At 40.6% G+C, this 125,534-nt stretch overlaps 1 protein-coding gene across 3 annotated transcripts; it reads right to left on the bottom strand.

Annotated features, from left to right (window-relative positions):
- Window positions 1–57,228: 57,228 nt before the first annotated feature.
- KEL (Kell metallo-endopeptidase (Kell blood group)) lies at window positions 57,229–118,296 on the bottom strand. 3 transcript variants are annotated; one of them, XM_070742102.1, is made up of 18 exons: window positions 117,875–118,296; window positions 104,796–104,928; window positions 100,855–101,058; window positions 95,401–95,525; window positions 84,878–85,024; window positions 83,556–83,621; window positions 77,980–78,168; window positions 76,979–77,124; window positions 74,515–74,638; window positions 72,491–72,601; window positions 71,700–71,798; window positions 70,849–70,926; window positions 68,862–68,965; window positions 67,973–68,083; window positions 66,689–66,756; window positions 62,453–62,619; window positions 59,625–59,720; window positions 57,229–58,243 (listed from the first exon to the last, which is right to left on the bottom strand). In XM_070742102.1, the coding sequence occupies exons 1-18, from the start codon at window positions 117,890–117,892 to the stop codon at window positions 58,067–58,069; spliced, it is 2,163 nt and encodes a 720-aa protein (XP_070598203.1). In that variant the 5' UTR covers window positions 117,893–118,296; the 3' UTR covers window positions 57,229–58,066. The 3 variants fall into 3 exon arrangements, with proteins under 3 accessions (XP_070598203.1, XP_070598205.1, XP_070598204.1); XM_070742104.1 differs by lacking the exon at window positions 117,875–118,296 and adding an exon at window positions 114,200–114,287; XM_070742103.1 differs by lacking the exon at window positions 100,855–101,058 and having other exon boundaries at window positions 117,875–118,217.
- Between the last annotated feature and the right edge of the window lie 7,238 nt (window positions 118,297–125,534).

Here is a 125,534-nt window from a genome sequence, read left to right as displayed (position 1 = left end):
CATTGGCCACAGGTATTCTGGCTGGATGTAGGTCCAAAAGAAGATCACTCTCTGCCATTGCACTTGCTCTTTAGAACATCTTATCTCCCACCCCAACCAACGCAGAAGGATGGCTGGTTCTGCCAGGGCTCCAACAATGGGATCTCACATTGGGGTAAGTTGATAGAGTAACAAAAGATCCCATCCCTCTCTTTCTCATCATAGTTCTTCCATCCCTCTCCATTTTTTTAGCTGGGTTGATTTTTATAGTACTGCATTTACCGTATACCGTTAGGTTTTGTACAGTTTTATCTTTTAATATTGTAAGTCACCCAGAGTTACTGTGTGCTGAGATGAGTGAATAATAAATTTTAGAAGAGATTGAACAACCACTTTTTATAAGTTTCCTGCTTAAGTAGGGGTTGGACTAGAAGACCTCCAAGGTCCCTTCCAATTCTGTTATTCTGTTAAAAACCCATTTGGCAAAAATTGAACAATAGTTTTATATTTAAATATATTTAAATATTTCTATTCTACTAGTTTTTCTCATCATTCCTATCACCCATTTCCTCCCATGTTGACTGTATGACTGTAACTTGTTGCTTATATCCTAAGATTTTTATTAATATTGCTTCTTCATTGCTTTTGACCCCTGTGACAATCATTAAGTGTTGTACCACATGATTCTTGACAAATGTATATTTTATATTATGTACGCTGAGAGAATATGCACCAAGACAAATTCCTTGTGTGTCCAATCACACTTGGCCAATAAAATTCTATTCTATTCTATTCTATTCTAAACTACACATGTTTCATTTATGAGAGATTGTAGGAAAATTCCTATATAATGATAGGTCATGTACAATTAAAGTACAATTATTATGTTGAAAATTCTTTGCCTGAGGCCACATAGATTATGGGTAAGCTGTGCTCTATTGCACTTTCTTGCAGCAGAGATGGTTCAGCCATTCCTAACGTACAGCTATTTACATTATGATATGTTACGTGTAATTTAATCATTGCTAGAGTGCCACTCATCATGTCACCTTGCCCTCATTATTATGAGACTGCTGGTAAACTCTGTTTACATTGTCTCAGCCTGTTTTCAACCATAGTACATATTCCGTCAAGTTAAAAATGTATAGCTGCAATAAAACAAGACATTTGCAACTGGGCCTAAAGCAGTGTTTAGTTCTTGAGATCAGTCTTTCCTTAAGCCCCTTCTGAAGACCCATCCAAGTAATCAATTAGGCTTCACTGCCCCCACCTTTATCAACTTAGTTCAATTTGCTACGAATTGCAAATTATGCCACAAAGAAAAGGATAACAGAAAATGTAGTTCAGCCTGGGTTGTGTGGATTAAATTTTGAGCTTCTCAGCCCTAAGGTGGATTTTAAAATTCTTTTATCATTTCACATTTGTACTTCAACATCACGAATTTCTCAAAAGAATAGCAAGAGCTATAACTACATGTTATACATAAATAATTCATGTTTCCTTTTTTTTTGGATAGATTAATAAATCCTTTGCCCTTTACAAAATAGGAATATAATTTAATGAAGTTTTTGCTGAGTTTCTAGCTACAGATATATGTCAGAAATACAATGTTTTGGTTCCATTTGATTCTGGACAAATAGCCTTTTCAATGTGCAATTGGTCAAAATTGGCAGTCCATTTGTCATATTCTTTCATTAATATTTGTTCTGACATTCCTCCTGTTTATCTGATTCTGCAATTCTCTTAAGTCATTTTTCTAAGAAGGGCAGACAGGAAAAAAGAGTTATTAGATCACACTTCTTGTCCAAATGTTGCCGTAAGGATGATTTTGTATTTCTTCAAAGTGAAAAGAAACGTTCCATAAATATTTTGTGGTAAGAAATTACAGAGGAGAATCAATGCTGCTGAACATTTTTTATCCTTGATGGAAGAGATGATCTGTGTTTGATTTTAGGGGAAAACCTTTTTCTCTCTCTCTTTCTCTCTCTCTCTCACACACACCCTTAGTGTTTTACAGCATTTCCTGGACAGTTCATAAGATCAGCATTATCTGCATATTGCTTCCAACAATCTGGGGTCAATTTGGAAAGATGTATGGCTGAGTCAATTCTGAGACCCAGAAGGATTGAACTCTACACCACTGCTGCACCACTGGGACTCCTTATGCCCTAGTGGGTTGTAAAACCCTTTACTACTGGTTCACGCTCACACAATTGTGATGCTTCTATGCATGCGCATAAGCTTCTGCACATGAGCAGAAGTGTCCCGGGTGGGTGAGTGGAGCCTCCTGCCATCGGCGCTACTGGTTCTTAAAACTGGGCTGAACCAGGAGCAATCCACCGCTGTCCTTATGTGATATCAAGATGGCATTTATTCATAGTGACCAACTGGATACTTTTTCTCCAGAAAGATCTATCTCAATTTTCAAGGCTCCTTCCAATGTACCCATCACCACTACACTTGAGCCTATCCACTTTGCTCTGGGTCATCCACCTATCCTTCCTTGCATCTTTCCCAACACTTTTTAGGGTTAAGATTTAAAATCTCAAACAGTAAAATATATATTCTATAGCTAAGAATGTGCCCTTTTAAACAAAGATGACTACTTTATCATTCCAGAAGAATGAAGACATACAAGATAAATTTTTATGTTGTTTTAAAGTGACCAGATATGTTACATAACAAAGGACAGTCCACTATTATTACAAAGCCTGTCAAGAGACAGCAGTGCATTTTCTGTCTTTCCTTATATCTCCTTTGATTGATTGATTGATTGATTGATTGATTGATTGATTGGTTTGTTTGTTTGTTTGTTTGTTTGTTTGTTTATTAATTAGATTTGTATGCCGCCCCTCTCCGAAGACTCGGGGAGGCTAACAACAATAAAGAAGACAATTTAACAATGATGATGTGCTTGTAGCAAAAATATGTTTAAAAAAAACTATTACAATGTTTAAATTAAAACAATTGCATCTATCAATTCTTGCACTATTTATACACAGTTCACAGTGATGAAAAATAGTTGAAAAAAGTAAATCTCAAAACCTTAGGGTTAAGCTATATTTAATAAAACCTATTTAGTATTACATAATGCATTAAACATTCTCAGTATTGTTTACAAAGCAAAAGCAGCTGCCTTTGAGTCTAACAGGCAGTGTTTGTCCGGCATCTGTCAGGTTGCTGGCCATTTTGAAGGCCAAAATAAAGGCAGTGGCCATTTTGGAGGCTACAGTGTAAGGGCAGTGGCCATTTTGTTACCATAGTAATTGAGGCCTACTAACTATTTTTTTAAAACCAAGGCCTGAAATCTTCCAACTATTCTCTTGCCTATTGTTGCTGGCTTGCCTGGCTTGCTGATCATTGCTGAGGCAAATAAACCATCAAAGCACTGCCCTACCAAGAAGGCAGTCCTTAGATCATCAACCAATGGTCCTGAGGCAGTGGCTGGGCCTTCGGGCTCCTTCAATCCTGGTGCTTCACACAAGCAGCACTCCAAAGCAACTGCAGTTCCCTCCAAGCTTCCCAAGGTCCCTATGAGGGATGACAACTGACAGAGCTCTGTGCGAGACTCCTGCTGTTCCATGCCAATGTGTACCCATTGGGAGGTGGGCTTCACCTCCTCAAGTGCTTCGCAAATGACCAGAGATCATTGAGATTCAGAATCAGCTGATGTGGTCTTGCTTGCTGCTTCTAAGTCTTCGTCCGTAGACAACCCCAATCTCTGGCTGACCGACAGAGATATCTGGGAGGTCTCCCCCACTCAGCAGCCTGCTGATGCTCCGGCCTCCAGAGCCTCTGCCATATTCATGCCCACTGCTGCAGGTATACATGACCTTTCCATTGCTGACCTGGACCCAGTGGTCCAGAACTTAATTGCCATGGCTATAGAAAGGGGCATTGCTTCTGGCCTACAACAATGTGCCAGGCCCGAAGTGACCTCCAGAGATCCTGGCATCTCTCCTGCCAGAGATCCTTACATTGACCGTGATCACCATTGCTACCAGCAGTGCTATGAAGATGAGGATCACTACCCACGTGAGCTGGAAGATGGCAAGTTGGACCTTGACCTTTCTGAAGATGTGGGCTTGCTCCCAGACACACACATCCTCCATCAGGACTTTTTCACCCCAGTTTATTCAAATCTATATTATTCAAAACCAAGAACATGGCCAACATGAATTCAGCATCTGCCACTTCCTCTGGAGACTCCATTGATCTCCTCTTTGAAGAAGCCACTTCAGAGGTGGAGGTGATCCCTGCCCGCTCCACCTCTGTTTGTTGAAGCCATCAAGAGACAGTGGCAGTCTCCAGCTTTGGGACCAGTACCAAATAACCTCGACAACGTCACCGACACTGTGCCAACATTTGCAGTTGCCACAGGTGAACGTGCAGTTTCAGTCTTATACACCTCTGCCCAGATGCCTGGGCAGAGGTATCAACCACTACCATGAATGTTTGCCCATGGAATGGGCCTGTAAAATCAATATGTATTCTTGACCATGGTGCCCTAGGCCTTTCCCATTTCTGAGCCAGGTCTTTGAGGGGTGCAGCCCTAGACACTTGACAAGCTATGCAGCCAGCCACCCACTCCTCTATCTGCTTGTCCAAGTTTGGCCACCAAACATAACTCCAGGACAGAGCCTTCATCCTGACCACCCCCCGGGTGACCCTCATAGCAACAGGGGAACAATGATGCAATTTTCCCACAATAGGCAACCCCCTTGCACTGAAATTTCATGTTATTTGACAAATACGGTTTAAGGCCTTTGTGACCATCTCCTCAACACCTAGTTCAAAACTGTCCAGAATAAAGGGTCCTTGGCTGAGCAGACAGTCACATTGGCAGAGGAAACCAGGCCAGAGTCCAGGCAGTCAATGAGGAGGACAGGGACAGCCAGAGTGGGGGCATCCACAAGCTCTGGTAGTGGGCAATGACTGAGGGCATCAGCATGCCCCATGGACTTGCCAGGTTGGTGGTTCGGCTTGTAGAAATAGACCACTAAAAAGATGGTCCATCTGGTGAAGTGGGATAAGTGTGGGGCGAACCCCAATGATAAACCCTAACAAGGGCTTGTGGTCAGTGACCAGCTCAAAGTCCCTGCCATAAAGGGGTGAAGGAAACCAGGAGGGGGAGAGAAGGAGTAAGAAGGTAGAAGGAGGAGATGGAGATAGAAGGAGGGGAGTGTAACGGAATGAAGGAAAACAGATTGATAAACAGGATAAAAATAGGTGCAAAGCAGGATATTGATTTTTGATTGATGGAATAATAATGTATAAATATGTATGTTATTACCATTTTAAGGTATAAGTGTTGACATAAAAATGGAAATTGTGGAGAAAAAAATACAAAAAGAAAAAAATTGGAGCTCAATTGTTATTGTAAATTGAGGATTACCTATAATTCTGTGAAGACAGGAGTGTTACTCTTTTGTTCTGAATGACTTAGGGTTTCTTGGAAGCAGCATTAACTTGTAGTTGCAGAAATGTATTTTTCTGGGAACTGAGTTTGTCTATCTATTCACAGTATCTGCTACTTCTAATTAATGTTTATAATTCTAATCTAGATATTAGAATTACAGGTACAGTGGAACCCCGACATAAGAGCTGCTCTACTTAAGAGCAACTCGAGATAAGAGCTGGGAGGGGAGAGATATTTTTGTTCTACTTACAAGCCCAAATTCGAGATACAAGCGCCAAGGAGCTGTCTCCTGAAGCCAAACGCTAACTTCTGCGTTCGGCTTCAGGAGACAGCTGCGAAGCGGCGCGCATGTTTTAAAAGGTTGCAGCCGGCCTGGGGGCTCGGGGGGGTGCTTGCAGCTTTCTTTCTTGCTCTTTTTCTTTCTCTCTTTTACCTTCCCTTCCTCTATTTCTTCTTTTCTTTCTCCTTCCCACCTTCTTCCCTCCCTCCCTCCCTCCCTTCACTCATTCCTCTTTTACTCTCCCCTTTCATAAGTTTCCTTGCTTCCTTCCTCTGTTCCTGTCCCTTCCCCCTTTCTTTCTTTCTTTCTTTCTTTCTTTCTTTCTTTCTTTCTTGCTTGCTTTCTTTCTTGCTCTTTTTCTTTCTCTCTTTTACCTTCCCTTCCTCTATTTCTTCTTTTCTTTCTCCTTCCCACCTTCTTCCCTCCCTCCCTCCCTTCACTCATTCCTCTCTTACTCTCCCCTTTCATAAGTTTCCTTGCTTCCTTCCTCTGTTCCTGTCCCTTCCCTCTTTCCTTCCTTCCTTCCCACCCTCCATCCATTCATTCACCCATTCCTCTCTTGATCGCTTAAAGCCGGTCCCTGGTGCAAAAAGGGTTGGGGACCTCTGTCCTACAGGATTGGGTGGCAGAGAAGTTGAACATATGTAAATTTAAAAGTTTAAGAAAGTTTACAAGTTAAGTGAAAGAAACTTCATTATTCATTTATATGTACATGTACATTTCTTCATTAAAAACATGTCTTTCTGCATAATTTAGACTAACTTTGTGAGTTTTTTGAGGGCTGGAACCAATTAAAATTATTTACATTAATTCCTATGGGGAAAAGTCGTTCGAGATAAGAGCTGCTCGACTTAAGAGCCCAGGTCCGGAACGAATTAAACTCGTATCTCGAGGTACCACTGTACTAGATATATCAGATATCACCTCCATATATCAAAAAGTAGGGGAAATATTTTAAAGCCAATGGTTCTCAACCTTTTTAATGCCGTGATCCCTTAATACAGTTCCTCATGTTGTGGTGACCCCCAAACATAAGTCTAGCACCAATTCTCCCAACAGAGCTTTAAGCTGATTGGCAGGAAGATCAGAGGGACACCCCACTGTAAACACCTGATTGGTCGGATTGTAAAAATATGTTCCAAGGCACCAGAATAGAAGCTTTAATTCCTAACACCATGGGATATTTGTCTTTTCCCATGGTCTTAGGCGACCCTTGTGAAATGGTCATTCAAACCTCAAGGGGGGCCCAATCCCCAGGTTGAGAATCACTGTTGTAGACTTTCCTCTTTGTGTTCTCCTGAAGCTGCTGGCATCATGTTTCATTTTTACTACCGATAAATACATGAAAATGTAATGTTTTCTTGGCAATATGGATGCCTTTCTTGTAAGCTTCTTTTTCAGTTTCCCTACCTAGTTTATAGGCCTGGGATATCTTGGTTTCCTTTCCAACCATCAATTAGCTCTGACTTTGTTTATCTTTTTAAGTTCACCAAGGCTATCTAGGTGGTGCTGCTATTTTATGGCTGCTTTCTTGTTACATTTTTCCCCATGCATGTAAAGTTTTGTTAGTTACCTCTAACAGAAGTGTCCCTACTTGACCCTTCTATGTTATGGGAGCAGACCACAGCCTTAGGGAGTGAATGGAAAATGTAATAATATCATGTATTGCTGTACTACTGTGCCTAACCATCTATTTCAATGCATCTTGCTAACTACTGGTGCCCTCTAGTGTAATATGTAGTACTTCCTAACCAACAAATTCAGTACCCAGAGAAGCAGAGATTACCACCAGGATTATCACCAGACAAACAATCCAGCAGTAAACAACAACCTAATCAAGAAACTACGAAGAAGAAAACAACGCCCCCACCAACACTTTCAGAGCAAGCTAAACAGAACAAACTCCACTGCCTTCTAGCACTGAAGATGCTAGAAGATGCACTACCTAGTCAGATAACAAAATGTCTGCAATCAAACAACTAAGCTCAGACAGCATCAAGGACTATTTTGTGTGTTTTTTCACTGAAAGAATCGTCAAGAAAAACAAAATGCACAGGTACAGTCTATGTGGTACCTTGCTCAATAGTGGTGACTGTGAGAAGGATCTTGGTGTCCTAGTGGATGATCATTTAAATATGAGCCAGCAGTGTGCTGCAGCTGCCAAAAAAAGCCAACACAGTTCTAGGCTGTATAAACAGAGGGATAGAATTAAAATCATGTGAAGTGCGAATACCACTTTACAATGCTTTGATAAGGCCACACTTGGAATACTGCAACCAATTTTGGCCGCCATGATGTAAAAAAGATGTTGAGACTCTAGAACAACAGAGATGATTAGGGGTCTCGATAATAAAACATATAAAGAATGGTTGCTGGAACTGGATATGTCTAGTCTTATGAAGAGAAGGTCTAGGGGTGACATGATAGCAGTGTTCTGGTATCTCACAGGTTGCAACAAAGAAGTGGGAGTCAAACTATTCTCCAAAGCATCTGAGGGTAGAAGAAGAAGCTATAGGTGAACACCAATCAAGTAGAAAAGCAACTTAAAACTAAGGAGAAATTTCTCAACAGTTAGAATAATTAATCAGTGGAACAATGTGCCTCCAGAAATTGTAAATAGCAATAGCATTTAGACATTTACAGCCCTCTCTACACAGTTTACAGAGTCAGCATATTGTCCCCAACAATCTGGGTGCCCATTTTACCCACCTCGGAAGCAGGGACAGACTGCTCCCCCCCGGAAGGGGTGGCGCTGTTCTGGTAGCAGAAATGGAGCTGTGTGCGCAAGTCCAGCTGACTGGCGGTCAGGCACACATACCTGGTTCAAGATTTGCATGGGCAGAAGCAAAATGTTGGCAAAAAGTGCCAAAATCTCACAGTCGTGTGCATCTTCATGTGAGATTTCACTTCCTGTGCATGTGCAGGAAGCAAATCTTGCACTGGGAGCACGCACCTGACCCCTACCCAGGCAACCATGACCACCCCCCACCTGCCCACACACCCCACCTGCCTGGAGGTGTCCCATAAATGGAGATAAGTGGCCCTTCACTGTTCAGAAGGATGGAAGACTGAGTCAACCTTGAGCAGGTGAGATTTCAACTGCTGAACTGCAGCTAGCAGTCAGCTGAAGTAGCCTGCAGTATTGCACTCTAACCACTGGCTCTTTTGTAAATGTTCTAACACTGGAAGTTTTTAAAAAGAGATTGGATAACCATTTTTCTGAAGTGGTGTAAGGTATCCTGCCTATGCAGGGGATTGGACTTGAAGACCTCCAAGGTCCTTTCCAAATCCTATTCTATTCTAGTCTATTCTAGACTAGTCTAGTCTAGTCAACTCTACTCTACTCTACTCTACTCTAGTCCAGTTTAGTCCAATGTTCTTCCTTGGCAGTAACAGGTCGAGGAGCTTTAGTTGCCAATTTCTATGTATCAGGTAAAAGAATGGGCTTTAATAATTTGCTACAGCTAATTAAGCTACATGTATTAAATTATGCAATTTTACCACAGCTATGGTTTATATTTTTCTATAGACCATTAAACCATTATTAATACTTATGACTAATAATGGGGCAAATCTTCAAATTATAGAGTTGGAAAGAACCATGGGGATTATCTAATTCAATTTATTAAAATGGGACCATTAAACCATTCATAAGGATCCCACAGAGGCTTCTCCCTGCCTTTTCTGGCTCTGTTTCTTCCCAGGAGATTCCTAGAGAGGCCCCACGGAGGCTTCTCCCCACCTTTTCCAGCCCTGTTTCCTCCCAGGAGATTCCTAGAGAGGCCCCACAGAGGCTTCTCCCTGCCTTTTCCGGTTACAGTTTCGGAGGCTCAGGTTTGTGGAAAATGGTTCTTGAGAAGAGGCAAAAAAATCTTGAGCACCCAGTTCTTATCTAGAAAAGTTCATAAGTAGAGACGTTCTTAGGTAGAAGTACCACTGTATTTATATTTATTTATTACATACCTATATAAATACTAACATATAGATAGGAACTAGTTGTAGGAAAAAGAAGCATACATCTTTATGTTTTAATACAAAATAGATTCACAAATTATTATAAAACATATCACAAGACAATTCAAAGTTAATTTAATATTGTTTGCTAGAAAATTGGCTTCTTTTGCCAGAAAGTATTTTATCCAAAACATTATTCAAAAATGTAGATGAATTCACCCCTCTCTTTCATTTCTCTGAATTTATGTAAACATTTAAATTATCATTAATTTAAAAACTAATAGAGATCACAATGTACATAGCCTTTAGCAGAATGCCATTAAGCCAATTATACACATGCATACAGAAAGTGATATTCTCAACATCAACTTCTTCCTCTCTCTCTATCACTCTCCATTAACAAACATTGTGATAAAAGTACACTTTTCTGAACACTGAGAGAATATTTAGCTGTTTTTGAACAATTTGCTGAATTGTATAATGTTAGAATAAATTGAGTATTCTCTAAATGCATGCTGCATAACAATTTTCTCAGAAATGTACAGGATGCCTAAAATATCTCTGGCCTTAAGATAGCATTTATATAATTCCTTATTAAAGCCCTTATTAAGGCCAAAAAAACACTGCCCACTGTCTGAAGTTTGATCCTAATGGGGTTCAAGGTTGATTCTTTCTGAGATCAGTAAAATGAGGACTCAGATTGTTGGGGTTAATATGCTGACATTGCCCAGAAAGTGTTGTAAAGCACTTTGGACTGGTATATAAATCTAAGTGCTATTGTTATTTCTTCCGTTCCACTATTAAAGGAAAGAAAAGGTCATGTTGACTAGGTTTTCATGTAGCTACAGTAGATGTTCAGTATAAAGCAAACAGCCCTGCAGAGTCAAGGGAGATTTCTTAGTGTGGGGTATTTATTATTTTGTAGAGGGTGGGTGGAAAGTTTGGATATTTTTTTAAGTTCAGCTAGTTCAGAATAGGAACCAGAAATATGTACAGTGTCAGCTGATCAGCTCACTCTGCATACTTCTATCTATGTTCCATAATGTGTAAATCAGAGAAAAAATACTCTCCCAATAGCATTATAAACAAAAAGGTGGATAAGGTCAGGTCAAAACGCACTCTATACCTGGAATAATGTTTGCCTCGGTAATAATGGTGGGGTGTTGTTTTTCCACCTGAACATCCTTGGTTGACCCAAAGGCATTTTCCATGCTAAGCCTTTTAATATCACTGGTTTTATCTTGAGATACATCACTAGCTACTTTTACTCACCCCACCTTCCTCCACCCCCAATATGACCAATTACAAACCTACCATTGTAGGCCACCCAATTTTGTTGAAAGCAGTGTTTCTTAGATTTGTAGAACTTCCCCTCCCTCTCTTTCTCAGCCACAGACACTCCCACAGAGACCTGCAGACACAGATGCCCACCCACATTTTAAAGGAGACTCTGAATTTTCAAGCTACAAATATATTTATAGAAAAATGGAAGAATTAAGAACAGAACCACAAAGCAGTAGACCAGAGGGCAAGACAAGAAACAATCAGTGCAAACTAATCAAGGAGAGAAGCAACTTAGAACTAAGAAGAAATTTCCTGACAGTTAGAACAATTAATCAGTGGAACAACTTGCTTCCAGAAGTTATGAATGCTCCAACAATGGATATTTTTAAAAAGAGATTGGACAATCATCTGCCTGAAATAGTATAGGGCCGGATTAGAAGACCACCAAAGTCCCTTCCAATTCTATTCTGAATCGAACTTTACATGTGGAAATCAGTTTCCTCTGAACACCATTTTGGGTGGAGAGGTTGATAGTGCAGATATCATTGGTAGGGTTCAGTATATTTCTTCTGGCAAAAAAAAAATGTCTAAGGCACATTTTTACAAATGTAGAGACCATGAGTAGGAATGGACGCCATTCTTTCTTGAAATTTCAGATTACTTCCAATCATTTGAAATATTTCTTCACCCAGAGGGTTGTTGGTTTATGGAATTCACTTCCAGAAGAGGTCGTGACAGCTGTCAGTCTTGATAGCTTCAAGGCAGGATTAGACAGGTTCATGGATGCCAAGTGTATTGGTGGTTATTGAAACAGATGTCCATGTGCCGCCTCTATGTTGCTTGAGGCAGGCAGGATTCCCTTGAGTACCATTTGTTGGGGGTCAAGGGAAAGGGAGGGTTTTGCCTTCTCTTTCTACTCAAGATCCCCATGTACAATTGGTGGGCCACTGTGTGACACAGAATGCTGGACTCGATGGCCTTGGGCCTGATTCAGCATGGCTCTTCTTGTGTTCTTATGTTCTTATTTGCCCCAGATTTGATGAGTTCCTCTACAGCAGAGGTCTTCAATTAGGCTATTTTAAGACTTGTGAACCTCAACTCCCAGAATTCTCTTCAATTCTGAGAGTTGAAATCCACACGTCTTAAAGCTGCCAAGTTTGAAGACCTCTGCTCTACAGAGAGCAAAACATATTGGATGTTTCCAGTAACTAAGAAAAAAGGCAAGTTCAGGAACACTTCCCAGAGAGATTGAACATGTCACTAAAAGTTATCCCCCTGAAGCAATACTTGAGGTAACATTTACCCCACAAAGAAAGCCCATTTAAATAAGAACAGCAACATTTAGCAGGATGGCTTTGCACATCCTTATTGCATGATCCATTTCATGAGCAACCTGATTCTAGACTTGATCTAACAGAAGTTGCACATTGAGGTTTTTTAATTTATTGATTTATTGATTTATTGATTTATTGATTTATTGATTTATTGATTTATTGATTTATTGATTTATTGATTTATTGATTTATTGATTTATTGATTTATTGATTTATTGATTTATTGATTTATTGATTTATTGATTTATTGATTTATTGATTTATTGATTTATTGATTTATTGATTTATTGATTTATTGATTATTTATTTAGTCCAATACACAATAATACACAATGAAGGTTATAGAGGATATATTAGACAAGATATAGGAGATATAGGAGAGACTATAGGACAGGGGACGGAAGGCACTCTAGTGAGCTTATGTACGCCCCTTACTGACCTCTTACGAATCTGGAGAGGTCAACCGTGGATAGTCTAAGGGTAAAATATTGGGGGTTAGGGGATGATACTACGGAGTCCGGTAATGAGTTCCATGCTTCAACAACCCGATTACTAAAGTCATATTTTTTACAATCAAGTTTGGAGCGGTTAATGTTAAGCTTGAATCTGTTGTGTGCTCTTGTGTTGTTGTGGTTGAAGCTGAAGTAGTCTTTGACAGGCAGGACATTGCAACATATGATATTGTGGGCAATACTTAGATCATGTTTAAGGCGTTGTAGTTCTAAGCTTTCAAGACCCAGGATTGTAAGTCTAGTTTCGTAGGGTATTCTGTTTCGAGTGGAGGAATGAAGGGCTCTTCTTGTGAAGTATCTTTGAACATTTTCAAGGGTGTTAATGTCTGAGATGCGAAAACCAATGGCATTTGAGTATTTTCTCACTCAAATGCTTGATCTGGGTGAAATCATGTAGGCAACTGATACATGACAGAATTGTTAATATTTATTATAATATTCAATATTTGCTAACATCCCCCATGGAACGACAGAGAGAACTTACTTTCAGAACTACCACTCTGTGTTTCAGGGCCATTTTAGGGTGATTATTGCTTTAATCAAACCAGGGGAGTGGATATAGAAGACCAGCTCATGTTCTCCTTCCAGGTTGAATGAGCAAATGCCTGAGCATATCCCGTAAAACAGCATAGCTGTCTGGTGCACTGAAGCACAGAGCCATTAAAGAATGAAACTTTATCACTTTCTTCATCAGATCGCTGCCCGTATCAAGCTCATTAGCAGAAAGTGCCAGGAGACGGGCAAGGTAGGAGCTCATTCCCAGAAGGACCCTTGGGCGAGAAGGAGCAAGTGGAGGGAAGAAGGAAAGTGGAATGAAAGATCATAATCAGTGAGGTGGCTGTGCTCAGAATTGGCTCCTCATTGAACAGGAGGGAATCGGGCCAAGAAAGGGTCTTTTCCACTGTCCAGAGAAGGAGGGCAAAGGAAGGACAACATTGCTACAAATGAGCCACACACAAGCACCATTCACCTGATCTTCCTCTGCTGTTTGAGTGAGAAGGATAACTTAAGATGGAGCTCTTACCAATCAGATACTCGTATAGTGCAACTTTTGTGGAATGCATGAAAGCTCTGATTGTTATCGTTACTTGTGTGGGGGTATCATATCCCATTTATGGAGAAATTGCACAATTCCAGAATAATGTAAAATCTTGTGCTTCTATTTTTGTCTACATTGGTCAATCTTTTAATTTGCTATGCAGGCCTTTTTATGGACTGTTACATGCCAGATTGGCTCAAATTAAAGCTCATATGTATAATTTAATACTGGAGTTGATCAGATATACCTATATTGAGGCTTGGAAGAATGAGCAGCTGAAATTACTGAAGTATTCTATCTTCCATCAGCATAATATTTTATTGCATTGTAAGCCGTTCAGAGTTCCTTTTGATGGTGAGATGGACATAATATAAATTAAATAAGTAAGTAAACAAACAAACAAATAAATAAATAGTCTTGACATTACTGATGACAGTGGAGCATTGTTTTGACCCAGAAATTTCATCTCCCTTTCTATACTACTGTATAAGAGTGTCAACATTAAAAATTTGTATGAATTGCAACCACAGATTTTATCAGTGCATGGATAGTTGTCAGGTCAACAGCTTCCAGACGCAAGGAAATACTTGGGAAGGGGTCTCTCAGATAAGAAAATCTTCACAGTAATAATACAAATTAATTATCTCCTGCAATTAGTTCCCTTTTGCACCTATTTATTTCCTATGGGCCTTTACTCCCTTTATTTCCCTTGTGCCTTTACTCCCAAGTCGTCCTCTGCACCTTAATTGCCCCCTTCTCCTGACAGCTCTGCATATGTGCGCATTGGGAACAGGCTCCAGCTGTACTTCTGCCCCACTGATTTCTGACTCCAAAGGTACTTGATGACTGTTGGGCAGCCCCATCTCTGCCTCCGATGCAGAGCTCTCATCAGAGCCTTTCCCAGACTCCAGGATTGAGCTGCGTTCCTCCCCAACCTCCTCACTGTCGGAGTCTGCCACCAGCTCTGCTGGGCCACAACACTAGCAGCCCCAGCCATAAAAAATGTCATTATTATTATTATTATTATTATTATTATTATTATTATTATTTATTAGATTTGTATGCCGCCCCTCTCCGCAGACTCGGGGGGGCTCACAACAAAACAAAACAATTCATGACAAATCTAATAAGTATAATTTAAAATATTTTTAAAAACCCATTTACTAAGCAAACATACATACAAACATACCATGCATAAATTGTATATGCCCGGGGGAGATGTCTCAGTTCCCCCATGCCTGATGACAAAGGTGGGTTTTAAGGACCTTACGAAAGGCAAGGAGAGTAGGGGTAGTTCTAATCTCTGGGGGGAGCTGGTTCCAGAGAGTCGGGGCCGCCACAGAGAAGGCTCTTCCCCTGGGGCCCGCCAACCGACATTGTTTAGTTGATGGGACCCGGAGAAGCCCCACTCTGTGGGACCTAATCAGTCGCTGGGATTCGTGCAGCAGAAGGCAGTCTCGGAGATATTCTGGTCCGATGCCATGAAGAGCTTTAAAGGTCATAACCAACACTTTGAATTGTGACCGGAAATTGATCGGCAACCAATGCAGACTGCGGAGTGTTGGTGAAAGATGGGCATACCTAGGGAAGCCCATGACTGCTCTCGCAGCTGCATTCAGTCATACCCTGCTCTCTCAAGATCATGTCACTGCTTGTCAACGGGTTGGCTTTATGATCAGTTTTAGCATCCCACACTCATATGACTGCAATTCACATTCATTTGAACTCCCTTTCAAATGAATGGGTTCACTTAACAACTATAGCATTCATTTCACAACTACGGCATTCACTTAATGACCCTGCTGTTCACTTAATGGCCAACACAAATCATATTGGAAAGCTACTTCGTGTGAGTGCTTCGACCTATTGCCACAGTGACTTACAACTATAATTCTGGGCTCCATTATGGCTGTAAATCAAGGATCGCTATTCAAAAAATGTCCTTATCAGAGGTGAGAAGTATCTAGAAGGTGAAAGAGGACAAAACGTATCAGGACATTATTTGCAATTGACACCAAAGTTACCACCAAAATGTAGAGGAAGAACAGCACAAAATAATTACAAACTATGATGGATGCAACAGCCTGAAGCAATACAATTGTTTACATGTCACCAAGTGTACGGTGAGGTCTTTGCGTCCATTCTCCCTGAGGCAAGCAGTCCCTCACATTTCTTTGTGCCGCATATTATTGAAGAGTTATATACTCTACACTATTTTAGAGCCTGCCTTGAGCCTTTTATGCCTCACCAAGCATGTTGCCTTCGCCTTGTCTTCAAGAGAGAACTTGGCTTTCTCCAGGCCATTTCAACATTAATGGGTCCCTTAAAGAAGGTTGAGTGGCTGTTTGGTAGTCATGCTTCATTTATTTTATTTTGGAAATGTCCAATGTCCATAACCCTACTGAACACTCATCTAAATAATTATTTGAGGGACAAGAATGGTTATCCCTGAAATCATTATCTAGATTATCTGGAACTATCTTAAAATACAACCTAATAATACACACTCAAACCATAATTCAAGTATCTAATGAACAGAGATCTGCCCTGGTCAATACAAGTTTTAATGCCTCTCTTCCCTCCTCTTGCTATATCTAGATCACCTCCATGTGCTTATTTTCTTGAACATTTTCATATCTCAGGATACAGGGGGTTGTCCTTATTTCTTGTTGCCCTATTTCACTTAAATATTTTTTCCTGATTTTTAGATTGTTCCAAATCCTCTTTTTACATCTGTGTTTCAATTTGTTTAGTGCAATGGTGAAGGCATCAGGCTAGAAACCAGGGGGCCATGAATTTAGAATGGGACAACTTGCCACTGCCAACTTGCTGGAGCCAATTCACTATGGCCAACTCACCACGACCAACTTGAAATAGCCACCCAAGTCCCCAGAGAGGGGTGGCATAAAAGTCCAATTAATAATAAATAGCCAACTCACCATGGCCAACTCGCTGCAGGACAACTTGTCATGGCCAACTTGCTGTGGGACAACTCCCTGTAGGAAAATATAACAATTCTATCTAATTATTTAAAATAAATTTTAAAAACTATTTTAATTTTTGCCATTCACGTTTCATTCTATCCTTCCTTTTTTATTCTTTCTTTAATGATTCTATTCTACTATTTCTTTGATATTAGTGCAACTCTTGCCCCACAGTGAATTGTCCTGTGGCAAGCCAGCTGTGCTGAGTTGCCCCTCAACAAGTTGGCCACACGTATGCATCTCCTTGTGAGATTTCAGCTACTTTTTTAAATAAAGTTTTTTATTTTATTTTTCCCATCATGTTCATACAAATATCAATGCATATACCTTACATGTTTCTCAAAAGCATTCATAATTACATATTTCTTGTCTAATCTTTTGTTTTTATCTTTAATGATGCCCTTGTCTTATTAATAAATTATCAGTCTCTATTCAATTTTCTCCTTCCCACTCTCCTCCTATTCTCACTACCCCACCTCTCTACCTTCTTCTTCAAAGCAGCCGGCTTTGCTGGCCGGAGAAGTGAGTGATCCGGGACTGCGTGGCTTTGCGCCACTTCAAAAGTTTCTGCACGGGGGGTTCCTTATGGTTGCGCAGGCGCGCACCCGCGCAGCTTAGAGGTAACAGTGCCTAGCAGCCCATCCCTGGCTAGCATGACAAAGACACACAGAACGCTGTTACTTTCCCACCAAAGGTAGTCCCTATTTTTCTACTTGCATTTCTTACATGGCAGAAGCTGAGACAAGAAACAGGAGTTCATCCAGTTATGCAGCACTAGGGATTCGAACTGCTGAACTGCCGACCTTTCGATCAACAAGTTCAGCATCATAGCCAAGACCCTAACAAGAAAGAGTTAAACTTCTAACTATGGTTTACTTCTTCCATACAAATAGCTTTTTCCTCCTCAGATATAGTCTTTGCGAAATTGTGAACTCTGTTGACATTTCTTTTCATTTTAGTTGGGCCTTTTCCAGAACTGAGTGTAACATTCAGTGATTTGTTTGATAAAGCATAAGCAGCACTAATGGAATAGCTTTCAGGCAGTAATAAGTGCTTGGCTGATCAACAGCAAAAAATGCAAAGTTTAAAATGGATAGCAGGGGAAAAAGGTGATGGGGGCTTATATGCTTTTGAATTTGCTCCTGAATGATCACAAAATAGAGTGATCATCAAATCAAAACTTATTTAAAAGACCAACATATAACAACTATAAAAAGACATTCTAAAATTGCAAATTAGCAACTAACAATACATCATAAAAGGGAAGAAGCAGGTGGCTTCTGTGATATTGATAAGATCTTTGAAGCCTTCTTACAGATTTTTGAACAGTGATCACACAAGAAAAGAGTAAAGGCAATCAGAGTTATTAACAACTGGAGGCATCAAACTAGATCTCTCATTTTAATAAGCAGATAGATTCTGCTTCTGAGTTTGAACAGAAATAATTCTGGCTTTCATGTGGGATGTTATACATGTACTAAAGTTATTGCCTTAATACGTGGTGCCTCAAATCAAGCCAAAATAAATACCGGTAATCTTCAAGTAATAGAGTAGAATAGAATAGAATAGAATTCTTTATTGGCCAAGTGTGATTGGACACACAAGGAATTTGTCTTGGTGCATATGCTCTTAGTGTACATAAAAGAAAAAGGTTCATTTGTCAAGAATCATGTGGTACAACACTTAATGATTGTCATAGGGGTCAAATAAGCAATGAAGAAACAATATTAATAAAAATCTTAGGATACAAGCAACAAGTTACAGTCATACAGTCCTAAATTGGGGGGGGGGGGGTTGATAGGAATGATGAGAAAAAATTAGTAGAAATAGAAGTGCAAACTGAGTAAAAAGTTTGACAGTGTTAAGGGAATTATTTGTTTAGCAGAGTGATGGCATTCGGGGAAAAAACTGTTCTTGTGTCTAGTTGTCTTGATGTGCAGTACTCTGTAGTGACAATTTGAGGGTAGGAGTTGAAAGAATCTGAAATAAACAGAAAAAAGTAAAAATTTAATCTTAGAAAGTAAAAAAATAGTTAAGGGCCCAGATACAATTTGAATATTGATACTTTTAGAATAAGATTTTGAAATTAATTGTAATGTACAGTTTCTTTTGGAAAATAGACCCTGGTTTGGTTTTCTCAAGATATAACATAGATGAGCAATTTAATGATTTCCAAAACTGAATACCAGAGAAGACTAAAGATCTTAGTTAGGGAAAAGAAGCCTGTGAGATGGTACAAAAAGTTTAAGTCAATAAAAATACAGAAGGAGGCTTTTATTTATTTATTAGATTTTGAAAAAGGGAATCAGAGAATAGTAAAAACAATGTCAATACAGACGTCTGCTTTCATGGGTACATTCATGGGTACATTCAAAGGATGCTATTGAAAAATTGTCAATCATAGAACACATTTTATCTGACAAGATGACATCGAAAAGTGAAGACTATTGATAGACCAAGAGAATGTTTTAGAAAAAAAATGTTTCACTGGCTCTACAAAAGAAAATGGAGGAGATTATAAATTTTTAAAATAAAATGCAAATGAGAAATCAAGAGAGTGAACTGCATATTTTCCCCCTTTCTGGATTTACAAAGGCTGCATGTAAAAGCCTTGAAGAACTTTGTGCAATGGGACAAAGAAGAAATGAAAAGAAATCAAATCTTACAAAATATTTAAAGAGTAAGGGTTTTTAAAGGAAAGAATATAATGGTTTATTGATTCAAAATTAAATAAGATGTGTGGTTACTGCTGGCTACCTCTGATCTAAGTGATCTGTCAATAGAGGATAAATCATAAAGTAGTAATCAGAAACTAGGACTGGTTGAATAAAAATGAAATGACGCTGCTATTGGTAAGTCATCACTCTCTATGTGAAGGTAAACTTGAGTCTGCTGTCATAGTAGCTGTTCACTCCTTGGAGAGTAGATTGGCAAGTTCTGCCTGCAAGTCCTTTAATCTCTGAAGAACAAGGTCTTGTTCATTCCTAGGTAGATGTGCAAAATGGTTTCTGACCTGTTTCTACTCTCTAGTAGGATAGAGGAGTTAATGCATCCAAGCTTGAAGCAGTGGCTTTTCCTTCCCAAGGTCAGCCTCTCTGGGACAGAAGCCAGTTTCTTATCAGTATCTTTACCACCAAAGATATGCTTGGCAGAGGGCCCAGATTCAAAAGGCAGCAGCAGAGTCATATCTTTGAAAACCAGGTTAAAAGATATCTGAAAGGTATTCAAGTATTCTTCATTTTAATCAGGAGCGATATAATTAGGCAAGTGTTAAATTATGAAGATCCTATTGGCATCCTTATCACTTGGAAAGATATTCCATTGACTCGCAGTCCAGCTGGGAAACGGGGCTATGTAGCAGCAAAATCAAGGAAAGTGCTATTTTCTTGAAAGCCTCCCCTTTAGGAATATAATGCTATTGTTAATTGTAAGTATCAGTTGAATTGATTGTATAATACATTGTAAAGTTTTTGAGGTTGCTTCAAGATTCATCCCAAGACAGGTTCTCTGGTCTGGTAAAGAATCTTTTGAGAAATATTTTTTCTCTAATATTTTAAATGTGTGGTGGGGAATCCCATTTTTCACTGTTTATTTTTTAAATTATTCTGAACAAGATCTGCAACAATTAAACATTGATTTGCCATTAACATGCTCTGAGGGGGACTAATTGGCACAGGAGATATAGCTATTGTTATTTTGTAGTCCTTCTGTTTGCTGTCTTGACAAGGGAGATTCCTATAGAATGTAGTAGAGTAAGCAGTACGCTGACATGGCCTGGTTTCTCACAACATCTGCCCCTGCTTCTGAAATTGTCTCCCATCATGGGTGAGTCAAGGAACGGAAATGATTACTTAGAATCATAATGGCTGTTGTGTTTAGCTCTGGCCCAGCTCCTGCCCCAAGGACTGTGGATGTGGGGGAGACATCCACATGCTGCAGGCCTGTTTGCCCCCGGTGGAATCTGATGATGAAGGCTCCTCTGACCAAGAAGACATGAGTGACCGGTAGGAGGAGAGTGTGGCAGACAGCTCAGAAGGAGATCAATTATCTAGCTCCTCCTTGGATTCAGAACAAGAGTTAATGATACAGCCACGCATGCGGAGAGCGATGCATAGGCAACAACAACTGAGAGATTATTATTAAAGAAAATGAGGCCACCTGTGGTTGGGTGGGGCTGTGGTAATTAGTGGTAATGGGTTTGGCCATTGTGGAGGATTATCTGATCATTTGTTGTGTTTCATGACTGCTTTACTGACTTTGACTTTTTGTGTGCTGATTTTTCCCTGCTTTGAAACTAAACCAGAGCAAAGTGTGTTTCACTTTGTGAAAGAAGGACTTTGAGTTGACTCACAGCTGCAAGCTAAGTATCATAGGACTGATAAGGGACTTGTATAAATTACCAGTTTGTTTGGAGACGAGTGCTCTTTGCTATACCAAAAGAGGGCTTAGTTTAAGTGAATTTTCATTATAAAGAACATTGTTTTGAATGTTCAAACGTGTGTGTGTCTGAAATTTGTACCTGTGAATTTTTGGGAGGATTCTACCAGAGAGCCCGACACAACAATGGCGAACCTATGACATGTGTGCTACAGGTGGTACATGGAGCCATATCCGAGAACACATGAGGTGTTGCCCTATGTCAGCTCCAGCACACATGTGCTCACTGGCCAGCTGATTTTCGGCATTCCAGAGGGTGGGGAGATGTCATTTTTGCCCTCCACAGGCTTCAGGAAAGCCTCCAGAGCCCACGGATGGCAGAAAAACAGACCCAACAGGTCTACCAGAAGTTTGGAAGTGATGCACAGGATTGTGTAAGCATGTGCTGTAGGGAGGTCATTGCATTAGGGGTATGCACTATTGCACTTATACACACCCTTTTGGCACCCAAGCAAAAAAAAAAATGGTTCGCCATTACTGACATAGAATAGATACATCTGTAAGACTTTTTGGTATGCAGTCAGGTTCATGGATCAAGTCATCAATTCTTAGCTGCTTCGAGGATTTTCTTGGACTTTTATGTCCCACATTTGATCAAGTCCTCTTCTTCTTTCTCCTCATTAAGATTAAGAGAAGGTACTCAGATGAAAGAAAACCAAACAAAGTTGGACGCACATAAATTAATAAGATAAAAATTGGGAATTAAAAACTGAAAGTTAAAAAAGTGAGTTAAAGGAGGAGCTAAAAGAAATACTGTATTTTCCGGCGTATAAGACAACTTTTTAACCCCTGAAAATCTTTTCCAAAGTGGGGGGTCGTCTTATACGCCGGATATAGGACAGTGGCGCCGATATTTGCGATGGCTGGGAGGGGCGAGAACACCGCCTCCCAGCTGGGCGAGCCTGAGCGGAGCGCAGGCTCGCCCACATGCTGCCTTTGGCAGCACAAGCGTGCCTGTCCGGCCGGGGAAGAATCGCCCCGGCCGGACATCAGTTTCAGCTGGGGGGGGCGAGAACACCGCCTCCCAGCTGGGCGCGGCTGCGCAGAGTGCAGGCTCACCCACACGCGACATGTCTAGCCGCCGCCGTCTGTGCCTCGGTTCCGTAGCTCCGCCTCACAGCTGATCACCCTGCTGCCGCTGCTGAGAGAAAAAGAGAGGGAGAGAGGGGGGGAGAGAAAGAGATAGCAAGAGAGGGAGAGAGAGGGGGGATAGCAACAGAGGGAGAAAGAGAAGGAGAGAGAGAGAAAGAGAGAGGGAGAGGGGGCAGAAAGAGAAAGAAAGAGATAGCAAGAGAGGGAGAGAGAGAAAGAGAGAGGGGGAGAGGGGGAGAGAAAGAGATAGCAAGAGAGGGAGAGAGAAAGAGAGGGAGAGGGGGGAGAGAAAGAGATAGCAAGAGAGGGAGACAGGGGTTTAGCAAGAGAGGGACAGAGAGAAAGAGAGGGGGGATAGCAACAGAGGGAGAGAGAGAAAGAGAGAGGGAGAGAGGGGGGAAAGAAAGAGAGAAAGAGATAACAAGAGAGGGAGAGAGAGAAAGAGAGAAAGAGATAACAAGAGAGGGAGAGAGAGAAAGAGAGAGGGAGAGAAAGAGATGGCAAGAGAGGGAGAGAGAGAGGGAGAGAGGGGAGACAGAAAGAGAGAGAAAGAGATAGTAAGAGAAGGAGAGAGAGGGGGAGAGAAAGAGAGAAAGCAAAAAAAAGAGAGAAAGAGAGATAGCAAGAGAGAAAGAGAGGGAGAGAGAGGGAGAGAGAGAAAGACTTTGATCATTTCCCCAGGTATTTTTGTACCTACTTGACCAACATTATTAGTGGTTGCAAAATTGAATGTATGAACTTGTTCATTTCAATAAAAAGAGCCAGGGAAATGATTGAATGTTAAACTGGATGCATTTATTTCTGCCTTTGTATTGGTTCTTATGTTTAACCATTGAAAATGTACTTTTCCTCCAAAAAGAATCATCTTTCCATATTTCTTAGGCAACATTTTAAAATAACTTTAAAGCTGAGGTCATATTATTCACCCTGCTCTGTATCATAGCACACTGCACAGTACTGAAAATTGGCAGGGTCACTAATTAAACCCGACAAGTTAAAATCTGTTTAAGTGACATTGCAAGAGGATAAAGACAGAAAGTGCGGAAAGAGGAAAAAATGGATGGGCTGTTTGGATTGCCATATCATGATATCACATACAGATTCTCATTCCATAATAGATTCTCACATAGGTGTCAGCATGCTGCATGTTAGACTGAAAGATACCTACAGAATAGATGGTAGGAGAAAGAAAAATAGCCAGGTTCACCTTTTTGTGTTGACAAATTATGATGAGTTATAATAATAAACTTAATTGTGGTGAGGAGAAATATGAGATGCAGACAAGACAGATAGACAGAGACATATGGAGAGATAGACAGAAGAGTGCTCCCACTTGGCTCTCTCTCTCTAAATAATTCATTCACAATTTTAACAATAAGATCTTCATCATTAGTAATTAAAATATTGTGTTATCATGTTCAGAAATGATTTTTTTCTCAATGCAAGTACATCATAGACCTAGACTCAGTTTTTGACAGTCAGAAGAGGGGTGGTCTTATACGGCGAGTATATCTCAAATTCTATATTTTAACTGGAAAAGTTAGGGGGTCGTCTTATACACCCAGTCGTCTTATACGCCGGAAAATACGGTACATTAACATTTTTTAAAATGTTGGAGTTTAGAGTGATTTAATAACAGGATACAGAGTTGGAAGGGATCAATGTTGGGTTTTAAAATGATTTTACTACCGGTTTGTGCACAGGCTTGCACACACGACACTTCTGTGCATTTGCAAAAGCATCCCGGGTGGGTGGGTGGAGTTTCCCACCACCGGCACTATCGGTTCTGAGAACTGGTCCAAACCAGGAGCAACCCACTGCTGGAAGGGACCTTAGAACTCTTGTAGTGCAACCCCCTATTCAACTGCCATTCCAGGCAAGTGGCTGTCCAGTCTCTTCTTAAAAGCCTCCAGTGATGAAGCATCCAAAGCTTCCGAAGGCAAGCCATTCTTCTGCTTAATTGTTCTGTTAATAAATTTCTCCTTAGTTTTAGGTTGCTTCTCTCGTAGCCCACTGCGTTCAGCCCACTGCTGATCCCATTCTCTTCTGTTGGCTAAAGCAGCCCACAATGCAAAAAGAAATTATAATTGTTTCAACCTTAACGTACCTTTAAAGCAAATGGCTTCTTATAAAATTTTATATCTGAATGAAAGTCAAATGGCTGTGTTTATGAAGTTCAACAATATTTCAAACATTGTTGTATAGTAAGGCCGTTGATCGTTGCCCACTTTAAAACCACTGCCCTCTATTTTACCTGACTGACCCTTCTGAGAAATCTGATACTGATATTTCACAATATTCCTTTGGTGAAGTCGTCTGCGGAGTTCACTTTCCTGAAAATCTTGCTCCGGGAGACCAAAAATTGTTTTGCTTCTGTTTCATTCCAAAGATGACAGAACCAAATAGGTAAAGATGATTTGGAAACTCAGAGGTCAGCTAGTTCTTAACACTGTCAGACTATTCTACCATATCACTGGACAACATCTCCAAAAGCCCAAGCCAAAGATGTGAGAAAATAACATTTTATTTATTCATTCAGTCATTCACTTACTTGCTGGGACTTACATGGGACATATAAAATCATCCAAGAGGGATTCTGAGCAGCTTTTCAGTAAGAAGATTAAAATAGTAAAATAAGATACTAATAAAGAACAATAATAAAAACAAACAAAACCACGAGCCACGACCAGAGCCCCAGAGAAATAATAAATATCCAAGCACAACCCAATATTTACCATATTCAGAGTATTAATTTCTTTCTATACCTTTCCTAACTATAAAAGCAATCCCATTCCATCTTTGTTTACATATCCTGAATAAGAAATACTGTGATCTTGCAATTGAAATTGTCCAATCCCAGTCCATCTCAATTTGTTAGTGCCCTAAGCTTTCAATTTGTAGTTGTTTCATTTCAACTTTTTACAATGTTGATCTTTTCCATGTTCACACTTATTATTTTTATGTTTATATTATTATGTTTATACTGTAATTCTGTCTTTCCAGGTTCTGATTTTCTTTTCCAGTATTAGCAACTAGGTACTCCAAATGATTTAATCAGGTTACATCATAAACAACATTACTACTTATTTCTCGATAATACGTGGAGTGTCATTTGACCTGAAGAGCCCAGAACTATGTCAATCATTTTCTATTTTCTATCCATGTAGTTTTCTTGAAAAATAAAATACAGTAGTGGTTCCTCAATGCCTTCTCCTGGGCTGTATCAATGATGTTTTTGCCATTGTCTCTAAAGTGATTGCTTGCCTCCAGCAATTTCCTATATTGCTGCCTATTTGCTGGGAAGACCTTCACACTTTGAATGACCTTGCTGAGACTCAGGACATACACCCCCAATATTCTTTGTTCACCCCTCCTAGGAACACACACAACACCATGGTGAGGAAGCACTGCATGACCTGGGACCACACCCTGAGTCTACGGAGAGAGGCGGCATACAAATCTAATATATTATTATTATTATTATTATTATTATTATTATTATTATTATTATATTATTATTATATTATTATTATTTTATTATTTATTATTATTATTATTATTATTATTTTATTATATTATTATTATTATTTATTATTATTATTATTATTATTATTATTATTATTATTATTATGTCAATACAACACAGCAAACGAGATCACTATGCTGGATTTGGTATTTCATCACCAGTCGGGCGCTTCCCAAGCACCTAGGACTGCGTGATGTAGCGGCGAATTATGTTTGCTGATCCCAGTAAAGTGGCCTTTTGCAATTGACAGATGGAGATTTTGTCAATTCCGATGGTTTTCAAATGTCCACTGAGATCCTTTGGCACTGCGCCCAGCGTGTCAAGTACCACTGGGACCACTTTCACGGGCTTATGCCAGAGTCATTGCAGCTCGATTTTTAGATCTTCGTATTTCACTAATTTCTCTAGCTGCTTCTCCTCAATTCTGCTGTCTCCTGGGATTGTGATGTCGATGATCCATACTTTCTTTTTCTCCACAATCAGGATGTCTGGTGTGTTATGCTTCAGAATTCGGTCAGTCTGAAGTCGGAAGTCCCACAGTAGTTTTGCTTGCTCATTTTCGACCACTTTTTCGGGCTTGATTGAAGGTCAAAATGCTCAGTAATATACAAATACCTTCCTCTTCATTTTTTTCCCTACCAAAAATGTTTCTTCAAGCTACTATTTGTCAATGTAGTTCAGGGCAGTGGTGTCCAACCCTTCCGGCTCAGCTGATCAGTGGAGGTGGCATGCCAGTGATGGTGGGGAAAAAGATGATTTTGCACAAGCGTGCACACACCACTTTCACAAATGCATCTTGGCACATACATGCACGGACACACTCACCACTTCAACGTCCCAATTCAGAATGGGCTGAGACCTAGCACCGGCTCACATAAAGTGAGGTGGGGACCCCTAAACCACGATGCCATATTTGGGCTGTAAAAATCCAGGTGAACACTAGATGGCAGGGAAATATTACCTTCTCTTTTTTTTTGCACATTAGAATGCTGCATGAAACTTCAGAATCATTTTAATCAAGAGAGCCTTCCTTCCTTAACCCTAATCCCAACCCACCAGTACAATTCACCAGCAATTAGTATGCAGTAGTACTCTCCCAGTACTTTCCTAAGATTCTCTAATAAGTTATGAATATCTTGTAGGGGGCTATTGAGTCACACAAACCCAAAGAGTTTGTGATTCTGAATATTAAAATGCACATTATAAGAATAGAAATTTTAAAACACCTGCATAGAAGAATTCTTTTGAATTCTGATCACATTCTGCACCTTAAGAGTTTTAAAACTTAGAACCGTTGGAAGATGAAATGTTTGTCAAGGGTACGCCACTAAAACTTCTACAGCAGGCGTACAGAGCAGAATTATAATTTAAAATTTAAAATTCATTGACCTCTGCTAATTCTCCCAATCCAGCATACAGTACTTTCCAAGCTGTGATTACTGTGCCATATCGCCATCTGGTGGCCATGTGGGAGAATAAATTCTATTTAAAAAAATTTTTTAAACCCATTGAGCACAGGGAAATTCCCTCTACAAATCCTGTTGAAAGGAAACATTTACAGTAGTCCCTCGCTATATCGCGCTTCACCTGCCGCGGCTTCACTTCATCGCGGGTTTTGAAGTCAGCTTCATTTGAATGATTTTACCACACAAACAAGCGCTAGAATCCCCCAGCGGGACTCCCAAATGATGAGCGGGGCGGGGACTGAGCTCCGGCGGAGGCCCGTCCCCTCGTTCAATCCCCCTCGTCAGTGCCGAAAGGAAAAAAAAGAAAGGAACGCGACGTGGCGGGGATTTCCAGACTGGGCTCGAGGGCGGAAGAGAGAGAGAGAAAAAAAAGAAACAGCCGGGGCAGCTCACCAGGGACTTTACAGCCGGGGCAAGGCAAAAAACACAACATTTGGCCGAACTGCTGCAAAGAACAGAGTAAGTAGTAGTGGGGGGGAAAGGTTAGCCGGCCGTTGCTCGCCTCCAGGCATCCGGAGCTGGTGGGAAGGAGGATAAATTCCCCATCGCGGATTTCACCTATCGCGGCAAGGTCTGGAACGTAACTCCCGCGATAGGTGAGGGATTACTGTATTGCTACCTAGTTCACACTATAAGCTGGCATTTCTACAGGAATGAAATGGAATTACTTGGGTAGGTAAAGTAACAGAACATGAACAGCAGAATGATTATGTTTAAATTATGACTAGTGATGGGCGAACCGAACTGGCACAATTCGGGTCCGTACCGAATTTTGCGGTGTTCAGTATGCCGAACACGAACCCAAATTTTTTTCAAACTTTGGGCAAAGTTCGGGGTCGTGTTCGGCGTTCGGAGCTTTGACGTCACCGGCAGGTTGCTAAGGACGCCAAGCTGATCACTTCCTGGATTCCATGGAATCCAGGAAGTGATCATCTTGGCATCCTTAACAACCTGCCGGTGACGTCAAAACTCCGCCCCCGGAATCTCTTCATGGGAGGGATTCCCCAGATCCTTCAAAGGGAGGTCTTCACGTAAAAATAAACATTGTTATTTTTACAAAAAAGGACACCGCAGCAGCACTGCAAGCAAAGGGCGGTCCTTTCACATAAAAATAAACATTCCATGGAATCCAGGAAGTGATCACCTTGGCGTCCTTAGCAACCTGCCGGTGACGTTAAAGCTCTGCCCCTGGAATCTCTTCGTGGGAGGGATTCCCCGTTCGGGTTTGAGTTTGGGTTCTGTTCGGGTTCGGATGAATTTTGCGTAAAATTCGTCCGAACTTGCCGAACTCGAACACCGTTGAGTTCGCCCATCACTAATTATGACTAAAAAGAGCACATTCTAAGTTGGGAGAATTCATACCTTTACCTAGTTATACAAGTAGTTATCAACTTATGACGAAAAACTGAGTCCAAAATTTCTGTTATTATTTCTGTTGTTTTTATTATTTTTCTTGCCACAGGTTTTAAGTGAATCACTGCAGTTTAGATGAAAACAACCCAGTTGTTAAGTGGATCTGGCTTCCCTATTGACTTTGCTTGTCAGAAGGTCAAGCATAAGGTGATCACATGACCTTGGGCCACAGCAGTGGTCAAAAATATGAATCAGTTGCCAAGCATTTGAATTTTGATCACAGGATCATGGGGAAAAACAGGTCACAACTGTGAAAAACAGTCTTGCGTCACATTTTTCAATGCCATTGTAACTTTGAACCAAAGATGAAATCCAGCAGGTTCTGACAAGTTCTGGAGAAACGGTGGGAGAAATTGTGAGTAGTTCAGAGAACTGGCAAATACCACCTCTGGCTAGACCCAGAGTGGGGTGGGAATGGAGATTTTGCACTATCCTTCCCCCAGGAACCAGTAGGGGGGAAAATTGAATTTCACCCCTGTTTGAACAGTAACTAAATGCATTGTTGTAAGTAGAGAGCTCCTGTATGTACTTAGTTATATTTCCAGATCTTATGTGAATTTACTAACTATGAAATTTTACAATGTCAATCCAACAAGTGATGGTGAAGGTAAATAGGAAAACGCCTGGTTTTCTAAGATTAAACATTTTTTGTAGCCACACACCTGAAATAGAACTGGTATAAAATTCAGCCTAGTCAATTAGCTGAGGGGGGGGTTGGGGGGGTTGCTAACATACAGGACATCTGTTGTAGATTTCTTGGGAGGCTGTAGGTCACTCCCACTCTGAAATCAACTTCCAGATAAAATTGTGGTAGAAGACTTTTATAGCCCTTTAAAATAAATTGTAAAATTACTCTTATGCCTTTTTGGTTCAAGTTCTAGTCCTGTAAGGAAAAGTGCAGACAGACTTGGGGACAGAGTTAAACATTGTTGCATTCCCACGCATGCCCATTCCCGTTGCACCAAATTGATGCCAGAGAAGGGTCCTATCTCTCCTGAATTCCATGGACCCTTAACTGGCCTCAATTTGGTGTTGATCGTTACTTAACAATAGCATTTAGATTTATATACCACCTCACAGTGCTTTACAGCCCTCTCTAAGCAGTTTACAGAAAGTCAGCCTATTGCCCCCAACAATCTGGGTCCTCATTTTACCGCCCTTGGAAGGATGGAAGGCTGAGTCAACTTTGAGCCTACTGAGATTCGATCTGCCAAACTGCTGGCAGCCGATGATCAGCAGAAGTAGCTTGCAGTACTGCACTCTAACCATTGTGCCATTGAGGCTCTTGACCATATTATTCTGTATAGGCTCGAATAAATATTCTATAGTGCAATCTAATGGATGGTCTTGATTCTTGGTACCTGACAAGTCCATCTCAATTTTTCCACTCAAAGACACTTTCCTTATTATTGTTATTATTATTATTCCATTTTTTTCCTCCCTACTGTCTGATGAGATGCAGAAGAGAGTATGAACTAGTATGAGGTCACAAAAGCCTGGTGATGTCACAGGCCCATTTCAGAAGTGAGAGACCTGATTCAGTCCTTCACTCACTCAAGGGAGTCATGAGGAGCAGAGGCTCCCATCAAATGGTAAAGGTGGAGAAGGGGTGACCTAATCCCAATGGTGTCCCTGGGGTGTACCATCTGCCTGTTGGCTGCGCTCTTTACAACACACCTCCTTGTTTACTCTGATGGCTTCAGAGCTGCCTTTCAAGCAACCACTAACAAATGGCAGGAAAAAAGTAAGTGATATGCTAAGAGGTTTGGGAATTGAATCCTGAGATAAAAAGAAGAAAAGCATTAGACGTAGACATCCAGTCATCCAAAGGATGATCAAAGAAGTTATCCCTACTGCTATCTCTCAAAGCAGACACTAAGTATTACAGTGGTGCCTCGATACTCTTCATTAATTGGTTCCAGGAATTCTGATGAATGCTAAAAATGGCAAGTATCAAACAAACCACTCGACTTAACAAGTGACCCTTTGTTTTGACTGGAAATGGTAGCGGGTCATGAGGCAGCCAATACCAACAAGTTCTAGCTTGCACATTGAGAACCAAACTATGAATACCAGGGCAAAATTTTTGCATCGAAATACGTTGAGTAACAAATTCAATGAGTTTTAAAGCAGTCAAGTGCAGAGGTATCAGAGTTACAAATGCTTCAAAAATTATTCAGAGGCAGTTCCAGCCCAACATACAACTCGACATATAACAGCATGATCTTGGAAAAAGGTGTCACTGCTTTAAGAAATCAACTTAAAATTATGGCCTTTACTGCCATAACATTTTTTTCAAGATTGCAAAACAATCTGAAAAACATTGAATGGTCTTAAAAATAGCAGTGGGGTGAAGTCTTCAGAAAAGGGCTGAAATTCATTTTCAGGTTAATTTTTAAAGCACAATACAGTGATACCTCGTCTTACAAATGCCTCGTCATACAAACTTTTCGAGATACAAGCCCAGGGTTTAAGATTTTTTTGCCTCTTCTTACAAATTATTTTCACCTTACAAACCCACAGCCGCCGCTGGGATGCCCTGCCTCGGGACTTCCATTGCCAGCAAAGCACCTGTTTTTGCGCTGCTGGGATTCCCCTGAGGCTCCCCTCCATGGGGAACTCCATCTCTCTGTGTTTTTGTGATGTTGCAGGGGAATCCCAGCAGCGCAAAAACGAGCACTTCGCTGGCAACGGAAGTCCGGAGGTGGGGTTTCCCATGGAGGGGAGCCTCAGGAGAATCCCAGCAGCACAAAAACGGGCGCTTCAGCTGGCAAAATCGGTGAATTTTGGCCTTGTACACATTAATCGCTTTTCCACTGATTCCTATGGAAAACATTGTTTCGTCTTATAAACTTTTCACCTTAAGAACCTCATCCCGGAACCAATTAAGTTTGTAAGACAAGGTTTCACTGTACTCTCCTAATTTTATTTAGAAAAGAGTCAATCCTAAATTCAAGATGACCACTCCCTAAAATAAAGATTAGGCAGGGAAAATTATAAACAGATAAAATGGTGTAGTCCCATCATGCACATGCACATCCAGCCGAAATGGCCCCTACATTTTTTCTTCTCATCAGTAGGTACCTACTTGGGTCATATAACCTGCCACATCCTGTGTATCTTCCAGAATATGTGGCCATATATGTATATATCTTCCAGAATCCAAAGAGGCAGAACCAAGAAAGTAAACACATTAACAACCAAGCACTGATTAAAATTAATTGCTTATAAAATGAGATATACCCCTCTATATATCAACCAATTTTGTCTTACATTAAGCCATTTAAACAGATGGAAATATAAAAGTATAATTTCAGCAGAGCTTGGTACTAGAGAAAGGGTTAAATTCAACAGGCAACAACTTTTTCCCAAGCAACAGCTGATGGATGCCTTCGAACAGGGAGATGCCTCTTGCCCATTCCTTTGGTTTCAATAGTGTCTTATGGCAGGGGTCCCCAACCCTTAGGCTACAGCAGAGGTGGCATTCACTGTGAGTGCCTGGCAGAGGCGGCACTTATGGGCCAGGCCAGCGACCCCCAAACATCAGCTTGATTAAGCTGGTCTGGCCCCGTGTCAAAAGAGGGCCCTAACCATGGCAGCCTATGCAGACATTCCCCCGCTCCTAGTGGGTTGCCTCGGGGTTCTCCAAATCAGAAGGCACAGACATGAATTTGTTCATGGTGAGACAACCCTGACTAAGGTCAGGGGAGCTCCTTTTATTATAAACAGACATCTAGAGGATAGGATACATGTGACAAGCCAGGTCCAATACAAAATGATTGCACAATACTGCAGCAAAGTTCATCCAATTGGAAAGGTACAACACTACAGGTGAGTGAGTGAGGAATTTGCTGAACCATGCCTTTTGTGGAATGTGCTTAGGGAAGAAAAGACATGGGGGTTTGGACTTTAGCATAGGTTAAACCTGAGTACGGCCCTTCAGCTATACACAGGTATTTCCATCTGCTGAAAGTCAAACAGGGGACAACACATACGTGTCTTACAGCAGTAGCCTGGACACTGTGTTGCAACAAGCCTATGCCTGCCTAGCCGAAAGCAGGCTCCACTGAGTCAAAGTGTGACTTATTCCCAGGTAAGTTGGTAGAGCAGCCTTCCCTAGCCAATAGTTTGCTTACAGCTTATAACAAGTAAAATAATAAATATTACTACTGAAATTCCATTGGGACCCACATTGGAGAGTTGGGGTGTGTGTCGCGAAATGTCTACTTCTTCCTGGGTGGTGGGGGAGGATAAAAGAAAATAATTGAGAAGCATTGCATTAACAGAATCTTGCAAGTCTGAAAGTACATCTCCTCTGTTCTTTATAGTCCAGGGACCTAAGAATGGTCTCTTCTGAGAGGTTTGCTATGTCCCCGGTCCTTCTGAGGGTTCAGTTGCCTTTTGACTAATCACAGGTGACTCCCACATACCATTACAGGCTCTATCTCTTCACTAGTGATGGGCGAACCCAACGGTGTTCAGGTTCGGCAAGTTCAGAAGAATTTTATGCAAAATTCGGCCGAACCCGAACCGAACCCGAACTCGAACGGGGAATCCCTCCCACGAAGAGATTCCGTGGGCGGAGCTTTGACATCACCAGCAGGTTGCTAAGGACGCCAAGGTGATCACTTCCTGGATTCCATTAACATTGTTAATAAACATTGTTATTTTTATGAAAAAGGACACCGCAGCGGCACTGCAAGCAAAGGGCGGTCCTTTCACATAAAAATAAACAAGTTTATTTTTACATGAAAGGACCGCCCTTTGCTTGTAGCGTCCTACAAGCTGCGGCGTCCTTTTTCATAAAAATAACAATGTTTATTTTTATGTGAAGACCTCCCTTTGAAGGAGCTGGGGAATCCCTCCCACGAAGAGATTCTGGGGGCAGAGCTTCAATGTCACCGGCAGGTTGCTAAGGATGCCAAGGTGATCACTTGATCAGGTGATTCCATGGAATCCAGGAAGTAATCACCTTGGCATCCCTAGCAACCTGCCGGTGACGTCAAAGCTCCGAATGCTGAACATGACCCCAAACTTTGCCTGAAGTTTGGAAAAATTTTGCGTTCGTGTTCGGCATACCGAACACCACAAAATTCGGTACAGACCCGAATTGTGCGGGTTCGGTTCGCCCATCACTACTCTTCACCAATAAGATTCAACTGTTATGCCAGTAGTATGGTATCAAGGAAGCACAAGGGGAGAGAATGCAATGTTTCTTCTGCAGGAGCAAAATGCCTTGGGCCAGCCTTGGTATTGTTTAATTAATAGTTATTTTCATTATTATTTAAAGACAAGCCCACATGAATTACAAGTAGGAAGCTTCTTCTCCAAGCCTAGGGACAAAATATAATTGGAGAAGTTCCAGGGACAGAAAGCATGGGAAAGTAGTGTTTCAGTGTCTTAGAAGGTGATTAAGAATGATTTAAAGGCAACGTATTAATTTTCCTAGTTCGTTCTTTTCATTCACATTGGAATAGAAAACACTGCTTTAAGTTTAAGGCAGTTTCCTTTATTGGTGTGTAATGTGATTTCTTAATTTTTTTTTATTTCTCATACATAAATTCATAAATATACAGTTTCATAACCATTTTAATAATACACCTTATTCTTTAACATTCATATGAATTCATTTCTTATTCTAAAATTAAAAAATATGTGTTTGGGGTTGCTCTTCTGCCATCCCATACCACCTTGTTTCACAACAACCCTTCTTTTCCTTCTTTCTTGTTTTCTTTCTTTCTGTCCATTCTTCCTTTCTTCTCTCCTTCCCCTTCTTTCCTTCCCCTTTCTTTCCCCCATATCTCCCCTTTCCCTCCCTTTCTCCTACTGTTATCTCCCCTCCATTTTTTCTCTCCTCTCCTTTTCCCTTTCTTCTTTCCTCCTCTTTCCTTTCCTCTCTTCTCTCCCCTTCTTTCCCTCTGCTCCATTCTCCCTTCCCTCTTTCTGGTGTTGCTTTTGCATATTTTCAGTTTTACTTTCAGGATGGTGTTGAAACAACCCCGATTCTCTATTTATTTAAACATTTTCCTTCTCAATTTCTTTTCTTATTGTAATCATTTTAATAATTATACATAAAAATTCATAAATGTACTGTATATTTGTATGTTAACACTTTTCTATTCCCCCCTCCTTTCCTTTTGTACTGTGTTGCCTGAGTTTCTATTTCCTTTTTGTCTTTTCTCTCATTCACTCTTTATCCTATCTAAACAACTAGGATGTATCCTGTTATTCATATTCCTTTTCTAACCAATCATAAAATCATCCCTATGTCTTGAAATATACCGATTCCACTTTATCTTTTATTCTTAATGTTAACCTGTTCATTTCTGCACAATCTAAAATTTTCTTTATCATCTCTCCCTCTGAAGGGATTTTTTTCTGCTCTCCAATTTTGTACAAATACTATTCTCATCACTATTATTATGTGAATAGTCAGATATGTATATTTCTCTGGTAAAATGCATAATAAAAATGCCTCTGACCTTAACTCCATATGTTGGTATAACATTTTCTCTAACCATGTTTCTATTTTAATTCCTTGATTTTGTACATGTCCACCACATATGATAATATGATCCTGGTGTTTGATAGGGAACTTAAAGTGGGGGTTTCCTATTACAATGTGAATGAAATCTATTTGTAGATCCTTACCATATTATTTAAAACAATTGACAAACATCTGAGATTTAGTTTGCACTGTGTACATGTAATTTGTATCAACAGAAGTAGCTAAGCAGAAAAATGCTAGACTCTATACATGTTAACAAATGATGTGGCTGAAATTGCAGGAAGGTAGAAGGTTCCCCAAGCAAGCAAGTCACCATAATGACTAGGGGTAGAGTGAGGTGAAGAAGTTGGCTTGATAGAATTTAACGACTAGGAATATAAAAGACTTAAAAAGAAATAGATCTAGTGTTCTGCCGGTGTGTTTCAACCGCCCATAATTACAGGGTAATTAGCCCAGGAAGACACACACCACACAATAAAAGGAAAACCCAAAAGTTTGTATAAACAGAAAAACAGAAACAGCTCCCTTTTTAAATATCAAAGGGATTTTCTGGCACGCACAAGGCACAGGTGAAATGCAGTCCAATTGCTCACCCAATGACTGAGAAATTGAGTCCAATTCTAAAGTCCAGAGAGTCCACACACACAATCCTGAACAGCAAAAAACCACGATCTTGACGAAACAATGAATCAGATAAACTGCCATGAGGCTAACACACTAGGCTGCACTTTTATCTGTAGCACTAATTACAGCAGCCCCACCCAACCACAGGTGGCCTCATTTTCTCTTGTAATAATCCTTCAGTTGTTGTCTCCTATGCATGCTTGGTTGTGTCATTAATTCTTGTTCAGAATCCAAGGATGATACAGATGATTGATCTCCTCCTGGGCTATCTGCCAAACTCCCCTCTTCCCTGTCACTCACGCTTCCTTGGTCAGAGAAGACAGATTCTACTAGAAGCAAAACAGGCCTGTGGCATGTGGGTGTCTCCCCCACATCCACCTCCACATTGCTTGGGGCAGGAGCTGGGCCAGAGCTAACCACAACACCTAGTAATCAAGATTTCCAGAAGATTAACTTTATTTATTAATGCAAAAGATGGTTGCAATACATTTAGTGTATATATGTATATAAAAGTTATGTATATACAAGCTGTGATGGAGGAGAGCCTCTGGTCTAGAGCCCTGCTTCCCAATGTAGGGCTCACATCCCATAGCAGGGCAATTTCATTTTTAATGGGGGCAATTGGAACCTTGGTTTAACCTAGTTAATGGCCTTTTAGGCTTCCTCCACGTCAGTAGTTCACTTTTTGAATAATAAGAATTATATGTCATGGGGGGGAGGCCTCAGGATTTTAGAGATGCTTAGGTGGGGCATGGACAAAAAAAGATTGGGAACCATTGGTCTAGAGATAAAACACTGCATTGCAAGGCAGAGTCTGCAGGTTCAAATCCAGTTAAAGGTATGGCTAGCTGATGAGAACATAATAAGCTAAAAATAGATCTATGCTAGTCTCCCTTCCTTTTCACTTATCAGCAAAAAAATATGTTACATATTTATGCACCCACACACATGCGCGCGCACACACACACACACACACACAATGTATTGTAACCATCCTTTGCATTAATAAATAATTGTTCTGAAGTTCAGCAAAAAATACTCATTTTTCCTTAACTGAAAGGTCAGTTGTTTTGTCCCTGCTGCTACTCTGTTTCCCCCCAAAATAAGGCATCAGGCTTTTGAGAGCGTGGCAATAAGGCAATAATTTATTTTAGATGGGGAAGGGGAAGTGATTATTTGCACAATTGTGTTTCGCTAATGTGCTTAAACTGGGAGTCTTTAGCTGCTTTTCTTCGTTGCCATGTCCTGAAAATAATGAAAGACATCAAATCAGTGAATTGTTTGTCTGTTTTTTTAAATTTGACCAGTTTCTATCAGTCACTTCTCCTCCCCACAGTGCAGTGCGATCAAAGAGAGATTACCTTAGCTGGGTACATACACACAGTCATGGTGGAATCTGACTATTTTCTCCAGAGCTGTGACTTCCCACCTGCTTCATTATTTCCTGTTGCTTTAAATGTCCAAATGAGGAGAAGCAGGCAAAAACAGGCTAAGTTCTGAAGACCCAGCCTATTTCTGGCATGGTGCCCCGATTACTGTAAGCTTTCTCTGCTGGCTGATAATGTGCTAATGGAAAAGGACAACAAAGCTAGAGGAGAAACCCAAGCCTTTTGCTTAAAGCAAGTAGGATACTTGCCAGTTAGGGTAACATCAATTGGCAACTACTTTGAACAGATACAACAAAGGCAGGATAACAATCGACCATAGGAATACCTGATGTTATGCTGGCATTGTTTTGCATCAGCTCAATGAGATATGGATATCAGATTAATTTAATATTGGTTAAAGCAGTGTTTCTCAACCTTGGCGGTTTGAAGATGGGTGGACCTCAACTCCCAGAATTCCCCAGCCAGCGTTGCACTCAGGGCACTGCAACCATCATAAATGCATGACAGTGCCAAGCATCTGAATTTTGATTACGTGACTGTAGGATGCACCAATGGGTGAATATGTGAAAAACGATCCTAAGTCACCTTTTTCTGTGCTGTTGTAACTTTGAACATTGGTCACTAAACAAATGCTTATAAGTAGAGCTCCTCCTCATTTGGACATTTAAAGTAATGTGATACATAAGATTAAGATGATAACCGGCTACAATAAATGTTCTCCGTAAACAACTTGAACAACGAATCAATAAGCTCATGGCAATCGAGTCCGATGCTTCTTTTGATTTTCTTCAAACCTTTCCACTTATTCAACCATCTGTGGGAAGGCAGTCAGGCTAAAAACCGCCACAGAATGATTGGCTCGGGAGAAACAAAAGGGCAGGGGTGAATGAGAAAATGAAAGTCACAGGAAAGAGACGGTTGATTCCCGATTTGTATTTAAGGTGAGGGAAAGATGGAAGAAACATTTGTGGCTTCATCAACAGGGGAAGGCATGGAGGTGATCAACATGGCTGAGAGTGAAGACTCCCAACAGCTCGGCAATGCAGCAGTGAAGGACATCTTGCTGGACTTAATCATCTCTCTGAACACTGCCAGTGTCATGCTCTTTTTTTTATGCGTGACATAGAGCCAGAAGTCCTAGCAATGGTAATGGATGAAGACAACCTGAACATCTACTTCTGCTTCATGATTGCCTACTAAGCTGTGACCATCACTCAGACCCAGGGACCTCAGTTACCAACTAAGCATGTCTCCACACCATGGCTCCTGGAAGGAGTAATAAACCTTCTAACCAAAGCTTGTAAGATGTGTTCTAAGCCAGACATATGAATTCTGACCCTCGCTGTTTTGCCCAATCTTAGATGTGTGTCCCTTAAGCTCAGAGGTCTTCAAACTTGGCAACTTTAAGACTTGTGGACTTCAACTCCCAGAATTCTCCAGCCAGCATATCTGGCTGGAGAATTCTGGGAGTTGAAGTCCACAAGTTTTAAAGTTGCCACCTTTGAGGACCCCTGTTTTAGCTCTCTTGGGCTTTAGAAATTGTTTAGGTAAACAGATAATCCCTTTGTAAATTTCCCTCCTGGTCTTCAGGACCATCTAATCAACATACTGTGAATAGGGGAGGGGGACTGTATAGGAGAGTAAAAAGAAATCCATTTGGATATTTCCTCAATATCTTAGTTTTCTATGCATGCTTCCATTTCAGAAGAGGATTTTGGTCCCTCCTTCTTTCATCCAAAATTGTGCCTAGTCACTCTGTGTTAAGCTGTCCTCCCTAAAAGCCATAAGAGACCTTGTTTTTCACACCCAAAAAAATAACTTGGTTTTATTTTTAGAATTATGGGGATTCCTTCCTACAAGTTGAGGAAAACTGGAGAGGTTTGCCTTTAAAATGACCCAGCATGTTTACAGGTGTTTAATCTTGTTGGGTTCACCTCTCAGCTGATTACCTACCAACCTACCAGCAGGCACATAATTCCTCCCTGGTAAGATTTTAAACAGCCAACAATCCCCTGTCTGAATTCAGACCATTTAAGGTCAGGCTGTATGGAGAAAAAGAGCAGCATCAGAGAGGTAGGTTTCACTGGCACTATGCTATGGAGAAACAAAACTGACCCTCTCTGCTTGTACTGCAATGAAACCTCTAAGTTCTGCTTTTACAGGGTGTGTTAGGAGAGAGACATATACGAACTGCAACTGCGTATTTAATCAATCATTGCACAAGCATTTTTAACATACCACAGAGGCAACATTTTTTATATCTTGTTGCTGCTTCCTATGCTTGTTCTCGCCATAATCCTTGGGGGCATCAAACGTACCTTAGATAAATTGTGATCTCCTCCATGGGGGTCTCTGGTTCTTGTTATGCTTCATGGTGCCATTGGGGGTCGGGACCCAGAGCTGTTTTACTATCTTCTTTTGATGAGGTGAATACGCGTAAGATTCTGAACTTTCTTAGCTTTAAATGCAAAGGGTCTCCCAACATTTGCTGTTCTGCTGCTTTAGTTGTTTCTCTGTTTTCTCTGAAAAACATGGTGCCTTTTGTACAGATTGGCAACACTATTTTTTGTTCATATTATGATGTACTCAATAAAGAAAAAGATATTGTACCATTACAATGTACAGATTGTGTCAATTTAATTCCGTTTTGTGCTTTTAAAAGTACACATTGATCTGCTCAGTTAAACTGGAAGAAAACTTTTCAGTGCTTATGTTTGAACTTTCAAATTTAATAAGGAGCAAGAGGCACTTGTGCAGTTCTGCATTAATAACCGGGAAGTGTGTTTTAAAATGTTCCTGTTTCTTTGTGTAACAATTGCACAGGCTAACTTCCCAGGGGATTGAAATGTGCCTTTGACACTTAGGAAAAGCATTCACGTTGTCTGTGATTGGGTGGGAGTGCTCCAATCACCTAAAAATTTAATAATTGTTCAGTGGATGTCACATGCATCATAATGAGCTTTCTCACCCATGAATCAATATTGATTATGCTTTTCTCTGGGCAGTAATACTTGTTGTAAGGAGAAGTGTATTACACTTCTGGCTAATTAATTAGCTTTCAAGGACCATCTTGATATGAATTTCATTAAAAAAAACCCCAAATCTTCATGATAGAAAATCAGTAAAGAGCACCAAGTAACAATAGGATCAGACATTTAAGCAGTTATGCTAGAACAAAGGATGAGTTCTAATAGATTCTGCTAGAATAGAGCAACCCATTCCACATGTTCTACTGGAAAGCCATTTAAATCAGAAATGGTCAAATCTATGTCAAACTTGTGGGGTCACATTGTTGCCACATGAAGTTTTGTGATGTCTCTACTCTTTTGATATTAGCAAGGCCCCTCAGGTGGAGAATGAGGGGATGTTCAAAGGAGAAGTTGTTGTAAATGAGGAGCATAGTGTCACCAAACCAAGTCCAGTTAGTAGAAATAAAGAGAGGACACATGTTCTTGTGGGTGACTCGATTGTCAGAGGTGTTGATTTGGGACAGAGGAAGGATGTGGTGAAGGTGATGAGGTGTCTTCCAGGAGCCACTGCCCACAGGGACAGGAGGCGGATTACAAACATTGTCAAGGCTGTGAGTAAAGGTAATAAAGTTGATGTGGTGGTGCATCTTGGCACAAACAATTTGTCCCAGAGAAATGTTAATGTAGTAAAAAGAGATTTTCAATGTCTAAGTGTGGAGCTGGGTAAAATAACTGATTCAGTGATTTTCTCAGAGGTGTTACCGGTTTGTGGCCAGGAGGGTAAAACAAGTTGTATCAGAGAGTTTAATGTGTGGTTAAGGCAGTGGTGTAAAGCTGAAGGTTTTGGTTATGTAAGTCATGATGTCAGTAGATGGTCTAATAGGGAGTTGTTTAAGAGGGATGGTTTGCATCCATCATACAGAGGTACCCAGGTGCTCGGTGAGGAATTCAGAACCTTTTTGGACAGGCATTTAAACTAGGTAAAGGGGACAGAGATGTACCAGATGTGGAGGATTTCTGTCCCCGACCAATGAGGATAAATCAGTTTCTGGAAGTGAAGTAGACCCAGAGGCAGGGTTTTGAGCAATCGGTACTTTTATTCAGCTCAGAGAACAAGTGACAGCTCAGCAAAGCAAAGTGACAATTCAGCGAGTACCGACTGACTCTGCCTGGAGAAACCGCTCCTTTTATACTTTTGCGGTTCCCGCCAAAGCTAGAGCCAGCCGCGTCTGAGCCAATCAGGAGCGACTTCCTGCTTGGGCTCAGACAGCGCTGGAAAGAGGAACAAACTATTTACAGAGTTACAAGGTAGCCATTTCAGGATACAACACCCCTCCCCTCATAGTTGGACACATCCATCAAGAAAGCCATGTGACAAAGTCGTCCAATCGGTGGGGCCTCCGAGGAGCTCGCGCTGACCTGCGCAGTTCAATTTCTCCTTCGCCATCGACTGTGGAGGATGGCTCGCCGCTGTTCTCCCGGCGCGGCGGACTTGGCCTGGCGGGCCCAACGAAGGCTTCGGAGGACGAGGATGGCTCGGCGTCGCTGGATGGTTCCCCCTGGCCCGATAAGTCTCTTTGCGTGTTTCTTAGCTCGGGCAATGTACAAAAGTCTGTTGAAGGGGGAGAGTCCATGTCAGCGGTTTGTGGCAATTGATTTTCTGCTCGCTTTCGAATGTGGTCTATGTGTCGTTTCCACAAACGACCATCCTCCAGTTTTACAATATAAGTCTTGGGTGCATTTTGTTTAACAACAATTCCTTTCATCCAGTTTACATTTCCATCAAAGCTTTTTACATATACATTTTGTCCCAAATACATTTCTCTTTCAGGTTTTACACACATTTGGTTATTATTAATACAGAACCTTGGGTTTAGCCTGTCTAGTGGTGACCTCAACTTCCTTCCCATCAATAACTCTGCAGGGCTTACATGTGTGTGTGAGTTAGGGGTAATGTGCTGGGTTAGTAAGAATTGGTCCAAGTTTTGTTGCACATCCCCAGGGCCTGACCTGCGCAATGCCTCCTTTGCCACCCGAACGTAACGTTCTGCCAATCCGTTAGCCCAGGGCGAATAAGGTGAGATGAGGGCATGCCTGACCCCTAGGCCATCTAAGAACAATTCGAATTGCCTGGCTGTTAGCTGAGGCCCATTGTCAGACACTAAGATATCTGGGCAACCATGGGATGCAAACAGTCTACTCAATACCTTGATGGTGGCACTTGTGGTTATATTGTTCATTGCTATTATTTCCACCCATTTGGAGAAGGCATCAACCGCTATTAAAAAATACTGGGACCCCACCGGGCCAGCAAAATCAATGTGGATTCTAGACCAAGGACCAGCAGGCTGTTCCCACTCAGCCGGAGTTGTTTTGGGGGGACTAGGCCGTGACTCTTGGCACGGGTCACACTTTGAAACCCAATTTTCAATATCAGCATCCAGCCCTGGCCACCATAAATGCCCCCTTGCCAAGCTCTTCATCCTGACAATCCCAGGATGACCCACATGTAACATTTTGAGTACCTTTTCCCTTAGATTTTTTGGGATGATCACTCTATCTCCCCACAACAGACAACCCTTTACATACGATAACTCAAGTCTTTTGTTTTTAAAATCACACAATTCAGGTTTCACAACATCATTTTGCCATCCCTTAAGAACACAGTTCACCACTTGTTTAAGGATTTGATCTTGCTGCGTGTGTGCAGCTACCTCTTTTGCTGTGGTTAGTGGGTTTTCCTCGAGATCTATCATTAACACATCTGTGGAAGGAACAGGGTCTTCCACTAAGTCTGTTATGGGGCACCTGCTGAGGCCGTCTGCGTGATTGATTTCCTTTCCCCCCTTGTGGGTGAGCTCATACTGATACCCTGAGAGGAAAAGAGCCCATCTGATTAGTCTTGGAGACATAAAAGGTGGAGTGGGCTTGTTGGGGGCTAGCAGACCTAGTAGGGGCTTGTGGTCAGTGACTAGCTCAAAACTTCTTCCAAAAATATAATTGTGAAACTTCTTTACCCCTGCCACTAATGCTAGAGCCTCCTTGTCTAACTGGCTATAATTCCTCTCTGTGCTGGTCATGGTTCTTGAAAAAAATGCTATCGGGGCCTCTGTCTTATTAGGTAGAACGTGAGCTAGGACTCCTCCTATGCCGTACGGCGAAGCGTCGCACGTGAGTCTAATGGGTAGCGAAGCACTATATTGGACTACTACGCTTTTAGAAGTTAATAAATTTTTTATTTGAGAAAAAGCTTCACGTTCAGTTTTCCCCCATGTCCAGCGGGCTTCCTTCTGGAGTAAACGATGGAGAGGCTCTGCTACTGTTGCCTTCTGCTTTAAAAAAACGGAATAAAAATTAAGGAGGCCTAAAAATGCCTGCAACTCATTCTTATCTCGTGGCTCTGGGGCTTCTCTGATTGCTCTCAGCTTCTCTGTTGTGGGGTGGATACCTTCCTTATCTATTTTATATCCTAGGAATTCTATGCTGTTGGTTCCCCAGACACATTTATCAGGCTTGATCCTTAAACCTTTGTCCTGCAACCTCTTAAGTACTTCCCTTATTCTTTTGTTTACTTGTTCCTGGTTTTCCCCTGCAATTAAGATGTCATCAAAGTATGGAATGGCCCCATTTACCCCTGACAATAGGCGTTCCATAATGCTCTGGAATATTCCTGGGGCTATGCTTACCCCAAACTGTAACCTCGTGCATTTGAAAGCCCCCCTGTGCGTTACAATTGTCTGAGCGTTTGCTGTTTGTTCATCGACCGGAAGTTGCTGGTAAGCTTGCGCCAGGTCGATCTTTGCGAACCTTTTCCCCTCCCCCAGGGAGTGTAGAAGTTGCTGCACAACTGGGATGGGGTAGGGGTGGTGTTGGAGTGCCTTATTCAGGGTTGATTTGTAATCAGCGCAAACTCTTAAAGAACCATCTGGTTTCAGAGGTGTAACTATTGGAGTTTCCCATGGCCCCTGTTCCACAGGGACCAAGATACCTTGGCTAATGAGTTTATCCAGCTGTATGTCTAGTTTGGGGAGAAGCGGAAGGGGGACCCTGCGAGGTTTTAGTCTGACCGGTGGGACCTTGGGGTCAATAGAGAATGATATAGGGGGCCCCTTGTACAATCCCAAGGTGGGGCTGAACACTTCAGGGAATTCTTTAACAAAGTTAGGCATATTATCACAGTTAACATTATACACACCCGAAATCTCGATTCCCAACGGTTCCATCCACGCTAAACCCAGAAGAGAGTGCTTGGCCCCCGTTACAATAAGCATTGGAAGGGTACATTTAACATTCTTGAATGCGATAGGTACATTAGCTGTTCCCAGGACCGAGATTACCCCCCCTTGGAAGTCTCTGATTACCAAAGAGGTTTGATTTAGGTCAGTCTTAGACACATTAGGCATATACAGTTTAAATTTTTCCCAGGGCATGATGGTATATCTAGAGCCCGTATCCAGCTCCATTGAGCAAGGCTGGTTATTTAGTAACAATGAAATAACAATTTTAGTCCCCTTTTTAGTTGCCGTGTTATTCACGGAAAATTGAGAGTTACCTCTATAGTAGTCGCGGTTAGCGTTTGGGTAGTTCCGTTGACCCGAGTTGCGGAACGGTCTCCTTTCTCGCGATTGTGGGGTCTGGTTTTGTGGTCGCTGGTATTTTGGCGTGGCGAAAGTGTCTTCCGGTGTTGTCGCTCTGCAAGCGATGGCGATGTGGCCTCTCCGGTTGCAGCGGCAGCATGTAGCGTCTCGGAAAGGGCATCGATGGCGCTGGTGATTTCCCCGGCAGCCCGCGCAGGGGGCTGGGTGAGTAGCTTTCAGGTGTCTTGGCTGGTCTTGCACCAGGAGGCAGTTGTCTCCGCTGTGAGTTGGTTGGTTGAGGTCGTCTGATTCCACGGCGCTGGAAGACGCGGAGTCAATTTTGGCAATGAGTTCTCGCCTTCCGTGCTCTTTTAATTCTCTAGCCACTGCGTCGGCTGCTTCTGCGGTTTGCGCCAGTTTAATCACGGTTTGTAGAGTCGGCTCTTCTTCGGTGAGGAGTTTATTCCTCACTGTGCTGTTTTTCATGCCGAAAACCAAGGCGTCGGTTAGGCGAGCTTCCGGGTCTTTAAACTTGCATTGGGCAAGTACCGTTCGAAGCCGCGTTGTAAATTGGTTGATCGACTCGGTTTCCTTCTGAGCCATCATGGAAAATTGATGCCGAAAAACCATGGCCGGTTTTGTCGGCTTGAAGTGGCTCGCTAGCTTTTCCTGTAGGACGTCCCACGCTACGGTTCTTGCTTGCTCCGGTTCGGTGAGCATTTGGGCCAGTCCACGGATTTCTGCGCCGCAGTAATTAAGGAAAATAGCCCGTCTGCGATCGGCTTCGGCGTCCTGTATTCCCGCCGCCTCGAGGAAGATCTCGAAGGTGGTCATGTATTCGTCCCAGGTCGTTTTCTCGGGATTGAAGAGTTCCGGAGCCTGGCCGATCTGGACTTTGTTCATTTTTGCACGCGATTCTTCCGTCCGTTCGTCGCCAGTGAAGTAGACCCAGAGGCAGGGTTTTGAGCAATCGGTACTTTTATTCAGCTCAGAGAACAAGTGACAGCTCAGCAAAGCAAAGTGACAATTCAGCGAGTACCGACTGACTCTGCCTGGAGAAACCGCTCCTTTTATACTTTTGCGGTTCCCGCCAAAGCTAGAGCCGGCCGCGTCTGAGCCAATCAGGAGCGACTTCCTGCTTGGGCTCAGACAGCGCTGGAAAGAGGAACAAACTATTTACAGAGTTACAAGGTAGCCATTTCAGGATACAACAGGAAGCTTATGAAAAGGGAGCTGTAAATAAAATAGATGTAGTTGTTGATGATAAGGGGCAAACTAATAATGAAAATAATGTTCTTCGGGTAATGTACACGAATGCTCAAAGCTTGAGCAACAAGCTCTGTGAGTTAATGGCCATAATATCTAGAGATAATTTGGATCTGGTTGCCATAACTGAGACATGGTTTAAGGATTCTAATGAATGGGAAATATCCATACCAGGATATACACTGTATAGGAAGGATAGAATAGAGAGAAGGGGAGGTGGAGTAGCCATTTATGTTAAAGAAAGTCTAAAAACAATACTAATTCAAAATACATGTAAAGATCTGGAGACCCTCTGGATTTGCATGCAAAATAAAGACGGTTCTGTCATTAGAATTGGGGTGATCTATAGGCCTCCAGGGCAATCTGAGGAACATGACAACAAGATGGTGGATGAGATTACCCTAATGGCAGTAAAGGGAGATATTGTGGTTATGGGTGATTTCAACATGCCTGATGTTGACTGGAATATCCCCAGTGCCCTTACATGCAAAAGTAAGAATATAGTAGAGGCCTTTACAGGAGCAGCTCTGGCACAGCTAGTTAAGACACCAACTAGAGGGGAGAATATTCTAGATTTAGTTTTTACAAATGGGAATTGGGTTTCAGAGGTCAAGGTGGGAGAAAATTTAGGTTGCAGTGACCATCTATGTTTGTGGTTTGATGTAAAAACTCATTGTGAGCAATCCTTTACTGCAACCAAAGTATTGGATTTCAGAAAAACAAATTTTAATGCAATGGGGGAATATTTAAATAATGAATTAAAGGGGAGGGATAAAATGGCAGGAGTGAGCACCCAGTGGACTGTATTAAAAAAGGCCATCTTAAAAGCCACAAGACTTTATGTAAAGCAAGTAACTAAAGGTAAAAGGAAGAAGAAACCGCTATGGTTTAGCAATGATGTAAGGGCTATAGTCAATGAAAAAAAGGCTGCCTATAGGAGGTATAAAGAGTCTGGAAGTATAGCTGATAGAGAGGTGTATAACATGAGACAGAAGGAGGCGAAACAGATAATATATGCTGCTAAAGCCTCAAAAGAGGAAGAAATAGCAAAATCTGTAAAGAAGGGGGATAAAACCTTCTTCAGATATATTAGTGATAGGAAGAAGAAAAACTGCAGCATCACAAAGCTTAGTACCAGGAATAATACATGCATTGATGGGAATAAGGAGATCGCTGACCATTTCAATAGCTACTTCTGTTCAGTTTTCTCAAAAGACACCTTACAAAATAATACTATAGAGGGATATAGCATTGCTTCCAGCTGTACGGATTCAGCTCCAGTGATCTTAGAAGCCGATGTCTTAGAAGAACTTGAAAGATTAAAGATAAATAAGGCAATGGGTCCAGATGGCATCCACCCCAGAGTTCTTAAAGAACTCAGATCTGTCATTGCTACCCCCCTGACTGATTTGTTTAACCAATCCCTGTTAACAGGAGATGTTCCTGAGGATTGGAGAATGGCCAGTGTTGTGCCTATCCACAAGAAGGGCAGTAGAGAAGAAGCTGGTAACTACAGGCCAGTTAGCTTGACATCAGTTGTAGTTAAAATGATGGAGACTCTACTCAAAAAGAGGATAAATCAGCATCTAAAAAACTGAAATTGGATTGGTGGGTATTGGATTGTCATTATATATTGTTTTTTGTCTTGCTGTGAGCCGCCCCGAGTTTTCGGAGAGGGGCGGCATATAAATCCAATAAATCTAATCTAATCTAATCTAATAACTTATTGGACCCAAATCAGCATGGCTTCACTGAAGGCAAATCGTGTCAGACTAATCTCTTTTTTTTTTCAAATCTTTTTATTAATTTTCTTTAAAATGACAAACAAACTTACAAACATTTAACATACATTGTAGGGATGTATCATCCCTGCTCTTCTCAAAAGTATAATTGCAGATACAGAAAAAGGAATACACAATTGAATATCTAATTCAATGCTACTAATACAAAAAATATCTAGTAAAAAAAAAAAAAATTAACTGTCATATAAAAGTTTCTAATTAATTTCAAGTCAAAAAATCTTTAGAAAAAACAAATTTCTATTCTATCTATGTAAACTAAATCTAAGATAAATCTTAATAAGAAAAGATCATCTAAAATATCTATACTTGTTACTACTCTTCTTTCTTTATTTTTTTATTCTTATCTATCCATTCATAAACATTGTTCCATGTTGCGTAAAATTTGGTTTCTTCCTGTTCATTCAAGCGTCTTGTCATCATGTCCATTTCCGCGCAGTCTAATATTTTTGCAATAACTCCCTCTTCTTTGGGGATATCTTCCCCTTTCCAATTTTGCGCGTATATAATCCTTGCCGCTGTAAAAATATGTATAATCAAGTACAAAATTTCTTTTTTATAATTTTGGTTAGTAATTCCTAGCAAACAAAACTCCGGGGTGAAATCTATTTTCTGCTTTGTAATTTCTTTTGTCATTTTTTCTATCATTTTCCAATACATTTTAGCTTTATTACATGTCCACCATTGATGATAATAGGATCCTATTTCTTTCTTACATTTCCAGCACAAAGGTGATGTCTTTGGGAACATTTTTGCTAATCTACTTGGTGGGAGATGCCATCTATAAAACATTTTTATTTGGTTCTCTTTCAAAGAAACTGATTTAGTCATTCTCCAATTGCACATCCAAACTTTCTCCCATGTATCTAAATCAATTTCTTTACCTATGTTTCTACACCAATGTATCATACTATCTTTTAATGTTAATTCAATATTCTTGTGGGTAATCAAATATTTATATATTTTTCCAATTACTCTGTTGTGGTTTTTAGTGATTAACTCACTTAACAGGTTTTTACTTTTGTTAAATATGTAGAGTATACTATCTTTCTGGTATCTGGATCTAATCTGTGCGTAATGCCACCAATCAATTTGTATCCCTTCATCTTGTAGTTTAATTCTAGATTTTAATTTCATTTGATTGTCTAACAAATCTTTATATCTTATATTTCTTGAGTCATTAATAGAATTTGGATGTATTATTGCGTCCAGGGGGGTAACCCAATCTGGAATTGTTAAAAAGTGGTTTTTCTTTATGTCTTTCCAGACATCAAATAAATATTTTCTCAGCGTGTGTCTTTTAAAGTAAGAATGGTTTTTATCTTTATCGTACCACACAAAAGCATGCCAACCAAGCATGAGGTCATGTCCTTCTAATATTGATGTTCTCATGTCCTCTAAAGTTATCCAGTTTTTAATCCATGTTAAGGCGGCTGCCTGATAATATAGTTTCCAATTTGGGAGCGCAAAACCCCCCCTCTCTTTTATGTCTTCTAACATATTTATCTTAATTCTTGCCTTTTTCCCTTGCCATAGAAATTTTTTAACCACATTTGTTAAGTTTTTAAAAAAGTTAGCCCCTGGATTGATTGGGATCACTTGAAATAAAAATAATACCTTAGGTAAGATATTCATCTTAATCGTAGCAATTCTTCCCAAAAATGATATTTTTAGATTGTTCCATATTTCTAGATCCTTTTTAATTTCATTAATTAATTTTATATAATTATCATTTTTTAATGTTATTGTTTTGGCTGTTAGCCATATTCCCAAATATTTTACTTTTTTAACTATTTGCATTCCAGTAATACATTCTAAATTGCTTTCTTGTATTTTACTCATGTTTTTAGTTATAATTTTTGTTTTATTTTTATTTATTTTCAAACCTGCCACCTTACCATATTGTTCTATTGTTTGGATTAATCTTGGTGCTGTGACTAACGGATCTTCCATTATAAAAGTCAAATCATCTGCAAAGGCCTGGACTTTGTATATCTCTTTTCTAACTGTTAAACCTTTTATCTTTGGATCTGATCTTATTTTTATTAAGAGTGCTTCTAAAGTCATAATGAAAAGAAGAGGTGATATGGGACATCCTTGCCGCACTCCTTTATTTATTTTAAACGCTTCTAATTGTTCATTGTTTAATATAATTTTTGTCGTTTGTTCTGAATAAATAGCGTCTATTAAATTAACAAATTTGGGGCCGAATCTCATTTTATTTAATTGCATCTTTATAAATGTCCAATTCACATTATCAAAAGCTTTTTGCGCGTCTAAGAACATTAAAGATAATGTTTTATCTGAATGTTGCTCATAATACTCTAATACATTAATGATTGTCCTAAGATTATTTTTAATTTGTCTACCTGGAAGGAAACCATTTTGGTCTGAGTGAATTTTGCTGTTTATCACATTTTTCAATCTATCTGCGTATATTGCTATAAAAATTTTATAATCTACATTCAATAAAGATATTGGTCTATAGTTTTTAATTTTTTCTTTTGGTGTATCTGGTTTATGAATTAAAGTTATCAAAGATTCCGACCATGATTTAGGAATTTTACCATCTACTCTACATTCATTAAAAATTTGGAGCATATTATTTCTTAATACTTCATTTTCTATTTTATACCACTCTGCCGGGATAGCGTCCGGTCCCGAGGCTTTGTTGTTTTTCTGCTTTTTAATAACTATAAGGAGTTCTTCCATCGTTATTGGACTCTCCATCTTTTCTTGTTGCTCTTCTGTTATTTGTGGTAACTCTGCACTCTCTAGGTATTTAAATACGGCTTCTTCTTCAATATTATCATCTTTATACAATTCTTTAAAAAAGTTTTGAACTATATTTGCTTTTCCCTCTGGGTCATATTTTATTATTCCATCTTTATCTTCTAATTTTCTAATTAATTTAGATTGTCTCTGCTTTCTCAGTTTATATGCTAACCATCTACCTGATTTATTGGCATGCTCAAAATACTGTTGCTTAGCTTTCTTTATTTTTTCCAATAGTTGATTTTGTTCTTGTAATCTAATTTTGTGTTTAATTAAATTTATTTTTTTCCCCAAATCTTTATTTTTCACATTTTGTTGTGATAGAAACTCTAGTTGTTTTAATTCATTTATTAATTGTTCATATTTTCTTTTTCTTTATTTATTATATTTTGCAGTATAGGATATTGTTAATCCTCTTATGTATGCTTTGGTTGCATCCCACAAGTTCTGAGGGGTGGTGTCTGTATTTTTATTAATTTCAAAAAATATTTTTAATTCCTTTTCCATCCATTCTTTATATTCTTTCTCTTTCAAAATATTTCTATTCATTTGCCAATTGCGATGTTTTTTAATATTTCTCATATAGACTATAACTGGATTATGATCTGCCCAAGTATTAACATCTATTTCTACGTCTTGTATGTACTCTGCTGTTGTTTTGGGAGCCCACACCATATCTATTCTAGTCCAAATTTTGTGGGGGTTTGAGTAAAAAGTATATTGCCTGCTATGAGGATGCCTTTCCCTCCATATATCATTCAATAGCAATTCTGCTTTCATTTTTTGGAAAGTTGAGGGCAGTAAATTCTTTTTTTTCTTTTTACAACTTTTCTTCACCCCCGAATGGTCTAATTGTCTATTTGTTATGGCATTAAAATCTCCAATAATTAACATATTTTCCAAATTTAATTCTAAAATTTTTTGATGTAATTTTTCATAAAATGCAATTTGGTCATCATTTGGGGCATATATAGAAACAATAGCAAGCGATTTGGGTTCAATATCTATCTGGACAATCAAAATTCTACCTTCATCATCACTATATAGTTGTTTGGAATTTATAGAACTCTCAACATACATTGCCACTCCTCTTTTCTTTTGGTCTGCTAACGCAGCATACATCTTTCCAATTTTATTATTTAACAATAAATTCCGATTACTTTTTTTTATATGCACTTCTTGGAGTATCACAATTTGAGCTTTTTGATTCTTGATTTTGGAAAACATTTGTTTTCTTTTTTTTGGTTCATTAAGTCCATTGACATTTACTGAAAAGATTTTTAAATCTCTCAATGTAGTCATTTGTTGTATTTCTTGGTTTCGCGTTGAGGTTGCTTTCTTCTGGCCCCATGGTCCTGGTCCTCCACTTGTGCAAGTGCCCCCATGGCTTCGGCCTGCATTGCTTCCAGTTCTTTTGTTATCTGTTCCATTTCGCATATTCCACTGTTTTCATAAAAGTCTCTTGCTTGGTCTAGATTCTCCAATTTATATCTCGTTGATTTCCATGTCAATGATAGACCTTGTGGAATAAGCCAGCGAAAAGTTATGTTTTCTTTGATCAGAAGTTTGGTCAAGAAATGATAGTCTCTTCTAATCTCTCGAACACGTCTTGGGATTTGTTTTAATATTTTTATTTCTTTGCCTTGGTGTTGTAGTTGTCCCGCTCTTGACCAATGCAATATATCATCTCGCATGCTTTTTCTTACAAATTTGATGTGAATCTCGCGTGGAAGATTAAAACGGCGAATATAGCTGTTAGAAATTCTGAAGACTTCATCGATTTCTCTTTTTATGTCATCTGGGTCCATCTGAAGGATTTTCCCAATAATGTCAGCCATAATGGCCTTTAAATCTTCATCTTTTTCTTCTATTACGTTTTGAAATCGAAGTCCATATGACGCACGTTGCATTTCCAGATGTGTAATTGATTCATCATACCCTCTGTAACGTGAAGCAGCTTTGTCCTCCAAGTGACCAATTCTTTTCTCCACCTTTTCCGCCTTTTCTTCCACTGCCTTCATTCGTACTTCATTATCTTGCAAGGCTTGCTTAATCTCCTTCATCTGGTCTTTCATTTCACCTGTGTCAACTTTCATTTCCGCCATCTCTGCTTTAATTTCATCTCTCTGTTGTGTTGCGTCTTGTTGAGATTTTAGCATAAAGTCATTTAATGTTGTTAATGTCTCTTGGATTGAAGCCAGAGATGGTTGTTTCTCCCTGTCCTTCTCCTTGGTGAACATAGTTGCAGATAAAGTCTGCTGTGCGGGAGATGGATGTGGTGAACTTTGCGGGGAAGAAATGACAGTTGTTTGCTTCTTGATTGTTTTAGTATGGGTGGAAGAACTTGACATTTTCAAATTTAAATTTAGTGGTATTTTATGTTAGCAAAATGTAAAGAGATTCTATAAATTCCAAACCCACAGTAACAGTTATACTAAATCAATAGCAATTAATTAATAGCAATAAAAGTTCTAATTCAAATAAAAGGCTAAATTTCAAATACACTTAAAATTTAAAATATATCTAATTAATGCTCAACTTATTTATTCTTATTACTCTAGTCAAAGTTTATATCAAGAAGATGTGAAGAAGAAGAGGGGGAAAAGGGGAAGAGATTAGTTTAGCACAGCTGCAAAGATAAGGAAAAAAAAATCAGCAAAGTGAGAAGGAGGGTAAAAGCATGTGAAGAAAGGGGACAATCAGAGTTAAAGACTATTATTCAATTAGGAGGAACAGGGGACCAAAGACCAAAAGAAAATTTAGCAATGCATAAACAGAACCAATTGTAATATAATGTAATATAGAATTAAAATTCAAAAATTGAAATTATCAAAGGGAAAATGCAAGAAAAAAAAAAACAATTGATTGAAGATCTAATTTGTTGTCAGAAACACCTTAATGAGTACTGCAAAGGTATTCCGTTTTTTGAAGAAGGGTATAGTCTTTAGAAAATTTATAAAACTTTTTCCAAGCAAATGCAGTTTAATCTCACGAAGTTAAAATGAAGTCGGTCCGTCTCTCACAGCCCAGGAAGAAATCTCTCCGCAGTAAATCCAACGAAAATGCTGTTAATCCACAAACCGCTATTAATCCAAACGAAATCCAATGGAAATAGTCCAACAGAATAATCCAAAAAAAACGTCGATTAGATAATCCAAGTTTTAAAGTTCTCAAATGTAGGAAAAGAGGTTTTTTTCCCTTTATAAATGTTTATTCAGAATTTGTAGGAAAATAGTGAGCAGTCTGGTCCTTCCGCTAGAAAAATCCCAGCCCGGACTTCATTTTTCAACTTTCGGTAACCAAATGTTTCAAAAATGTTTCAAAAGAGGAAAAAAGAGGAAAAAAAATTTTTTTTCAACCAAATAATGTCATTTTGTGAATAATAAATCCTTTAATGTCTCATTCTAAAATCTTCTAGATCTCCTTGTTTGCAAAAATTCAACAATTCAAAACAAGTGAAAGTGGTTAGAATAAGTTCCGGCTGTTAATTCGCGCCTGGATACAATGTTGTTTTAACAACTTTCTCTTTCGCCTTTGTTTAAACTCCGATTCAATTTTCTTGTTTTTTTAAACTTCTTGTTTAGCATGGAACATAGAAAAAACTTTTACCTTAATTGTAGCTTCTTTGGCAATATTCCTTTTTCGATTAGGGTTGTTCAGTTTCTCTGCTTTTTACTCTCTTGATGTTTCTTGCTTCCCACTGGTTAGGTGGGATCGCAATGGCCGTGTCCTCTTGGGAGAGGACCGGTGCTCCCTGCACCAGAGCTGCAGGATGAACCCTCTGTCCTGGAGCCTCGGCGATGGCTCCCCGGGCAGAGGGGAATCCCCTTTTCTAGGATCGAGCCATCCGGACTCGATCCGATCGCGCTGGGGCGACCTCTGGGAGGGTTGGAGGGGTCTCGAGGCAGAGCCCTGCCAAGAGACTCCGCTGCGATCCTCAGCGAAACCGGAAGTCCTAATCTCATTGAGTTCTTTGACTATGTCACAAAGGTGTTGGATCAAGGTGGTGCCGTGGATATTGCCTATCTGGACTTCAGCAAAGCCTTTGATACGGTTCCACATAAAGAGCTGATAGATAAATTAGTGATGATTGGACTTAATCCCTGGATAGTTCAGTGGATTTCAAGCTGGCTGAAGCATAGACATCAGAGAGTTATTGTTAATGGTGAGTATTCTGAGCAGAGACAGGTTACAAGCGGTGTGCCACAAGGGTCTGTTCTGGGTCCTATTCTTTTTAATATGTTTGTGAGTGACATAGGGGAAGGTTTGGTAGGGAAGGTTTGCCTATTTGCCGATGACTCTAAAGTGTGCAATAGGGTTGATATTCCTGGAGGGGTCTGTAATATGGTAAATGATTTAGCGTTACTAGATAAATGGTCAAAGCAATGGAAACTGCAGTTTAATGTTTCCAAATGTAAAATAATGCACTTGGGGAAAAGGAATCCTCAATCTGAGTATTGCATTGGCAGTTCTGTGTTAGCAAAAACTTCAGAAGAGAAGGATTTAGGGGTAGTGATTTCTGACAGTCTCAAAATGGGTGAGCAGTGTGGTCGGGCGGTAGGAAAGGCAAGTAGGATGCTTGGCTGCATAGCTAGAGGTATAACAAGCAGGAAGAGGGAGATTGTGATCCCCTTATATAGAGCGCTGGTGAGACTACATTTGGAGTACTGTGTTCAGTTCTGGAGACCTCACCTACAAAAAGATATTGACAAAATTGAACGGGTCCAAAGACGGGCTACAAGAATGGTGGAAGGTCTTAAGTATAAAACGTATCAGGAAATACTTAATGAACTCAATCTGTATTGTCTGGAAGACAGAAGGAAAAGGGGGGACATGATCAAAACATTTAAATATGTTAAAGGGTTAAATAGGGTTCAGGAGGGAAGTGTTTTTAACAGGAAAGTGAACACAAGAACAAGGGGACACAATCTGAAGTTAGTTGGGGGAAAGATCAAAGGCAAAATGAGAAAATATTATTTTACTGAAAGAGTAGTAGATCCTTGGAACAAACTTCCAGCAGACGTGGTTGGTAAATCCACAGTAACCGAATTTAAACATGCCTGGGATAAACATATATCCATTGTAAGATAAAATACAGGAAATAGTATAAGGGCAGACTAGATGGACCATGAGGTCTTTTTCTGCCGTCAGTCTTCTATGTTTCTATGTTTCTATGTTTTGTGAGGCTCTACTTCTGTTGCTGCAGACATAAGATCCTTTGCAGGAGAGGCAGAGTAACGACACGGACACAAGAGCTGGATTTAAAACTGGGTCATTTTTATTAAAATAAATTTGCATAATTTATTTAATTAAATCAGCATAATTAGCATAATTAACTATGACCCTAACAAGGACCCGCAGGGTCAAACAATTGCTTCCGGGGTGGAAAATGACGTAGAATAAACTTCCGGGGCAACTTCTGGGCGTAGCTCCATGCTAGTCCAGGTGAGGGACCCCTCCCTCACCTGAGACCATGCCATGCACTTGCATGTGGGAGGTCCCGCCGGCTAACCCCTAAAAGGGGAATTAAATGGGCGGGACCCAAAGACAGGTTCCCCCCAACTGCTCAGGTCGTCAAAACCACAAGCCTTTGGAGAGAACCTGTCAATCATCCCCAAAGATGCCCAACGGAGAACACGCAGTTGCTAAACCACCACCCAGTTTTCCGCCCCTAACCTGCCTACCCAAATGACCGAAGGTAAGCCAATTAACCTAGACAGGTGCAAGCACCCCCTACCCGCTTTATCCGTCACCACAATGTGGAATAGGCGAAAAAACGGTCATGGCTAAGGGGCCAGACCACCACAAATTCCTATTCGGCCCCCTAGGGCGACCCAGAATAGCACACTGTAAGATAGGGAGGGCGGGTGGGTGTCTGCTCAGGATGCGAGTCCGGGCGAAAAGGAAGAGCCTCGGGCCTGCACACCCTTTTATAGGGCTGGCAGGCCCCGCCCGGACACGTCATCGATCAGGCCACACTGGCCTGATCATCGGGCGAGATCTCGCGAAATCTCACGAGATCTCGGCCGAAAACCAAGATGGCGGCTACGCCATGTGGCTGCTGTCTCCCCGAGCCTCCTGCAAAAGGCGCCGGTAGGTAAGGACCCCCGGCGCTATTTGCTACTTTCAACTGTTGTAGGCTGTGCTCCTATGCATCTACATTGATTTTGTTATTTCTAGACCAAAAGGATGGTCTTCGTAGTAGAATGTACACATATGTAAGTGTACTTAACTTCTTAATAGGATTTCAGTTTGAAGAATGAGCAAAAAACACATTAGCCATTACCACCATATTATTTTTTTTTCAGAAAAGATGTGGAGTACCAAACACCAGTATTGGTATGAAATATGTGTGATCTTTTTAAGTGATGGAAAATTAGCAGATCTTCAATGGGTCAAGTATATTTACATTAGATCTTCAATGGGTCAAGTATATTTACATCAGAGTGTTTAGCCTAAAACATCAAGTAATGACTTTGTCACCTAGGTGTTTGGCCTCCAAGTGAAAGAATGATGAGGAAAACAATATTTTTTGTGCCTGCAGGCAGATAAAGCAAACATCAAGATTATATAATGTAATATAAATAATAAAGGAAAATAACAGGTAATCAATATGTACATTTATTTAAGATTACTTCAAATTTTTAAAAAGCGTAACGTACAGCATGACATGAAGCATCAACTGAGTGATAAACTATGGTTTTATAGCTGGGAATCAGAATTAGAAATTGTAGTCTAAAACCATAATTGGGAGTGGTTTTTGCAATCTAGGAAATGTACAAACTACGTTGTGATAAGATTTATGAACAAAGCACGGCTGTGTTTATTGCTTTGTCTTCAGGGGATACATCATGAAGAAAAACAACATGATTTTTACTTATGATTAAAATCATAAGTGGGGACCATTTAGAACACCAAGCTATTCTCTGTACAAAAAGCTCTTAAATTAATAGAAAATTATCGTGTAAATCTGCAAGAATGAATTTTCCCTGCACAATTACATTTCTTTAGTTTTGCATGGCAAGTAAGCCATTCTGAACTGGTTCAACCCAAACACAAATTTCTCTCATTGGTCATGGATTGAATTTTAACTGACATGCGTGCTTTGGTAGATATTGAATATTCAGGTTTCTCTATCTCAGAGTTTCAAGTTTCACTTTTCCAGTTCTCAGATGGAGTCTTTCATTTGTCTGATTACAAAATGTTTTTTTTTACAAAATGCTTTTAAAAAGTGGTGGGGAAGTTCCACAGTGCAGGAACTTTATTCTCTTCTTTTCCATCTTGATAAATGGATGGAACCTTCTTTCCCATTGACAACTGGAGACTAGGGATGGGATATAATAGTCTTGCAACAAGCATGATCAACATACTGAGTCATGACTTTATAGCCCCAATCTCTGTGTCTTCTGCATTAACTGTCCCATGTGCTCTTGAGGTCATCTCACCAGATGTGGCACTTAAGAGCTGGATTCATCGGTGACTTGCTTGGACATTGGAAATGTCTAGAGAAATCCTGGCTGTTGCTTAAAGAACCAAGCACCCGAATAGGAGAAGGGCTGTGAGGATCCCTGTGTAGGAAGGCTTGCAGACTCTCAAGGCTCTGGCGCCCACACATTGCCTGTGGAAAACATGCAGTTGTAAATGTTGAGTAGCAAAATTAAAACAAGTCATTTTTCCATATACTCTCTCACACCTCTGTTTCCAAACATTCAGTTCCAGGTTGTATAATACTGTTAGCAGACAGAAGCAGCAAACAAAATAATTGCATCCTAGTATAAATGTTGAGAGAAAAAGCCACTCAGATTGGAGAAATTTGAGAATAGAGAAAAGGTATGAAGAGGAGGGGAAATGGCATATACACCCTCATAATATTTATGGCCATAAAATAGATGACATTATTACTTATCATCATTATGATCATCATTAGCATCCATCGGGAACTCACTAATACATTAACAGATTTTCTTTCTATGTTTGTTTATTTATTTATTTATTTATTCATTCATTCATTCATTCATTCATTCATTCATTCATTCATTCATTGGATTTGTATGCCGCCCCTCTCCTTAGACTCGGGGCGGCTAACAACAGTAATAAAAAAAATCATGTAAATCCAATACTAAAAACAACTAAAAAACCCTTATTGTAAAACCAAACATCCATACAAACAAACAAACATACTATGCATAAATTGTAAAGGCCTAGGGGGAAAGAATATCTCAGTTCCCCCATGCCTGACGGCAGAGGTGGGTTTTAAGGAGCTTACGAAAGGCGAGGAGGGTGGGGGCAATTCTAATCTCCAGGGGGAGTTGGTTCCAGAGGGCCGGGGCCGCCACAGAGAAGGCTTTTCCCCTGGGCCCTGCTAAACGACATTGTTTAGTCGACAGGACCCGGAGAAGGCCAACTCTGTGGGACCTAACCAGTCGCTGGGATTCGTGCGGCAGAAGGCAGTCTGGTCCGGTGCCATGAGGGGCTTTATAGGTATTGACCAACACTTTGAATTGTGACCGGAAACTGATCGGCAACCAATGCAGACTGCGGAGTGTTGGTGTTACATGGGCATTTTTGGGAAAGCCCATGATAGCTCTCGCAGCTGCATTCTGCATGATCTGAAGTTTCCGAACACTTTTCAAAGGTAGCCCCATGTAGAGAGCTTAACTCCTGTTTGATTCAATAACAGAGGTACATGAACCCACAATTTAGCCCTGTTTGCGTATGTCATATGACATGCTATTAGATCTTTCTCAAGCCAAATTTGTGTGATTCAAACAGAGGAAGATCCTTTCAAAGTGAAGGGGAAGAGCACTGGTATTTTTCCTCCTGCGATTAGCATCATATTTTCAGGGTAAAGTTACTGAGCTGCAGATGTTTCTGATATGACTTAAGAGGAAAGAGCTTCCAGGAAAATGTAAAAGCAGTTGGTAAGGTTGTAAAAATGTAAAGAATTGAATAGCAAATTAAAACCACCAGGGGGGGGGTGAAAAAGAAGGATGAATTACATGGGCAAAGCTGACAAAGAAGAGCTGATGGTGTGAGAGTCCAAGTTTCAGTAAATTTGTTGCCCCTTTGTGCTTTGCAAACCAGTTTTCATAAGCCTGTGAGAAAAAGAAAGAAAATAAATAAATGCATTTTATACTTTGGGATATGATGTTAAATGAGAAAACAATAATGAAGTCATGGCGATTTTTGGAGGGATCCTACTAAAACAAAAAAAAGAACCATAGTTAGGAGAATAATCCCTCTGACCATCTTCAAAAGTTGGAAGTGGGGAGGTACTGTTTTGCAATGGCTCTCCTCCTTTTTCCAGAACCATTTTCAATCCGATATCAGAGTCCCTGTTATGAAGCGTACCAAGGCTCAATTCTCTCCCCACTCCTATTTGCTGGGGAAGATCATCAATCCACAGGGTGTTGGTAATAATGGTACTCAGTGGTATATCTCAAGCCTAACCTGAACAGGAGATGCAGTGAAGGTGTTATTTAAGTGTTTGGAGGCTGTAAGGATTTGGATTAGAAAGAACAAACTCAAACTTAATCTCAGCAGCCTGAAGTGGTTTCCTTTGAGTTCAAAACCCAACTCGGTATGGGAACATCCCTGCCTTGTTTCTAGTTAGGATGTCACCCGGATACTGAGAGTTGAATTGTTACTCCACTGTAAGACTGATTTTATTTTGGCTCGATTTCTCCTTGATATGATAGAAATGATTTATACATCTATTGCTATATTTTATAACTACGTTTTGTTACTGGGTTGGTGGGTAAACTGCTTAGAGGCGATTTATGACAAAAGTGGCATATAAGCATATGAAACAAAGACATAACGTGAATAAATACATTAAAATATGTTTCTACTTTATTGGATTTCTTGTCCCAAATAGAAGTAATACGCCTGTTATTTAATATTTTATTATTGCATTTTAGTGGTACGATCTTGGCTAACATCTAAGGTTCAGGGGTGGATTCTAACTTACCTCACTGTTGGTTCACTTTCTCCCATGCTGCATGGTCATGCCACATGGTCGTGCATGTACTTTGTGCGCACATGCATGCGCAGAGCCGAATTTTTTTTTAAAAATCCCCCCCAAAAGCTGAAAACAAGATGGCAATCGCATGCACGGTGCCAGAAACTTGGCTTCTGAGCATGCGCAGAAGAAAAAAGTTTAAATAAAATTAAAATTAAATGTAAAATAATTTAAATGGCAGCGCCCGCAGACCAGACTGACTGAACCGGTTATGTGATGTCATTGTGACATCATCAGCGGGTCACTACCAATTCATGTGAACTGGTCTGAACTGGGAGAAATACCCCTCTGCTAAGATTACCAAATAAAATCTGGGAGCACTAATAAAATATTGCAATATATTACATCCCCAATGGTTCGGTTAATCGTGTAGTGGTGAGAGTTTAAACAATAGTTGTTCCAGGTTGTTTTTCCTTTGGTGTTTCTGCTAATATGACTCATGCACGTTGCTTTGTTTCACGGTCTAGGTTTTAGCTGACCCTTGGATAACAAATAGTTAGCATTCCAGAGATCTTTGCATATTGCAAAAAATAGCTGTTATGATTTCTCCTCTCCTTAAATAATCCAATGGCTAAGTGAACAAAGCCTTTTATGGCATTTTAAAATTAGCAACCTGGTTCCTATGGGTCTAGGGAAGGGAACAGTTTGTACAAAGTGGTTGTCACTTTGTCCAAGAGGCCTCTACACATCTTTCTTCTCTTGACACTTTGTTCCTCATTGAGTCTTGAGGGAAGCAACATGACTGAGCACAAAAGAAAAACTTTGCTGGGATTTTTGCAAAAATATGCAGTCATCAAGGTTATAGGGTCAGTTGCAGCTCTTAACCAAATGCACATATAGCAGCAAAATCATATGGTGTGGGGGGGTTTTGCGCACTGTGTGAAATAAATTCTTTTGCTCATTTTAAATGTATATAAACCTTATCAATCTGCTGGTCAAATCAACTTTTAAAAAATGTAATTACTACATATTGCTTTCCACAATTTATTTTTCTATAGTTATTGCAGTTTGCCTTTCCATAATTAGTTTCAATTAAAATCTCAGCAATGCTGTCCCTAGCTATTTCCTCTTTTTTTAAAAGGGTGGGATTCTGGCATTATTCCTTCACATGCATTCGCGTGGATTTTGTATTGAGTTCCTATGGACTTTGAATACAGAGTTGCAAGGCTTTTGTAAGAGCCAAAAAACATCTGCAAAGGTCTAAACAGTACAGGTAGTTCTCAACTTACAACTGTAATGGAGCATGCCCATTATGGTTGTAAGTCATGGTGGTCAAAAAATAGACCCATCATTAAGCAAACCAAATGTTTGCTATGGTTTTACCAAAAACTGGAAGTAAATGCTGATTTTCAGCAAAACCCTAATAAAATGGGAGCGCAGGACATTGCAAATGGTCATAAAGACTATCTGTATAAAGTTCAGTTCAGTGTGTTATGATTGATTCTAATTTTTCAAATACAAATGAAGTCAATTTGTTTGAAAGGGAAGCCCTAGTCAATTTTTCTATATCAGTGGTTTTCAACCTAGGGGTCAGGGTCCCTTACGGGGTCAAATGGCCGTTTCACAGGGGTCGCCTAAAACCAAGGGAAAAGACAAATTTCCCATGGGGTTAGGAACAAATGCTTCTATTCTGGTGCCTTGGGACATATTTTTACAATTCGACCAATCAGGTGTTTACAGTGGGGGTGTCCCTCTGACCTTCCTGCCAATCAGCTTAAAGCTCTGTTGGGAGAATTGGCCCTAGGCTTATGGTTAGGGGTCACCACAACATGAGAGCCACTGCTCTATATGATTCGATTCAGATACCTGGTAAGCAATGGTAAGCCCTCCGTTGTCAGCTAAATTCTCCAGGAGTGTGAAGGAGCCATTGACACTATAGCCCTTCAGGGAGTAGTTGCCATATTGTTTCACCAGACAATCTTTATCTTCTGCTGGTATATTCATGACACAAGTAGAACAGTTCTCGGGCAACACTGTAAACGAAACGAAAGAAACTCCAGAAAAAGAGTCATGTGTGATAATGGGCCTCATCAGCCACTGTAACTCTCTATGATTAAATAGTTCCATGAAACAAATCTTCCCTCCTCAAAGCCCTCCTTGAAGCTGTAATGCTGAAATATTGCTTCAGTTGGTAGAACTTGATTGTTGTGAAAATCTATGCAGATGTCTAAATTTCTTCCAGGTTAAGGAGTTAATAAGATGGTCTTCTAATCTACCTTTAAGCAGTCTGAAACAATTATAGAATATTCCATAACATTTATATTTTATAAATGTATATTTTCATTGCCATGCCATATGCTGAGCCCTGTGTCTATTTCTCCCTAAATTAAATCAGCATTAATGTAAATTGCTTACAGATTTTCCTTCAATGTGAGAGGAAATAATACCTTTAGCTCCAATTACATTTTGTGATATAGGCTTCATGGAATCTTTCTATCATGTAAGCACTATTAAAAATTGTAATTTATTTTAAGGCCATTTCATCATTATTATTTTTTTAAGGGTGATTTGCCTTTGAATGGAAAAAGGCAAAATTCTACAGGACTTCCGTGTTAGAATTCAACTGTAATCAAAAGAAAGCAAAATGCCCAAAGCGTTCATAACAAAATTGTAGCAGAATTAATTTACATCTTTAGCGTAATAGCTCAATCCAATATGAGCTTCAAACTCATATTGGATTGAGCTATTACACTAGAGATGCCCCTTTGCTACATTTAATTAAAACGGTTTGTGGGTTATGAATAAAGCTGGGGTGAAATGCTCATTATGTGCCTGTCAGTCATCGGAGAGCCAATCGCGAAGGGACCATGAGGTTCCTCCCACCCGTATGCCACAATTTGTGTTATTTTGTCCTCTGTGCATACACAGAACACTTTGTGCATGCACAGAGGGTAAAATAGCATCTGGGCAGGTGGGTGGAACTTCGCGTTCCCTTCGCAACCAGCTCTCTGACAACTGACAGGCACAAGCGGACCAGGAGCATTTCACCCCTGGGATAAAGGTATTTTTTTCTCTCTGAGTTAACAATGCATATGGGGAAAGGATGAAACACAAGCCGAGCCCAAGATGTGTTCCTCCTTGAAGAATGGATATACAGAACAGTATATCATAAAACAAGGTGGCCCAAAAAGAACCAGATTTTTCAATGGAGATTTCAATATTGTATTAACCATGTTGTATGCTTAACAATTGGTGTGTCACAGGTAGTCCTTGGCATATGACCATAGCTGTTAAGTGAATTTTGCTCCATTTTACAACCACCTTTCTTGCCAAAGTTAAGTGAATCACTGCAGTTGTTAGGTTAGTAACACATGTTTAAGGGAAACTGTTTATCCATTTATTTTGCTTGTCAAGAAATTGTGGTAGGTGATCACATAACTCCAAGATACTGCAAGGGTCATGGATTCATGCCAGTTGCCAAGCATCCAAATTTCGATCCTGTGACTGTGGCACTGTGTGAAAAGCTGTCATATGTATTTTATTTCAATGCTGTTGTAAGTTCAAAGGGTCACTAAACAAATGGTTGTAAGTCAGGAACTATCTGTACTCTTTTAAACTGAAATTACTCATGTCACACCTGTTTCAGGTATTCAGGCACTGTTTCTTCTCAGTAAGGCAACCTTGAAAGTGCCAAAGGAAAGAAACCGAAGGAAAGCCCTCTTTCCTCCAACTCCAAAACCTGATCCCAAAACCATATACAGTCATACCTCGTCTTACGAACCTAATTGGTTCCAGGGGGAGGTTCGTAAGACGAAAGGTTCGTAAGACGAAACATTGTTTCCCATAGGAAACAATGTAAAGTCAATTAATCCGTGCAACCAAAAAAAAAAACCCGCAAAAAACCGCTGCCGCCCGGCTGTCATCTTTTAAAACAGCCTGGGGGCTTCTCAGCGACCTGCCGAACGCCAAACCCGAACTTCCGGGTTTGGCATTGGGGAGGCCGCCGAGAAGCCCCCAGGCTGTTTTAAAAGGTGACAGCCGGGCGGCGGGGCTTCCCAGCAGCCTCCGAACGCCGAACGCGGAAGTTCGGGTTTGGCGTTCGGCTTCGGGAAGCTGCTGGGAAGCCGCCCGGCTGTTTTAAAAGGTGACAGCCGGGCTGGGAGGCTTCCCAGCAACCTCCCAAACCCCGAACCCGGAAGTTCGGCAAACGTTCGGGGTTCGGGAGGTTGCTGGGAAGCCCCCCAGCCCGGCTGTGACCTTTTAAAACAACCGGGCGGCTTCCCAGCAGCTTCCCGAAGCCAAACGCCAAACCCGAACTTCCGCGTTCGGCGTTCGGAGGCTGCTGGAAAGCCGCGCGGCTGTTTTAAAAGGTGACAGCCGGGCTGGGAGGCTTCCCAGTAACCTCCCGAACCCCGAACCCGGAAGTTCAGCAAACGTTCGGGGTTCGGGAGGTTGCTGGGAAGCCCCCCAGCCCGGCTGTGACCTTTTAAAACAGCCGGGCAGCTTCCCAGCCGTCTCCCAAAGCCGAACGCCAAACCCAAACTTCCGCGTTCGGCGTTCGGAGGCTGCTGGGAAGCCCCCTAGCCCGGCTGTCACCTTTTAAAACAGCCGCGTGGCTTCCCAGCAGCCTCCGAACGGTTTAGAAAAAAATTTGCCTCTTCTTACAAACTTTTTTCGTGTTACGAACGCCAAACCTGAACTTCCGGGTTTGGCGTTCGGAGGCTGCTGGGAAGCCCCGCCACCCAGCTGTCACCTTTTAAAACAGCCAGGGGCTTCCCAGCAGCCTCCCGAACGCCGAACCCGGAAGTTCGGGTTTGGCATTCATAACACGAAAAAAGTTCGTAAGAAGAGGCAAATTTTTTCTGAACCCCGGGTTCGTATCTAGAGTTGTTCGTAAGACGAGGGGTTCGTATCTTGAGGTACCACTCTACCATATTTTTCAGAATATAATATGCATAGTGATGGGCGAACTGAACCCACACAATTCGGGTCCATACCTAATTTTGCAGTGTTCGGTATGTCGAACACAAACCCGAAATTTTACCAAAGTTCGGGCAAATTTCGGGGTTGTGTTCGGCGTTCGGAGGTTTGACGTCACCAGCAGGTTGCTAAGGACGCCAAGGTGATCACTTCCTGGATTCCATGGAATCCAGGAAGTGGTCACCTTGGCGTCCTTAGCAACCTTCCGGTGACATCAAAGCTCCGCCCCCGGAATCTCTTCGTGGGAGGGATTCCCCAGTTCCTTCAAAGGGAGGTCTTCACGTAAAAATAAACATTGTTATTTTTACGAAAAAGGACACTGCAGCGGCGCTGCAAGCAAAGGGCAGTCCTTTCACATAAAAATAAACATGTTTATTCCATGGAATCCAGGAAGTGATCACCTTGGCATCCTTAGCAACCTTCCGGTGACGTCAAAGCTCTTCATGGGAGGGATTCCCCGTTCGGGTTCAGTTTGGGTTCGGCTGAATTTTGCTTAAAATTCAGCCGAACTTGCCGAACCCGAACACCATTGGGTTCGCCCATCACTAAATATGCACTGTTTTCCCCACTAAAAGAGGACCAAATTTGGGTACATTTTATAATCCGAATGCAGCTTTTTTGAAGCTTTTTTTCCCAGCCCTTATGAGGTGCTAACGATTTTCCTGGCTTGCAGGACTTTTTCATTGCTACTCCCTCTGGAGATTTTTTTCAGCCCTAACCAGGGAATAAAATAATGTGCGGAAGCTGAACACACTAAGGACGCTAGCCAGATGAATACCTGGTAGGTGGATTTTTCCCACTATTTTCCTCCCCCCAAACCAGGGTGTGTCTTATACTCTGAAAAATATGGTACCTGTGATTTTTTTTTTTTTAAGTATGGGTCTGTAATTCTATAAAGAAAAGAGTGATGGGATGTGGGAGTATCAAATGAAAAGGGGACAGAATTAAACATTAATGGCTAACAAAATGTTTGCCAGTTTTTTAAAAAATTACACCCCCCACCCACTAAGCCACTTGTGAAAGGCTTATAAGCACCTGAATATTCAATTCTGGCCTTACCAAACAACACCCTATAAACGCAGATAACAGGATGGTCAACCCATAATGTCTCAGAATACATACCATAATCATACAAGGAGTGCAGTAGTTCATGTGCCATGAAAAAACCCATGACTCCAAAGTTGACCGCACTGGAAAAAAGACATGGGTGATCTTTTAAATTTCCATCGACTTCTATACATAGAGAGATATAAAATGTACCAAATAGGCTGGAGACTGTCAGCATCTGGATGGGAGAGAACAGACTGAACCCTGGCAAATCAGGACTGTGGCTGATATACCAAGGTCTTCTGTGGCCACCAGAGCTACTCCTTGATAGGCTAGCACTACCTAATCAGGGAGGATTCAAGACTTGGGAATCCTGATAGACTCACAACTCATGTTAGATCAACGGTTGGAAGCCAAAGCAAGAGAGGCTTCTAGCCAACTCTGATTGGTGTACCAATTGTGTCCTATGACCACCCATAATAGACTACTGTAATGTGCTCTACTTGTGGCTGCCCTTAAAAAATAGTCAAAAACTGCAGCTCGTAATTTTGATAGACAAAGCACACAACACTGATTTTACGATGTCTGCAAGTTGGTTTTGGGTTTACCTTCTGCTGTTCTGTTTGGGTCGTATGTGACCCGAAGCCAAGTTTGAGTCCCTGTAAAAAAATTTCCCTGCATATCTGAAACTTGAAATTTCATGACTTTTCATCATTTCAGGGGTTCTCTCTATGAGAATTTTTTTTGGGGGGTGGGGGGTTTCTTTCTTGCTGAAAAACAAAAAGTCACACTTGTTGTGTTCCCGGGTCACCCTGACCCGGACCGAAAACTCTTCATTTGAAGCGCTTATGTTTGGTCAATTTGAATACTTTTTTCACTTGGAAAGTAGTCCGAACATTTCTGCAAACAATGATATGAAAATTGAAATGAAAAAAGTAATTCTTATTGGTTTATTTTGCTGATAGAATGCCTGCCCCCCCCCATTTTTGTGAAATATTTTTCAATTTAAGGATAGTTTTGCTTGCAAAAACACGGGGGGGGGGCACATTTATGTGCAAAATAAACCAATAAGGATTAATTTGTTCAGTTCAACTTTCATTCCATTGTGTGCAGAAATGTTCAAACTTGTTTCCAGGTAAAAAAAGCTTTCAAAAAGACCAAATATAAGTACCAAAATGATCAATTTGCAGTCCGGTCAAATAGACCCGGGAACATAAGATTAGGCAGTTTTCTCGAACTGAACAGCAGGGTTAAGGTTTTGGTTTTTACCTATAATGGCCTCCATGGTTTGGCATCCAGAGGCTTTGGGACCCTGTTCTCCAGCCAGCTTTGGAACAGTGATAAATGGATTTTCCTTACCTGGGAAATTCAGTATGGAAGAAAGGATTACGAAACATCCCAGCAGGAAATACTACAGCATGGCGCCGCAGTGAGTAGTAGGAATGGACAGTCCAAGGAGGCACTTCCCAACTGAAATGGGGAGGAAAAATCACAGCAAGGGAAGGAAATAATTGCTTTTGCTAAAATTCTCTCGTTTTTGCTGGTATATGTTCTCACATTCATAGCAATGCCAAATTTTTCACAGTTTTAAGCTTCCAAATTAGTTGACCTTTTCAGCACAGTGGCACCAATGTGTTACCAATCTGCTGATTCAAATGTGTTGCTTGAGTCTGGTTTGTCTTCAGACAGAAGCATCTTACATTTTCAGTCGCTATCTTCTTAAAAAAACTTTATTATTTACTTATGTATATGAATATATTATGCTGGTATATGGTTCATATTATTATCATTATCAGCTTCTGGCTGAACGATCCATTTTAGAATGAAGGTCCATTCAATGAAGTTATGGGACATAATCAACCACATTGGTCCAGTGCAAATTGGCAAATTTACTGAGATGAAATGGTTGTCCCAAGTCAATCAGCTGGTTTATTTACCCAAAAAAGCACTAGAGGTTTAGTCTCTCCATTCCTAGTACAGAGAGAGAAAGAGAATGAGAGAGGGGGGGGAGGGGAGAGTGGAAAAGAGGGGGGAATAGACAGATGAATGCAAGTTTAAAAAATATTTCTTCATTCCATTGTCATTGTGTACAAGGGTACATCAATAGAGTTCAAGTAATAATAATAGTAAGAAATTCTTCTCCCTTTTCTAAAATGTCTCATCCTATATATTAAACTGGAAGCCAAGTCGAAGAACAGTAGAGGAGGATGTGGGAAACCAAGATATTCACTTGGTAAGAAAAACATACCTATCATGCAGATGTGGACTGACAAGTCTGAGCAAGAACCTCTTCTTCAGAAAATTTAGGCAGGCAACCACGTTGTGGAAAAAATTATCCTCATCAATCTTCAGCTGAACAAAGTAGCAAACAATGATGTTAGGAATGGGAGTTCAATGGCAATATTTGGGAAAGACAATAAGTATTATTTTCCATTTTGTTCTCTGGATTCTTTCAAGGTTTCAATCTGTTAAGCAATTAAGTACAAATTATTTTGACTATTTAATTATTCCGACTCTCCCCTGAAATTCTAAGCTTCTATCAGCAGGTCATAAATCTGTAGCTCTATAAAGGCGCAGTCATTTAGCAGGTGAGAGTTTCTATATATATACTGCCTGCCTATTAAAAAATACTTGTTGCTCCCCGTCACCTTTCGTGGAATTGCTTAGGCAGTAAGCTAATTACTCAACTTACTTTTCTTTGCAGGTGCAATTTGACAAAAATATTACTATGCCCCTCTTTCCCATATGCTGCCCTTCCAACCTAAGCAAGCCTAACTATTAATTATTAAGACAAAAAAATAGAAACAACTGACAGCCCAAAGGTGTAACACTTATAACATGCAGTTGGTTTATGGATAACTATTCAATCTGTTGATGATAATTTAAAAGTTTCTAACTTTATTTGTAAAATTGAAAACTGGGCAGTTTTATTTCAAGAGCTACCTGAGCTTGGAGTGTTCATAAGCATTAAATTCTCATTTCTTCTTAGATGCCTACAAGAGCAAGGATCTGGCCGCCCTTGCTGTTTTGATATTGTTGACTCTCTTGGCAGTGTCCCCTCATCTAGAGGGAGCCCATGAGATAGTATCCATTTCTTTGATTCAATTCCCAGTATTTGAAACTACAGGAGGGCAGCAAATACAGTCAGCGAAGCAGTGGAAGTGATGTGCCGGTGCGTGGAGGCTGTTAGGGTCTGGATGGGTGTCAACACACTCAAACTCAACCCTGATAAGACAAAGTGGCTGTGGGTTTTGCCTCCCAAGGACATTTCCACATGTCCGTCCATTACCCTGGGGGGGAGGGGGAATTATTGACCCCCTGAGAGAGGGTCCGCAACTTGGGCGTCCTCCTCAATCCACAGCTCACATTAGAGAAACATCTTTCAACTGTGGCGAGGGGGGCATTTGCCCAGGTTCGCCTGGTGCACCAGTTGCGGCCCTATTTGGACAGGGAGTCACTGCTCACAGTCACTCATGCCCTCATCACCTCGATGCTCGACTACTGTAATGCTCTCTACATGGGGCTACCTTTGAAAAGTGTTCGGAAACTTCAGATCGTGCAGAATGCAGCTGCGAGAGAAATCATGGGCTTCCCTAAGTATGCCCATGTTACACCAACACTCCGCAGTCTGCATTGGTTGCCGATCAGTTTCCGGTCACAATTCAAAGTGTTGGTTATGACCTATAAAGCCCTTCATGGCATCGGACCAGACTATCTCTGGGACTGCCTTCTGCCGCATGAATCCCAGCGACCAGTTAGGTCCCACAGAGTTGGCCTTCTCCGGGTCCCGTCGACTAAACAATGTCGCTTGATGGGACCCAGGGGAAGAGCCTTCTCTGTGGCAGCCCCGACTCTCTGGAACCAACTCCCCCCAGAGATCAGAATTGCCCCCACCCTCCTTGCCTTTCGTAAGCTCCTTAAAACCCACCTCTGCCGTCAGGTATGGGGGAACTGAGATATCTTCCCCAGGCCTATATTTTTTATGTATGGTATGTTGTGTGCATGTTTTTAAAATTATGGGTTTTTAGTTTTAATTATTAGATTTGTATTGTATATTGTTTTTCTATTACTGCTGTGAGCTGCCCCGAGTCCATGGAGAAGGGCGGCATACAAATTTAATAAATAAAATAAATAAATAATAAAATAAATACACTTTCCTGTGTCTTAAGACCCATCCTTCAGTGGAAGAAATGAAGACACTTGAAGCCAAATCACAAATGATGCTTAACTTTTACCTCTTGATACTCTTTGTCAATTTTGTTTGTTTGGAGCATGGTTTCTGGATAGCCAATCTCCACTTGGAGGCTGGAAATCTAAATATACGGAAAGAAAGATTAGTTATTTACTCTGAACCTATGACTTGATGAAAAAAGGACTATTGGTATGTAAACAAGGGCATCCGCCAGAAAGAACTTGAGTATTACTTTTACAGTATGATGTCCCCTGCTTATAACTCTTGTATTCATTCACTAATGTGAGTAAACCAAATTTTATACAAAGCAGGACACAGTCAAATGCCATTAAAGATTGAATAGGAAATTTTCTAGTCTATGCCTGGAATTAGACTGATGAATTTCATGTCTATATAACCTTAATCTTGAAGGTAAATGTTGTATTGACAATGTTACCAAGCATTACAGAAACAAAGATAAGATTTCTGACTGGTAAGTGCTAGAATAAATACTGACTTCTCTGACATTCCCAAGATGTGGGTTGTATACTTGGAGCTTCATTCAAGACCTGGACACTAGTTGCTTGTATCCTTATGATTTATATTGACTGGTTCCTAATATTATTTGATTGCTTATTTGTACCCAGACTATCATTAAGTCTTGTTGTACCTTATGATTTTTGACGATCGTATCTTTTCTTTTATGTACACTGAGGGCATATGCACCAAGACAAATTCCTTGTGTGTCCAATCACACTTGGCCAATAAAGAATTCTGCTCTGTTCTATTTTATTCTATTCTTCTATTCTACTTTTGAAGTCTCTGAGCTGGAGAATACACTCTCTAGATATAAATTCTATGACAGTCATACATCCCCATAACCTAATCAAACAAGTATCACAATAGATGACATACTTTCTTCTTGGCTTCTTGACGGGATTGGGAGTCCATCCAATTAACTTGATCCAGATGGCTCTTAATGGCATCCCGGATCTCAGAAAAAATCTCTTTTGCCTGGCCAGAGAAAGGAAAAAGAGTCCCAGAAGTAGGGAAGCATTTCACCCGTAATTTTCCTATAAACCCTAAGACTAAACTGACGACCTTACTAAGCTTTAAAAACAAGAAGTTGTATAGTAAATATGGAAGCATTTTTGAAAGGAATGTTTAAGGAGAAACTAAATCTACCCACCTGCTGTTTTATTTTGAATAGTGGATAATACTAGGTATTTATTTATTTATTTATTTATTTGTTTGTTTATTTGTTTGTTTGTTTATTTATTTTATTCGATTTTTTTATGCTGCCCTTCTCCTTAGACTCAGGGTGCCTTACAACATGTTAGCAATAACGCTTTTTAGCAGAGCCAGCATATTGCCCCCACAATCCGGACCCCCATTTTACCCACCTCGGAAGGATGGAAGGCTGAGTCAACCTTGAGCCAGTGATGAGATTTGAACCGCTGACCTACAGATCTACAGTCAGCTTCAGTGGCCTGCAGTACAGCACTCTACCTACTGCACCACCCCGGCTCAATCACATGGTAATGGGATGCTGAAGAGCATATTTTATCAGATACTACTTTGTTTCCTTACTGCTATTTCTAATGAAAGCTAAGATTAGCTATGGATAAGCATGAAACATACCGCATAAGCAAATCACAAGAAAATATGGACTAATAAGTCAGTATCTGGTACTATTGAATACCTACGAGATCCTTGGTCTTCTGGGGGAAAATCTCCTGCACAACCATGTTCCCAAGTACAGGTCCAAAGAATGCGCTAGTATCAATCAGGCATTTCCTCCATCGCTCAGTTCTTATCTGAAAATAATTAAATTTAAATTTAAAAATTGAATGTATGAAAAATGAATCTGGAGCAAATGGAAGCATTTGCAGTCTTGAGCCTTTGCCAGGAAGAAGCATTTGCAAATCTGAAACATTATCAAGAAATATAGGGGTTCACTAGGCCATCAACAGAAAGTTTTTTGTCTAATTAGTTTATATAGTTTATTAGATTTGTATGCCACCTCTTTCTGAAGACTCGGGGCAGCTCACAGCATAGCAATAATACAATACATTACAAATCTAACAATAAAAAATTAGAGCCATTTAAAAGACATTAATAACATAATAAAACCCCTAGCTATGCAGTCACACACATTCAACCTAATCTATTGTGGAACAATCCCCAAATTTAGTTTTTATTAGCAACATTTGTCCTATTTGTCTGGAAATCCACCACCAGACCATATTATTTTTAAACGGGGGTGGTGGTGGCCCTACCCTCTGTCCCAGAGGTGAAATCCAGTAGGTTCTGAAGAACTGGTAGTGGAGATTCTGAGCACTTCAGAGAACTATTACCACCTCTGACTGGCCCCAGAGTGGTGATGGAATGGGGATTTTGAAATATCCTTCTTCCAGGAGTAGGGAGGGAATGGGGATTTTGCAGTATCTTCCCCTGCCGTGCCTACCGAGCTACGCCCACCAAGTCACACCATACCTACTAAGCCACGGCCACAGAAACAATTGTTTCATCATTGCTTTGACCCCAATTTAACATTCAGAGAGGAAGAATCCCAGGGAGCTTATTGAGAGTTATACATTCCATTTCTTTTTATATATATATAATATTTTTATTGTTTTTCTTTAGACAAACAAGACAGACAACATTTAACATTTAAAGGAGCTACCATTGCTCCGCTTGTCATAGAAGTCTTGTCATAGAAGTCTAATACAAAAAAAAATATCTAACTATAATCAGATCAATACACAAATATAATACATATATTCTATGTTCTTATTAAATTTACCTCTACCGTCTTTATGTTATAGTTCGTATAGCTCAAATAAATTATCCTATCTATAAAATATCAGTTTGATAATACAGTGATCCCTCTATTATCACGAGGGTTCCGTTCCAAGACCCCTCGCGATAATCGATTTTTCGCGATGTAGGGTTGCGGAAGTAAAAACACCATCTGCGCATGCGCGCCCTTTTTTTCTATGGCCGCGCATGCATAGATGGTGGAGTTTGCGTTCCCCGCCGCCCACGCAAAGGGGAAACCCCGATTCGGCTCCTCGCTGCTGCTGCGCTACCGAGCAGATCAGCTGCTGGGCGGCCGAAGGAACCTTCCCTGGGTCTTCCCCCTCTTGCTGGTGGGCGGGCGAGCGGCGGGCATCAGCGAGGAGCTGGGGTTTCCCCTTTGCGTGGGCGGCCAGGAAGACCCAGGTTGGGGGTTCGGGGGGGTGCTGGGAAGCCCCCCAGGCCAGCTGCGACCTTTTAAAACAGCCGCGCCGACCTGAAGCCAAACGCGGAAGTTCGCCTTTGGCGTTTGGCTTCAGGACTCAGCTGGGAAGCGGCGCTGCTGTTTTAAAAGGTCGCAGCCGGCCTGGGGGGCTTCCCAGTACCCCCCCGAACCCCCAACCCGGGTTCGGGGGGTGCTGGGAAGCCCCCCAGGCCGGTTGCGACCTTTTAAAACAGCCGCGCCGCTTCCCAGCTGACTCCTGAAGCCAAACCCGGAAGTGGTTTTTTTAAAAATTAATATTTTTTTTAAATCGCGATATAGCGTTTCGCGAAGATCGAGATCACGAAACTCGAGGGATCACTGTATAGTTAAAATAGTTAATGTCCATTTCCATTTCTTTCATGCATTCTAGCACTCCCAAATTACAATATAACATTGTGTTAATTCTTAATGCAATAGAAAAAGAGAGTATAAGAAAAACACTCTTACCATATTCCCCGCCCTGCTATCCAGCATGTTTGCTAATTCTTGACGAGCTTTCTGGAATTGGCTGTCCAGGGCTGGGGAGAGATTTCCAATTAGACAAAGCATCATGTAGGTCTGCAATACATCTCTAAAATATGAAAAACAAAGGAACAAAATGTGATCTCTGTCCCTGTAATGTTATTGATCTTGAAAGGGTAGTTCAGATTTTATTGTATTGTACATTTTATAAGAGTCCTCGGCAGGAAGTTATCTTACCTATATTAAAATCCAAACTATCATACTTGTGAGTATGTAAGCAAAAAAATACTTGCAGATGAAAATACTAAAATTATTATTTTTCTTTTATTTTTTATTTAATTTATACATAAATAATAAAACAGACATACAAATAGACAAGTAAAAACAAAACAATAAATGAAACAAAACATATAATTAATTACAGACATTTGGGAAAAATAATTTCCCCACTCTTTCAGACTATTTGATCAGAGAAATTTTTCCTCATAAGTTGGTAATCTTTTATTAACGTATTGCTTTGCTTTGCATATAATTTTCTAATTTGTTATTTATTTATTTTATCATTGTCCTTTACTCTAGCCAATTGTAGAAATTTCCCCATATCTTATAGTATTCTGTATCTTCTTTTCCTTCTAATTTTTTGGACATTCTGTCCATCTCTGCACATTCTAGTAGCTTTTTAATAATTATGCCTTCTTCTGATATTCTATCAGCTTTCCATTGCTGGGCATAGGCTATCCTAATAGCTGTTAATATATGGATGGCCAAATACCTAATTTCTTTTTTAATTTTTGTATTAAAGATGCCCAATAAATATAGTTCTGGGTTTTTTTTCAAATTCTTGCGATGTTATTTCTTTTAACCAATCTGCTTATCTTATTCCAATACTTCTTAGCCTCTGGGCAAGTCCACCATTGATGGTAGAATGTTCCTTTTTCTTTTTTACATTTCCAACACAACGGTGAAACTTTTGGAAACATTTTAGAAATTCTTTCCGGAGATAAATGCCACCTATAAAACATTTTGTACTGGTTTTCCTTGAACGTCATAGACTTTGTTATGGATCCAGAGTGTTTCCCACTTTTCTATATCTATTATATACCCAAAATTTCTACCCCAACTTATCATAGTTTCTTTTATGATTTCCACTTCTGCCAATTAATTTTTCAACGCTCCCTAGGAGTAAAAATTAAAAAAAAGAAAATACTAAAATTACATTGGGGATAGTCAGATTTGTAACTATGGCTATAAAAACAAGGTTTTTAGTAACAAATCAATGTTGGCATTTTAAATGCATTATGTAAAAGCTATTATAGATTATGTAACTTTATAATTGTTGGGACACATTTAAGGCAAATATATATGATTGTGTTATAGCTAGCCCTTCATGGAAAAAGAAAACATCAGACAAAAAAAGTGTTGTGGGGAAAAAAAAAGTCATATTTAATGTATTAGATCATACTTAAATATATACTGGTTCAGGACTGCAAGGTGTTTTCGAGTATACATGCAAGAAAGCACACACATGAATTATGTAAAGCTCCATGAATACCAAACAAGAACATTTCCTCTATGCATTTGGTGCAGAATGTAACTATGAACATGAAGTAATCAATGTGGCCTCCTTTTTTAACTTCTATATACAGTGATACCTTGTCTTACAAACTTAATTGGTTCCGGGACAAGGTTCTTAAGGTGAAAAGTTTGTAAGACAAAATAATGTTCCCCATAGGAATCAATGGAAAAGAGATTAATGTGTGCAAGCCCCAAACTCACCCCTTTTGCCAGCCGAAGCACCCGTTTCTGTGCTGCTGTTGAGGTTCCCCTCCATAGGAAACCCCACCTCCGGACTTCTGTGTTTTTGCGATGCTGCAGGGGAATCCCAGCAGCGCAAAAATGAGCACTTCGCTGGCAACGGAAGTCCAAAGGTGGTTTCCCAGCGAAGGGTGCATCAGTGAAATTGCAGCATCGCAAAAACACCGAAGTCCTCGAAACCCCACCTACGGACCTCTGCGTTTTTGCGATGCTGCGATTTTACTGAGGCTCCCCTTGCTGGGAAACCCCACCTCCAGACTTCTGTTGCCAACGAAGTGCCCGTTTTTGCGCTGCTGGGATTCCCCTGCAGCATCACAAAAACACGGAAGTCTGGAGGTGGGGTTTCCCATGGAGGGGAGCCTCAGGGGAATCCCAGCAGAGCAAAAACGGGTGCTTCACTGACAATGGAAGTCCGGAGGTGGGGCAGCGGTGGGTTTGTAAGGTGAAAATAGTTTGTAAGAAGAGGCAAAAAAATCTTAAACCCCGGGTTTGTATCTCAAAAAGTTTGTATGATGAGGCGTTTGTAAGACGAGGTATCACTGTATACAGTTTGTTCAAGACAGTTTCGCCAGGTCTTGCTTTCCTAACACGTAGAAGTGAAGTTACAGCCTTCCACAAACTAGCAATGTCTTACCTCTGGTTTTGCCAAAGCCCAATAAGCTGTGACATTTCTTTCAAATAATCCATGTCATGCACAGCAATTGGTTGAGACATGTTCAGTTGCACAGGATAGAAAGCTGCCTGAAGGCATGAGAGCCAATCGATAGCAGGAGCCTTTTCCTAAAAATAGAATTAGACAGAGGAAATGATGAAATCTCAGCAAGAAGAGACACAACAAAATGCTTGCTTGGAAACTGAAGGGCATTCTAGTGTGATGGCAGGGTAGAAAGGAGGAAAGAAGACACACACCTATACACATAATACATTCCTCAGAAATTGTTTTTTTTTTTAGATAATGTTATGATTTGGTGGAGGAAGCAAGACTACACTACAAGTGGACATAGGAAAAAGTCTGGTTTTATGCACGATTGGATCATAAACCTCATTGTTCCCATTTCAGTGCATATGGCATTGTGCCCTGACTAAAAGTAGAATATGATTCTGGCAAGATAGACACACTGTTGGTATGCAGTTTCCAAGCCTAGTAAATGATAGAATGGACTATACTGAAAAGTATTGCAGAAATAACTTCATGGCCTTCAGATTGCAACTTCTTTCAGTGAAGATGGCTGCTGTGGGTCATTGGCTCTAAAAAGTAATTTCATTGTCCAGAATATCCTGGATTATTATTCTTTTTAATTTTCCAAATCTGCATTTGGAATTTAGGCTTGCCCATTGTTTTAAACTTCTGGAAGTTAGTTAAGACTAAGAACATCTAGAAAATGTTTGATAGTGGTCATACTTTCTGGTCTTTGTAAAACTTAAATAATCCCTTCTTTATTACTCTTGTTATTTCTCTTACAATATTTGTGACTATTATACCATGGACATTTTCCATGAATAGATAGATATTTTGATATCACAGTAATGTTACAGCATTATTCTTAACCACTTAACCACTGAGATTTTTTATTGACTCAGCATTATATACTGTAAATATCCAAAATACATATTTCTGGAAAACTATATACAGACCTGTAGCTTCTTGATGGTAGTGTGGTGAAATAGCATCCTCTTCTCTTGTCGCTTCTTCAGGGGAGTAACAATCTTCTGGAGGTTTGACATAAAGGAGAATGCCAAGGAAATATGGGTAGAAGTAGAATCTGTATGTCCACCCATCAACTCTTCTAGCTTCTTCAGATACAAGTAATATGAACGTAAGACCTGCAAAATAAACCTTTCTTTCAAACAGAATCAGTAGTTAAACTTGTTCTGAGCCATTTGCTCAATTCTATGAGCTATCTAAAATAATAAAATAATTATCTACATACCCCCCTTTTCTACTACTCATAAATACCTGTGAAGCTTCTATTTAACTAATATATAAGGATTGGCCAGTAAATTTGAATCGATGCAGTAATGCAGAGTTAATGCATGCATTATATAATATATGCATACATCAGCGGCACATTTTGTAGATTCCGTAGGATGATACATGTAACACCGCTGTTTTGTGAATTGCAATGGCTGCCAATTTTCTCCCAATTCATTGTGTTGGTTATCATGTTTAAAGCCTTCATGGCATGGTTATCTGAAGTATCATCTTCCTGCAATGGGATTTGTCCCACCCTACTCACCATGGCAGAGAGGCCTTCTTTGATCCTGTCAGCCAAGGAATTTCAGCTAATGGAGTCAAAGAGCCTTTTCTGCCATGGGCCTCATTCTCTGAAACATCTTGCCTCCAGAAGTGAAAACCATCTCCATCTTCCTGGCTTTCAGCATAGCTGGCTGGAGAATTCTGGGAGTTGAAGTCCACAAGTCTTAAAGTTGCCAAGTTTGAAGACCTCTGTTCTATTGGAAAAAGTTGATTGAGTGAGAGACAAAAGTCCATCCTTTATTGTCTGTGCTCCTATTTTTAATATTTTATTTTAGCAACTTCTAATTTCAATGTTTTTAATGTTTTTATATTTAGGCTTTTATGCCACTGTAAGTCACCCAGAATTACTCTGGCTAATAAAATAGGTAGCATATAAATTTATTAAACAGTAATATGCCTGCATTATTAAAACTCATCGGGGTTCCTGTATTTCATTCTTTCTGTCTTGCCAAATCCTTGTCATCTTAAAGCAATTTACAATATTATTATAAAATAATAAACAATAAAATAAAATAATAAAAACAAATCTACAAAATAATATGAAATATTATCTCTCTCTCTTTTTTTTTTTTTTAAAGGGAAGCATGAGAAAAAGCCAAAAGGAATGCTTTTGTCTAGCATTTATTTATGAAGGCCTGGAAAAAGTATTCCAAAATTAAGGCTCTACATTTAGGCAAGGAAAACAAATTGCTCTTGTTCAATAGTAGTAACTGTGGGTGGGATCTTGGAGTTCTAGTAAACAATCACTTAAATATGAGCCAGAAGTGTGCTTCAGAGGCCAAAAAAGCCAACACAGTTCTGAATAGAATCAAGATCATGTAAAGTGTTAATACCACTTTATGATGCCTTAGTAAGGCCACATTTGGAATACTGTATCCAGTTTGTTCACCGCGATGTAAAAAAGATGTTGAGACTCTAGAAAGAGTGCAGAGAAGAGCAACAAAGGTGATTAGGAGACTGGAGGCTAAAACGTATAAAAAACGATTGCTGGAATTGGGTATGTGTAGTTTAATGAAAAGAAGGACTAGGGGAGACATGATAGCAGTGTTCCAATATCTCAGGGGCTGCCACAAAGAAGAGAGAGTCAAACTATTCTCGAAAGCACCTGAGGGTAGGACAAGGATCAAAGGGTAGAAAGTAATCAAGGAGAGAAGAAATTTAGAATTAAGGAAACATTTTGTGACAGTTAGAACAATTAATCAGTGGAACAACCTGCCTCTAGAAGTTGTGAATGCTCTAACAATGGAAGATTTTAAGAAGTCTGAAGTGATGTAGGGTATCCTGCCTAGACTTCTAAGGTCCCTTCCAACTCTGTTATTCTATTCTATTCTATTCTATTCTATTCTATTCTATGCTGTTCCATTCTGTTCCGTTCTTTTCCGTCCTGTTCTGTTCTATTCTATTCCATTCCAGCGACTTAAAAAACATAAAAGTAGGCATGTGTTTCATGAATTTCAAAAGAGAGGAGATTCTAGAGTATAGGTACCACTACAAAGAAGGTCCATTTGAGAATAACCACAAGACAATACCCTGTTAATCCTGTCTCATGCAACAGGAGCTCCCTAGATGATCTTAGCAACTCTATAATGATGACGATATATTTTCAGCCCGTGTGATCCCAAGTTGTTAAGTATCTTAAAAGTCAAAAACGAAAAGCTGAACCTCAATTGGTAGCTAACTAGCAGCAGTGCAAATGCATTTGAATATGCAACTGCTCCTTGTGATAACTTGATTGTCAGATGGTCTTCTAATGTACCTTTAAGTAGTCTGAAACAATTATAGACTATTCCATAACATTTATATTTTCATTGCCATGCTATATGCTGAGCCCTGTATCTATTTCTCCCTAAATTAAATCAGCATTAATGTAAATTGCTTACAGATTTTCCTTCAACATGAGAGGAAATAATACCTTTAGCTCCAATTAAATTTTGTGATATAGGCTTCATGGAATCTTTCTATAATGTAAGTACTTTTTAAAAATGTAATTTATTTTCAGGCCATTTCATTATTATTATTATTATTTTAAAAGGGTGATTTGCCTTTGAATGGAAAAAGGCAACACTCTACAGGACTTCATGTTAGAATTCAACTGTAATCAAAAGAAAGCAAAATGCCCAAAACATTCATAACAAAATTGTAGGAGAATTAATTTACATCTCTAGTGTAATAGCTCAATCCAATAAGAGTTTGAGCCCCTTTGCAACATTGGTTTGCGGGTTATGAATAAAGAAACAATGAAAGATCCTGCAAAGCAAGAACTGGTAAGATTGTTAGCAGCTAATTAGGACTGAAAAAAAGCTACATTCAGAGTATAAGATGCACCGAAATTATCAGCCTCTTTTAGGGAGGAAAAAAGTGCGTCTTATACTCCCAAAAATACAGTAGTTGAGTTTTGAAAAAGCATCTTTGGGATGGGAATAAAATACTATATATAAGATTCCGCAATACAACTTTTGGAGAGCATAGGCACAGTCAGCAATTGCTATTTTCTGAGATGAGATGATCACCGAATAAGGGAGCATGGTCAAGTGAGCAAGACGTCTTATCATATCTACAGGCATCAGGAGGTACAATGTACAGTTCAGTAGATTTGAAATCAAAACGGTGTTCACATCAGCATGAAGATGAGCAATTCTGTCCTCAGTGCCTTCTAAATCTGCCAAGCAAGTAATTGAAAGCTGTAAATTCAATTTATCTGAGGCGATGACAATAAATTCTTTAATAATAATAAAACCACTTTTAAAAGATCTGCCGAACAGCTATTTAAAGATGTGAAGAAGTCTTCTTTACAACTTTTTATGCCACCCAACAATCAGACTGTGTGCACCACTATTGTAAAAATCATACCACCACTTATACTTTACTTGTCTCCTCACCTGCTCCATGGTCAGGGATTTCAGGAAAATTAGGGAGAAGGGTTTTTTTTTTAATCTACCGTGCTGAATATAACAATTTAAAGCAATTGTCCCAATACTTTTTGTTTTCCTATTGTACAGTATAGATCAAAAAGATTCAAAGCAGTTGAGTATACTATTTTCTTATATACTGGTAGTAGATTAAAACAAGATTATTAACTCTGTCTTCTGCAAAAACCCAAAACAGTGAAGAATCCATTAGATTCCATCAGTTATCAAGGGCAGATGCCCTTAATGACTCCTTTTACTTTTTTTTAATGGGGAATGAGGTTCTGAGTAACATGTTGCAATAACTATTACCTTTTCCTCCAGTATCAAATTCATTCTACCCATATTCCCAGGCCAAATTTAATGTGAGAACATGTCACAATTATAGTTTTGTCTAGTTATAGTTTGAGAATAGTGATGGGCGAACCCAACATTGTTCGAGTTCGGCAAGTTTGGCCGAATTTTACACAAAATTTGGCTGAACCCGAACCCGAACGGGGAATCCATCCCATGAAGAGATTCCGGGCGCGGAGCTTTGATGTCATCGGCAGGTTGCTAAGGATGCCAAGGTGATCACTTCCTGGATTCCATGGAATCCAGGAAGTGATCACCTTGGCGTCCTTAGCAACCTGCCGGTGACGTCAAAGCTCCAAACGCCAAACACAACCCCGAACCTTGCCCAAACTTTGGAAAAATTTCGGGTTCGTGTTCGGCATACCAAACACCGCAAAATTCTGTACAGACCCAAATTGTGCGGGTTCAGTTTGCCCATCACTATTTGAGAATGATTCACATTTAATATGGAAGGCATAAAGTCTCAGCTTCAACATGAATTGAATTGTTAAACTTTTGTAGGATCGTTGTCCTGAAGTTCTTTAACAGCACACTTCAGATCATCTCAGCTAGTTCGCTCAGGAAGGCTATTAGGATTGATAAAAGTTCCTTAAAAATGTCCCACTGATTCAGTATCGCATACAGGCCATAGTACATTTCAATTTGGACAAATTACCTGGTGATTAAGGTGATTACAATGGAGATTTCCAATCCCCACCATGAGTTGATGCCACTTTAAAAACACAGACAAGCTGTTAAGGTATCCAAGCTAAATCAAAGTCCAAGTCAAAGTACTCCTCAAAATTCCAATTTATTGCCGGAGCTATCCTGGCCCCTACACTGGGAAGCCTGAATTTGAGTTTCCCACCCAGTTGAAAATTCACAGCCCTTGTCCCCCACCCACAAACTTGTCACGTTGCCCACTCAGATTGTATTTCCGCCCAGGTGGGTGGCCTTGAACCCCTCGAAAGAACCCTTCCTAAGTTCCCCTAAACAACAGGCCTTCTATAGATTGTGTGGCAAGCTGTTATCACCAACTTCTGCACTGGCTTGATACAAGCAATATTATTATTATTATTATTATTATTATTATTATTATTATTATTATGTATTAGATTTGTATCCCGCCCCTCTCTGGAGACTCGTAGCGGTTCACACCAATATTATCCATTTACATTTCCCAGTACAATACAGTAACATATATTATAGATGAATGAGACCTTGTGACAGAGGTGGGTTCCTCCCAGTTCAGACCGGTTCACCTGAACCATTAGTGACCTACTGATGATGTCATGATGATGTCACAGAACTAGTTCAGTCGGTGCCAGTCCATGGGGGCACCATGTCTCTTTTTTTCTTTTAACAAAAAAAACCTTTTAGAACTTTTTTGAGGGGGATTTTTTACCTGTTATTTTTTTCTTCTGCACATGTGCAGAAATGAAGTTTCCACAACTGTACATGTGGTCACAACCTTGGTTTTGGCATTTAAAAAAAAATAAAAAAATTTCCACTGTGCATGCGCACATGCATAAAACCCTGTGACCACAAGGTGTGGGAGGAAGCAAACTGACCGCGAGGTCAGTTAGAACCCACCCTTGCCTTGTGACCCACCTCACAATATATTCTCAGTTTCACACAACAAGCACAAAACATAGAGACTGATTTGAGATATGACTAAACCAGAAACAGTAAATTAATCATTTAACACAGCTTACCCAGGCATAATTCCCATTTCTTTCAAAATTGTGTTCTAGGGGCAGCTCAAATTCTGGATGGTCAATCTGCAAAAAGAAAAGAAGGATAGATTACAGGGGTGAGTTCCTCCCGGTTCAGACCAGTCTGACCAAACAGGTAGTGACCCACTGGTGATGTCACGATGACATCATGGATCTGTTTCGGTCGGTGGTGGTCCAGGGGCAGCATCTTTTGGGGGGATTTTTTTTACCCTTTTAAGAAAAAAAATAATTTTTTTCTGAGCGTGTGCAGAAGATGAGTTTCCGGTACTGCTCATGTGCTCACTATCTTATTTTTGGCTTTTTAAAAAATCAGATTTTTCAGTACTGCACATAAGCATGCACCAAGCACACAGGCACTCAATGTAGGCACGTGCCCATGAGGCACACCCATTTAGCACAGGAGGAAGTGAACCAGTAGCAAAGTAAGTTAGAAGAACCCACCTCTGAATAGATAGTAATACCAGCTACATTATAAACAGGATAACAATAATCAAAGAGTAATTGTAAGGGGAGGGAAGGAAGGAAGGAAGGAGGGAAGGAAGGAGGGAAGGAGTTGAAAGAATACTGACTTCTGCAAAATTGCTCATAAAAAGAGAGCATTGTAAACAGAAGAATTTACAATGTCAACTTGTTATTGGCAATGCCCCAAATTTGCATTACATTTGCATGTGATAATCTATCAGATATAAGCTAATATAATAATTTTCAAACACATTCTGAGTTGTTGTTGTTGTTGATAATAAATTATCTATTCTATCATGGATTTTGTTTGGAACCAATAAGCATTTCTAATTCCACTTGACAGAGCAGTGATGCCCATGCAAATACTGTATCAGATAAAATCTAGCTAATATCTTTCCGTAACTTAAAAAAAACTCCTCCACACTCTAAATCTTAGCATGAAAATTTACTGAATGTTGTGAACAATATTAGATGCATTTTTCAAAAGAGCTTAGGTCTCTCTCTCTCTCTCTCCCTCCCTCCCTCCATTCATGCAGTATCTATGTAGTAATACATGAAAATATATAAAAAAGAAAAATACTCAAATTTCCATTCATTTTCTTTTATATGGGAAAAATATCATCAAACCTGCATCCTGATATAACATGGAAAGGAAAGAGATTTATCACAATACAGTATGTGTTTTGAGCACTGCATATTCATAGCTGCACATGGTCATATTCTGTGCACTAATTCCGTTGTTCTGAGTCTGCATAAGGTAACTTCTTTTTTAAAAATGCATATAATTGAATCAAACATTTTCACTGCATTGCCTAAATGTTGCCTTCTAGTAGTCCTACCTGGATAATATTGGTGCTTGGATCAGATGAACTGGGTCCCACATATGCTTTGAAGAATGGAAACGTGTTGTATTTTTCCATGAGTATCTGAAGAGTTTGGTTAAAATCTGTTTGTTTCCAGGAACCAGTGATATTCCAACCACCAATCTGAACAAAGAAAATATGGACATTGTTACTGTAGGAAGCCTCCTCCCCCAGAGAATGAAATATTTTGGAGAATATTTAAAAAGGGGAAGAATGTTATATTCCCCCAAAGGAGTAATGGAGAAAACATGTTCTTCAAGGCAACCCCAGTCTTCTTGCACAGTAAAAACAGCCTCCAGCAGATACCTAGAGTCTTTAGAGAGGAATATTTCGTGTCCATTAAGAAAAACTGGGCCAATCTATTCACAAAGTTCCTGCTGATGGGATTAAGAAGGACGGGACAGGACTTTAGAGACGTAATAGGATTAGCCCACTCCCATTAGAATTGCAAAAGAGACAAAGTATTACATTGTACAACCCCCGGGAGCATTTCAAACACAAAACCCCAAAGAATGTATAAAAGCCCACTTATCCCAACCCCATTTTACATTTTATGTATGGTATGTGCGTGTTGTATGGTTTTTAAATGATGGGGGGGTTTAGCTGTTTTTTAATATTAGATTTGCTTCTATTGTAGCATTGTTATTATTGCTGTTGTGAGCCACCCCGAGTCTTGTTATTATTATTATCATTATCATTATCATTTTGTCAACTGTCCCAGAACTGCATGCTGTTGTTGCTTCTGCTCATCAATAAACACAGTCCCTGTTTCCAATGAGCCTCCATTTTGTTTCCCAACCTTTTTTACAGATTGGAACTGGATTGGATTTTACTTCCAGTATGACAGGGGTGGGTTCCTGCCGGTTTGGACCGGTTTGCCTGAATCAGTAGCAACCGACTGGTGAAATAACAATGGCAGAACAGATTTGGTTTGGTCGGTGCCAGTCCATTGGTGCCGCCATTTTTTTTTCCAGAATTTTTTCCAGAACTTTTTCAAAAAAAAATCAGAATTTTTTCAGAATTTTTTCAGAATTCTTTACTGTTTTGAAGGTTTTTTTCCTCTGCTGCTGCTTGAAAAAGGGCCCGCCCACTCATCTTTGGGTTTGTAGTTACCTTGATTCCTTTGCCCAAAGCACAGCTGACCAGTTTCTCAGCTGTGTTTTGGGCTGATTATAGCTACTGAGCATAATTCAGTGGCAGAATTGCATGAGGGGATATGCGCGTGCATGCTCGCTTTGCTTGCCTATGTGCATGAAACATTGCAATGCGAACCAATGGTGAAGATAAGTGGAACCCACCCCTGCAAGATTACCAAGAAAAAAAAAGTTGTAAAATAGCTAAATATGTATAAGTTTTGAGTTGGAAAATGCTCAGTTTAATTTCAGAAATTGACTCAACTAAGTCTCCTTTTAAAATAAATGAAACCATAATAATAATCACCACCTCATTCTTTCCTCATTTGCAATCCTGATGAAGGTAGTCTTACACTGTTCTTATCTTAAAACAGTAATCCCTGTAATGGAATGCATGGATTACCCTGCAGAAAAGAGAGAGGCAATGCTGCCTTGGAAGCTATCATACAAGAGAGAGACCAGCCCACAATTGTTTAATAGTCAAAAAAAGAAGGATAGGAAGGAGCTTCCTTAATGAGTCAAGCAGTTAAAAATGGCAGGCAGGAAGTTGGTACTTTTAGACTTGTAAGTTTCTAATAATGTAACCTTACACCAAAGTAGATTTTTGTATTCCTCAGTCTACATGTCCTCATTAAAACTAATGCAAATTTTTTATTTACCCCCCCCCCTCCAAATAACAACACTAGTGTTTCTGTCAACATTGTGTTATGGGAAGAAAGAGGGGTTATTTTCTGCCAGTGCACTATTGTTTCACTACACTATTATTTGAACATATTGATGGATTTACAGCCCTGCCTCAGATAACGAACCCAAACAGCACAATTTTCCTGTTCCCTCCTTTTTAAATCCATGTCTTGTAGTTATATAGTACCCAATATAGACAGAGGAAACAGTGAGTAAACAGAATTATAAAGTGAAAATGCTGACATCTATATACCATCCAGGATCATGGAGGAGATAGGATAAGGACTTATCTGAAGCAACTTTTTGCCCATCTGAAAATGAAAAAAATTATCAAATGAATCGCGGCCTTGGTAAGATACTGCATCATTCCGTGTATCTGTCACTCACTTTACCTCAGTAATCTTTGCAAAGAAACTGTTCTGTCCCAGCTTCGAGTCCCCCAAAATAAGATGCACACTGCCGGATTTAGTACTAAATATTTACTACTAATAAAAGTCGTAGCAGTTTTGAGTCTCTTCTAAAAGCAAGTAAAAAATTGTAAAGTCTTCACCACTATGCTGATAATGTCTTAGCAGCTGGCCAGAATCCCAAAAATATGTAAACACAACAGTAATTACTAGATTGTAACACAGTTCCTTATCATAGACTTACAGAGGTTGGCTGGAAGTCTGGAGCTAATTAACGCAGACAAGAATGTGGTTCTTTTAAAATTACAAGCCAGAGACAATAGATGCAGGAAGAGTCTGGAACAAAATGGCACTGTCCTCTGCACCGAAGCACCATATGACTCTGCTATAAATAGCCTGAGGGCGTGGCCCAGTAGCCAGCAGTGCTACTCACAAGTAAGCCTCCTCCTGAATAACCACTCTTGCCTCCCAAAGGCCCTGCGAGTCCTAGCATCAAGAAGAGGCTACTCCTCTTCTCCTGAGTCACTCATCTCAGAAGGTACAGATGGCCCTGGTTGCTCTTCAGCCTCTGACACCATGTCCTTTTCGCTCTCAGACTCAGGTACCAGTAACACAGGCTGCATGTACAACGCCTCCACTGTCTCTAAGTCCTCTGGATCCATTGCTAGTTCGCAGGATGAGAACGAGCCACAACAGATCCTTCTAATAGAGGGACATTACTGAGGGAAATTTTATATAAGTAAAAACAATTTGACACGTTGCCCATAATAACTCTCAAAGCAACAGGGTTTTTTAATCTCCAATACTTTTACCAAGTACTCCATAGATATTTTAAAGCCTGAATCTGCATTCCAAAAACTTTGATTAATTGTTTGTTTGATTAAGGTCTACCAAGCCAGTGTTGAACCTTAGTAATCATATATATAAGTTTCCTCCAGGATGATCAGTCCCCAAACTGTCTGTTCAAGCTTTCAGTGATGAACTCATTTTCCACTGTAATTGAATCCCCCCTCTTTGCTGCTTGCAGCTCCTCTGTTTCTTCCAAATGAGAACTCTGGCTGGATTTCTGCTATGATTCATTTGTTTGTTTTCTTACTGTCTCTAGTATTATCAAGGGTCTTCTCTGGTAACAATGTTCAAAGTCCTCAATACTTTTTCTACCCTGTTGCTTCCCCAGAGGGTCGCAAGGAAAGCTATTTCACACACGTGGTGGCATCTAAACGACTTTACTGCTTGTGTATTTGTGTGCTAGCCTGATTCAGATACTTGATTCTAAACGGCAGAAACTATCATTCTGATGTTTTTATAAGGGGCTGCATGCATATGTGCACCATTGTGCCTACCGTCCCTATCCTACTGTTCTATTGTCTTCTATCATTACCTTTTATCATTACTTATCTAATGTTTTATTTATACAAATTACCACCCTATAATTGTTTGACAAATATATAAATAAGTAAATAATAAATAAAATAAATAATCAGTTTTTAAAGTTCCTTGCAGTACATGTTGATATCAGTTCGATTTTCTTTACATTTAACCATAGTCTCATGCTTTTTCACTTGTGCTTCTTGACTTTTGTTATTAGAGTTTACTGATAATTTGCATATTCAGCTATCTGGATTCAAAAATAACCGAATAACAAAGTTGGAAGGGACCTAAGAGGTTTTCTAGTCCAGTGTTTCCCAACCTTGGCAACTTGCAGATATTTGGACTTCAATTCCCAGAATTCTGCTGGCTGGGGAATTCTGGGAGTTGAAGTCCAGATATCTTCAAGTTGCCAAGGTTGGGAAACACTGTTCTAGTCAACCCACTGTTCAAGCAGGAGACCCTATACTATTTCAGACAATTGGTTGTCCAGTCACTGCTTAAAAACCTCCACTGGTGGAGCACCCACAGCTTCTGAAGGCAAGTTGGTCCGCTGATTAATTGCTTTAACTGTCAGGCGATTTCTTCTTATTTCTAAGTTGATTCTCTCCTTGATTAGTTTCCATCCCTTGCTTCTTGTTCTTCCTTCAGATGCTTTGGAAAATAGGTTGACCCACCTCCCCTCTTCCACAACTGTGGAAAATTCCACAGATTCTTGCGGCTGGTAAGGTGAACGTTTTTCTATAGTCAATGAAGCACATATTGATTCCCCCACACAGATAATTTTGGCTTTCTTTTCTGTTCATTGTGCTCCTGCAATAATAACAATCTCATGATCCTAGGCCTTTTTAAAAACCAATTTGAACTTCTGGCATCTCCTTTCCCATGTAAGGAAACAAATTTAAGGAAATGATTGTTTCCCCATGTAAGGAAATTAATCCGTGTTGAATGATCATAAGTGGTATTTTTCTATTATATGGAATGCTTCCTTTCTTTTCTTTCTTCGTCTTTTTGTTACTGGTATGTAGACAGATTCCTTTCAATCTGTTGCACAATGTATTGTTCTCCAGATTTGCTGACATAGTTTAACTGGAACTTTTACTGATTCTTCCTCTGTTGCGTGTTATATTTCTATAGCTATTCCATAAATTCTTATATTCTTCCAACTTGGTCACTGCAGGAGTGCTGTTCTAACTTCATCTGTTAGTACTAGGGATTCTTGTAAACAGGAAATCATTTCTAAGGTATCAATTACTTTGGTGCTCTCCCGCATACCATTTCAATGTTGGAAACGCCTTCTGACTTCAGACATCTTTTGAAAAACTGTTTTTCCATTGTTGTTTACATATCCCACTTTCTTACAGATGTTATATTATTGCTTCTTGTCTCTGCTAGAACATCTGTAAAATACCTCGTCCCTGAGGTATTTGTCTTTCATGACTTTAGCTTCTCTTCCCTTCTTTATAATTTTTCTTGCTCTGACATCTCGTTTGCTTTCTTCTGTTTTTTGGTCTTTGACAGTTTTTCCCCCCCACATCTGTACTTAACATTTTGTTTTGATTTCATTCCATCATTCATTCATTTTTCTATTAACAAGGTTCAGGATTTCAAAGTGATCCTTGATGTTCTCATTAAAAATGGAGGCTACATGCTCATATAGCAGAAATTAGTTGGTTTTGTTCTTCTGCTTTACTTTGACTTGAAATTTGCACATTAACTGTTTCATATTTTTGCTGTTACAGCTGAGGTTTTCTACCTTCTTGTACCGATTATAATATTGATTTGATTTCTGTGTACAGTGTTCCCTCGATTTTCACGGGTTCAAACTTCGCGAATAGCCTATACCACGGTTTTTCAAAAAATATTAATTAAAAAATACTTTGCGGTTTTTTCCCTATACCACGGTTTTTCCCACCCAATGACATCATATATCATCACCAAACTAATAATTTTTGCAAATAAATAACAAAAAAAATAATTATTGTTAATAAATAATTATGTTTATAAATATCAGGATCACTAAGTGTCTTATTCAATGGTGAGTACCAGTAATAATGGTGAGTAAATGGTTGTTAAGGGAATGGGAAATGGTAATTTAGGGGTTTAAAGTGTTAAGGGAAGGCTTGTGATACTGTCCATAGCCAAAAATGGTGTATTTACTTCCGCATCTCTACTTCGCGGAAATTCGACTTTCGCGGGCAGTCTTGGAACGCATCCCCCGCGGAAATCGAGGGAACACTGTACTCCATCTTGTGTTGTCAATGCACACAAATACCATGCATAGGTTGTTTGAATAATATATTAGCAATGAATAAACCACTGGATTGGCAGAAATTCATAAGTAATTCTCCTGATTAATTTCTATTTTCAATCCAGATTACATTTTCTCTTGCATGCATCTGCTCTTTAAAACTCTAGCCATTCATTTGCTTAGATCAGTGTTTCCCAACCTTGGCAACTTGAAGATATTTGGACTTCAATTCCCAGAATTCCCCAGCCAGCAAATGCTGGCTGGGGAATTCTGGGAGTTGAAGTCCAGATATCTTCTAGTTGCCAAGGTTGGGAAACACTGGCTTAGATAACCCAAGTTTTCCTTCCCTAGAATATTTAATCCATTTCCTTTATTGTTACCAATAAACCATTTCTGTCCTGCATTAATCCTTCTGCCTTTCTTGTTTTTGTTGTCACTCCTTCTCAGTTTGCTTCTTTGCTTGATTTCCTTCCCTTTGGAAAGTTGCTTCCACGCCTGACTCCTGTCGTAATGTGCCTTTATTTAATCTAATAATTTTGTCTGATCTTCTTAAAAGTTGTAGTCCCTTGCTCATATAACTGCAGTAATACTTGCACTAGTGCCATTTGCTTGCACTAGTTGCAAACATATCTCCTAATTGTTGCAAGTCACAACAGCAAAAATAGGTCTATTCACCTTCATTTCATCATAAATAGTAAAATTTCTATTTGTTATCTTCTCAGATGCCAACTCTATCATTAATTCGTATGAATTCCACTGCAAACTCCTATTGATTCTCCCTGTTCACTTGATCGATGCTTATAGCTATATTGGCACACAGAAAGTAATATGAAAACCAAGAAGTTCCTATGGGTTGATTCGTATATGCATTTTTCCCTGCCTGAATTTGCCTTATTTGAAGAATGGAAGCTGAATATGGAGGTTAAGGTTACTTTACAGTTGTCATTACGTTTAATTGCTTGCCTTTCCTCCCTACCCCCCCCCCCCCCCACTCCTTTTAAAGCACAGACTTTATGGTTGCTTTACTTTAGCTCCTTCAAATAATTTATTTATTTATTTATTTATTTATTTATTTATTTATTTATTACTTAGATTTGTATGCCGCCCCTCTCCGAAGACTCGGGGTGGCTCACAATACGTGGAAACAAATCATAAATAATCTGACAATTTAAAATATTTAAAGATTTAAGAAAGACCCCATATACTAACAGACATACACACAAGCATACCATATATAAATTAAACATGCCCAGGGGGAGATGTTTCAGTTCCCCCATGCCTGACGGCAAAGGTGGGTTTTAAGGAGTTTACGGAAGGCAGGAAGAGTAGGGGCAGTTCTAATCTCCGGGGGGAGTTGGTTCCAGAGGGCCGGTGCCGCCACAGAGAAGGCTCTTCCCCTGGGGCCCGCCAACCGACATTGTTTAGTTGACGGGACCCGGAGAAGGCCCACTCTGTGGGACCTAATCGGTCGCTGGGATTCATGCGGCAGGAGGCGGTCTCGGAGATATTCTGGTCCAATGCCATGAAGGGCTTTAAAGGTCATAACCAACACTTTGAATTGTGACCGGAAACTGATCGGCAGCCAATGCAGATAATATATGCAAAGTAAGCAAAAGAAGTCATTTAGTCTGTATTAATAATGTGAAGGCAATGCTATGGTTGAAATGAAGCGGCAATAAAAGTTAGGATCCTTGCTTTGTGTGTTTTTCTCCTGTAGGCAGAGGTGAATGTTTGATAGCGTGTGGTGTGATCTGATTTTTATCAAGGAAAAAAAAACCCGTTTACAAAAAAGTGTAAAAAATGTAAATTTTAAAACCTGTAAAAAAAAACCTTAAAAAACAAAATAAGCTGAAAAATATTGTATTTTTTACAGTGAATGTTCCTTTCTATATGTTACATGTAGATATTAATTTATTATACCGTGTATATGATATAAATAATGCATATGGAAGGCGGGAGGGTTGGTGTTGGTACGACCAGATTGTGTCAGAATGGGTTTTTTGAAAGCTATTTTTGCTCAAAAAATAACTCAAAGTTATATCTCTGCTTCTGTTCAATAAAACCAAATGCTCTTTTTTTTTCTAAAAAAAAAAAAGATTACTTTTCCTGGGGGGGTGGGGAGATATTGCCTTTAAGGAACTATGAAAACTTGGTAGTATTAGTTTTGTAATTGGTCAATTAATACTAATAAACAAATGAATAGAATGGGAATAGGAATAACAGAGTTGGAAGGGACTTTGGAGGTCTTCAAATCCAACCCCCTGGTTAGGCAGGAAACCCTACACCATTTCAGACCAATGGTTATCCAACATCTTTAAAACCTCCAATGTTGGACCATTCACATCTTCTGGAGGAAAGCTCTTCCACTGATTAATTGTTCTAATTGTCAGGAAATTTCTCCTTAGTTCTAGGTTGTTTCTCTCCTTGATTAATTTCCACCCTTGCTTCTTGTCCTACCCTCAGATGCTTGGGAGAATAATTTCATTCCCTCTTCTTTGTGGCAACAGTTGAGATATTGAAACACTGCTATCATGTCTCCCCTAGTCCTTCTTTTCATTAAACTAGACATACACAGTTCCTGCAACCATTCATAATTTAAGAAAGCTTTAGAAAAATACATCTGAAAAGAACTTTTTGTCCAAGTCTACATCATCACAGTAATCTGTCCAACAACTAGCCACAAAAGAAAACAATCAATAAAGGTGACATAGTGAGCACCATAGCCCACATCACACAAGAAAATATTGCCATTTAATAACTGTATTCAGGAGGGATAATTCTTTCACATCCATTGGAAAGTACAGTGATCTCTCGGTTAGCGCGGGGGTTACGTTCCAAGACCTCCCGCGCTAACCGATTTCCGCGTTATATTGGATGCGGAAGTAAAACCACCGTCTGCGCATGTGCGCCATTTTTTTCATGGCCGCACATGCGCAGATGGTGGAGTTTGCGTGTGGGCGGCGGGGAAGACCAAGGGGAGGTTCCTTCAGCCGCCCAACAGCTGATCTGCTCCGCAGCGCGGAAGCAGCGAGGAGCCGAAGATGGGGTAAAGGCAAAGGGGAAACCCCATCTTCGGCTCCTCGCTGCTGCCGCGCTGCGGAGCGGATCAGGTGTTGGGCGGCTGAAGGAACTGAATGTCCCTTGGTCTTCCCGCTTGCCGCTTGCCAGTCCACACACGCCCCCCTGGATGAGCCGGCCACAGGGGCGAGGGGTGGGGATGAAGGGGCAGGACTTCCCGGGCGGAAGGCATGCTCGGCTCTGCCGCTCCAGCCCCTTTCGGCCGAGCAGCCAGGGAAGTCGAGCCAGGCGTGGCGGCGGCCTGCGCCGATGTTCCCCGCTGCGACGGAAGGCAGTCGCTTGGCTAGGGAGGCTCGGCCGAAAGCGGCTGGAGCGGCAGAGCCGAGCACGCCTTCCGCCCGGGAAGTCCTGCCCCTTCATCCCCACCCCTCGCCCCTGTGGTCGGCGGGAATGAAAGGGCAGGACTCCCTGGGTGGAAGGCGTGCTCGGCTCTGCCGCTCCAGCCGCTTTCGGCTGAGCCTCCCTAGCCAAGCGACTGCCTTCCGTCGCAGCGGGGAACATCGGCGCAGGCCGCCGCCACGCCTGGCTCGACTTCCCTGGCTGCTTGGCCGGGGAGGCTCGGCCGAAAGCGGCTGGAGCCGAGCACGCCTTCCACCCAGCGATTGTTCCGCTGCCGCCAGCATGGCCTGGCTGGCAGCGGAAAATGTAACGGAGCCCACGGGGGATTCGCCTTCCTCCCACCCGCAGCCGAGACTGATTGTGGGCTCCTTCGCAACCTCGGAGAGCTTCCGGGGCAGGGAGGAAAGCGAATGCCACGGGGCTGGGCTCGGCTCCCCCCTCGGCTCCCCCCCTTACCAGCCCCGCCGCGGAAGGCTCCATTCTGTTCCCTGCCGGCCCGATTGAGCGGCCGGCGGTCTCCATTCAGGGAACAGAATAAAAAAATTTTTTTTTTAAAAAAAAATTTTTTTAAAAAAAAAAAATTTTTTTTTAAATAATATTTTAATATTTTATTTTTTAAATAATATTTTTTGAAAAACCGCGTTGCAGCGTTTCGCGCTAATCGAGAACGCGCAAGTCGAGGGACCACTGTATTATTTTATTCATATTCAATTTTTATGAGTCAACAGATTAAAGGGGGTTTGTTCAAAATGTCAACACACACACACAAATATTATTTGAAGCCCACTTCATAATGTACAAGTATATAAATAATATGCATGTATCCAAGTATGAGCAAAAGAGCTTTCAACGCTGCCTTTTTATTTTCTTTTTAAAATGATGGATTCCAGCCATTAAGTTCTGAGAGTTGACATTTTAAAAACAAAGAAACTACCAACCTAAGATTAGCAAATAAGGGAGAAATAATGGCAATGAGAAATGAACCAATGCAGAATTTAAGAAGCAACAGAAAATAAGGGCAGAATTTTGGCCGGGCAGGATAGAATCTTTATATTTTATAGACATGTCAACAAGAAATAGGAACATCATAACCAACCATCAATTATTTACGTTTCTGAGCCAGAAAGTAAATGATCACACTTTTTATGTTCAGTGCTAATATGAAAAAGATGGAGCCTATAATAGAATACATCTATGCCTGGGCAAAATCAGACATCTACATGAATGTACTTTGATCACCTCATTTATGAGCTTCTTCAAAGGCTCAGCACCTTGAGCTTCAATCTGATCTGTATTCATGCAAGAGGCATAAAACTGCACAGCTTTCTCCTTTGCTGAGCCATGAGTCCCAGGTTGTGGTTCCTCTGAACAAAGAGAAAGAGTTAAAATCAACCGAATTCTTGGGAGATTTTTTTTCTCAATGTGACACAACTCAAATTCCTTTCAATATGACAAGCTATAAAATGCATAGTGAAACAAAGCTGAAATCCTTTCATTCCCATAACAGTGTTTTCTATTTCTATATGGGCTTCTTCAGCATATTAAATTATTTGTAATCAACTTTTAAGAGGTGCCATTGGTTTGGCTGGCTAGCAGAAATAACTCTAAATTTAAATAATACTAAGTTTTAAAAATATTGAGTTTATTAAATCAAATCATATTAAGGTTATATCCATGAGTTCAACAGAGAACAGATGAGTCTCCCCATATGCTTTGGCAATCTTATGTCTGCTTTATTTCATTAGGACATAATGTATAATACTTTTATCCAACCACTTCCTTCAGATGTGTTAAATTCACATTGTCTTTTATTGATCAGGGAATGGAGGTAATGACTCTTTCTCCACCCATGGAAGTGGTTCCATCTGCAGTATATTTCTACATTCAGAAATATAAGATGCCTTGATATCCAGGGCAGAAAAAGGTGACAATTAAAACGTTCAGGTTTCTTTTCCTTGAGGCTATTTATTTCAATGGAATAAATAAATAAAATCGGGTGGGGGGAAAATAGAGCAAACAAGGACACAGTAAGAAAGAAGAATGCATGTGTGAAGAAGCACCATGAAGATATTATGGCTGCAGAAATCAAAATTTGGTTAATTAACCAATTAATTTGGATCCATTGTGTTTGCATAATTATCTTTCTTTTGAATTGGGCTAAAGATGACATATTGGAATTCCACAAAAAGACCTCCAAAAATGTTATCTGGTTATACAGTATTATGCTTGTATGCTGTGATTCCGTCTGAGGCCCCTCAGAGAACGGCTGATCCTCTGCCGGCTTCCTGCTCAGAGGGGGAGGATGAGGAACAGGAGGTTCAGGCAGACGGGGAGGAGGAATCTCAGGCTGAGAGAGAGGGAGGACAGCCAGAGTCCCCCGAGGGGGAGCTCTCCCCAGCAAGCAGCCTGGATTCCTTAGATGAAAATGCACAAGCAATAATCGATCTCCGGCAGAGAAGAGCAACACAACGAAGGGGACAATTAGCCAGGTACTTTCAGCACTAAAGAGGCAACAGCTGGGTTTGGGTGTGGTGCTCTCTGGAAAGGCTGACAAGGCAGACCCACCCTTCCTGGCTTGTGGAGTATTATCTTTGGGAGTCCTGGGACCTGGCTGTGATCTTTGGCGTCTTGGAATTCTGGTTTGTGACTTTGAATACTGAAACCTTGGGGGGAAAAGGTGTGGGTCTTATTCTCTACAGTGGTGGTTGTGCCAGCAAGAAGTCTGCTGTATTGTCTGGCCATCAGGACTCTGCTGTGAAGTCTCATAGCCTGCCTGTTGGGAAGAACAGGTTTTTCTCTGTGTTTATTTTTCAAACTATAAAGTGCCTTTGTTTGTACCAGCGTGTCTGGCTGTTTTTTCCAGTTGGTGTTGAAGTCTGGGGGTACCCAGACAGAACACTTGTATAGATGAAATGTTTGTATTAATTGGAAAGTTGATATGATACCATAGGGAAATGCAATTGCTCTGGGATTGATTAAGTAGCGTACTTCTGGGAGAACATTTATTTGGATGGTTTAAAAAATTCACATGAGAGATCTGTTCTCAGTTGTAATTGTCTCTGTTCTCTCTGAGCTTGGTTGTTTTCTTGCAGATGTTTCATTATCCAAACTAGATAACAAGGTAACATCATGAGATGTTGCCTAGTTTGGGTAATGAAACATCTACAAGAAAACAACCAAGCTCAGACAGCATGAAAAAACCCTTTTTTCAACCCCGAGGTTCAGATATTGGTCTGTTCTCTCTGCATTTAAGAAGAGTGTCAAATGGACTTTTTTGAATTGTGGAATGTCTTATGTTTTATGGAAGGTCTGAAAATTTTGTTTTTGATTGTATTGAATTTTGTTTTAAAAAAATATTAGGTGGGTTGGCTATCATTTTTTTTAAGCAGAAAGGAGCAAGAGAAACAGAAGCAAGAGAGATGCAGAATTGAGAAAGGAAAAGTAAAGAAGAAAGTAGGCAACTAATAGAGGAGAATATATACTGCTCAAAAAAATAAAGGGAACACTCAAATAACACATCCTAGATCTGAATGAATGAAATATTCTCATTGAATACTTCGTTCTGTACAAAGTTGAATGTGCACAACAGCAGGTGAAATTGATTGTCAATCAGTGTTGCTTCCTAAGTGGACAGTTTGATTTCACAGAAGTTTGATTTACTTGGAGTTATATTGTGTTGTTTAAGTGATCCCTTTTTTGAGCAATGTATATTTCTTATACATAGGTACAGTAGCTGGCAGAAATTGTATATGGAAACTATGGGTTACTAGGGTTGTTTCAAATGGCTAAGAATGAGAACCTATTCATTAAAATCATGATCACCTTCTTAATCACCATCATAGAATCCCAAGAGGACAAACTCTAGTAATAAAATTTGAGTGATTTTTTAATTTGTTTTTTAAAACTAGGAATCTCTATCAGAATCCAATCATTTTTTTAAAAAAAACTCAGAAGAAAGAATATAGCACTGAGTGCAAGCAGTAGAGATTTTTGGTAATTGTACTACTAATGGGATGAATAAATGAATCATATCTTGTGCATCAAACTGAACAACACTTGATGAAATAATGTAATCAAAAAGAAATCCCTAAAATTATGGGTTCACAATAGAATATGAATAAGAATAAACCAAGATTTAAAGAATAAATAATAGATTCAAAAGAATAAATAGATTTTAAAGGAATGCATATAGAAATGATTAGCTAAAAGCTCTCCTTACCCCTAAATTTATTTATTTATTTATTTATTTATTTTATTATTTGGATTTGTATGCCGCCCCTCTCCGAAGACTCGGGGCGGCTCACAACAAGTGAAAACAAATCATAAATAATCCAATTAATTAAAATATTTAAAGATTTAAAAAAACCCATATACTCACAGACACACACACAAGCATACCATGTATAAATTAAACGTGCCCAGGGGGAGATGTTTAATTTCCCCATGCCTGACGGCAAAGGTGGGTTTTCAGGAGTTTACGGAAGGCAGGAAGAGTAGGGGCAGTTCTGATCTCCGGGGGGAGTTGGTTCCAGAGAGCCGGTGCCGCCACAGAGAAGGCTCCTCCCCTGGGGCCCGCCAAACGACATTGTTTAGTTGACGGGACCCGGAGGAGGCCCACTCTGTGGGACCTAATCGGTCGCTGGGATTCGTGCGGCACAAGGCGGTCTTGGAGATATTCTGGTCCGATGCCATGAAGGGCTTTAAAGGTCATAACCAACACTTTGAATTGTGACCGGAAACTGATCGGCAGCCAATGCAGACTGCGGAGTGATGGTGAAACATGGGCATACCTGAGTAAGCCCATGACTGCTCTCGCAGCTGCATTCTGCATGATCTGAAGTTTCCGAACACTTTTCAAAGGTAGCCCCATGTAGAGAGCATTACAGTAGTCGAACCTCGAGGTGATGAGGGCATGAGTGACTGTGAGCAATGAGTCCCGGTCCAGATAGGGCCGCAACTGGTGCACCAGGCGAACCTGGGCAAACGCCCCCCTCGCCACAGCTGAGAGATGGTTTTCTAATGTGAGCTGTGGATCGAGGAGGACGCTCAAGTTGCGGACCCTCTCTGAGGGGGTCAGTAATTCCCCCCCAGGGTAATGGATGGACAGATGGGATTGTCCTTGGGAGGCAAAACCCACAGCCACTCCATCTTATCCAGGTTGAGCTTGAGTCTGTTGACACCCATCCAGGCCCCAACAGCCTCCAGGCACCGGCACATCACTTCCACCGCTTCGTTGACTGGGCATGGGGTGGAGATGTAAAGCTGGGTATCATCGGCATATTGATGATACCTCACCCCATGTCCTTGGATGATCTCACTCAGCGGTTTCATGTAGATGTTAAATAGCAAGGGGGAGAGGACCGACCCCTGAGGCACCCCACAAGGGAGAGACCTCGGAGCCGACCTCTGACCCCCCACTACCACCGACTGCGACTGGCCAGAGAGGTAGGAGGAGAACCACTGAAGCACAGTGCCTCCCACCCCCAACCCCTCCAACCGGTGCAGAAGGATACCATGGTCGATGGTATCGAAAGCCGCTGAGAGATCGAGGAGCACCAGGACAGAGGATAAACCCCTGTCCCGGGCCCGCCAGAGATCATCCATCAACACGACCAAAGCGGTTTCCATGCTGTAACCGGGCCTGAAACCCAACTGCTGGGGACCTAGATAATCGGCTTCTTCCAAGGACTGCTGGAGCTGGAGTGCCACCACCTTCTCGACAACCTTCCCCATAAAGGGAAGGTTGGAGACTGGACGATAGTTGTTAAGTACGGCTGGGTCCAGGGAAGGCTTCTCAAGGAGGGGGCACACGAGCGCTTCTTTATAGAGTGTTGGAAAAACTCCCCTCCCCAAGGAAGCGTTGGTAATCTCCTGGGCCCAGCTCCGTGTCACCTCCCTGCTGGCCGAGACCAACCAGGAGGGACATGGATCCAGTAGACAAGTGGCGGAACTCACAGCTCCAATGGCCTTGTCCACTTCATCAGGTGTCACCAGATCAAACTCTTCCCAGACACGTGGACAAGTACGTGCCCCAGTCACCTCGACTGACTCATTGTCAGTCGACTCTGTTTTACAATTGGAGTCGAGGTCGGCCCGGATCTGAGGGACTTTATCAGCGAAAAACGTGTTAAACTCCTCGGCGCTACTCTGCAAGGGCTCCCCAACTCCCCCCTGGTTAAGAGCGGCCGGGCGGGATTCCGCTGATGCAATCAAGGCGGCATGGTACGCACATCTTGCCACCTTGAGCGCCACTTTGTAAGTCTTAATAAAAGCTCTTACAAGTGTTCGATCAGATTCAGACCTACTCTTCCTCCATCGCTTCTCTAGACATCTCTTCTGGCGTTTCAACTCCTGGAGCTCCTCGTTGAACCATGTTCTTTATATCAAAATAGTAGGTAATGGTATCTAGTGATACTCTTACCAAATAAAAAATACCATCTGAATTGGTCTTAAATTTGTTCTGTTACAGGTTGTTATACTTGCAATTGGGGATATATATAGATTTTCTGATAACAGAGAATTGGTATGAAGAATCTTAGTACTAATGAATCTATGTCCGTTATACGCTATACAGGTATGTTCATTAATGATATAACTACTAGAATATGTGCCTGATCTTTGCCCCCCACCCTCATCCTAGATACCTGCATAGGATTCTGACCATAGAAGTGACCGCATGTATTGTCCCTCTACCTAAAAGTTTCTTCATGATGAGATGGTTTTCTTCCAAAACGACATCAAACACATCCACCGAGGGTATATTAATGCCCCATGTGTTATTAGCTTCCCAGTTGCCACATGCATAACTGAAGAAGTCTTCGCAAGGATCAATGGTGCCATTCCGAGCCTCCTGCAGTCTAGTGAGGAGCGCAAGGCAGGACGCGGTATTGCAATTTTCTGGAAAGACATAGGAACAGGGAGGAGGAATTGTAAATTATCTCGCCTTTACTGAAAAGTATAGATTGTTTTATACTATAGCTGCAGGAAAACCCGTAGCATATAACCATTTCTTTGCACAACTTTCTACAGCAGGAAAAATAGAATTCCTTAGAGCAAGTAAGGGGTATATAAATGAGCCAGCTTATTTATGGCTTATTTATTAGAATCTCTGCCTTCAAGGCAGAACAGAGGAGAGATTTTGGTCTAGAATTTTAAATAAAGGAGGGGGAGAGTGAGGTAATGGATTAAGATTGTGTTGAAATTCTTCCCTACCTTCTAGGATGCAATCTCTGGACTTGGGTGTTTGTGTATGGAAACTACTGAGAACTTCCATAAAGAGCAATTTGATTAATGAATGTTTTCCATCTAATTTTTCCTTTCAGTTTTTTTTTCATTCTTTCAAAATAAGTTCCACATTGCTCAGTTTAATTCTGCTTCCCAGAATTCCTTGAAAGTCACATGACATAAATCAGGCTAGTTCACCTACCTATATATCTTACGGTGTATAATTAATGGTTATATAAACGACTATGCATGATCTACAAAAGAATTTGTTATCATCTGTCTACTCCCTCCTCAAGGGTTGGGTTGGGGGGGGGGGTTCCCTCTCTTTTGGCAATATATATTTAAGCTTCAGTAATGTTGTTTGGTCAATGAAGCATCAGTGAAATGGTAACTTCTAAAAGCTGGTAACTAAACTGAATATATGACTGAGGGAGGAATATTTACCCTGAATATTTCATGAATATTTTAAGATATGTTGATGCTATGTTTTAATAGGACAATGCATCGTACAATAGTTAACTGTATTTTTTAAAATTCAGTCTGTGGCTATTGCAAAGAAGCTGGGTATAGTCAGTCCCAAACTGTGTGAGCTGTGAGTACATTACCAATTTTCTCTTGCAGATACTAAGAGCGAGGATGTCAAACTCACATCATCACAGCAACATCGCGTGATGTATTGGGACTTCCCCCCCTTTGCTAAAATGGGCATGTGTGTGACCAGCACGTGATGAATCCAGTTGGGGCAGGATTTTGACAGCCCTTTGACATTATGGGAAAATGTGATTAATAGCATATTAAGTGCTTTCTACAAATGTGGTTTTGACATTACTGCTATCCTCATGGAGAAGCTAAGATAAATGATCTTGAGATTTTCATGAAGCATTTTAAACATTAATATGTTACAGTCTTCTAAGAGTTTTCTGGGAGTGTGGAAATTGATGAGATTTCCGTAACACAATAATCCCACCGTGAAAATATGTGCAACTTTTCTCATAATTCTGTAGTGATCTTAGTTGGTAAAGATCTTTATCAATTCCGAATTACAGAATTAAGTAAACATTAAAGCTCTGAAACTTGATTCCCTCATTTTCCTTCTCATGCTGCCATGCTGCTCTGAATATAGCCCAATGGAAAGCTTCTTTCAGGTTTTTGCTACCGTGTTTCCCCGATAGTAAGGCCATGTCTTACTTTCTTTTTACCCCCAAAAGCCCCACTATGTGTTACTTTCGGGGTATGTCTTACATTACCATCCCCGGAAGCGAGCCAGTTTATGCCCTGGAAACCAGCTACTCTTCCAGCCAAGGCACCTTTTGAGCGGCGTTGCAAAAAAAAAACCACACATCTTACATCTCCCCTTCCCCCAACCCCGGCCTCTTTCACACAACCCGACCTCTTTCTTTCTCCTTCTCCGGCAGATCGAGCGCGCGAAGAGGCACCTCTCACCTTCCGCCGCTGCTGGCCGCCCGCCCTCTTTCGCCCAGCGCCGCTTGAAAGGACACCCCCCCCTTGGCTTCTGCGATATGCCGGAGAGCCAGAGAAGGGGGCGTCCGGACCCCCCCACCCCCAGCAGAAGCCAAGGGAGGGGGGTCCTTTCAAGCGTCGCTGGGCGAAAGAGGGCGGGCGGCCAGCAGCAGAAGGCGAGAGGTGCCCCCTTCTCCGGCTCTCTGGCATATCGAAGAGTCACCTCTCACCTTCCGCCGCTGCTGGCCGCCCTCTTTCGCCCAGCGTCGCTTCGGAAGCCGCCGAACGCCGTCAGGGAGGTGCTTGGCGAGCAGAGAGGCGGTCACCAAGCGCCCCCCTGATGGCATTCGGCGGCTTCCGAAGCGACGCTGGGCGAAAGAGGGCGGCCAGCAGCGGCGGAAGGTGAGAGGTGCCTCTTCACGCGCTCGATCTGCCGGAGAGCCGGAGAAGGAGGCACCTCTCGCCTTCTGCTGCTGGCCGCCCGCCCTTTCGCCCAACGCCGCTTGAAAGGACCCCCCCCTTGGCTTCTGAGATATGCAGGAGAGCCGGAGAAGGGGGCGTCCGGACCTCCCCACCCTCAGCAGAAGCCAAGGGGGGGGTCCTTTCAAGCGGCGCTGGGCGAAAGAGGGTGGGCGGCCAGCAGCAGAAGGCGAGAGGTGCCCCCTTCTCCGGCTCTCCGGCATATCGAAGAGGCACCTCTCACCTTCCGCCGCTGCTGGCCGCCCTCTTTCGCCTAGCGTCGCTTCGGAAGCCGCCGAACGCCGTCAGGGGGGTGCTTGGCGAGCGGCACTTGGCGAACGGAGAGGCGGTCGCCAAGCGCCCCCCTGACGGCGTTTGGTGGCTTCCGAAGCGACGCTAGGCGAAAGAGGGCGGCCAGCAGCGGCGGAAGGTGAGAGGTGCCTCTTCGCGCGCTCGATCTGCCGGAGAGCCGGAGAAGGAGGCACCTCTCGCCTTCTGCTGCTGGCTGCCCGCCCTCTTTCGCCCAACGCCGCTTGAAAGGAACCCCCCCTTGGCTTCTGCTGGGGGTGGGGGGGTCCGGACGCCCCCTTCTCCGGCTCTCCGGCATATCGTACCGTGTTTCCCCGAAAGTAAGACATATGTCTTACTTTCGGGGTATGGCTTATTTTAGCCGACCCCCCTGAAACCCCCCATATGTCTTACAATCGGGGGGGTCTTACTATCGGGGAAACACGGTAGCATTTCATCCAAATGTACTCTATAACAGTGATGGCGAACCTATGGCATGTGTGCTACAGGTAACATGGGGAGCCATATCTGCTGGCACCTGAGCTTTTGCCCCAGCGCACATGTGTGTGCTGGTCAGCTGATTTTTGACTCAAGCAGAAGCTCTGGAAGAGCGTTTTTTGTTTTTGGAGAGTCTCCGGGGGTCTGGGAAAGGCATTTTAGCTCTCCTCAGGCTCTGGGAAAACCTCTGAAGCCTGGAGAGGGTGAAAAACAACCCTACTGAGCCCACTGGAAGTCAGGAAATAGGCCATTTCCGGCCTCCAGAGGGCTCCCGGGGGGGAGGGAAAGACATTTTTGCCCTCCCCAGGCATTGAATTATGGGTGTGGGCACTCATGCATGGATGATAGCGCGCGTATGCGTGCTTTCAGCACCTGAAGAAAAATAGATTCACCATCACTGCTCTATAAGATATACATACACAGAGTGCAATTATATACTACCAGTAACAACTGACCCCCTTTTAAAAGCAGATCATTTCTAGAATCCCAAGAAGCTTTTGAACAGAATTCTGGGTAGGACTGCGATTTCCATACTTTTTAGACATCATAACTACCCTAAAGCAATTTTATGAAGCAACATCAGATTTAATTAAGCATTTTTGGTTCCCTCAGTCTGACAAAAATGGGTTTTTTTATGCTTAACCTGGGAGAGCCTTTGAATGAGCAAACATGGAATAAGTCATAAAAAAGGAAAGCTCTAATACCTAGATCACATGTAATGATGGAGAAGACAGTGATTAACACAAGACCAATGACAGCACTGAAGAGTAGGACATAAAGGAACAGGGATTTTCTTTGGTGACATCTTTGCACAGTCCTTCTTGGGCCTTCATCACTCTGGAATCAGAAAAACACAGCAACAAGTTATTTCTTTGAGTAGACAGGACTTCAATAATTCTTATCCAGGAACAAAATCAGAAGTTTGAAGTCAGGTGAAAATCAGGGAACAAGCATCAAAACACAGATGATGAATTAATGAAAATGGAGGAGGCTAAGAGTTCAGCATGAATTCTCTACATTCAATCTAGTGCAGTTATACAATAATCCTTCATTGGATACTATTTCCTACTGTAAAATATTAAAGGATTGTTTAAAACACTTTGGCATTTGAATATAATTAACATTAAGATTAATAAATATGACAAATATTTAATTAAAACATATAATTAGTATTTTCTATGAATATTTCAGATTTTCTAAGCAGAATCACTTCTTTATTATTTGTGTGAATCTTATACGACTATCAATACTCAGGACTTAGAATGTCATTTTTTACTTAAATATGACCTTTTATATTCCTAGTAAACATACAAAATTTATCAACCAATGGGATATATTCTAAGCAGTAGTAAAATCCTCCAGCCGCTAGTGTTATTTGTTGAATCCTATGTTATGCCTATGTAAACGCTGTCTCCAGGCAAAAGCTGTGTAAAATAGAAGTCGCACCTGATTGGCTCAGATGCTGACAGTTCGCTTTTGGCGGGAGCCGCAAAAGTATAAAAGGGCGCCTGTTCTCTGTTAAAGTTCAGACGCGTTCCAGCTGAATGTCACTTGTCTTAAAGAGCTGAATAAAGGAACCGTCTTGTTAGCCTCCTGTCTCTGGACTCTTCACTGGCGACGTCGGACGGAAGAACCACGCTCTCACCATGAACAACCTTCCAGTCGGCCGGGCTCCTGAGTTCTTCGATCCGGAGAAATCCTCCTGGGACGCCTACATGGCCAAGTTCGAGATCTTCCTCGAAGTTGCCGGGATGAGGGACGCCGACACCGAACGGAAGCGAGCAATCTTCCTGAATTACTGCGGCTCAGAGATATTCGATGTCGCCCAGACACTAACCGATCCGCTACCGGCCAACTCCGTCACTTGGGACGTCCTGAAAACCAAGCTCACAAGCCACTTCAAGCCCACGAAGCCAGCCGTCGTGTTCCGGCACCAGTTTTCACAAATGGGCCAGCTCGACTCCGAGTCAATAAACCAATACGCTACGCATCTTCGAACGGTGCTGTCAAAATGTAAATTTGACAACCCAGAAGCTCGCCTCACCGATGCCCTCATTTTCGGCATGAAAAATGCTACGGTCCGCAACAAGCTCCTCACCGAAGACGAGCCTTCTCTCCAAGCAGTAATCAAGCTGGCACAAACCACAGAAGTCGCTGACGCTGCTGCCAAGGAGCTGAAGAAACATGTCAAGCAGGAAGTCGTCGCCCAGATCGACTCCAAAGCTTCCCCCGCCGAGGCCCCAGATGACCTCAGCCCACCTGCCTTCTCCGAGGACAGCTGCTTCCTGCTGCAACAGGACCAGTCGAGACAACCCAGATACCCTCGCCCCGTCGCCCCCTGCTCCGGCTGCCGAGTGAACCATCCGCGCCAACGCTGCCCTTTCCGGGATGCCATCTGCCTCCGCTGCAATCGCCGGGGCCACATCGCCGAAGCCTGCAGAGCCCCCTTGCCAGAAGACTCTTTCTCCACCCCACGGCCTCCTCGCTTCCAGACCCAAACAGCTCAACCGCGCGAAAACCGACTTCCTCGGTTTTCCGGCCGCAGAAACTACTCAACCGTCAACCGCGACTACTCAAGAGGTAACAAACAATTTTCTGTAAATAGCACGGCAACAAAAAACAAGAGCAAAATCATAATTTCGCTGCTCCTAAACAACAAACCGTGCAACATGGAACTGGACACAGGGTCTAAGTATACCATTATGCCATGGGAAAAGCTAAAATTGTACATGCCTTGTCTCTCAAAATCTGATCTTATACAGACTACTTTAGTAATTAAGGATTTTCAAGGGGGTATAATACCAGTATTGGGGAAGGTTAATGTACCAATTATATTTAAAAATGTCAAATGTACCCTTCCTATGATTGATGTTACAGGGGCTAGGCATTCTCTTCTGGGATTGGCATGGATGGATCCTCTGGGTATTGAAATCTCTGGTATTTGTACTGTCAAGTCTGATGACATTCCCAATTTTTTGCAAGAATTCCCTGAGGTTTTTAGCTCCACTTTGGGGTCTTACAATGGGCCACCCATCTCCTTTTATATTGACCCTAAGGTTCCCCCTGTCAGGCTCAAACCCCGTAGGGTTCCCCTACCACTTCTTCCTAAGCTTGATCTACAGCTGGACAAGCTTATAGGCCAGGGCATTTTAGTCCCTGTGGATCAAGGGCCATGGGAAACACCCATAGTCACGCCTTTGAAGCCTGATGGCTCTTTGAGGGTTTGCGCTGACTACAAGTCGACGCTTAATAAGGCCCTCCAACATCACCCTTACCCCATCCCAGTAGTGCAACAACTTCTTCACTCCCTGGGGGAAGGGAAAGTATTCGCCAAAATCGATTTGGCACAAGCTTATCAACAGCTCCCCGTCGATGAGCCAACCGCACTCACGCAGACTATTGTCACTCACAGGGGGGCATTCAAATGTACCAGATTGCAGTTTGGGGTAAGCATAGCCCCTGGGATTTTTCAAAGCAAAATGGAACGCTTGCTGTCAGGAATTAAGGGCACTATTCCCTATTTTGATGACATATTGATTTCAGGAGAAACCCAATTGCAACTCAACCAGAGAATAAGGGAGGTATTACGCAGACTGCAAGCTAAAGGTCTAAGAATCAAACCAGACAAGTGCGTTTGGGGAACTAGCAGTGTGGAATTCTTAGGGTATAGGATTGATGGCGAAGGCATCCACCCCACTACTGAAAAATTAAAAGCCATTAGGGAAGCCCCAGAGCCACAGAATAAGACAGAATTGCAGGCATTTTTAGGCCTTCTAAATTTTTACTCTGTTTTTTTAAAGCAGAAGGCAACAGCAGCAGAGACTCTACACCGGTTGCTTCAGAAAGGAATTCCTTGGACATGGGGGAGAACTGAGCATGAAGCCTTTTTGCAAATAAAGCAGTTGTTAACTTCCAAAAGTGTAGTAGTTCAGTATAGCACTTTGCTACCCGTCAGGCTTACGTGCGATGCGTCCCCGTATGGGGTCGGGGGGGTCTTGGCACATGTCTTGCCAAATAATACAGAAGCCCCGATTGCTTTCTTTTCCAGGACAATGACAAGTACTGAGAGAAATTACAGCCAGCTAGATAAAGAGGCTCTAGCTATAGTGGCTGGGGTTAAAAAGTTCCATAACTACCTTTTTGGCAGGAAATTTGAGTTAATTACTGACCACAAACCCTTGCTTGGCCTGCTAGCCCCTAACAAACCAACACCTCCGTTTATGTCTCCCAGGCTAATCAGATGGGCATTGTTTCTTTCAGGTTACCAGTATGAGCTTATTCATAAGGGAGGTAAAGCCATCAACCACGCAGATGGTCTCAGTAGGTGCCCCATGGCAGATATAGTTGAGGACCCAGCCCCATCTGCTGATGTTTTAATTATAGAGCTTGAGGATAACCCACTAACAACAGCAAAGGAGGTTGCTAATCACACTCAGCAAGATCAGATTTTACAAAAAGTGGTAAATTGTGTACTCAAGGGGTGGCACAACGACTCTGTAGAAGCAAACTTAATTGAGTTTAAAAACAAAAGACTGGAACTGTCATATGTAAAGGGTTGTCTGTTGTGGGGTGATAGAGTAATCATTCCTGAAAGTTTAAGGACTAAAGTATTGACTATGTTACATGTGGACCATCCTGGTATTGTCAGGATGAAAGGTTTAGCTAGCTAGGGGGCATTTGTGGTGGCCTGGTCTGGATACAGACATTGAAAGGTGGGTAGCCAAGTGTGACCCACGCCAAGAGTCATGACCAAATCCCCCCAAAACAGCTCCAGTAGAGTGGGAACAATCTGCAGGGCCTTGGTCAAGGGTCCATATTGATTTTGCAGGCCCAGTGGGGTCTCAATATTTCTTGATAGTGGTAGATGCATTTTCAAGGTGGGTTGAAATTATTGCAATGAATAATATAACCACTAGTGCTACAATTAAGGTTCTGCGCCGTTTGTTTGCCACCCATGGCTGTCCTGACATCTTATTGTCAGACAATGGGCCCCAACTGACAGCCAGGCAATTTGAATTGTTCTTGGATAACTTGGGGGTCAGACATGCTCTCATCTCGCCTTACTCACCATGGGCTAACGGGTTGGCAGAACGTTACATTAGGGTGGCCAAAGAGGCATTGCGCAGGTCAGGCCCTGGGGATGTACAACAACATCTGGACCAATTTTTGTTAACACAACATATTACTCCTAACTCCCACACTCACAAAAGTCCTGCTGAAATCCTAATGGGTAGGAAACTTAGATCCCCACTGGATAGATTACACCCAAGGTATTGTACTAATAATCCTTTGCATGTAAATCCTGAAAGACATTTGTACTTGGGTCAAAGTATTTTTGCGAAAATTTTTGATGGGGGTTTAAATTGGATAAAGGGAATAATTGTACAGCAAACAGCTCCTAAAACTTATATTGTTAAATTGAATGATGGCCGAATATGGAGGAGGCACATCGATCATTTACGAAGGCGCATTGAGGCCTCCCCTGTACAACCCGCTAATACAGATTCTTCCCCCTTACCAGACTTTAACGCGCAACCCGCTTCAATGGATATACAAATGGACTTACCAAGCCAGGAAAGGCCCTCCAGCGATGCCGAGCCATCTTCGTCCTCGGAGGTCCCACTCAACACAGCAGGCCAGAGCTCAGTCTCGGCCCCAGCCGCACTGTGGAGGTACAAGCGAACCGACCTCCACCGTTGAAAGCGAGGACTCAAATGAGCTGCGCAGGTCAGAGAGAACCCTGCATAGGCCAAGCCGATTGGAGGACTTTGTCACATGGCTGGCTGATTGACTTGACTCTGACTAAGGAGGGAGGGGTGTTGAATCCTATGTAAATAGTTATGCCTATGTAAACGCTGTCTCCAGGCAAAAGCTGTGTAAAATAGAAGTCGTGCCTGATTGGCTCAGACGCTGACAGTTCGCTTTTGGCGGGAGCCGCAAAAGTATAAAAGGGCGCCTGTTCTCTGTTAAAGTTCAGACGCGTTCCAGCTGAATGTCACTTGTCTTAAAGAGCTGAATAAAGGAACCGTCTTGTTAGCCTCCTGTCTCTGGACTCTTCACTATTGGTTCTTAGAACCGAGTCAAATCAGGAGCAATCCACTGCTGATTCCAAGGTATTCAAAGCAGAGATTATGAAATGTTTTGGGTAAATAGAAGTATGTGTGGAAACAGAAATGGAAGTGAACAAATTGTCAGAAACAGTTTAGGTAGGTTATAAAATAGCAGGTCAACAAAACTGAAGTATCACAATATGGATATACATGGGAATACATTTGTAGGTTTTAAAATCTCTTTCCTTTCTCTTTTTTAAAACTCTTTCATATACTTCCTGTTGTGGTTAGCTCTGGCCCAGCTCCTGCCCCAAGGACTGTGGATGTGGGGGAGACATCCACATGCCACAGGCCTGTTTTGCCCCTGTTGGAATCTGCTGATGAAGGCTTCTCTGACCAAGAAGACATGAGTGACAGGGAGGAGGAGGGTGGGGCAGACAGCTCAGAAGGAGATCAATTATCTAGCTCCTCCTTGGATTCAGAACAAGAGTTAATGATACAGCCACGCATGCAGAGAGCGATGCATAGGCAACAACAACTGAGAGATTATTATCAAAGAAAATGAGGCCACCTGTGGTTGGGTGGGGCTGTGGTAATTAGTGAGGCCGCTATAAATAGCAGCCTATGGGTTTGGCCATTGTGGAGGATTATCTGATCCTTGTGTTTCGTGACTGCTTTACTGACTTTGACTTTTTGTGTGCTGATTTTCCCCCGCTTTGAAATTAAACCAGAGCAAAGTGTGTTTCACTTTGTGAAAGTAGAAGGACTGTGAATTGCCTCACAGCTGCAAGCTAAGTATCACAGAACTGATAAGGGACTTGTACAAATTACCAGTTTGTTTGGAGACGAGTGCTCTTTGCTATACCAAAAGAGGGCTTAGGTTAAGTGAATTTTCATTATAAAGAACATTGTTTTGAATTTTCAAACGTGTGTGTGTCGGAAATTTGTACCTGTGAATTTTGGGAGGATTCTACCAGAGACCCCGACAGAATACTTCCTAGTCTCTAAAATTGGATGACAGGGTATACTGCAAGCTCTGACTTGTGCACTTAAAAATTAATATAACCTTGGGCATCACACAATGTAGTCAGCAGCTTCAGGTTGTACATACATATCTGTCATATCAAATATTCCAGATAGAACTTGCATAACCATTTTTATAATTAAGATTTCATTACATCACCTCAAATCAGTTTGCACCTACTACTGAAAGTCATCATTCATTGATCATTTTAGTGAAGCAACCCTGTCAAATGTTTTGCTACAAAAGTGACAACCTCGTTTATTAAAGTGGAGATTTCAAAAACATGTGTCATAACCAATTAGTTGATCTTTAAGATGCAACTCATAGCAAGTATTAACACCTGGACAATCATGTCTGGGCTCAGAAATTAAACAGAAACAGACTTGGTTGATTCTTAAGTAACTGACCTTCAGGGAATACCAAGGATTTAAGCTAGACTGAGAAGCAGCTAGCTCTTATTTGCTTTGATGTCAGCCTGCCATAATGTAAGGGGAGTGGGGAAGGATACAGGGAGTGGGGAATGAAAGGAATTAGAAGGGCCAACCAAAGACTACAGTTGAATGATCCAATGACACAGGCATGGGAATGGAATGTGAACACCTATCAAAGAGGCACCAAACTTTAGAATTTTATTCAAAACAGCTAATTTCAACATTATTGGACACTCACAAGATAAACATGGGGGAGGGACTGGGGGAAGGGAAAATTACCCACTTTACACGGGAATCCTCCGATATGGGTCTGCATACACTGCAACCACTTAGCTTTAGTAAACAAATACCTTTCACTGAATATGGAGTCAACGGTCTTTCCTAAATGCCCAAGCTGGGGCAGGCCTTACAGAGAAGTCCAAATCATCATCATCATCGTCACCATCATCATCATCTCAGTAGGCAAACCAATCAAAATCACCTAGACTGCTCTATGAAGTTACCAAATATGAAGTTACCAAACTCTCCTTTAAAAAAGGTATAATAGGTATAACCTTGAAAATGATTAACTAAACTACAGTATACAGTGTTCCCTCAATTTTCGCGGGGGATGCGTTCCGAGACCACCCGCGAAAGTCGAATTTCCGCGAAGTAGAGATGCGGAAGTAAATACACTATTTTTGGCTATGAACAGTATCACAAGCCATCCCTTAACACTTTCAACCCCTAAAGTGCAATTTCCCATTCCCTTAGCAACCATTTAGATCATTACTCACCATGTTTATTTATTAAAGTTTATTAAAAAAATATTTATTAAAGGCGGACGAAAGTTTGGCGATGATGTATGACGTCATCGGGCGGGAAAAACCGTGGTATGGGGAAAAAACAGCAAAGTATTTTTTAATTAATATTTTTGAAAAACCATGGTATAGCCGTTTCGCAAAGTTCGAACCCGCGAAAATCGAGGGACCACTGTATATCTATACACACATATGCACATAGTGCTCCCATATTCCTAACAAGAAAACAAAATGGGTGTCTCCATGAAATCACTGGGAGAGGAGGCTTAATTTGATGGAGACTTTAATTTTTCAAGTTAGCCATGAAAAGAAATTAAATGGCAGAAGTGAAGTTGCAAAAGCTGCTACAAATACACCGGCAACTTCAAGATGTGTGGGCATTCCCCAACTGGGGAATTCTGGGAGTGGAAATCCACACATCCTGAAGTTGCTGAGGTTGAGAAACATGTACAGAATGGTAAAAGTCTGCTGACCCATATTTGCCAACAACAAATTTATTTGTTTATTTGTTTGTTTGATTGATTGATTGATTTATATGCCACCCAACTCCCTATGGACTACCTCACAGTCACTGTTCCCTCTAAACCACGCAGCTGCACAACCACACACATGGCAACAAACTTCTCTACGGCACTTTCCAAGTTTTGAACTGAAAGGGTTAGGATAGGCAGTTTTCAGCACAATTTTCTGCAAGAGAGCCAACTTAGATGTAGTGTTTAAGGTGCTGGCTTAGAAACCAAAACACCATGAGTTCCAGTCCTTTCCTTGCCATGAAAGCCTTCTGGGTAACTTTGGGATAGTCACCCTCTATCAGTTCAATTTTATTTCACAGCAGTGATAGGCTCCTACAGGTACGATCAGGTGGAAAAAAATTGAATTTTTTTTCTTTTTTTCTCTTCTGGGCTCAGGGTATGTTTTACCCCTATCGGAGTAAATGAGGTTGAATATGTATAATTTTAGAAGAGCTGTGCGTGCGTGTGTCTGTGTACATACACATACAGTTTATATAGTAGATAATGTATATTTTTGTGTGCCTGTGTGTAATATGTATGTACACATATGGCATATACGTTTATATAGGATTAAATAGTAAATTTTGGATGTTCCGTAATAGTAAATAGATAGGGAAAATGTATCTCTTTGAGGCAAGGAGAGGCCAGGTACCCTAACCCTAACCTAAACCCTTGCCATGACTGACGTCAAGTTGGCCACCTTTAAGCCAGTCGCATGACCTTTAAGCCTCACCCCGGTCACATGATTGTCAAGCCACTCCTATCTGGTCACATGGCTGGCAAGCCACACCCACAAAACAAGCCACACCCACAATGTGGCAGTAAAAAAATGTGCAGCCCTTCACTGCCTCACTGGATTTTTGTGGTTTAACAGAAAGAAATATTATGTATGCCTTGATTATTTATTTTTTAAAAAATATGGTACTTTTCATACAGAACTAAATTAATAGCCTGAATATTTCAGAGCAAAAAATGCAGTCTTACTCCTTTTGTTTCTAACATTTTTTCTATGAAGTGGCAAACAGCTGAACCTTTTCATAAATAAAGGAGAAACTTGGAAGTCTGTTTACCAAACCATCTCCTGAACATTTGCCAACTCGTCAACCAACCATCACAATTATTTTTACTTAATTCTGTAATTTTCTAGAGTTGAAATCTGAATTCAGCACATCGCATTGTGTTACATATTGTTTCCGCAGATACAAGTCTGTGTGAGATAACCATAGAGAGAGTGGCAGCTGAAGATGGAGGAAAACAGTTATTGTACGCAGAGATCAAGCCCAAGACCCACCTAGAACCTTCAGCCATATAATCACTTCCAGGTCACCCTCAACTCTTGACATTTCTGTATGCAGGCCTATAAAGCAAGGATTGCCAAATGCCTGGAATGAAAGATTCAGGGAAAAGATTTGAAAAACCCATTTTCTGGGGTGCTTGGTGTAACACGGTTAAATCAGTAGATGGAAGCGGCATATAATAGTTCTTGGTTTATATATACACTGATAAAAGAATTAAGGGAACACTTAAAAAGCAGAATATAACTTCAAGTAAATCAAACTTCTGTGAAATCAAACTGTCCACTTAGGAAGCAACACTGATTGACAGCCAATTTCACATGCTGTTGTGCAAATGGAATAGTTGTGCAAATGAAATATTCAATGAGAAACGAAATATTGGAGTTGGAGCTGAAACATCTAGTATTCCCAACTGTTAGGATTGGACTGGGAAGTTTGGGGCCATGTTGTTCTAAGAGAAAACAAAACCTTTTTTATGATACTCATTTCTAAAACAGTGAGAAAGGTAGTAAGGAGCTAGCTTTCATTTTCCTATTTGGAGCTAGGCCAAAGCAAAACATTGTTGTTGTTGTTGTTGTATTATTATTATTATTATTATTATTATTATTATTATTATTATTATTATTATTTAGACTTGTATGCCTCCCTTCTCCGAAGACTCAGAGTTAGTTAGCCTCATTAAAGAAAACATGGCAGAATGAACATAAATCTTTAAGGTGCAGACAATATATAATTATATCTAATTTCCAAGTCAAAGTAACTTTAGTATATGTGTAGCCTTAGGTTTTAATAACAGTTCATCAAAGCAAATCCATTGTACAGAAACATTCTTCACTTAAATGAATATTGTGCAACATTTTCAACATTTAATTTTTTTTTAAGTCATATATGTAAATATCAGCTGTTTTCTCATTTTCTGAAGTCTGTGAAATCTGAACTTCGCATGTAACAGGCAGCTCAATACTATTTTTGGTATTCTGTAAAACGTCAAGGTTAATTTTTCCTGATACAAAATTCTCCATAAAATTCCACTTTTGATCTGAAGTTTAAAAGCCTGTGCCAAATGTTGTTTAAATAAATCATCTTGGAAGGAAAAGGATAGAGAGAATGCTGGATTCATTGATGCCAGATTTGCTCTGTAACTAGAATGCCCTTTACAATCAGATTATCATTAGTTATATCAGAGATTGTATCCCAGAAATGATGCTAGCAGAGAATTTGAAAAATAAATGTTATTTTAATTATTTATTTGCTTTACTCTTTCCCATCTTTTTTCGGTAGAATTTGGGAAGGAGGTGGGTGGGAAGGATATACAGTATTTTGTGTTTATATGATAGTTTTAAAGATGAATTTTGTTTTATTTTGTAAACTGATAAATACATTAATTTCACTGCTTTTTAGTCCCAAATATTAGTTATAATTCCTTGTTACTTCTGCTTTCCTTTCCTTTGGCCCCAAACCCATTAATGTTGTTTTGAGATTTGCCATATGTATTTCTCATCACATGACCTAGTTTCACTCTCAGTATTATTACATTCTCATAATATTGAGGCATATAAAGAACCTCAAAGAATATTTTTAGAAGACCTATGAATTAATACTAAACATAAATGGAATAGACAGGCATTTGTCCAAATTGTCACCAGGAACTAAGCCTATCACCATGATACAATGCTCTGTGAAATTTGGCAAACATAATAGTGATTTGACCTGCATTAAATTTTCTTCTATTTAGCTATAAAGAAATAGATACTGAAGTATGTGGTTTGTTTGTTTGTTTGTTTGTTTATTTATTTATTATTTAGATTTGTATTGCGCCCCTCTCCGCAGACTTGGGGCGGCTCACAGCAAGATACAGATAAGTCCCTATTGTGAATCCTACGGTATTTATTAATTAATTAATTTTGTTTGTTTGTTTGTCAAAATGTGTACAAGATAATAGGTATGGTATAAACATAGTTTGTCAGCAGGCTTATAAATCGAAGTAAATAAATAAAAATAAATAAAACAAAAGCAAATTTGGTATAGATAAATTTGGACAATAGGACAGTAGGACAGGGATGGTAGGCATGATGGTGCACCTATGCACGCCCCTTACAGATTTCTTAGGAATCAGGTGAGGTTGACTGTAGACAGTCTAAGGTTAAAGTTTTTGGAGTTTGGGGAAGAAACCAAAGTGCATTCCAGGCATTGATCATTCTGTTGTTGAAGTCGTATTTTCTGCAGTCAAGTTTCAAACAGTTTACATTGCGTTTGAATCTATTTTGTGTGTGTGTGTGTGTGTTGTTGTGGTTGAAGCAGAAGTATTCATTGACCAGTAGGACTTTGTGGCAGATTATTTTATGAATTACATTTAGATCAGATCAAAGGCAACGTAGCTCTAGGTTTTCTAAGCCCAAAATTTCAAGTCTGGTGAAATAAGATATTCTGTTGCTAGCAGAGGAGAGGAGGACTCTTCTTGTGAAATATTTCTAGTACTCCCTCAATTGTATTAATTAAGAATTTTGTTATGCTCTAGTTCCTGCAAATTTCAATCTGTCCTGATTTAAAAGATTTTAAAGTTGCTTATGCTTTTCCAACAGAAAGAAGACAACTATTTTTCCCAGTTTGGCTTTAAAGACTGGGCTGTCCCTTGGATTAAGACAAACACAGAAGTCTCACTGCAAAGTAAGTGGGATATATATGTGATGTGTATTTTATGATCAAAAAAGTTTTCATTGCAACATATGTTATTAAATTAAATTGAGCAAGTAATATAAAGTGTGACTTATCTAAGTAACAAGCACCAAAAAAAAATCTCATTGAGTTTGTATTTGTTCATATATTTCTTAAGGATAATCTCTACCACTTGCAGTTGATCTTACTTTAAAATATGTTTAGTTTAAACAAATCCAGCACCGGATATTCAGGGGGGAGGGTATGAGATGGAGGTCAACTATTGTAAATGAAAATATCTGACAAGCCAAGATCGGTGCAGCCAGACCCCCCAAATATGACTCATTACATTACATATCATTACATTTCAAAACAGTTGTAGATAACACTTGTTGGAATGTTGTTGTTTAATATTTAAGAAATGACTACATATCTGCAGTGGGCTGAGTAGAGAATATTTTTTTAAAAAATTACTTCCCTAAAAAGACATAATTGTTGTTCGGCGTAGCACAGGGAAATGGGTATCACCATATGGACACAGTATCCTGCATTTGTTTTCACCAATATGTATATATAAAAATTTTGTCACAAGGGGAAGCCTTTGTAAGAAAGCCGTATGTTTAATTTCTAAAAATAGAAATGTTTTTGATGCATAATTTTGTTTCCCTAATTCTGAGCCTGGCTGTAAATGATCTTGGATCCAAGCTTTTTTAAAAAAGGGGGAAAAAACCTCTCTGTTTTATGAACTGATAATTTCTCTGTCTTAGAGCTAAATCTGGCCCTTAAAACACATATATACACAAAAACACAAACACGCGTTCCATTTTAGCTGGTAAACATTGGAGTGGCGATAGTGATAAAAACAGAGAGTGTATCTTTTCATTCTTAATATCAGGAGTGAATTTTGCAACACATCTTTTCGTTCTCAAATTAAACTAATGCCCGAGAAGACAAATGCCTAAAATGAGATGAGCAGAGAGAGAGAGAGAGAGAGAGAGAAAAGGTCTCCATCCTACCTGCACAGATGTCCTCATGATTTCACTTTTGAATTCTTTGCAAAACTTCTCTCTTTCTCCCGGTCCTGTACTCCACCTTCTCCTTAGAGGTTAGCAAAGTATATCATTTCAGAGCAGAGACCAAGCTTTCTGTTCCTACTCTGGCTGGAGGCATGACAGAGGAGGGGATGAAGGAGGAGTGGCGGGGAAACTGGTCAAAATAACATCCCCGAAGGAAAAAGAAGTGGATAACTTTCCCACCCACTTCTTCTTTGTATCATGGTTTTCTCCTGGAATGTGCAGATCAAACAGACTTTGGACTCCTTGGAATAAAACATGTATCTCTCCCCCCCACCCCCAGGGACTGCATAGTAACCTCATTGCCTGCAATGGTTTTGAGACTGCAGCCTCTGGCGGTCACTTTGCTGCTCTAGGCCCCCCCCTCCCCCCCGCAGGGATATTATCTGCTTTTCACATGCACAAGGAGACACACCCAATGCTAGAATCCAACTGTTTTAAGAATATTTAACACCCAATCCATAATTTGCCCTCACCATTTTCCTGCTGCCGCCTTTTACCCGTTTTGCCATAACTTTGTATGCCTCCTTTGATCCGAGATATTTTCTGCACACTGCCTGTTTCAACTTGCTGTGCTGGGCCCTCAGGCTTCTGTTTAATATGAAGGTACAAGTAATACAAGCTTTGACTTCCACTAATTCTTTTCCTTTTTCTCCCCAGTTCCTAAAACAAGTGATACTAATAAATGTAATTCAGTGACTGACATTAGCACAATACAGTGGTACCTCTACTTAAGAACTTAATTTGTTCCGTGACCAGGTTCTTTAAGTAGAAATGTTCTTAAGTAGAAGCAATTTTTCCCATAGGAATCAATGTAAAAGCAAATAATGCGTGCAAACCCATTAGGAAAGAAAAGCTAGGAATTTGGGTGGGAGAAGGAGGAGGAGGAGGAAGAGGAGGAGGACAGTCATTGCCCAGAGCGAAGGAAGCATTTCTTTTTTCTGGGTGCTGGCAGAGGTTTATTCCCTCTCCAAGCGCCCAAAGAAAGGAAAATGCTCCATTTGCTCTGGGCTGCAAACCCTCCTTAAGCACCACCAAAAGGCTCCTCTGGCAGCCCAGAAAAGCCTGAGATGGCCAGGATTAAAGGGGGAATGGCAGGAAACTGGCCGGGCCTTTGTGCCGCTCTCAAATTTCCTGGGAAATTTTCCCCGGCTCGGGTTCTTAAGTAGAAAATGGTTCTTGAGAAGAGGCAAAACAATCTTGAACACTCAGGTTTTTTTCTAGAGAAATTCTTAAGTAGAGGGGTTCTTAGGTAGAGGTACCACTGTATTTTCTTTATGTGAATAGAACGTTCATAAATCTCGTTTGAAATATGCAGCCATCGAAATTTATGGTTTATTATGATATTACTCTGGTAAGCACCTTCTCACCGGCATGCACCATTGGGTAGAAGTTTTGTGGCAGAGAAAGTGAATGCTTAATGCTTTTGTCCGCTGCTTTCTTCAAGCTCCTTCTAGATGGAACACTGAAGATGTCACCTAGTCGGGTAATGAAATCTCCACAAGCTCAGAGAGCACCAAGGATTTCTTTCTTTCTTTCTTTCTTTCTTTCTTTCTTTCTTTCTTTCTTCTTTCTTTCTTTCTGTCTGTCTGTCTTTCTGTCTTTCTTTCCCTCCCCCCTCTCTTTCTTTCTTTCTTTTTTTCTTTCCCTCCCTCCCTCCCCCCTCTCTCTTTCTTTCCTTCTTTCCTTCTTTCCTTCTTTCCTTCTTTCCTTCTTTCCTTCTTTCCTTCTTTCCTTCTTTCCTTCTTTCCTTCTTTCCTTCTTTCCTTCTTTCCTTCTTTCCTTCTTTCCTTCTTTCCTTCTTTCCTTCTTTCCTTCTTTCCTTCTTTCTTTTCACCACATTTTTTAGCCCATGATTACACACACAGAAAGTAATGTTAGAAGGGAAGTTATTGTTCTCTGCTCCTAAATGTCTCTCTCCGGAGAACATGGCAATGGAGAATATTCCTTTTACATATGGCTACAGTTCGTGTAACGTACAGATTCAGCCTCCTCAGGTCAAATTTTCTGGCCTCAATGACTGTGCCCAATAATTCTGTATTTAGGAAGAATATTTTTTTAAAAAAAAATTGTTTGCTTGTGATATTTGGAAGCCACCAGACTCCAGAACAACTCTGAGAACATTATCCTAAGAAAAATAGAAATCAATTTTAAAAGTTGTATGAGTTTGGGCAAATAACACTTCCTATATTTTGCTTATAACATTATAAACCCAGACTAGGAAACACCCCCGGACATTTTATCCTGAATTGCACATTGAGAGTAGCATTCTTACAATGATGAGATAAGGATTACTATGAAATATAGTTGGTTTCCCAGTTGACAGCAGGAGGAGGAGGAGGAGGAAGAAGAGGAAGAGGAAGAGGAAGAAGAAGAAGAAGAAGAAGAAGAAGAAGAAGAAGAAGAAGAAGAAGAAGAAGAAGAAGAAACTTGAATATGCTGAGGAAAGAAAGTTTTTTTTCCTCCTTAGCATGTTATTTTTCTGTGAAATTTCTTCAAATATTTCAATTATACAGGCTTCCATCTGATGCAAGTAGAGATAAGTCCAGAAAAAATGGGATTTTCTGTTATTGAAGTAGCGTGTATAGGATACACCCATTGCTGAATAAGGACTTTATATTAACTCTGCATTAGCTTCAAATATCAACAAATGAATTAGGGGATAAAGTCTACTTAGTTCTGATTCTGCGTCATCATCCTTAAATCCACAGGAAAAGCTTTTGCAAATGTTTCCAAATGGTTCTGAAGCACTTGTTTCTGCTTGAGGTTTTATTCTGCTTTTCCTTTTTCTAGGCAAGGCTTTTTTGACAGATTCCACCATTTCACTTCCTTCAGCCTCACATCTAATCCTGATGGTGGCATATTATAAGAATGCAAAGCATCAATAACCTTTAAGGCAGTGCTCAATCAGGGTTGACAGAAGTGAAAGGCAATCAATAAATATAACAGTACTGCTCAACAAGAACATGTAGGAAGCATGAATGGGGCAAGAATTTGCAGGTTCTCACTGCGATGACTCATGGACCCACCAATTGCTACCAACAGATGCCTTCACAAGAAGCCTTTAGAAGAGAGCAAGGCAGAGGTGGGTTCCTGTCGATTCAGACTGCTTCTATGGAACTGGTATCAGGAATTTCCCCCGCCCTCCACAAGCTTGCTGAACCAGCAGAGATGGACAGCTGGACACCCCTCCCCGAACTGACTCTCTCGGCGGTGCCATAGGTGGTGCCACCTTGTTTTTTGCTGTCTTCTCCTGGTTTTTTTCTGCTCCATATGTGCAGAACCCAGGTTTTTAGTACCTTAGTGCCCTTCATGGCACCGGACCAGAATACCTTCAGGACCGCCTTCTGCCGCACGAATCCCAGCGACCGGTTAGGTCCCACAGAGTCAGCCTTCTTCGGGTCCCGTCGACTAAACAATGTCGTCTGGCGGGACCCAGGGGAAGAGCCTTCTCTGTGGTGGCTCCGACCCTCTGGAACCCGCTCCCCCCTGAGATTAGGATTGCCCCCACCCTCCCTGCCTTTCATAAACTCCTTAAAACCCACCTCTGTCATCAGGCATGGGGGAACTAAAACATCTCCCCCTTGCCCATGTTGTTTTGCCATTTGATTGATTGTGTGCTTGTTTTTTATATATATTGGGATTGTTTTATGAATTTCTTAACTTAAAATTGTAATTGAATTGGTGGGCATTGGATTTGTCACTATGTACTGTTTTTTACTATTGTTGTGAGCCGCCCCGAGTCTGCGGAGAGGGGCGGCATATAAATCCAATAAATCTAATCTAATCTAATCTAACTTTATTTATTTATTATTATTATTATTATTATTATTATTATTATTATTATTATTATTATTATTATTATTATTAATTAGATTTGTATGCCGCCCCTCTCCGGAGACTTGCACACGCACACACCCACACTCATGTGCTGTTCAAGGAAGTGAACTTGCAGTGAAGTAAGGCAGAACCCACCCCTGGAGCACAGATGGTGCAAGGTTCACATTGTTGATGATCCATGATTACCAGTACACAGCCAAGGTGAACAGATCCACTGGATTAACAGCATCAAGCCCATTATGACGTTTTTCTTTGAAGCTGCTTCTCTCTAACAATTGAAATGGCACAGAAGCAGATTAGATTAGTTAGACGTGAACTCGATCTTCCAGAAACTATCATCTGCGAAGTGACCTTAAATACCACACTCTGCTTCCTACTATGCTACAGAGCCCCTGATTATGACATGAGACATGCGAACAAGTTAACCTCACTATTTACATGGGCAACCTCCTACACACATCCTCTTATTTTTCTTGGCGACCTCAACATATCTCATATTAACTGGACCCTAAATGAATGTTCAACCGAACCCATACACTCAACCCTTTACAATGCTATTACAAATCTCGGGCTTGAACAACTAGTAAAAAACAACACTAGACTCAGCAATTGTCTTGATCTCATCTTCTGCAACAGTTTACACTCAATTTATGGACTTCAAATAATAGACCCCTTTTCCAACAGTGACCTTAGCATGATTGACTTTTGTCTCAATATGCATCCTTACAAAAACGACCATAATAATAGGATAACCAATTAAACCTTTAAAAAGCCAACTATGATATCAGAGATGCCAACCTCTCATCCCTTGATTGCAAACATTATTCTCTGACTGTAATACTGCTGAAGAATACTACAATATCTTTTTGTTCAAAATGCAAAGAGTCATTAAATTATATGTACCACTAATTATCACCAAGAAAAACAAATTACCCATAAAAATAAGAAAGCTTCAATCCCAAGCTTGGAGGACACGATCTTGTAGATAACCCTCAATTTGTCAAAGACCTTGGAGTACTCATATCTAATGACCTAACTGTTGTGGCCCATTTGCATCCTGCAGAGCTGGCCATGGATCTCCAGGATCAAGAGATGGTTGTGGTGTGATACCAGAAGCCTGTGCACCTGGAACCCAAGTCTGATATCAAGGAGGTCAAAGAGGATTTAGTATCAGAGGCTGAAAGCCAACCAGGGCCTTCTGCACCTCCCGAGGTGCACATGAGTGATTCAGGAGAAGAGGAGAAGCCTCTTCTTGATGCTAGGGCATGCAGGGCTGTTAGAAGGCAGGAGTGGCTAAGCCAGAGAAAGTTTCTTCATGAATAGATCTGTAGAAAAATTGGCCACGCCCTTAGACTATTTAAGGCTTAGCCACATAATGTTTCAGTGCAAAAGACAACTTTGTTTTTTTTTCCAGTTCAGTTCTCTCTCTCTCAGACATTCTTGCTCAGATTATGAATTACAAACCAGCAATGTTGGCTAATGACATCTGGGCTGCCTGCCAAGCTATAGTAAGTTTCAGAGAAGGATATTGCTTTGATTAAAGTAAGGATCTGTTTCTTCTGGTTTGTGCTGAACCCTCCATGCTTTTTCAAACATATCACTTTATAAATTTTTCTAGGCCCCTAATTCCAAATATTTTAATAACTTTGGCATTGAATTACCAGTTTGAACATTTCTGAACATAATGAAATGAAAATGGAACTGAAAACATTGGTGCTTATTTGTTTATTTTGTACATAAAGTCCCCCCCCGCTGTGTTCAATTATTTCAATTTATATAAAAAGTATGCTGTTAACTTCAAAATTACATACTTGGTTTTAGTAAAATGGATTTCTTTCATAAAATTAATTGTCTGGCTATCATTGCTTGCTTTTCAAAAGGATATTACCAATATTTCTAGCCAAATCTATATAAAAAGTGAAATTAATGGCACACAGCAAGGCCAAGGGTGGTGGCCCTTTTGTGACCAAAATAAACAAATAAACATCATTTTTTTTTTCAGTTCATTTCTAATTTTCTTATGGTCAGGAACGTTCAATTTAGTATATCAAAACTTTTGGGGGGAAATTCTTTAGAGATTTGTAGCCTAAACAAATATAAATTGACACAAAATGCTAAAAAAATGGGGGGTGGCCTTTTTGATCAAAATAAAAATATAAGCATCATTTCTTTCAGTTCAATTTTCATATCATTATGTTCAGAAATGTTCAAACTAGTTTCCCAGTGAAAAAGGTTTTCAAAAAGACCAAATTTAAGTACCTAAACAAATCGTATACGACCAGAAACAGACTCAATGTGAGGGTTTTTTGCCCAGAAAAAGGTTAGCCCCCAACCACCACCCACCACCCAAAAATATTTTTATGATGATTAGCAATGTTAAATTGAGTAAACAAATGCCTAAGATATTAAAAATATTTCAGATTTGGAGCCTAAAAAAAATTTAAGTGAAAATGGTTGCAAGTAGCGGAGGGGGGGGGGCTTATTTCTGATTTAAAAAAAACAATAAGCATTTATTTATTTATTTATTTATTTATTTATTTATTTATTTATTTATTTATTTGATTTTTATGCCGCCCTTCTCCTTAGACTCAGGGCGGCTTACAACATGTTAGCAATAGCACTTTTTAACAGAGCTAGGCTATTGCCCCCACAATCCGGGTCCTCATTTTACCCACCTTGGAAGGATGGAAGGCTGAGTCAACCTTGAGCCCGTGATGAGATTTGAACCGCTGACCTTCAGATCTATAGTCAGCTTCAGTGGCCTGCAGTACAGCACTCTACCTGCTGCGCCACCTCGGCATCATTTTTTTCAGTTCATTTATATTTTTCTTATGATCAGGAATGTTCAAACTAGTAATCCCACCACAAATTTAGTAAAATTGTACACATTTTGGAGGCTAAACTATCTATAAATTGAAAAGAAATTCACAAAAAAGAGGGCTGGGCGGGCTTTTATGAATAAAATATACCAATAAACATTATTTTCTTATTTCAATTTTCATTTCATTGTGTGCAGAAATGTTCAGCCTAGTTTACAAGGGAAAGAAGTTTTCAAATTGACCAAATATAAGCACTTAAAATAAAGAAGTTTCGGTGCGAGTCACACAGACTCGTAAACAGTACAAGTGTGACTTTTTTTGCCCAGCAAAAACTAAGCCCCCCCTCTCCCCCCAAAAAAATTATCATAGAGAGAACCGTTGAAATAATGAGAAGTCATGAAATTTCAAGTTTCAGAAATGCAGAGAAAAATTTTTACAGGGTCTCAAACTTCGATTTCGTGTTGCACAGACTCGAACAGAACAGCAGGATTAAAACAAAGAGGACAACTAAAATTAAAAAGGTTGTGTGTTTTTCTCCAGTTAAGAATGCCTTTAAGCTTATAAAGTGATTGAGCTGGTCAATGTTCCTTGGCATGAAGTAAGAAAAAGAATCCTTACAGCTCTTATTTAATTTAATTCATTAATTTATTTTATTAAATTTATAAGCTGCCCAACTCCTTACGGACTCTGGGGAGCAATAACCCCATTCTGTGGGTACATAAAAGGAAATGTGGTGCTTATGGCTTTAACTCAGTGCGGAGAGCTTATTCATTTAAAGCTATCCAGGATTGACAGATAAATCAAAATGAAGATGGGAATGCTCAGAAATATTATTGCAGCAACTCATTTTTTAGTATCTACATTTCAGGACAGCAGCTCTTGAAGCTAATGATAAGGCAATGATTATGGCGAGAGGAAAGTTGTAGCCCCCCATCACTGTTGCC

The sequence above is a fragment of the Erythrolamprus reginae genome, chromosome 2 (genome assembly GCF_031021105.1).
Source record: "Erythrolamprus reginae isolate rEryReg1 chromosome 2, rEryReg1.hap1, whole genome shotgun sequence".
Lineage (NCBI taxonomy): Eukaryota > Metazoa > Chordata > Lepidosauria > Squamata > Dipsadidae > Erythrolamprus > Erythrolamprus reginae.
This window is presented reverse-complemented; position numbering and strand designations above follow the sequence as displayed.

What these genes read in the sequence shown, in the direction of transcription:
- KEL (XM_070742102.1), bottom strand. An exon ending in TGAAGAAGCTCATAAATGAG is followed by an intron (nt 85,025 to 95,400) that starts GTGATCAAAGTA and finishes TTCTTTGTTCAG; the next exon opens with ATTGGTGGTTGGAATATCAC. An exon ending in GCACTCCTTGTATGATTATG is followed by an intron (nt 62,620 to 66,688) that starts GTATGTATTCTG and finishes TTTCGTTTACAG; the next exon opens with TGTTGCCCGAGAACTGTTCT.